General features: G+C 35.4%; 7 protein-coding genes, 2 long non-coding RNA genes and 1 other non-coding gene across 10 annotated transcripts in view; 3 read left to right on the plus strand and 7 right to left on the minus strand.

Annotated features, from left to right (window-relative positions):
• LOC136814937 (coiled-coil domain-containing protein 138-like) overlaps positions 1 to 1,303 on the minus strand; it is a 7,922-nt gene extending 6,619 nt beyond the window's left edge. Inside the window, exons 1-2 of the mRNA XM_067071363.1 lie at positions 1,121 to 1,303; positions 41 to 84 (exon numbers count right to left, since the gene is read on the minus strand). Coding sequence (XP_066927464.1) covers positions 41 to 84; positions 1,121 to 1,253 — 177 coding nt within the window. The 5' untranslated portion in view covers positions 1,254 to 1,303. The remainder of the gene's footprint in view (positions 1 to 40; positions 85 to 1,120) is intronic.
• A 755-nt stretch (positions 1,304 to 2,058) lies between these two features.
• Positions 2,059 to 2,382, minus strand: LOC136814923 (transcription initiation factor IIA subunit 2-like). The gene has a single exon (XM_067071346.1). The coding sequence runs from the start codon at positions 2,380 to 2,382 to the stop codon at positions 2,059 to 2,061; it is 324 nt and encodes a 107-aa protein (XP_066927447.1).
• Positions 2,383 to 13,367: 10,985 nt separating this feature from the next.
• On the minus strand, positions 13,368 to 16,425 carry LOC136814938 (transcription factor SOX-4-like). Its single transcript, XM_067071364.1, has 2 exons — positions 16,065 to 16,425; positions 13,368 to 14,325 (listed from the first exon to the last, which is right to left on the minus strand). The coding sequence occupies exons 1-2, from the start codon at positions 16,342 to 16,344 to the stop codon at positions 13,454 to 13,456; spliced, it is 1,152 nt and encodes a 383-aa protein (XP_066927465.1). The 5' UTR covers positions 16,345 to 16,425; the 3' UTR covers positions 13,368 to 13,453.
• Positions 16,426 to 22,732: 6,307 nt separating this feature from the next.
• Positions 22,733 to 23,786, plus strand: LOC136814940 (uncharacterized). Its single transcript, XR_010847660.1, has 3 exons — positions 22,733 to 22,976; positions 23,253 to 23,380; positions 23,543 to 23,786. It is a non-coding gene; the product is annotated as an uncharacterized lncRNA (long non-coding RNA).
• A 10,229-nt stretch (positions 23,787 to 34,015) lies between these two features.
• LOC136814941 (ubiquitin carboxyl-terminal hydrolase 14-like) lies at positions 34,016 to 50,925 on the minus strand. The gene is made up of 19 exons (XM_067071365.1): positions 50,724 to 50,925; positions 40,416 to 40,561; positions 40,170 to 40,202; positions 39,920 to 40,024; positions 39,443 to 39,546; positions 39,167 to 39,228; positions 38,919 to 38,989; positions 38,561 to 38,623; positions 38,046 to 38,157; positions 37,670 to 37,688; positions 37,209 to 37,291; positions 36,993 to 37,024; positions 36,796 to 36,861; positions 36,345 to 36,437; positions 36,096 to 36,212; positions 35,623 to 35,704; positions 35,126 to 35,233; positions 34,847 to 34,921; positions 34,016 to 34,215 (listed from the first exon to the last, which is right to left on the minus strand). Exons 1-19 carry the CDS (start codon positions 50,737 to 50,739, stop codon positions 34,151 to 34,153), a joined length of 1,452 nt encoding a protein of 483 aa, XP_066927466.1. The 5' UTR covers positions 50,740 to 50,925; the 3' UTR covers positions 34,016 to 34,150.
• Positions 50,926 to 55,854: 4,929 nt separating this feature from the next.
• LOC136814942 (deoxyribonuclease-1-like) lies at positions 55,855 to 59,774 on the plus strand. The gene is made up of 8 exons (XM_067071366.1): positions 55,855 to 56,098; positions 56,365 to 56,473; positions 56,966 to 57,066; positions 57,252 to 57,320; positions 57,658 to 57,758; positions 57,971 to 58,329; positions 58,792 to 58,834; positions 59,117 to 59,774. The coding sequence occupies exons 1-8, from the start codon at positions 56,052 to 56,054 to the stop codon at positions 59,566 to 59,568; spliced, it is 1,281 nt and encodes a 426-aa protein (XP_066927467.1). The 5' UTR covers positions 55,855 to 56,051; the 3' UTR covers positions 59,569 to 59,774.
• A 530-nt stretch (positions 59,775 to 60,304) lies between these two features.
• On the minus strand, positions 60,305 to 60,443 carry LOC136814955 (U4 spliceosomal RNA). Its single transcript, XR_010847662.1, has one exon. It is a non-coding gene; the product is annotated as a U4 spliceosomal RNA (small nuclear RNA).
• Positions 60,444 to 64,977: 4,534 nt separating this feature from the next.
• On the minus strand, positions 64,978 to 81,741 carry LOC136814946 (protein dachsous-like). Its single transcript, XM_067071373.1, has 8 exons — positions 79,817 to 81,741; positions 77,023 to 79,450; positions 76,258 to 76,769; positions 74,163 to 74,852; positions 71,348 to 73,960; positions 70,827 to 71,008; positions 69,948 to 70,226; positions 64,978 to 67,039 (listed from the first exon to the last, which is right to left on the minus strand). The coding sequence occupies exons 1-8, from the start codon at positions 81,567 to 81,569 to the stop codon at positions 65,180 to 65,182; spliced, it is 10,317 nt and encodes a 3,438-aa protein (XP_066927474.1). The 5' UTR covers positions 81,570 to 81,741; the 3' UTR covers positions 64,978 to 65,179.
• LOC136814952 (uncharacterized) lies at positions 68,535 to 105,306 on the plus strand. Its single transcript, XR_010847661.1, has 3 exons — positions 68,535 to 68,693; positions 85,223 to 85,293; positions 104,293 to 105,306. It is a non-coding gene; the product is annotated as an uncharacterized lncRNA (long non-coding RNA).
• Positions 105,307 to 106,905: 1,599 nt separating this feature from the next.
• On the minus strand, positions 106,906 to 108,627 carry LOC136814951 (uncharacterized). The gene is made up of 2 exons (XM_067071377.1): positions 108,330 to 108,627; positions 106,906 to 107,447 (listed from the first exon to the last, which is right to left on the minus strand). The coding sequence occupies exons 1-2, from the start codon at positions 108,576 to 108,578 to the stop codon at positions 107,283 to 107,285; spliced, it is 414 nt and encodes a 137-aa protein (XP_066927478.1). The 5' UTR covers positions 108,579 to 108,627; the 3' UTR covers positions 106,906 to 107,282.
• Positions 108,628 to 125,988: the final 17,361 nt, after the last annotated feature.

The following is a 125,988-nucleotide window of genomic DNA, read 5'->3' on the forward strand; positions in this document are numbered from 1 at the left end:
GATATCAAATTTGTGAAGGTGTTGACCGAGTATAACCTACCTCTCTATAATCTTCACTCCCTTCGTCTGTTTCAACATAATCATCTGTGAAAAGAATATTTTAACATTTGTGTCAGTCATTAATTTAAGCAATTAACTGTGTCACTATGATGTTATGGGATATATTTTACGTAAATTAGCCACAATAAAATAAAATGACACTATAAAAGAAGAAATTATGTGAAAATAACATCTGGATAGTGCGAGTGGAATGGAGTTTTGATCCCTCTTCTTTAGCCTGTCCCCAACCTTGAAAATGCAGGTTTCTGTGCTTCTTAACAACAATGGAAAATAAGGAGTTCATTAGCTTTAAGTGTGCACTATTATTTTTTCCTACGGGAGAAATCACCTCTAATACAATAATGACCAGTTAGTGAGGGCTATACTGAGTATTGTTAACCGGTTATTTTTTCGAAGCGGGCTACACAACTTTTTGTGCTAAATGCAATTGGTTCTTTTCGCATGACAACGGGCCTAAATTGTCCAGAGTTGCCCGTTGTTAGGAAAATTCAATGTGACCTCACTTTTTCAAAGGAAAATGAACAATGCCTTGACATCATTTCTCTCATTTTTTATTTCTGACGTCAGAAATTATAACAATTTTTTATCTCTTTTCGCTTGTTTTTTTTCGCTTTATTTCGCTATTTTTCCTGATTGTATTAATATTGCCCGAGGTCAAGTAACGACTGAGCTTGCGAGGTTTTTGCGTTGAACGAGGGCAATATTTCTCGCTACAGCCCAAAAAAAACCGGTCATTATTGTATTTGTTAACCGTTTCCTTCAGCTTCAGTTGATTTTTAGCGCTTTATCCAGGAAAAATAGCGAAATAAAGTAAAAAATACAAGCGAAAAGAGTTCAAAAATTGTTATAATTTCTGACGTCAGAAATAAAAAATGAGAGAAATGATGTCAACGCATTGTTCATTTTTCTTTGAAAAAGTGACGTCACAATGAATTTTCCTAACGACGGGCAACTCTGCGCAGTGTAGGCCCGTCGTCATGCAAAAAGAACCAATTGCATTAACAAAGTAGAATAATAATATTTATTTCCTGGGAGAATTAGTCAAACCGTGATCTATCACCTGAAGGTTGCCTTGCTTTTCTTCGTTGTTTTGCTTTCTTCAGTAAGGACATGAGATTTTGAAGAAGATACAAATTTTCTCCATCTTCATCTTCAGTTGTTTCTTCACTGTACAACGTTCCTCTATGTGACATTTTCTTTTTTTATTTGATTATTTTTCTATGAATGGACAGACATAACAGACTAAGACATCTAACAGATGAAGAACCAACAGCAAAAGGGTGACATTGGCTGTTAGCCTAAAAGATTAAGGAAGAACCTCTCTACATCCACACAACGATAAAAGATTCGTTTTGATTTGCTCTTAAATCTCCATATCTAATTCAGAGATCATTTTTTCCCATGTTCAGTTCACAATTCAAATTTTAACACTTTAATTAAAAAAAGATTAAAAGCTTCTCAGAAAAAGGAGAAATCACAGAATGTGTAGTTAAATATCAACAGTATTTTCATTTGATAAAACTTTTTATCATTCAAAACAAAACTATTTCTACCAGCCCTAAATAAACATAAAACCATAAAGGTATAGAAATATAAAAAGCTTTATTAGTGACAAAACTGACAAAAAGTCATTCACCCCTCTCCACCCATAACGATATAAATTCAAAATATTTTTTTAAATAAATACCAGCTATAATCAAATCAAAAAGGTTACACAAGGACATTTGTTATGGGTTCTATTATCAAATTAGATGTGGTGAAAAATCACAAAATCATTATATTTCAAAACCGCACTGATGAGTCCTGGGAGGGACGAAACACGTGTCTGCGGATAGATGTTTCAAAAATTAAAAGCAAGGTTTTAATGTAAAATACAAAATCACTTCCTCTATATTATAATCTAAAACACAAAATATTCAAAATAAATAATTAGTGTAAGTAAAAATTAAAACTATTGACACTCAATCCAACACCCAAAAAAAGAACAAAACCATTATTTCAATCATCATTTTTGGACTCCTTTCCATCACAAGCCACAATTTTGACTTTATCAACTTTAACACTATCACCAACTTCACGGAAGGTTACATTGTTCAAAACAAAGGTCCATACATTGTCACAAAATCTATAAGTGTTCAATTTCCCTTTGAAGTTGATTCTATTTTTGACTTTATTGGATAATGCATTGTTGATAGCCTTGTCAAATTGCAAAAGAACTTGAAGGGCAAGTTGAGGTGTGATTTGTTGGGATTGAATCAACTCATCCAAACTCTCTTGTAAACTATTCCCCAGTGTAGTATTTCTATACAACTGATAACTCATTATTATTATATAATAATTATAGCTCTGAAACAAAAACATATTATCAATAGTTACCTAAATTCAAAAAGAAATTTTAGAGCAGAAACACAACCTCAAAGCATCCATTCTAGACTGTAAGTAAAAGTGAAGTGAAAGTGAAAGAAAAGGCTGCAATGGTTTTTTCCTTTTTACAATTTGCATAATATTAGAACTGGAAAGAAATGCCAGTTGATCCAAGATTTTCTTAAAACCACCACATCAAGTGTTTACTATCCTAAAGAAGATAGATCCTTCTTATCAAAGAAATCTCAAAGTGGAAGAAAAATAAGGAAGCGAAATGAAAACATTTTAAGATTTTTAAGTTCTTCTTTTATTCAATGATTTTTTAGGGCACTTTGTTGACAATCTAACTCTCGCATTGAATTTCTGCTTTCTTCAGTGAATTGAAGATGAGAAAAAGTCTACATCTTAGGATTACCGATTGAAACAAATAAAAAAGGTGAAGATTTTACAGCCGCCTGTCGTGCAAGGCACTGAGAGGCACATGTGCCAAGAAGAAGGGCCGTGTGAAATACGACCATCTCATTGGTGGAAATTTAATAAACAGTCTGCAAAGGAGCGCTGTGTAGCAATCAGTAAAAGAGACCACTTTTGTTTTTGTTGCATATTTCGATATACAGTGTAGGTGGAACTTCCATATTCCTTGGTTAAAAAAAGCTATATGTTTTTTTTATAAGCATTGCACTTGTAACACTTGTAAGCATATCTAGGCTCAGATATGGGGAAAAATTAAGCATATGGCAAGCATTACTTGAGCCTACGAAAAATGTTTTTTTCCTGGTTTTGGCTTTTTTTGGCTGGAATTTTACGGATTTTCAGTATTTCCCTAAATTTTTGCTTTGGATATAAGCATCTCTCAAGCATTTTATCAGCCTTACTAAGCTTTCGACCTAAGCAACTCTGAGCCTGTTTTCGGATTTTTGTATGCTTATAAAACATATACCGGGTGACCCACGAAAAAGTATAAGAGTTAGGAGGGTAACTGTGTCCGAAAAAAATTGAATTTTAACAAAATGGGGGGGTACTTAGGCAAAATGGGTGCCGGGTATGTGCGAGCTATAAGGGTACCTTTTCTAATTCCTCAAAAGTCTCTCAAAGGGGTACAAATTCAAAAGTTAGTCTCTGAAAGGGTCCTAAAATCACAAAAATAAAAAATTTCTCTCTCAAAGGGTCACGATTTCCAAAAATTTTGACCAAAATTTGGTGAAAATCATCCCAAAATTTGGAAAAAATGGACCAAAATTTAGGAAAAAGTCCAAAATCACCAAAATTTTGTCTCTCAAAGGAACGGTTTTCGATTTTCGGCTCGGACATACCCGTCACCTCGCATACCTAGTACCCCCCGGCTTTCAACTGATCGATGGTTAGGCATTTTGAAAATTCTTTATGCTACTTTTGGTACTTTTCATTTATCAATTTGGGAATTGTCTAAAATTCGATATTACTTATTTTTTTCTTAACGAAACTTTTAAGACAAAGAAATAGCAAAATGATCAAAGGAAAGTTGTTTGTTCTGATACAAATTTGATACTGTCTTTTTTGACGTTTTTTGACTGTTTTTAATAATGACTTTTGACTTTATACCTCCATATCTCGATAACTACTTTTCCAAAATTAAAAAATGATACTTTACATCAAAATTTAAGTTTGCCTTTCCTCTTTTACATGAAAAAAGAATTTAGTTAAAATTCAATTTTTTTCGGACACAGTTACCCCCCAAACTCTTATACTTTTCCGTGGGTCACCCGGTACCTGTTTTCTTTCCCTTAACAAAATCAACAAACCATCAACATTTCCAACTGCTCTTTAACTTGGAACGAAATTGGGCGAAACATGGGACTGGTTGTTGATCTCTTGCCTGTATTTTCACGTACTGTTAAATCTCTTTGACAAGAAATTTGTTTTGATAGCACCACCAAGTTTATCAATCATACTTTCTGTCATAACACGATAACTTTCACTGATAGCGCGCCCTTTTAAACTGTTTTGTTTTCATTCAAAATGACCGGACGCCAATTGGAGAATTAGAGAACGCCCGCCGCCTAACCACCTATTGGCCGATGGGATTAACAAATAACGAGTGAACAACTTGCCACGTGAGTGACATCAAACAGTCCATTGTTTTGCCAGTAATTTGACATATGTATCAAATGTTAGGATGATTTTCCCAAAAAAGTTAAGAATATCCATGATGAAATGGATTTACACCTGTTTACACCATTCTTATAAAAAAAAAGCGTGTACGGATTTTTTTCATATTGCGATTTAAAACGTAAAAGCCTACTCAGTGCGAAAGGGCAAATCGTGTATTTTTTAATTAGAGCTAAACTTTAGCTAATGTTAATTCCGCAATCAGCAAATCAAACGCCCGACATCATATGACAGGTTAAAACTGCACGCCTGCTTTTACTAGTCCCAGTCCCACGGACTCCGACTGGCAGCGTTTGAGTTTGGTCAATCAGTTGATCTCATCCTCTCATACAGTCAACACAAATATTTTTTTTCCTCCCATCCTCTCTGACACCCTCAATTTATTATTGTGCGCCTTTAGCCTGTACTTGTTGTTTCCTCTCACTTAATTTTCTCTTCTATTTTTAGGTCAACCATCATCGACGACGGCAAACAGACGCGCGCCAAGTCATTTCGATCAATCCTAGTCCCAGTGGTTTTTCCAGGATTTTCACGCACTACAGGTTTTTTAGCCCAGGGATTAGGCTGTTTGGGATGCATCTTCAGCCGTAGTAACTAAAAGGTGAAATTCCGACACGGAAACGGTTCGAAACGACTTGGAAATTTCAAAACAAATGAACTACGCAACTCCGCTCGCAGCTCTACTCTACCATTTTTGTGTTGATTCAACCTTTAATTTAATGAACAGCCAGGTCATTCATTTGAAGGCTATATCTACCGTAACTTGGTCTAATGTTGACATCCCTCCTCTAATTCCGACACCCTTTTTATCAGCTGAAATTGATAGAAAGGTTGAGACTGTTTCTCTTGGCTTAGTGGTCACAGAGGAATAATCTTTTTTCAATCAGTGATTCAAGCTTTCATATTATTCCTGTCTCTAAAGAAGGGTGTCGGAATTAGACGAGGGATGTCGATATTAGACCAAATTACGGTACATGTTAGCAGCCTCAACTGATGCAAGTTACCCAATCCACAGCACAGTACTAGCTATGGGTAATTCCTTTGTTATTTTGCTATTTGGTCAGCCTAAGCTGAGCATTCAAATAGGTAAAATTTTCTTCCATCATCATAAGACGGCAAAAAAAAATCCGATTTCCCGATCTCACTTTGATTTCTAAACTTACTTCCGATCGGGTTAACTTTTTGGGTACTGTTAGCGTGTGTTGTTTTTACAGATCATAATGTGGTGTTTCAAGATGGCGGCTCAAGCGATAAGTCGATAAAGTGTTGTTCCAAAGTATTTCCACTGTGAATCTGTTGCAAGCTTCAATTTCTGTCATTTATTTTTTTAACTTGGCAAATCAAACACATGATTTTCATCAAGGGGATTCTTTTTCTACATTTTGCTGCATTTTGAAGGTTTAAATCCGTTTGCTCAAGTTTTTGTTTATGTTGAATTTTCTGATACTTTTTATTGTTGCTTTACTTTTTATTACAGTAGATTTTGCAATAAAAACATATTTTTCTTGTTTGCCTCTAGAGGGGGGATTGATGGTTTTATAATGTTATTGGAATTTGATAAAGTATACAAAAGTACATTACAGCTACTGTCTAAATTTGATAAAGACTGGATGCAATCATGTTTTTTTGGCTTCAGACGACCCTGCCGATACACTGGACGTTATTTTTTGTCTGGTGTTTTCTTCATTAAATTTTCAAAAGTGCACACTGGACTACAATGGACTGTCTAGTACCGTCAACTGCTCCAACTTGGGACGAGTGTACGCAACATGGGACTTGTTGATATCTGGCCTGTATTTTCACAAATCAAATTTGTTTTGATAATTCCACCAAGTTTATCAATCATACTTTCTGTCAAAACATGTCAGGATAACTTTCACTGATAGCGCGCCCTTTTTAACTTTTTTTTTCATTTAAAATGACCAGACGCCGAATGGAGAATTAGAGAATGCCCGCCGCCCAACCGCCCGATGAGATAATAAGTATTCCTGTTGATGGTTTCTAGATATTTAGGTTGTATATTTTCAATTAAAAGTGGTTTGGGATTGTTCGCACCCGTCCAATTTTTTTGTGACCTCAGCTGCCTGTCTATAACAAATAGATCACATTCGCGCGTGTTCCACTACGGATTTTTTTCATATTTCTATTTAAAAGCCTATTTGGTGCGAAAGAAAAATTGTGTATTTTTTAATATGACTTTGGAGGTTTAAATGACTTTGGAGGTTCGGTGAAATTGTGGTGGAATGGCCGTCCCATGTTGCGTAAGATAGTCCCAAAGTGGAGCAGTTGACGGTACATTTTTCTCTCGGAAACAAAGTACACCAGACACTACCCCGGACTTTTGTCCAGTGATTTATCCATATATTTGTGCACCTGACAAACTGCACCGGAATGTCCTGTGTATTGGCAAGGTTGTGGCTTCAGTCATATTATATAATTGTTTGGTTCCCATCATTTCTACTTTAAAAAGGTGGGTCGTTCGGTCGGTTGGTCGAAAATATTTTTCTGTTAAAGAAGCAGCTACATCTTGTTGAAAGGGAATCCGCGTGGACTGGTCCGAATTAACTGATCTTTAGCGCACGTTTTTGGCTTTAACTAAATGGTTGATATGGAATGAATGGCGACAAAATTATCCCTTTCACCCCTTTGAACCTCTAACCCTCTTAGCTCTTTTGGCTGACCTTCCAGCCTCGGCTGTTTTATTTCTTTTGTTCTGTGTGACGTAAAGATGCTTCGCAAATCGAAGTATTTCCACTAACTGAACCAGACCCGATCAATTGAACTTGTCGAACCAGTCGAACCTATCGAACAATCGAACTCCATCGAACGATTAAAGTGTGATTAAAAAAATTAATCGAACTTTAAGATTTTTTTAAAGATTGTGAGTGTTCGATTAAGTTTGATCAATGGGTTTCGGTTCGATCAGTTCAATAAACCAATTTAGTTCGACAAGTTTGTGCTGCTCCGCCCAATGAAGTATAAGGCTGAAGGGCTAGAATCGAATCTCCTTGGTAGGATTTGAAGCCAACAAATCCTACCAAAGTTGCGCGGCCTTGAGCGGCTCGCCTGGTTTTTACACAAATGACAGATTGAAACTAAAATTTACCGCTAAAATTTGAAAAAAATATCAATCGTAAACAAAGGAATCGTTAGATTCAATCTGTCGTCAAAAATATGGCGCATTTTTTAAGGCTTCACTTTTTCTTGCCTGAGAAAGGTTAGATATTCTTCTCTAGCCCTTCAGGCTTTAAACTCAATGGCTCCGCCACTGTATATTTAGCTTCTTTTTAAAGCCAAATTTGGAATGTAAATCGGGAAATTACTTCTGATAACGGATTATACACACATTTCTTGTATCCTTATAGCGGCAGAGGCGGTTTGTTGGGGCGTAGAATTCTGCCACTCGTCCGCGCGCGAAATCGCAACAGAGGGGCTACCGACTTTATTCCGGATAGACAAATATCCCGGTACAATTAGGGGAGTCAGCCAAATTTTAAAACTTAGTCAGAAGAAACAAAAGTAGGCTCATCTGATAGCCCTAAACATAAGAAGAAGAAAAAGGGGTCACCTTTGAGAAATGATAAAGTACTTCAAAAGATATAAGAAAAATGGATTGTGAAGAACTCACTTTTTTGGTCAAAACACGTCCAACCTCGTCCAAGCCAAATCGAAAGTGCCGCACGCACCAAAATATTCCAAAATGGGGCGCAGAAGCAGACTACAAAGATGACGTCACACACACACGGTCTGCTGGCGCGAGGTTAAAAACTTCTCAACCATCATGTTTTGAATAGCAATCGCTATTGAAGCAATTCATTTGAAGAAAAACAAATGCTACCAACACAGAAAGCCCAAGCTTTAAGGATTCTTTTGTTGCCTGCTGATAATGTGAAAAGTTAAAGAAAAGTATAAAAAATCTTAAAAATCTTCTTTACTTTGATTTTTCGCTGTCACCTTCCGACTAAACCGTGCATCCAGCAGACTTCAAAAGAAACCTTGAAACTTTCCGCGTTCAGTAAAAAAAAAATGGGAACCAACGGACCATCACTTCAATAGCGACGACCGTTTGTTTACATCTCAATCAAAAATTTTTTTGGTGCCGTGACATTTTCTTTCTCAAATGGCGACACCTGATGGGGAAATGAATGTAACTTTCGATAGAAAAAAGATATCGAAGTGATTTTTTTTATTCTCTCATCTCTGATAAATTCTCTACTATTTGGAAAAAAGTTTGGATGCAAAACTCAAAGTATTGGGTAAGTTGTGGGTCAATAGACCTTTTTTTTAAAGAGGCAGCCATGTTGAATAATTATGTACTCCAGCATAAAAACAATGATACAGCCATGCATAATTACTGTATCATGCATATTTTCAAAATTTTGCATGGCTGTATCATTGTTTTTATGCTGGAGTACATAATTATTCAACATGGCTGCCTCTTTAAAAAAAGGTCTATAAAGTCACTCGAAGACTCTTTTTCCTTTTTTTCTTTTTTTCGCGCGGAAAATATGCGCGAATTCGACCTCCCTAGTACAAAACGTCAAGCTGTTAAGTCCGGGAACTGTCGAAATGGCAATCGCGTGCCAGGACAAAGTTTTTGAAAGCGAGGGCAGATATCAGGATTTAATATCATCGAACTGATCAAACTTTTTACTGATCGAACTAATCGAACTTTTTACTGACCAAACTAATCGAACTGCTAATTGCTTAAAAAATTGTGAGTGTTCGATTAGGTTCGACTAATTTTTTTAATCAAACTTTAATCGTTCGATGGAGTTCGATTAGTTCGATTGGTTCGACAAGTTTGATTGATCGGGTCTGGACCGAAGAGGAAAACAAACGAATATGAAGGAAGGAAGATAAAGAACGTCAGAAAAAAAGCCTTGACCAAAAAATCTAACTGTCATTATTGACAGTTGAATTGAAACTCAATCTCTTAAAAAGCAAACCAAAAGACAAAACACCAAAAACAAGAAAGAGAATACAAACCAAAAAAAGTTGCTAAACAAAAAAGGACACGTTCTTGTCTTCTTTTTCTTCGCTGTTCATTCGTTCATTCTTCCCAATGCGTCGGACTTAGCCTGAATGAATACTTTGCGATTCGTACTACATTACGATTACTGTTTATATAGTTTTTAGTCATAAAAGTCCCGAGGATTACTGTTTATAATCAAAGTTGGAATATATGAAAAAGTTGAACCCGACTCCGTTTATTTAGTTCAGCGCTACTTTGTATGCCATGATGTCTGTGCAGCACTAAGAATGATTTACTCCGAACTCCGAACCCCGATCGATCGTCTCGATACAAAGAGCTAAGTATTTAAGTATGGTATATAGTAACTATACTCGAACGACTCGGGAGGACACAGTGCATCCTCACCATAGAACCATGCATTTCTCCCAACACTCTCGTCCGGGGGGGGGGGCACTCGATTTCTAAACGACAGCATGTTGCCGCCGAAAAATTGTATTTCATAAAATAGGACCCTTAGGCCTTACAGTGTGCAGCTCTTGAGCAGGAAAAGGTACCCTTACAGTGCATTTTACCTAACACGTTAAGCACGTTTCTCACCATTACAGTGTAAGTTTGATTGCATATCTTGTTTTTCTAAAGTCATCCAATAATTAGCCTGACATGTCGATCCAATGTACAAAACAAATCGAAATTGGATGCGAGTCAAAAGTCAAAACTATAAAGATTGACTTGCGATTTAGTCCCCAAACACATCCTTACAGCGTATCCGGCTAAAAGAAGACCCTTGTCTTGCTTGTAGTGCATTCTATCAAAAAATTGGGTCTAAAGAAACCTATCCTTAACCCTCTTAAGGACGGCACATGCCGTGAATCGGACCATGTGAGTGCCCCCATTCCGGGCTCTGAGTATGTTACCCTATATTCCCCTTACTTGATGGTCGACCCCCCGGGGGGGGGGTACTAGGGCAAGATGGGTTACGGGGATGCTCCGCTGGTCAGGGTACCTTTTTTAACCTCCGCGAGTCCCAGGTAGGGTCGCAAAAACACCAAAATAGAAAAATCAGTCCCATTCAGGGTCACTTTTTTCGCAAATTTCGAGTCCTACGTAGGGTCCATTTTTCGAACCTCAGCCGAGTATCCCCGTCGGTCGACAAGGGTAGTACCCCCCCATTCGAGATGGCTGAAAACGACTACCTTATCGGGGAAAAAAATGTCGGAGTTTAATTTAGTCGGGTTTTTTTTCGTATCGGGGAAAAATTTCGTCACCTAGAGGCATTTTCGTCACCTCCCCCCGATCAAAATTTCGAATTCGTCACTTTCCCCCGACATTGTAATGTATTTTACGCGATGAAGTGATTTTATGAAAGATGCCACTCTTTTGGGAGAGGAGATGGGCGGTGTCATTAATGGAGCTGGCATTACCCAACAGCTTTAACTACCGTGAATATCACAGCGTATGAAAATTACATATCATACCGTGAAGACAAATCTCGATTTCATTCAACGCGCAATCGACAAGAACAAAAGTAACCATGGTAAAGCACCTAGGATTATGGATGAAAACCGTACCAATCAAATCGAATAAAGCCGCCGGAACAAAAAAAGTTCGTTATAACAGAAAGAACACCGAAAATGCCAAGGAAATCAGACCCACTGGGAAAATTGGTCAAAATATCGTCTCCAGTGGCAAATTATCTTCCAATTTTTGTATCCACTGAAATAATCAAACAAACCAATCCTCACTGCAAAATGTTTACTATGTTTCTCATCTCTACTGAATTTTCTGACTTAAAATCAAAAGAATTGAAATCTGCAGCCATAAAAAAATATAGGAATATCAATTCCCATCAAGTTTCAGTCCGTTATTTTTAGCCTAATTTAAAGTCATCGTGCTAGAAAATGCAAAGTCGGTCGGTTTCACCAATTAAGAGTTGATCTTACCACCAGGCGCCATCCCCGTCTTCCTAAATTGACCTCAACTACATAAATAATGTCTAATTGAATTCAAAAGAATTTACAAATTCGGATTACTGTAACTTTCTTTCCTTCCAGCTCATTCACGTCACTCAATAAAACCTGATAACTGCTCGTCGAACCTGGAAAAAAGTATCAAAGGTTAGATATTGGTACTTCTTCTGTTTTCTTTTGTAGGGGGTCACTTTGCAATCTTTCGGAGAAAAAATCACCCCAATAGCATTTTATAATGACGCCTCCCCCCCCCCCCGTTTTATGAAATTTTCCTGAAAAAGTGTCAAAACTTTCTTTTCCTATAGGTTTTTGGGGAAAATCTCCCCAAAACACTTAATATTGACCCCCTTTTTATATATTTCCGGTACCAACCCCCCTGCTTACCCCCCCTACAATTAAGCACAGAAGAGTATACCCCTGTCTCATTCTAGCCTCGATACAATCAGGGATTCCGGAAATCGGCTAAGAATTCCAAGATTTATTTTTTATAGGTCGCTGGATTAAAAAAAAGCTCAAGTTTACTTATGGATTTGGTGTGGCAGGGGATAATTTTCAAAGAAAAAGAATTTTACTTGAATATGTAATATTTTTGGATTTAACAGATTTTGACAAGTGGTCGGACGTGAGTATTTATTGCTTTAACTTTTGGGGGAAATGCGATTAAATAAAATCTTTCGTGCAGTATACCCGAGAGCAACGTGATTGTGCAAAAATGAGTTCGCTCTGAAAAAAACAATTCGTTTTCTTGTTTGTAATTGAATTTTAAGGTCAAAAGAAAAAATAATATTTTAATGAGGTTTTGAAGGCTTAAATTTACGGGATTTTATAGTTCTAAACCACGGACTTCCTGAACAAAAAACGAAATATATGTTCATTTTTCTGGGTACTTATTCAAATCATTCGAATTAATACAAATGTACAAATTTTTTCGGACAGTACAAAGGTTGTCCAAAAATAAAAAGACTAGCATATAATATAAAAAAACAAGGACGAAAAAAGACTTTATAGAAAAAATATTAGAAATTAATAATATAAGAATTTTTGACGGTTAGATAAAAACTCCTATGAAACGGGCGCAGTGCCTTGTGAAATTTCATATCCACACTCATTCAAAGTCACCTAAAGGGGGCTTCCTTTGTGACGTTAAAAAACCCTGCAGATGCAATCTTAAAACTTTGAAAAAATTTTTTTAATAAAAACTATAGATTTCATCAGCATAAAAGACCCCTGGAGACTTCAAGCAAAAAATGATGGCAGTAGTTTTCATAAGATTTAATGTTTTCAAAATATAAAATATTATATAGAAAACTCTTATAAGCTTTGAGCACGTGTTTGAGTTGATAAGAGAAACTAAGAGAAAGCGACGAAAAAGAAAATAAAGAAGTAAAAAAGAAAATATAGAAGAAAACCAACCGCAAAGACGAAATCAAAAATGAATGAAAGAACGTGGAAAAGCTTTTTCAATTCTTCAGCTTTTTTCCCAAAATGTTAAAAAACTTTCAAATAAATTATTTTTTTTAGTAAACATAAAATCTATAGACAAAAAATATGAATGAACATTATTTTATTGCGAAGCAAGTAAGGTTCCCATGAAATGAGCTCAGTGTAGGTCAAACTGGAGTAAGAACGACCTTCATCGAGCACTTCCACGAAAACCTTGATTGATCCAGAGATTAAGGCGTATTTCTTTTTTAAAAAATAATCCATCTAACTAATTATACCATCTGATCATCCACCTTAATGATAATATTCGTAACATTCCAATAAATAAAAACAAACAAAAAATGAAAAAAAAGTTTAAAAATCCTACTTAAAACCCTCTATGAAGTTAAAAAGCAGCCAATCAGAAGAAAGCTTTAAATACCATTATAATAGTCACTATCTACAAAAAATGAAGGAATATACCTTCTGAATAAGAAGAATAGACCACGATTCCCCTCTAAACACCCAATCCAAAACTACTATCTAACCATTGTCCAGATAACATTTCGGACACTTCGGGAGTCGTATAAATGTCCGGAAAATCAACCATCGTGCTAATGTCCGATAAAGGAGATATAGGAAGGTCACCAACGGAGTCACAACTTTCTGTTTTGATCCACGTGGGTGCTGTTTGGAATTCGCCGCTCGAAGAGCTATTTGATCGGCCCTTTTTGGCATCAAAAAGTTCACTGAAATCGTCGTAAAATGATAGATTAGGTTCCAAGTCGACAGGCGACGCTAAGGATCCTGGGACGTTGGGCGGGGGCGTTAGTGGAGTACGAAACATCTTCTGACCGGATGCAACTGATGTTGTTTTAAGTAAAGAGTTCTTTTGTGGTGAGATTGAGAAATTACCTTCTGAAGATGACAAACTACCGATTTTACCAACTTGCCTTGACAGTGTTAAAAATGGCTTCCCAGTCGTCATTACACAATGTCCGTTTTTGATATTAACCAGTTTAGCACTTTCGATTCTTTGTAATGGTACATTTGCTGCATTCGTAGTATTAGCCTGTTTGATGGGTTTCAATAAATGCTTACTATTTAAAGCGTTATAAGCGAGCGTGGTGGATGGTCCTAGTTTTATCATAGTGCTGTCGTAACTATTACCTTCAATCGCTAGTAAGGTATTCGTATTATTTTTGGTGTTATTGGCGCGTTGTTGATTCGTTTGTGCTGCTGCGCCTTGTTTCCCTTCCATCTCTTTAGCTTTTTTCTTAGGCCTGTATTTATAATCAGGATGGCGCCTCATATGTTCTTCACGTAGTTTTTCTGATCGAATGACGTATGGCCGTCGGTCATCATCTGTCAACATTTTCCACTGTTTGCCTGAAGAAATAAGAGTTTGATTTTAATTAGTTTAATACTAATCTAGAAAAGCAAACGCTTTCATGAACTTTGTAAGGAATAGACTGAATGATATTGCTAATATGCTTATATCCAAATATCATAGTGATCTACTTGCGGGGAGAGATACTATTATATTAGTTTACCCAATAGACAGCTCCAGGCTTTTAGGCCTTACTTTTGGTCTATAAGCACTGCTATGGTTTCATCAAAGCCTCATAATGTGGTCGTGTTACAAAAATACAGGCTGTTTGTAGGAAAAAATAAGATCTAACTGAAACTTTCTCCAGACCTTCTCTATAGAATGCTTATACCTCAGGAAAAATTCCCCTAAAATCCCACTGGTGGAACATCCCTTTTTTGGGACATTTCTATTTTCCCCAGGCAAAATCCTAAGGGCGAAATTTTTTGAAAATTTCAAACTTATTTCCAGAAAATATCATGTATACCATTCGAAAGCTCTCGAAAAACTATTGGAAGACTTTTAAACGGTTATAGCTGATTTCCTTACCTAACTCGATATATTTCATGCGCAAGTTCCACTTTTCGCCACACTTTGGTCAAAATTGACGATAAATAGCATCTTCTGCGTGAATTATCTTGAGTTAGGTAATGAAATCGGCTATACCCGTTTAAAAGTCTTCTATATAGTTTTTCGAGAGCTTTCGAATGGTATACTTGATAATGTCTGAAAATGAGTTTGAAATTTTCAAAAAATTTCACCCTTAGGGTTTTGCCTGGGGAAAATAGAAATGTCCCAAAAAAGGGATGTTCCACCAGTGGGATTTTAGGGGAATTTTTCCTGAGGCATAACCATCCTATAGAGAAGGTCTGGAGAAAGTTTCAGCTAGATCCTATTCTTTTCCCGTAAATTATGCTAAACGACCCCACTATCAGTGCGCATGCGATGTATCCGGAGAAATTCAATATTCAAAACAAGAGCAGTGCGCATATTCCAAAGAGTAGGAGTTTTAAGCTCGAAACGAAGGAAGATATGACGTAGCCTACTATTAGATGTTTTTTTCACATTGAAATTTGATTATACTTTAATTCAGTGACATTACACTGTAAACAAGTATCATATTTCAGAAATCGAGAGTTGGGCACTAGTTCAATTTTCAATACTTCTACTTTAAACAAATTAGCAAAAGGAAGCAATCCTCTTGAGCTATAATAAACAAGAATTTCAACAAACATGACATTTTTCATGATTCGCATGATCCTTTTAGTAATGAACTTCTTACCGCTATTTTATTTTGTACGGATTTCGTGCCGGAAAGCCGGTCATAGCGAATTAGATTATTGACATTTCATGACAAATTATTCTTTAAACCTCAGGACAATTAAAGTATTTTCCTCTTAAGCTTTCATTATCTCAGCATTCTAGCAAAAACATGTGTATATTATTGCTACCAGAGTTTTGTTTTATAAAACTTCAAAATTTGGAAAAATGTTTACTATGATCTCGTGTTTTGAAAAGAATGTGTTACACGTTTTCTTTATATGAACTTCCAAAATTTTGAAGCCTTGGAATTTTTCGTAACTTTTTTGAATTTTAAGCCTTAAAATGTTCTTAACTTGTTCTTTATATTTTGGTCATCAATGCCTTATGTTCTTATATAGTTTGTTCTTATAAAAAAAAACGTGTAGCTCAAAGAATCTATATTTAACGTCAAATGAAAATGTCCACAAAGAATTTTTCCAAAAGCAAAACAAATTACCTAATCTTCGACTGATTTCAGCATTGTGCATGTCCGGGTACGATTCAGCCATCTTTTTACGTTCTATTTGTGACCATACCATAAAAGCATTCATGGGTCGTTTCACATGGTCAGCCACGTTACCTGATTTCTTGCGTTTGACTGGTCGTTGAGAATTGCTATCACCGACACTTAATTCCAATGGATTTAAATGTTGCATCATGTTAAGGTCACCATCCTGAGGCTCAGGTGTTGGTAACGTTTCACAAAGAAAGAAATCCATCCCAACATCCACTTCCATGTTGTGTACCCCAAGTCAAATTTCTTGGATGAATTTTTTAGTATCTATTTTTCTACTGATATGAATTTTAGATTAGATTTAAAATATAAACATGCACAAATACAATAACGATTACAAAAATATGCATTCCTCTAATAAAATATTCACAAATCTTTTCTCACGATCAAGACTCCACTCACTTGTCAAAATATCTCTCACGCCAAACCTCAAATCTCTTTTTCACCTCTAGTGAGTTTAAAAAAAACCCACATGGGTATTTCAGAGAGAAAAAGCAACTACGCATGACTAGTTTACTTTTTCACATTATGCAGAGTATCAGTTTAAAAAAAAACTACTCTTTGCCTGCCTAGAAATTTTAAATTTCGCGGCAGGTGTAAGTCAAAAGTTATGCTGCTGAGAAAGTTTACGAGCAGAAAAATTTCGTTCAACAGTTTTTGCTGATAAACATTAAAATACTGAATGGCAAATATTAAAAAAATTCAATTTCATCATTTTCAAACAATTTTTTACCAATACTCAAACAGTCAGTTCCATGAAATCACCAACAAAAAGCAAATATGAACGAAAGGTCAAAACATAAGAAGGTCAAAACCAAGAAATCAAAGAAATGTGTAACGAGAGAGAATCATAAGGAATTTAATTAAAGAAATTCGAGTCAAGAATGTCGCATAGTGTCTCCTGTTAAGTCCAACATCACTCTAATATAAAAAACTAATTAATAAACTGGGGTTACACGAAAAAAGGTTATAATGCAATAGATAAAGGTGATTGCTTTGCAAACCTCACCTGCCTTCCGTTGATATAAGCCAATGGAATCAGAAAAGATTCCCGCTTCTATATTTCTCAAAGGCTTTTGATTGGCTCAAAAAAACACTCGTGTGTCTATTTAACTATTAAATACAATTATAAAGAAAATCATAAGAATGAAAGAATATGAAACAAAAAGAGATATAATATATACATGAAAATGGTAGGGTTGGTTTCCACTCGTTAGATGTTGTCATAGAATGGTTTCTACAAGATTCAGACAGGCAAGTGATTTCTAGGTGTAGAACAACCAACCATTGGCAAATTCAAAAATCAGCTGACCGAAAAAGTAAACAAAGCTTCCAGAAAACAAACAAATTCCAACAAATATCAAAAATGAAACTAAGAATTTCAAAATATTCCTAGTTTCGAAAAAAAGTGAATAAATCACAAATGTAAAGTACAGTAAAATATATCAAGACAGAGTGACAAGAAATAAATGCACTTTCACATCAGCTAACGTTCATCCTACATCTCTATACCGAGTACCCATCACCTGAAATGAAGCATGGTCAAGAAATTAAGAGCATCTTGTTATCATGCTATTTAATAAAAAAAGAATGTTTTCTTTCAAGTTCTCTATTATCTCTATTTCCGGTCCATCAAAATACTAAAAAAGATCAAAGGTGGAAAACCGCTAACTCAACAAGCATTTTAAAACCAACGTCATTCTCAGTAATAGCGTATATACCAACCACACATTTGACTCCGTTGACATACTGTTGATTTGATAAAGATCTAATGATATTTGTGATGTGAAAAAGGAAAGGAATAAACAAATCCTTTTTTTCCACTTTCACAAGTGAACCTCTTCAAATAATAATTGGTTTGACTAAAAGAATCATAAAATGATCTCCTCTCATTTCTTATAAAACTTGTAGAACGACGAACTTCACTAGCGATACACCTTTACATCCCTGTGTCACAAACTCACTAGGACCCCAGCACCACTGAAAATTCGGCAAAAATTTCGTCCCCGGTGGAAAAACACCCTTGAATTTCAGCCCCACTAGGAAATTGACTTTGATTTCATCCACATTCGAAATTCAACGTTTGAAGAAATGCACTTCCATCTCCAGTGGATTTCTAACTTTTGAACAATAGAATTTCTCTCCCCGTTGGGATTTCAATAGGTATTTTTATCCCCACTAAGGAAAAAAGTCCCACAGGGGCTGTGAGACCAAAGGTGAGACGGGAGTCGTTGTTGACGAGGCATCTCCGAATCATCTCAAGCACGGTTACGATTCGTACACGTTTTTTTATAAGAACAAACTATATAAGAACATAAGATTTCGACGGCCAAAATGTTAAGAACAAGTTAAGAACATTTAAAGGCTTTATGGATTCAAAACACTCGATTTCTTAGGAAAATGGGTAAAAATGGTCAAAATTGCTTAAAATAAGAACACGTTAAGAACATTTTTAGGCTCAAAACCCAAAAAGTTAAGAACATCCGAAGGCTTCAAAAAATTTGGATGTTCTTATAAAAAAACGTGTACACTCTTTTGGACAAGAATAATTTTATAAGAACAATGAAGCCTGAAGCAAAGATTGACTGGTTCTTATAAAATAGAGTGTAATACATGTTTTTTGGATAATAAGGAGCCTGGAAATCTCTCAGCTCTTGAGATAATTTCCTTTTCATTCTCAAGAATAGCTTAACTATAATTACTTAAAATTTTAAGCTGGAAGTAAGCATTGATAATTTCATTTTGAATGAAGTTATTTTCTTCATTGAGCTATTTAATTCCCTATTAGAGCAGCGATTACAAGAGATAAGATAAGGAGGATTTAACAACTCGATGAAAAGTTGGCAAACTCTTCGGAGAAAGGCAACACCTTATGACACTTGAAAAAACAAAAAAGAACACAGGTAGATGAGCATTCTTAATTTATAGAAAAAATTTCTCGAAAATCGGGCTCCGTCACATTTTGGGTATCAACATTACGCACCATCGTGCAAAAAAATTAGAAAAAACTAATGAGCCGATCTCAAGGAAGGCTAGTAAGTAACATATATATATATACAAAAGTTTTAGGGAAAAACTTTTGGCTGGCTTGCATGAAAAGACACAAAAAATTTCCTGTTCAGAATTTCTTGTTCAGTCGAATTTTCTTATAAGTAACATGTTTTGAATACACGTTTGAAATTAGGAGCAATGAAACGAAGTGACATCATCAAAGAGGTCGCAAAGGACTAAGGCGTGTCATTTTAATCTTACTCAAACAAAGATTTGATTTCCATACCAAAGACCTAAAAAATGAATGAAGATTTAGTCCTAAAGATGTTTGGTACACAAGCTCAAAATGTCTATAGGCCTTGGGCTTTAAAGCAGTGGAAGATTTCACAAACAGGAAATCCTTTAAGCCTCCATAAACAAAACAACGCATATGAGCTCTGTTGAGATGTCAAAAATAGGATCGCATTTCAATCACCTCATAATTAACTGTTGAATTGTTACATCAGAGTACATGTATATGGTACTTAGCACAGCTCCTTTCTAGGTGAGAGCAATGTCATGGACCATAAGGCAGGGCACTAAGGCAGGTGTCAGAGTAGAATGGAGGTGTATTGAAAATAAACTTTTGGTCCAATTTGACCAAATATTTTGAGAGTGAAAATACATATGACACTTTTCTCCCCCTAAAAAACCAGCTGAACTTGGCAAAACATACTGTAAAGAGAGAACACTGTCTCACTTGTCAACCACCTCAACATCCGACGTTTGCCAAAGAAAACACGCCACCCTTAAACGCACACCACAGCAGGGTGGTATGGTCGATTATGATTCAACTAAGAACAAGAAAGAAGAAATTAGTAAAGAATTGACAAGAGATTTCACTATATACCATTAAGCAAATGAAATGAAAACACCTCCGACAATTTACTCATTAATAGAGCATCAATGAAGATTAATTGGTCGGTAATTACATAGGAAATTACTTTAATCTTATAAACTTATTTCATATTCAACACCCGTTTGGTGTAGAATTGTGCGTGCGCTGATTACGCGAACTTTAAATGACCGCTAAATTACACACGTGTGAACGATAATTGAAAACATCTTTAGAGAATTGTTACAACTTTTCACAAAATAACCGGACACAATGTGTTAACATACAATGTACATGTACATATTATTCAAGACATTTAAAGCACCCCTACATCAATTGTTCATGAACTCCCATTACATAATGTCTCTATAAGGCTAAAGAACGCCAAAACAATCTAAGAACAGTCGTTCTAAATTTTAATAAGCAAATCAAATAATAAAATTTTCCCCTGAAATTAAAAGCAACTTTAAGAATATCTATGGCTCAGAATGTTACACTATTCTCTTTCAACGCTAGGTCATACAATCAACTTGGTATGATACAACACCCAAGGTGAGACAAACAAAACCTCTCACACCTCGATATGATATCAAAATCAACCCCATGCTTTGCACCCATTCACTTCAACTAGGAAATGAGATTTTGAAACACATATATTCCAAATGAGAGATGAATATCTAAGTCAAGCACCATACGAAAAAAAAACTGTTTCACAAAAAGTACCCTCTATGAGCACAGTTAGACGTTTTCAAATGAAGGTAAAACTCTCAAAAACGGAACGGTATAAGAGAAAAAAAACATCTTGATTAAAAACCCATAACGTCATTCCATTGACTTGATTTATAATGGAAAAGCTTTTACAGCCGAACAGTCGGCTGGCGACTTTTAAACATATCAAATCAAAATATGAAGTCATCATTACTTGTCAAAAAAACAGATCACAAAATTAGTCTATCAGATGGCGAGTAATAGAACCTTCTAAAGGCACGATTTAAAACCTCTACACGTTTTCTTTAATAAGAACAAACTATATAAGAACATAAGACTTCGCTGGCCAAAATGTTAAGAACAAGTTAAGAACATTTTAAGGCTTTGTGGACTCAAAAACACCCATTTCTTAGGAAAATGGTCAAAATAAGAACATCTTAAGAACCTTTCTAAAGTCTGTCCAGATATAATTGGCAGTGGAAACAAGAATGCCTGTAACTTTTGATAGTCAAATATAATTATGAATTTTTTTTTTTTGCTTGTTTTAGAGAATCAAAAGCGCTATATTTAAATGTATTTTTGTTTGAAAAATTCGCGATTTTTAGCGGTTTAATTTGCGATTGTAAAAATTGAGCTTTTTTTCTACTTATGCTATAACGTTCATTTTTACACCAGTGGTAGTTCAACCTTAGGTTAAGAAGTTTTTTAAATTTCAAGGCAAACAAAAGAGTCCTTCGGAAGATATAGGACCCGAAATACCCCTTGGTAGCACTTTTCTGTGAAATATCAAATCTCCAACTTATTACTAAAAACGGGGGTAGTGATATGATTGATGAAACAGTTTTTCGATCATAACACATTTTACAATCTCTTTAATGACCTCATAGCCAAACTGTGTTTATTGTTTTGGAAATTAGCAAAGTTCTTTAATGACTTAAAAATAAAAAGGCAATATAAGTTCATGCTTATCCTTTCAATAAAAACAATTATATTGCATATGATTTCACTTCGTTTCGAAATAATCAATGATACCCATAATACCAATGCACCAACACTTAACATTTTCCAACTTTTAATTGCACTGTTCAAAAAAGAAAACATAACCCCCGTTTTTAGTAATAAGTTGGAGATTTGATATTTCACAGAAAAGTGCTATCAAGGGGTATTTTAGACTGGAGTCGTTTATAATGCGTGTAATACTAGTAATACCAATACTAATAATAATAATAATAATAATACGGGATTTAGTTTGTATAAACGACTGGAAGAATCCGGTGTTTCAGCCTTATAGATACAGGGGCTAGCTACGGAGAAACTTGCGTAGCGAGAAAACAATTTATCAAGCAACAACAAACTCTCAAAACGAAATCAACTCAAATGAAAAACTTTCAATACACAAATCCACACATATTTTTTTTCTCAAGAATTATTTTGAGCAGGAAAAAATTATAATTGCAATATTGACACTTTTCTTTTGTTTGGAGTTAGTGCACAAAGGTTTCTAGACGACTAAAATTGTTCAATTCATTACTTTTTGCTTTATTTCTACTATGTATAAATTAGTCGTCTAGCTTGCTAGACTAGGGGTATTTCGGGTCCCATATCTTCCGAAGGACTCTTTTGTTTGCCTTGAAATTTAACAAACTTCTTAACCTAAGGTTGAACTACCACTGGTGTAAAAATGAACGTTATACACTCTCAGTTTTTAGGGTTTTATATGAGACCTTTTAGATGCTAATTTGAAGAAAGACCTTATCAGTCTGAATTCAAACCTTTTAGGTTTAGTTTTGAGACCTTAGCCGGTCTAATTTTTACTTAGATGTCAGTATATCATGAAAGGTCTGAATTGAAACTCTTGTGTGGCCGATTGAGACCTTGCAAGGTTTCCATTCAAGCAAGGTCTTGTTCTATACACCAAAAAGGTCTCCTTTGTATTTTCGAAATAAGACCTTCATGGTCTGTTCTTTGAAACGGTCTTATTCAACACTTCTAAAGGTCTCAATCACGCGTTTGAAACAAGACCTTTTCAGGTCTGTCTGATACAAGCCTTTTCAATAGACACGATAGTGAACATCCAATAGACACGATAAAAAGGGCTTTTATGAAGACCTCTAAAGGTCTCGATTTCGCGCGCTTTAAAAAATCTAGAGCAGTGTAACGACTTCTTTCGAATTTTCGAATGTTTCGAACGTCGTTCGAAATTCGAAAAGTTCAAAAATAAAATCAAAACAATTTTGGAGCCAAAAGGGTGAAGACGGTCTGAAGAGCAAAAAGAAAAAAAGGTAAGTAACACAATCTTCACGTAATAAAATTTCTTAAAATCCTTTTTTTGTCAACTGGAGCTATATATCTTTTGATCGGATGAATCCTTTTTTCTTCCACAAACATGGAGCTATATTGTTGCAAATACACCCATGGAAAGTTTTGGCGAGGCTCGATCGAATTTTGTGCTTGTATTTATTGATCCTACTAGCTAGGCTTTTACGAAATTTTATTTTATTTTTTGTGCAATATTTGGAATATTCGTTTTAAATCTTTTATTATATTATTTTTTTCAGCTTCGACATTAACGAGAATCTAACCCAACATCATGTGAGCCCATGTCACTGTCGCTGTAAATCCCACCATCACATTTTCTAAACGTTTGTTTAAAGTATGGCCAGAACAAAATCGACTCTCTGCTGAGGTAAGAATTGAATACATCTTTGCCCAATTTGTTTTGTTTTTTTTCTTGAAAACTTTGAAGAGCTGGATCAAAAGTAAAGAATTTTTCAATGACATTTCGATGAAGTAATAGGCCTAAAAACCAGTTTTGTGATCTTTATCTCACTTCTCTTGAATTTCTTAGCACGCAACTATCCAGCTTTCATGTTAGCACGCAACTATCCAGTTCATTAAAGTTTTGTGTCACCGTCACCAACAAACGTCTATTCAATTTTCAACTCTTGGACACAGACGTCTGTTTGACAATCTGGTTTACAGTCGTACTTACATAAACAGCTAGACTTTGTCGTGAATCATCATCATTGTCATGAACAAACTGGACACGTACAATACATCTCTTGTACGTTTCGATATCAAAGAACTATTATATACATAACATAATGGATATTTGTTAGAAAAATATCTAGAAATCCTATTGGGTATAATATATCTTTTAGATTGAAATTCTTGAGTATTTTTATTCTCTTCTTCTTTTAATTATTGTTAGGTTTTTTTTCGGCAATTTAGGCCTTTTGAAAATTACAGACCTTCAAAAACGAGTACTAAACATAGTTTCTTTTAGGCACTAATATGGTCTAATTTTGAACAAGAACCCAAACGTTCTGCGATAACGGACTTTTTTCAAAAGGTCTCGTTTAAAATAAGACCTTTTAGGTATGATAGAATCAGAACCCTTGAAGTCTCTTTCGGGATCTAGAATAGTCTCTATTGGGCGCGCTAAAGGTCTGATTTAGAACAAGACCCTAAACGTTCTGCGATAACGGACTTTTTTCGAAAGGTCTCGTTTAAAATAAGACCTTTTAGGTATGATAGAATCAGAACCCTTGAAGTCTCTTTCGGGATCTAGAATAGTCTCTATTGGGCGCGATAAAGGTCTTATTAAAATCAAGACCTTAAGGTCTGATTTAGAACAAGACCCAAAACGTTCTGCGATAACGGATCGTCACCTGATACACCCAAAAGGTCTTAATAAAGACCTTTAAAACTGAGAGTGTAGCATAAGTAGAAAAAAAGCTCAATTTTTACAATCGCAAATTAAACCGCTAAAAATCGCGAATTTTTCAACCAAAAATAAATTCAAATATAGCGCTTTTGATTCTCTAAAACAAGCAAAAAAAAATTTCATAATTATATTTGACTATCAAAAGTTACAGGCATTCTTGTTTCCACTGCCAATTATATCTGGACAGACTTTAGGTATAAATTTCAAAAAGTTATTAACATCCGAAGGCTTCAAAAAATTTGGATGTTCTTATAAAAATAAAGCGTGTACCACTCAAACAGTCATCAATTCGTCAAATGAAGCAACAACTACAACAGAAGTTTTTTTCATTTTTGCACTTCCTGCAGTCACTACACATCATGCCACGAAGGGCAAACTAGAATAACCTAAAGTTCATATCCTGCTGCTTTAAGCCATATCCTTCTTACTAATCTAGTATGAACAGATTGTTTCAATACTCACACTCACGTATCATTAAAATCTGTGACCTGTAACAGTCAAATTAAACAAATATTGTGGCTCTACTATATAAAAAAAGAATCTAATAATTGCACGAAAACAGCAAGGGTCTTGAGTTACCCTCTGTTCGTCTCTCCACAAATGGCCCTATTTGTAAAGAAGAAAAGAGCTTGTGATGTTAAAAATGAACTTGATTTGAAGTGTAAGCAAAAATCCTTTATTTCCCAACCCTTCAAATGAAGAAATCTTAATAATAATATAGGTAAATACTTCAAACACGAGTTCGGTGTCTCTCTTTTCAAAGGTATTACGTAAACTATCTATTGATGATCTTAATTTTGATAGTTGACTGTTAGCCTCCTGTATAAGTCAGATTTGATGTCTCTCCTCAAAAGCTTATGTTAAATTCACATCTGTTATCGACCCAGTGTGAATCACAGAGTGAAAAAATAACGCACATGAAATTTTGATTACATTTTTTTTTCGAAGCAAAACCCATTTCAACATCTAATCAAAAAAATGTTCGTGACCTTCTTTGAAGCTCGCCACAAAAGAAATTTTGAGATTTCATTCTAGGAAAATATCAAAAAGTTTCCCAATTATGAGAGCCTTATTTCGAAGAACGATACATATATCATAACAACCTTGAAAAAAAAGGTTTTTGGTCAATAAATCTTTCCCTAAAAAGTTTGTATGAATTTCTGGATGTCAAATTCGAAACAGGTGGTCTTCCTTGATTTAAAATAAGATTTTCTTCTTGTAACTCGCGAGTAACTTTGATACGACCTCGCATTTATAGGAGCAATTTCATTAGGAATTGATGCTTAGAAAAAGGAAAACCGATTATGCTCCATTTCTTTAATATAGTAAAAGTGACACAGTGAAACTCAGTAAGGAAAAGACATTAGAAATTCTTCCAAAAATATATGGCTAGTTTAAAACCAATCAGGGAATCGAGACAAAGATCGAAACTAAAAGTTGGATCAATGAGGCCAAACATTACATAGGCGACTTATAATATAAATGTTTCTGTAATGTTTTTTAACATATGTTTTGAAAGATTTGAGAAACCAGAGAAAACAATTTTATTCATTGGGAAACACGTGGACCATAGAAGAACGCATGTGGATAAAGAGGGGAGGAATAGATGTGAAAAATAGATGTGAAGAACATTTCAAAAATGATAAGATTGAAAAAAAAAGAAATATTGTTCTTCCATTTAGAGGAGTAGTTTGTTTCTCTTTTATCTTTACCGCTCTACAGGAGAAGATTAAAAGTTGAAATGCATTATGGGGGATGGAAAAAAGTGCCCATACCTAATACTTTGCAAGTAAAAAAGGAGAAACAAGTCAAGGTGGAGGGTTTATTCAAGAATATTCTTGGTTTATTACACAATCAAGAATAAGCTAGTGGCACAAAAAGATACAGAAAATTCAAAATTGAAATAACAGATTGGTACATCTGGCTTTCCACTCTTTATGAAAAAGAGGTGGGGTTTTGTAAAATATAAGAGGAATGAGAATCCCGTTAAAGTGTGAGGCTTTTCGAAAGGTTTACAGAAGACAGGAAAAAATACTTTTATGGATACGGATTATTTTACTTCCTAGAAAATCAGAATACCAAAGAACTCATTCGATATACCTCTTAAGACATTTGTGTACATTTGCACTCCTACACGTTTTTTATAAGAACAAACTATATAAGAGCATAAGGCTTCGATGGCCAAAATGCTAAGAACAAGTTAAGAATATTTTAAGGCTTTGGGAACTCTAAATTGACAAAAATACCCACAGAATGGGGGAGGTTAAAACTTAAAATGTTAAGAACAACCGAAGGCTTCAAAAATTTATAAATAAAAAAACGTGTATGTACATTTGCAGTCATAACCCAGGGGTTATTTATTTGTTTGTTATTTCATGTTTACATGTTAAAAGATTGTGTTATTTGCCTTACAGAAAAGGTAGCATAACGTCATGTGATTACTTTTCCTTCATTCACAAAAATATCGTTTCATACACGTTTTTTTTATAAGAGCATCCAAAAATTTTGAAGCCTTCGGATGTTCTAAACTTTTTGCGTTTCCAGCCTAAAAATGCTCTTAACATGTTCTTATTTTGACCATTTTGTGAATATTTTTGACCATTTTCCTAAGAAATAGAGTGTTTTTGAGTCCATAAAGCCTTAAAATGTTCCTAACTTGTTTTTAACATTTTGGCCTCGATTTTGGCCATTGAAGCCTTTTGTTTTTAAATAGTTTGCTCTTATAAAAATGTGTACTTTCCTTTCATTCGTAAAAATATCATTTCATAGTTGTGTTAAAAGTGAGGAAAAAAGGGATTTGGGTTGGCATTTGTTCATGGCACATTATATACTAATATACTAATGAAATAAACACACTTACACTGGGGCTTCATATGATAGCAACTACTTTGAATTCTCTATAATTAGCAATATGTCGCCAAACTTAAAATTCTCATCTCATCTCAGTTACTTCTCATTTAGATACGACTTTAAAGATGAATACAGAATAGATTCAAATGACGAAAAAGGTAATTGCACTTTTGTAAGCAAGCAACAAATAAACAACAACAAAACAGCAGGTCTAAAAAGCCCATGAGTGTGTCGCCCTTTGATAGCCTAAATAAATAATAAAACAAACCCTGTTTAAGCGTGTAACCTTTTTCACACTCCAGGGACCCCATTTTCCCTTTAAAACAATAGAATGAAAAGACAGCAATGAAAAATAATGAAAAAAATGAAAAAATAAAACAATGAATATACACAATAGGTGAATGATTAATGAGGGATTAACAATACATAAACAGAACGAATGAAAACGATATTTGTTTTGTTTCAATCGTTTAATCTAGTAAAAGGAAAATGAAGAAAAACGTAATGAAGTTTTTTACACCGTTTTGCAAAGGGAGCACGTGTGAACAGAACAAAACAATATTACTCATCCCTCCGCTCACATAGGTCTTTTATTTCGCACTTTATAATCAAGGGTTCGTTTGTCAAAGGAAATAGAAGCAAATGAGGTTTTCTTCCCTTTCCAGCCCCTCGTTTTCATCAAACTTATACCTCTAGAAGCTTCAAACAATATCCAAATTGAAGCGAAGTGAAATACATATATTTCAAAATCAGGGAACATCACCCTTGCCTTGTTTGACAGCAAAGACTGAAATGACGTCAATTTTGACAAATGAAGACACTAAACTGTATAATTGAAGATTGACATTGCGAATGTCGTTTTTGTAATTTTTTAAAATCTGACTGAAGACCCGGGGGGGGTACTAGGGCAAAATGGGTTACGGGGATGCTCCGCTGGTTAGGGTACCTTTTTAAACCTCCACGAGTCCCAGGTAGGGTCGCAAAAACACCAAAATAGAAAAATCAGTCCCTCGTAGGGTGCCTATTTTTGGAAAATTTGGGGAAAAAGTAGAAAATTTGAGAAAATTTTGGAATTTCAGTCCCATTCAGGGTCACTTTTTTCGCAAATTTCGAGTCCCACGTAGGGTCCATTTTTCGAACCTCAGCGGAGCACCCCCGTCGGTCCACAAGGGTAGTACCCCCCCCGGGACTGAAGACTGCCTGAAACGGCACGAAACTCCGAGTATCGGAAAATAAACTAGTCTCTATTATTGACTGATATATCGCTCTACCGATGGTATAGAGCACTATCTTGAATCGCAAGTCAGATTTGCAAATAATTCGCTCCTCATTGTTGAGCACTCTTCACTTGAAATTCAAATTACAATGGAGAAGATACAATTCGACTATTCTTACAAAAACATACCGATTCCATCCGAACGCAACTTCAAACTTCAATTGATCGAGAAAGTAGAGTTGGTGATCAAACGAATGCGATGGAAGGCGTTCTTTTTCGAGAAAACTGAAGAAGAATCCGACACCGAAGACGAAACCGAACACGAAACGTACGGTATGAGAACTTTAAAATGTCCACCCCAAGTAAAAGACATGATAGACTTTGAAAATGACATGTTCGATCTGATCAACTCAATAAAGTTTCGTAGACACATCGATCACTTCCAGCAAAGGTTGAGAAACGACATCAAAACGATTAACAACACCACAACAACGCTCACCTTCGCCGACAAAACGTCGAACATGTACAAGCTGTCGAAAGAACGTCAAGAGACTTTACTGACCAACGCGATCACATCGACGTACAAAAAAGCCAACAAAAAGATCGAAACGAACGTCATATCCAAAGGCAAACAAATCATGAAAAACAAACACTGTTTTGACCGCATGCTGACAAACGCTCAAAGTGAAGCATTCATAAGTTTGAAAGACCACAAACCAAACTTCCAAAACAACCCCAAAACGAGACTTCTGAACCCAGCGAAGAACGAACTGGGACGTATCAGTAAAGTCATCCTCGATAAGGTCAATAAACAACTAAAAGCAGCATTAAACGTGAATCAATGGCAGAGCACAAACGAAGTAATCAAATGGTTTACCGACATACCAAACAAAGGTCAGCATAGATTTATTGTTTTCGATATCAAGGACTTCTATCCATCCATAAGAGAGTCGCTAATGAAAAAAGCAATAGACTTCGCAAAAACGTTAGTTGACATCCCAAACGCTGATATCAAAATCATAAATCATGCTCGTAAATCGCTCCTATTTGACGGTGACCAAGCATGGATCAAGAAGAAAGGGGGCTTATTTGACGTAACAATGGGTGCATACGACGGCGCAGAACTATGTGAGTTAGTTGGTATATACATGCAACAATTGATTAGTCAACGATATGACAAGAACAAATACGGACTTTACCGTGACGATGGTTTGGCTGTGTTCGAAACTAATGAAAACGGCTCAGAATCTGAAACGATCAAAAAAGACCTCCAAAGAACATTCAAAGAGGAGGAACTTGACATTGTTATCGAATGCAACAAACGTATCGTTGATTATCTGGATATCACATTGAACTTAATCGACGGCAGCTATAAACCTTACCACAAGCCAGACAACGTCATCCAATACATCCACGCCAAATCAAATCATCCTCCAAACATCATTCGACAATTACCAAAAACCATTGAAAACCGACTTTCTGAACATTCTTCGTCAGAAGACATATTCAACAACGCAAAACCGGTATACGAGAGAGCTCTCAGAGACTCGGGTTATGAAGTAAATTTGACATACAATCCCCCAGTCGAACAAACGCAGAACCGTAACCGTAACCGTAAGCGCAAAATAATCTGGTTCAATCCACCATACAGCAAATCAGTATCCACCAAAATCGGACATCGTTTCCTGACACTCCTCGGCAAACATTTTCCCAAACGACATAAGTTCCACAAGATATTCAATCGCAACACAGTAAAAGTGAGCTATAGTTGTACGAAAAATATAAAATCGCTTATCGATAGCCACAACAAACGTATCCTCAAGCCGACCAACAACCAAGATGTTCCTACCTGCAACTGTATCGTGAAAAACCAATGCCCGCTGAATGGAGAATGTCTCGCCGAAAACACAATTTATGAAGCCACAATATCGGTCTCGCTGAAACTACATTCAAAAAACGGTTCAGCAACCACAAGAAGTCGTTTAATCACGAGCGGTATGAAAACGAAACAGAACTTTCCAAACAATATTGGAAATTCAAACGCCAAAACAAGAACCCAACCGTATCGTGGAAAATCGTTAGACGAACTGGCGGATTCCAACGAGCCTCGATGAAATGCAATCTTTGTTTAAATGAGAAGCTTGAAATCGCCACAAAATTCGGTGACATCATGAACTCAAAATCTGAACTGATATCAAAATGTAGACATGTCAACAAGCACACCCTTGCCTTGTTTGACAGCAAAGACTGAAATGACGTCAATTTTGACAAATGAAGACACTAAACTGTATAATTGAAGATTGACATTGCGAATGTCGTTTTTGTAATTTTTTAAAATCTGACTGAAGACTGCCTGAAACGGCACGAAACTCCGAGTATCGGAAAATAAACTAGTCTCTATTATTGACTGATATATCGCTCTACCGATGGTATAGAGCACTATCTTGAATCGCAAGTCAGATTTGCAAATATTTCAAAATCATATATAGCACAACATTCGAGGCAACTTTATGAGAAAAGAAAAGAATGAAGAAGTAAATTATGTAAAGGCTTTTTTGCTCAGTTTTCCTCGAAAAGGTCTATTCCCTCAGCTTTCCAACATTGAAATTCTTATTCAATTTTTCTTCAAATTAGTTACGAAAAGCTAAAAGAACAGTACAACCTACCAACACAATTCATTTCAATCAAACACATATTGTTCGTGATATGCATGGCGAAAGGTTTTCTCTCAGTAATGGAGCAAAGAGTGTGAAGTTGTTTGTGACAGATGAATTGTAGAAAAAACTGGTTTGAAGTTTGCAGATTGTTTAGTTAACAATTCAGTGGTCGCTATCAAACACTTTGACATTATTTATTTATAAGAATCTTAATAATCACTTTAACTAAAGCACGCATTTTTGATCGGCAATGCAATATAAGATGGAGATGCTATATCAAATGCTAATTATACTTATAGTAGTAAAAAAAGGGACCAAGGAATTATCTATAATCATTTACACCTTAATCCCTCCAGTTGATTATACTTGATTATACTTGTCTGAATGTTGCACGAATGCTTAAAGAGACTGCTTAGATCTTGTTCCAATAAAAAAAACTGTTAAGAAAGTCATATCGAGTACTATGTAGAAAGTGATGGGTGCGAGAGAAACAACCAATGCATTTTTCAAACCCTTTCAACCATTTTCGTAAGCATTTCGCTCACGCACAAATATATTCAACAATCAAGTAATTTTCCCACAGCTACGTGACGTCATCAAGATATCAAACGAAGCCGGCTTTAAAAAGACTTTAAAGAGAACAGATATTTACATGTTCAATTTTTTTCAAAATATGCGGTCCAGCGGCAAGCATAAAAAAAAAATAAAGTAAACGAAAACGTATCTTGTACATTAGTTTGTATAATAACAAGCAAATAGCTTCCGATGCTCCCTAGGTCATTTTAAAAATTTACCCATAGGAATACACGTTTTTTTATAAGAGCATCCAAAATTTTTGAAGCCTCCGGATGTTCTTAACTTCATTTTAAGCCTAAAAATGTTCTTAACATGTTCTTATTTTAATCTTTTTTTGAGCATTTTTGTCCATTTTCCTAAGAAATCAGGTGTTTTAGAGTCTGAAAAGCCTTAAAATGTTCTTAACTTGTTCTAAACATTTTGGCCATGGAATATGGAAGCCTTGTGTTCTTATATAGTTTGTTCTTATAAAAACGTGTAATAACAAGCAAATAGCTTCCGTTGCCCCCTAGGTCATTTTAAGAATTTCCCCATAAGAATAATGTAAAGTAAAAATAGTAAAAACACGAAACATTTCGCAGCATAAAGGAGTAAAGCAAAACATCTTTAAAAAGGAAATTAACACAAAACACAAAATGAAGAACTACAGTAGGGAAAAAAACCTGCTACTATTAGAAAATAAAACACAAACTTCACGCATGGAATGATAGACGCCAGTAAGTTAAAACAACACTGTGATTGATATGGCTCGTAAGAAAAGCAACAACGTATTTCTAAAGTGAAATCTCTGTTGATACTTACTAAGATTTGAGGTCATGGTACGAAAAGAAAACAAAGCGAAAGTTTCTAATAAGATAACTTCTGAAACGAAAAACCGCAAATTCGAAGATTCACTATCCTCAGTTCCTCAGCACTGCACGAACAAAATTTCATATTTTTGAGTTCTTTATAAGAAAATAAAAAACTCCTTCTCCTAATGTTAAAACAAGAATCTAAGAATAATCAGATACTTACAGCCTGAGTATGAAAGAATTCAAAACACGCGAAACGAATGAGGCTTAACACATTATTACTGTATCGTCTATGTGTTCAGATTTAAAAGCATTCGTGCACATCTCACCTTAGACGAAAATCCGATTTGTCAAAAAAACAAAAAAGTCAGTTCTGTGTCATTACAGAGAGTCATGACAATTGTCGACAAATTTCAAATTCTATTTTAAGAATAAAATCAAATAGCTTTCAACAAATATTTCTAAACACAAATTATGATTTTTACAGTGGAAAAGAAACCTGAAAAGATTCTTTCTGGTACTAACAATGATTAAGATTGCATGCAACCACTGAGCTTAATCATTTAAAAATAAGTTTATCGAGAGCGCTAAATTTACTTTTCCTCGAATACTTTTGACGATGTAGCACCGTTGGCGACGTTAATTTTTAATACTGCAATGGCTTCTTTGCAGGTACCACTAAAAAAAACCGATTAGAAATGGCGGATGCAACTTTGTGCAGGGTTTATTATGGTACGCAACTGATAGATTATCGTTTTACCTCTAATGAACGCCCCATTGTTTAACACCCTTGAATAAACTAGTAAATGCCTCTCTTGTAGGAGGGGCGTTTATTTGAAACAAGTAGCTAGTATTCACACTGATTTTTCAAGACCTGTATTTATACATCTCTAAAGTGAACAGTGATGAAAGAGCAAAACAACTCAAAAATTGGTCATTAAACTGACCCTCAATCTAGACCCCATCAAATAAACGCCCCCACCCTGGGTGTTTATTCGAGGTACACGTTTATGACATGTTGGGGAAAATTACAAGAAAGAATATATCCCTCAATATCAAAAAAAGTTAACATATTGCACTAAGAGGTCCGCTCTCTTCCGAATGTAAACAAGCTGTGAAATTCAAAGAAGGAAATATTAAAGTAGTTTGCCTGATGTGAAAATAACGATGAACTGAAGAGTGTTTTCTTTTCTGTTTACAAAACTAAAGTATGCTTTTCTTCGATAAACAAAAATGAAGAATAATTTAGAACAACCCTTCCAGTAATCAATTTCTGTTCAGCATGATATGGAAGAGCTAATTATTTAACGGTAACAAATTTGAAAGTTTTTCAAAATTAAATCAGGAAATATAATTACTCAGAACCAAGGAAATAATATACCTTATCGGAGTAGAAAAATCAAAAAACTCCGATAAGATGCAGTAAGATGATCTATTAGGAAAATGACCACTTCTTCTAAATTTTGTCACTCCCACCCAGGAAAAAAAAACTTGAATCAGGTAATTGAACTATCGTAAAGTGAAATTTCATATTTAGCAAATTCATACACAAAACAAACAAAAAACTAAAAAAAACATCAAAAAAAATTCTAACTTCCCTTTGCGTGTTGGGTTCTTGAGAATCATCCTCAAATCCAATTTATTCTTCGTCAACTTTCAACACCTTTGGTCCGTAAAGCAGAACATAAGCACAATGCCAATCACCTTAAAAGGAAATAATTTGTTGCAAAATATATTCTGCTACTTAAAATCAAGCCTGCGAGATATCAAAAGTAGGAAAAAGTAAGAGAAAGCAAGGATTAAAGAAACGAAACCAGAAAGTAAGTGCAAAAAATTAGGACTTTTGCAGCTTTTTTTCCCAGAATTTCAGCAGAATGGTAAGTTTTTTAATCCTTAGGTACTCTACTTCTACAATAGATATATTTTGATATTTAGATTCACAATGCTGAAAGTATTAGATCATCTCTAGGAACTTGATTATCTTCTAAAGCATTTTTGTACTAAATTCTGATTTGAAACGAGGTCATAGCGTCAAAATGAAGTGGGATAAGCGATCAACAAAAAAAAGAAATTTAACACTAGATCACATATCATATCGTATCGTATCGTAAATTCGACACTGAGTAGCTTACTAATTTGAAATATGAAAGATGTTTATGCCAGGCCGTTTTGACTGTGCTATCAAAATCCGACTTGAAACGAATGAAAACCAATTCGAAATAAAAGCAATGGAATACCCTACAAACAACGTGTACATAAGTATGAAATGAAAAAGTAATAAAATTTCACTGCGTGTTAATTAAGAAAAAAGAAAAATAAAAGAAAATGGCATTACCTCCACCAGAAAGTTTGAGGACGTCAGCCTCAAGTATTGGTGATACTGTGTCATCGTCGCACTTCACCCATTTATCTATGACGAAAGTTTTTTCAAAGAGTTTAGAAGACGCCCTTATTTTAGTTTTCTACTTAATTTGTAATTGGTGCAAAGTCACATGAAACCATAGTTATATAAGGGCTCTTACGAAATTTTTAACAACTTTTTAATTTAAAAAACTTAGATAGGGTATAGCAAAAGCCTTTTACGAATGATAAGGTCATTAAAGGAAACCCTCACCTCCACCGATGCGGACCCATCCGACGTAATGACCAGATGTGGATGAACGACCTTTGTGTGTGAGTACTGCTTTTAATTCGTAATATCCACTGTTGTTGCTACCAACGTCTGATAATTGAAAAAAAAAACAATAAGATTCACCCTCGAAATGCACAAAAGAAAGAAATTTATAAAGTTATATACTGTAAAATGAAAAAGGTAGAATTAACATTGTTAACTTCAGCTACTTGCTGAATTTACCTACCTGAAGATTGATGTAAAAAGAAAATAGGAAAGAATGGCGACAATAGTAAGAAACGAGACTAAAACAGTGTAACAAGTTCATAGCTCTTTCCAATCATGATATAAATATAATATCGGACTCTTGGGTACTGTCATTTTGCGTCACTAAAAACTAATGGACCAATCCTGAGAAAAGCTGATAAAAGACGAACAAAGAACAAAGGTTAATTTAAAGGACCTCCGAGGTTTGTCCGAAAAGGAAGATCCGAACAAACCTTCAGTGAAGGAATAAGGGATTTCTTTTTTCTTCTCGTCCACCTCCATTGGCTTGCCTCCTGCTTTCGCTGCTTCCACTTTCTGAGAGAAGAAAAACAATAAATAGCATTCGAATCAAAATGATGAAAAGAGTTAACAATAATTTACTCTATTATTTACATGGCGATACTAAGTAAGACAAGTAAGATAATATACAAGTAAGAAATTTTTGACAAAAAATTATTTTCAAATGCCCTACTTGGCCAAAGCAAGGTATGGTATTGTTGTGAGCACACAAAAAACTTATACAAAAATTTATGGAGAGGAAATCGCATATTTCTAATGGAAGATGATTTGAATGCTATTGTTTGCAGCTAAAATATAGTGACTTTCTAAGTCCGGATTAGAATGAAGCATATTTTTCCACCGGGTCTGTGACACAATGATGTAATAGAGCTAGTCCTTAAAAAGAATGCTTTTCAGTCTCGCATACTTTGAGGACGTTCTTTTCGTCTTCTGCCTTGAAACGATCTCGCATGGGTTGAAGTTTATTTTGCAGATCTGATGAACATAGATCGAACACATCCAAAGTCATTGGGAATTTGACATCCTGAAAGATTATACAAATGTTTAGATAATAAGCTTTCCATAACAGTAACATTTTTGTGAAACATTATTCTATCAAATTCAACTTGAATTACATGGAAAAATTTTTTTTCAAAAATATAGCTTCGGTACATACCTTCAATACTTTGGCATTGACGTTTTCTTTTTCTTTATAATAAAATCGGACGAATTGAACAGTCAAGTAAGCTGGTAGCCGATCTATTAAAGACTGAACAAGAACTCATACTGTATTGAGCGGTCTAGATATTGTTTATCTCATCATTATGCAAAAGTTTTATGGCATCTGGGTAGGGCACGTCCCCGAACAGTGTACAGTTACAGACAGGTTTCTTGAGGTTCCACACCCCTTATCACACATGACATGGGTTCGCCCAGTATAAGGCATTGTAGTTTACAAAAGAATTAATTTCAGAGAGTATCGAGTTGACATGTTGACATGTTCTATAACAACAGCACTACTACAATTATAGCAAAATCATATCATAATTAAAGCTTAGACGACTTAAAAATCTAGAGGTGAGTCCTTGGGCTGGTGGCAAAGAAAAGAAAAATATTTAAAGACTTACAGATTTTGTATAAGATGCATCACGTCCGAGTGAAGGTGAAGCTTTTGTGATATTCTCTTTTAATCGCTGGAATAATAATAGAGAAAACATTATTTTGCAATTTGCAGCCTTTTGGTCATCAAGGCAAATATCTTGAAAACAATAAAAAAACTTCGTTAATCTAGGCGGGTAACATTTAACATAATAACTTTACTTACATTTCGAAGTCCCGTGTGCAAATATTTTACGTCTAAAAGGAACAAAAAGAAGATTTCAATAAATCGTATTTAAGGTATATTGCAAAATATGCTGTGTTTAAAAATAATACTTAGAGAAATCAATACATGTAGGACTGGATTATCACGCGTTAACTTGACAGCCAACCGTTTTGCATACTTTGGAATTTCTACCACGCAATGGAAGATCTAACTGACCTTGGTTGATGAAACAACTTAATTGGTAAAGACGTTCAGTTGAAGTAGTCTCTGGTTCATCTTCCGATTCGTCACATTTCATACTGAAAACGATGTGAGAGGGTTTAGAGTTACAAAATGTATTATACATTCCTTCCAAATAATCTGGACAAATTGTGTTTGTACAGAAATTCGGAACAGTAGAACTAGGGTGAAAATAGATCTTCGGAACAGCTTAAGTACCACGAAGCCAAGCCTTTAGGTTACTGATCGGGCAGTTTTGAAGGTTTATGATCGATTATCAATTATCATAATCAACATTATGTAGAATGGTCACGTAATTTGAGATTTAAAAAAACTTCAGCTTATTCCACTGTAATAGGACACGCATGTGGGAATACAGAAGAGAATAAATACACCACACCCTACTGACTAATGTCCCTATTCTGATCATTAGCTTTAAGGAGAATTCGTTAACAAACCTTGTTTTGTATTCAACGCCTACAAAATCAAAATAAAAGAAGATTAATATGTATTCAAATTACTAAAAAAATTATCATATCATTATCATGTTTAGGTTGCTGCATTCATTGTTAAAAAAAGCGTAGATAAATAGAACCTGATGAACTTGATGAATTTAAGCTAGTTGACCAACAGGTGCGGAACTTGTCTGTATTATTAATGAGGATCTATATCATTATTTGTTTGGTGGACAAATCAACACAAAGAGTGCTCGGTAACAAAGATAGAACTTCCATTTTCATGTTTTCATAGAAATAGATGATTTCAATGAGGATCTATAAATTTTTGGGATCTATAAATTTCATCTGAATTTATGAAAATGAAAAGTGAGCAAACCAAAGTATTGATCGATGAGTGATCCAGAAGAAGATGCTGTGTCGTTATTTGATTTTCCAGGTAACTTTTGTTGAAGCATTCGAACCATTTGTGTCCAACACTCATTTGCATCCTTGATTTCACAGAAAAAGTAAAACATAAAAATTGTTAACTTATTAATTCTTATTTATCCAAATTTATGTTAACAATAATATGGAACTTGTTAGAGGTCATTACTTAAGAATTTCAAGCTCCAAAAAAAAAAAAAACTACTTTAATCGAATTAACTTTCGTGAGATTAAATTTCGTGATTTCGCGAGTTTTTGCCATTTTCACGAAATTAAAACTCGCGAAAACACATGAGATTCCCAACTCACACAATTAATCCACTACAAAATTTTTCAAATTGCATTTTCGACAGAGAAACCAGTCCAAAGTTTCCATTTGTGGCAAAAAATGGCTATTTTTTCAGCTGTTTTCAGGCTTATTCACGAAATTTAATATTGCGAAACTTAATCTGATTAAAGTATACTTACCTGCTGTTGATATACACCTTGCTCCGTCTTTTCTGCAAAATGAGGGAAAGCAGTGTGCAAGACCTGAAAAAGACAACAATGAAAGCTATCATTCCAGTAAAAACAAATTAGATGCTTAAAAAAAGAGTCTCACTCGGTGCTATGATTCACTTGGCAATTGAATGTGGTGGCACTACTCATAGGTTCAACACCTGCGAAGATGTATGTCCTCCCGTGTAGTTCGAGTATCGTCATCTAGCAGTGTCTGGTAAGCGTGGTAATTTCCCTATCCTAGGGTAGGTAGCTATCCGGGGATGGGGCCCATTCCAAATAATTCGGAGTGTTCAATTCGCTTCTCTCTTTTCAAACTCATAAATACCTGTAAGAACATAATAGGTGGGAGGGAATCCGTGTTCGATCTGTCCAAAGAGCTGTATAAATCTCTGAGTGCTAAAATTAATGAAAGATGAGAAATTATATCAACTTTTTTGTTATTAAAAAGCAACATTGGAATAGGTGAGACTGAATCTGTCTACTACTACTACTACTACTACAATTTTGATAACTCTTTTCCTGTTGAAGAAGTACAATCTATTGGGAACTCTTTCTTTCCCTTATCTTACGTACATGTTGTGATAGCTGAGGCTGTATCCGACAAGACACCTCCAATGCTTATTTGACCAGAATAACTACAAGAAAAAAACAGACGCCCATTAGTCATGTACAGAGTCAACATTAATTTGGACGCCAGGGTTGTTCTAGCAAATGGATGATATGATATGCAATTAGGAGTCAAAAATCTTACACGCAGTAGAATCAGATGAAAAAAGGCGCAAAATAATATCACATGTGTATCAAAAAAGTCAATCACAGGATGAAAATAATCAATCTAAGGGAAAATACCTTTTGAGTCCGTCAACAAGTTCAGGAACTGTCTTCAGACATTGAATGGTAGCGTTCATATAGCAGGTATTTCCAAGGTTATTCAATCCCGTGGGAAGGTTGGTCTAGAAAAGACATTAGTAGTTAATTTTGATTGGGTAAAGTTAAATTGTTCTCTAGGCTGTAAAAAGATTTCTACCTAAATTTGCACATATGTCCTCTTTGCAGCGTAGCAACAAAATGCATAAATTTCAAAATGGTTTTTATATCATTTTTTTTGTTTTGTTAGTTACAGTGTTATTCTACAAGAAGTTGAAGTCTGCCCTGAAAAAGAATTGATTAGTGCTGGAAATCATTTTTTTTTTGCGAAAGATTACCACAAAACAAAGACCGATTTATTTAAAAATATACTTGATTAGATGTTAAGGGAGATGGCACTGAAACTCATCAATATAATATATAGCAAAGTTAAAGTTATGTATTTTTAATGAAACATACTGCTTTTGCTACTTGGGCATCAGACATATCTTCTATAAACTGTGTTTTTGTTTTTGGAGCTTCTGGTAAAGCATCAGCACTCCCCATCATCAATAGCATCATACCCTGTAGTCAAACAAAAAATTATTCATAAGGTTGCAGCATGATCTTTTGTTAGGTTTTTACAGATTCAGCTGCCAGGTTCATGAGACAAGAGACATCAAATGCATAAAATGTGACAATCATTTACAAGTGACAAAATAACACTTACATTCTTTAAAGCAAATCCATCCCAAGTGTTTGGCTAAAAAGATTGTAATAAATAAAAAATCTAAAATTACAGATAAGTTTACCTGCCTTTAGATCCTATTTATGGACAGATGCTTATATCTATTTAGAGAAATTATGGCAAAGTCAATCTTTTTCATGAAAATTGTAAATGTTTAGAGATTAGCTTCAAAAGTTATTTTAGAAAATTTTACACAAACAGCAGGACATCATAGCATTTCTGACTAACTTTTAAGGCTTTTCCTTTAGCCATAATTTTTTGTCTTTCAGGTGGAACTCCTGAGAGTGCAAACATTTGTGCATGAAAGACTTCTGGTGCTTCATCTGTATTCAGTTCAACGCTTTCAAACTTTTGCTTTCCCCATTTGACATTCACTAAAATGAAGAAAAAAAGCATACAGTTATAAAAGGTCACATAACTTTTAAGGTGTTCTACTTAGGTAAAGTTCACTATTTGATTTTTAAACATTTCTTTTCCTTTTTTAGTCTGGGAAGGAACCTTACCCAAAACAATTGTAGTCAATCATGTTTGATTGGTTCTCTGTTGATTGATAACTAAAACTGCAAAGTATTCTTAAAAGGGTCGAAAAAGTGCATAATAGTAGTAATTGACTGAGAATATCAAACATAATTAAATACAATCGAATGTGATTGAACAGCAAATCATGTGTCATAAAGACAACTATAATTGGTTCTTGAATACCAAAAATAATTACATCCTCTCATCTCTTAGGTCAAGCCCTGTCAAGAAATCATAACATTAAACATAAAGTCATGCTAAGAGATCACCAGTAAAGATATAAGTATAACCCTTGTTCCAGCTGACAGCAAATTATTGTCCTGGGAATTGCATGAGAAAATGGCGCCATTATTTCAAATTAAAAAAATCGAAACCCTCTAATTCACAACGGCAAAACACGACTTTAAACAGCTTTAAATAGTGATGTGTTGTGCTTGACCTTGAAGATCAAAACAGGGTTTAAATAGTTTTTGGTGTGTGTACTCCATCTTCATGGAACTGTTCAATGGCATCAAGGATATCCTTGCCAATTTCATGGGGTTTTATTTGTGACTGAATAAAACCCCATGAAATTGGCAAGGATATCCCTGACTGCCATTGAATAAAAAATTACTCTACACATGTGGCACATACATTACTTTCCCTCAGCCAATACAAACAAGATAATTCAGTTAGTCAAACTAGGGCTCAAGCTTTCAGAAAACAACATCAGTCATCTACAGGATGTATTTGCAACAACAAGGATGAGAGTTACCTGAATCAAGTTCAAGATCCCAACTAAATAATTAAAACTTGAAATGAAACAAAATGACTGATTGCTAAAACATATTTTGTCATTAAATTCCCAAGACAGCGCTTTGATTTGTTAGGTCTTGACTACGTGCCAAAGAAAAAATAGTTCCGTACATGTAAATGGGGAAATAGTCTATCCGGCGGTGAGCGGATCTAGGTGGGTTCCGTCTCCCCTGTAGATCTTTTTCTTGGGAAGTTTTTTTCGAATTAGTTTTCAAGGTTGGCTCACAAATGTTTTCATCTATGGCTCAAATTTAGGTAATTTTTCATAGTTTTGTTAATTTCTTTAAAAAAAAAAGCGCTGGATTATTTTTTCATGAATCACTTTAGAAGTCTTGCGGCACATTTTTTTGCTTGCAAGTCAAGCAAACAATATAGCGCTTTTGCAGCGTTTGCAGCATGAATCTTTGATACGCATTTTGGCGGGATGCTAGTGTGACTAACTGTAATTTATCTTGTTCCTAGGTAACTGCTGTGATGAGAAAACCATGGTTTCAGCCCACTTTTAAGGTGCCCCCCATTGAAGCATGGTGCCCCCAACGAGTTAGGTCCTCTTGAGAAATTGCTTTGAGTTAGGTACCCCTATTCAGCCAATAATTTTTTTGAATTGACACTTTTTGTTCTTTTGTCATTCCTAAAATCTTAATGATCTTTGTTGCTATGCTAAAAAGATGGCGGCTGTAAATCAACACAATCACATTAGAAAAATATAGCAAAAGATGGCGTGATGGGAAACGAAAGAAAAATTGGATGGGAAACTAGGTGCTGGGGTAAAAAAAATCAATAATTTGAAATATTTTGAAATATTCGATTTGGAAAATATAACCAGCCCCCAGAGCCTCCATCAAGACAGGTAACCCCAAAGAATTGCAAAACATTAGCCCCCTTTTACTAACCTGGCCAAGGTGTCCTTCAGATTTCTGGGTGGGGGCTGAAACCATGAAAACAATATGATGTTGCCACGGGTGGCAAAAAGAAGGGCCGTGTGAAATACGGCAATCTCATTGGTGGAAATTTGATAAACAGCTGCAAAGGAGCGCTGGGAAGCAATCAGTAGAAGAGACCACTTGTTTTTGTTGCAGATTTTGATATAAACTTCTCTCACAGGGATTACTTGTCAATGTGTTGTGTCAACTTGTCAGCATTGCATTGTTGTAGTAAGGGGAAAGATAAAAGAGGTACCGTGAAGTTGGGTAACTTGCATCAGTGGAGGGAAACTTGCATAGCCAGAAGATGCTTCACTTGATATGAGGATTCCCATTTCCGTAAAATCACAATTCCCCATGGTTGCGAAATGGTGGCTATGGGTAATTCCTTTGTTCTTTTGCTATTTTCTTTTGTTCTGTGTGATGTAAAAACACTTCACAAATTGAAGTACTTCCACTAACTGCACGGTAAGACTAGCCTAGTTTCTAATCCTGATATAGGAATTAAAGCTTAAAACTGTTAGTTCTTATTCGATAAACCCGGGGGGCACAAACTTTGTAGTTAATGGAAGTACTTCGATTTTTGAAGCGTTTTTTTACACCACATAGAACAAAAGAAAATAGCAAAATAACAGAGGAATTACCCATAGCTACGTTTCCCCACATAGTTTGCAGAGGGGTATGAACCCCCCTAGGTTTATTTCATCCCCCCCTATATACCCATCCCCCCCTTTTGTAATGAAATCTTACCCCCCCTTTTTTTTTACAGAAAATCCGTTTCAAAGGAAACTCGCTTTCCCACCTACCAGCAAAATTATCAACAAGAAAGAGTATGAAGTATTATAGTCACGAGCCAACAATGACAGAATATAACTAGCGTTTTTCATTAATCTTGATCATTTTAAAATCTAATCTAAAATGTGTGTGTTCTGTTGAAAGTTCTTCAGGTCCCCCCTTTTTTATTCGATCCCCCCCCCTACATTCCCATCCCCCCTAGTTTTTTCGGCAATCTCGGTACCCCCCCTACAAAGGCCCTCCAGAAAGTTGGCATCCCCCCCTATTAAAAAGGGGGGTGCAAACTATGTCCCCACCGAGGGGAATCGCGATTTTAAGGAAATGGAAATCCTCATATCGAATAAAGCATCTTCTGAAAATTTTATTCTTCCCACTAAATGTGAAAATAAAAAACAAGAAGCTTTCGTTTTCTGATTGTTTTTCTTTTTAATCTGCTATGAAGTGTTATAAAATCCCTTATAGTAAGACACATTCTCCTACAAAGAGGCTTAAAAAAATGACGTAGAAAAAAGTTGTTAAAAAGTATGTCATTTTATCTTAACAACTTTGTAAACTACGTCACAACCACGGAGCGCTGACTTTTAGTTTTATGACTTGCTCTCACTTGTTTGGTTTCCGTAATAAAAAGAAATTCATTAATTGTGAACTTTGAACATGCTTAAAATTGAGGTACTTCCACTAACTGCTTTGGCAAAATTGGGTATGGGGGACATGTCGCTGGTCAGGGTTCTATTTTGTTGAATAGTTTTTCAATTTCTCGATCTGACAGGCAGGCTCGCTCTAAAGCTCTAAAACAGCATCTAATAACATGAAAACCAGAATATGATTCTTCAATAGGAATCAAAACTATAAAGTGTACTTAAAAATATCAATATGTCAGATCTAACAAAATTAATAACGGCACTGTCATCATTGACAATAAAACAAACGATTTTCTGTCAAGAGCCTTGTAAACATTCCAACAACTTCCATCGAAATGATTTATCATTAGCCACCTCTCTTGGAAATCCCTCAGACTTCCATATGTTGAACATTTGTTGCACAAGTTTTCTGGTCTTGGAGAGATCACTGTTCCACCATGTTCCATTCCATGTTTTAGGAGTTATTTTATGGTTTTTCTGCTCTAGTTCTATAAAACTTTCATAGGCAGAATATTTCAGAATATCATAGAAGTCCTTCATCTCAGTCTCAATTGTTGAGTTATAAGAGTTGGTAAGGTGTTCTTTGACTTTCTCTTTATACTTTTCGATGAACAAGCTGTTTTTCCACATGAATTTAGGTACCCTTGTGGGTGTATTTTGTGATGGTTGTGTTTTCGGGTTGGCTTGAAGACATGATGTTTTCAATGATATTGTTACCGGTAAGTGATTGCCTGTATTACATGGATGCAGAGATAATACTGATGAAGTTTCAACTATGTCTAAAGGATCGGTAGGTATAAGAACATGGTCGATATATGAGGAGTCCTCCATACTAAGGTGGTGGTAAGTGTAGCAGGGGCCTGAACCGATGGTCATATCAACGGGTATGAGTTCGTTACCTTGGATGAATTCTGTCAGAATAGGGGAGAGGGTGTTGGGCTGTGAGTGACGTCTTGTGTTGGGAATGGTAGGACAGCATTGAAAGTCTCCGATAATTATGGATTCGCATGTTGTGGAAAATTGACGATGAATACCCTGGATAGTAGCAAGTTGAATCTTATAGTTCTCAATATAATTGTCTGAGCCTGAGACAGGGTTCCCACAGCTTTCAAAATTTCAAATTTAAGGAGAATTGAGGAGAATTAAGGAGGATTTTTCACTTTTTTGAGGAGATTTCTGTAAAAATTTGAGGAGTTTTTCATATATTTTTAGAAAAATTGAGGAGATTTTCTTTTCAAGTTAAAAAATGATACTTTTTGTTGTTAAAAAAGCAACACTGCACTGTTCAATAAAAAATTGATAATGTTTTACATCGGCATGATCCACAAATGCCATAGGGGCGTGGCTCTTCCTGAAAATGACCTTTAAAGAAGCACAAAAATCTTTTGAGATTGTCTCCTTTATTGTAAAAATATGCTTTTTACGAATTAAACAAAGGAAGGTTTACCAAAGTCTCCTTTTTTTGGGGGGGGCTAGGTAATTGTCCTTAGAGGGGAGCAATGGCTCTAAGCAGGGCTCATGGTCGGACACATTGTCCGATCAAAAATTGATTTGGGTCGGACATGTCCTAAGGCTTTTAAAGTAAAATGGGTCGGACATGTCCGATTGATTTTTATGTGGGGTATACTTCAAGTCTAATACAAGCTTCTGATAGAATTTCACATTGATCACGAAGAAGCTAAACAAATGCCAATTAATGGTCGGAAGCCCATGATTTTTACTTGAAGCATGCTTTCATTTGTTGAGAAAAAGCATCACACAAAATGAATATCTAACACTAATGATCGAAAATTTGAGAGTTTTTGTGTGTAAATAAATAGTCCAGGGAAAGTGTGCATCAATTGTGCGTTTTTGACTAGAAAGCATGAAATTTGGTACAGTGGTACCTTAGGGGGTAAGAAACATTTTAAGCCTCTGACCCACTTCCGAAACACCTGTTTGTGTATTTTACAGACCAGAATGCCTCCCAGGCAAGAAAAAATTTTTTTATCTTCAAAGCATGTCATATGATATATCGTTGGAAAGGTTTTCTCACACTGATTCTAAAAAACATCACAACATATATCTGAATGAAAATGGACTGGGTCCGAGTTATGAGCTACGGAAGTAATTTACAGACCAGTCTGCATGCCAGAAAAATTTTTTAATTTTTGTTCCAAAACATGTCATATCATATACCGTTGGAAAGGCTTTTTCATACTGATTCTAAAAATCATCATGATATGTATCTCAAAATGGACTGGGTCCGTGAAATAAGCCATAGGAGTAATTTACAGACCAGAACGGCTCCCGGGCATACAAAAAATATTTTTATCTCCAAAACATGGCATATCATATACCGTTGGAAAGGTATTTTTACACTGATTCTAAAAAACATCACAACATTCATCTCAAAATGGACTGGGTCCGAGTTATAGGCCATGGGAGTATTTTACAGACCAGAATGGTTCCTGGCCCATAACTCGGACCTAGTCCATTTTCAGATACATATCATGATGATTTTTAGAATCAGTATGAAAAAACCTTTCCAACAGTATATGATATGACATGTTTTGGAACAAAAATAAAATTTTTTTTCCAGCATGCAGACTGGTCTGTAAATTACTTCCATAGCTCATAACTCGGACCCAGTCCATTTTCAGATATATGTTGTGATGTTTTTTAGAATCAGTGTGAGAAAAACTTTCCAACGATATATCATATGACATGCTTTGAAGATAAAATTTTTTTGTCTTTCCTGGGAGGCATTCTGGTCTGTAAAATACACAAACAGGTGTTCCGGAAGTGGGTCAGAGGCTTAAAATGTTTCTTACCCCCTAAGGTACCACTGTACCAAATTTCATGCTTTCTAGTCAAAAACGCACAATTGTTTTCATTTTTAGCACACTTTCCCTGGACTAAAAGAAGTTACTAATTCTATGTAAATTACAATTTCTTTTGGAAATATCACAACGCATCTGACAAATTTTTTGAAGGCACCGAAAGTAATTGGGTCGGACATGATGTCCGACTAGAATAGATTTGGGTCGGACATTTCAGCAATTGGGTCGGACAATGTCCGATGTCCGACCTTTATTTCGAGCCCTGCTAAGTGTAAAACTACAAAAACTTGAAAAATTTTTTAAATGTAGACATGTTATAACAGCATGAACCATTAGCGGCAATAGTCTATTTTTGAAATAACACCCTTAATTTTCTTAAGTGGCAACCCCACCCCACCCCCAGAGTTTCTAAACTTGTACTTTGTAATTGATTTCGCCCCCTTAAAAAATCTCTGTTGGGGGGTCATGGCCCCCTGTCCTTACCAGAACGCCACTGATTTCAAGTTATTGAAAAGCAATGAGGAAATGGAAACATGATATTAGAGTAAAGAAATGTGCAAGCGAAACAAGCAAAAAATTTTGCATTTTATTTTTGAAAATCAATTTTCGAAACATCTAGAGGGCCAGCGATACTACGTTGAATGTTTTTTATTTTTGGTCAAATTTAATTTGAGGAGATTTGAAGAAAATATTGGAGAAATTCTAGAAAAAGTAGGAGATTTGAGGAGAATTGAGGAGACATTTGAAATTTAAGGAGAATTAAGGAGATTTGAGGAGCTGTGGGAGCCCTGTGAGGAGTAGTAGGGGGAAATTTGTTCCTTTTTTTTTTTAGGTCGCTCGATTTTTTTAGTCAAAGCACTTGTTATACATTTTTGTAAAGCTAAGGGGTAGGGGAAACAAAATAACTTGGGTGCCAATTTTGTTTCGGACACTTTGGTGTGATTTTCGGACAAATACGACGGTCTCGGGCAAAAATCATAGGGTGAAAAAATAATGAAAATTTCAGCTTGAGAAGACGGAGACCTGTTATATATTTTTGGAAAGCTCTCAAAAAATTAAAATTAGTGATATATTGCGAGTATAGGTGATTTCAGTACCTAACTCGAGATATTGAGCTTCCGAAAGCGCTAAAACTGGACAAAACAGCTGTTTCTGGCTGAAAAACACTGAAAAACACTGTTTTTAAGGATTAATATCCGAAAATCACACCAAAGTGTCCGAAACAAAATTGGCACCCACGTTATTTTGATTCCCCTACCCCTTAGCTTTCCAAAAATGTATAACAAGTGCTTTGACTACAAAAATCGAGCGATTTTACAAATTTCCCCCTACTAGAGGGTAGGTAGACTCCAGTTAATATAAGCTTGGTGTTTTGTAAAGTTGTTTTAATAATAGTGATATGATCCACCTGTATAATGACATCAGACTGTGAAAATGAACTGCGTTTCAGTAGAAAAGCGGTGCCTCCAAACGGACGGCCTGAATGGCGCCTTTTTGCAAAATACTAGTACAATAAAAAATTCCTTTTCAAATTCTGAAAAAATATAACTTTCTGATTTTTGAATCCAAGTCTCTGTTAAATAAATACATTCATGGTTTTTAATCAGTTCCTTTACATAAACAAATTTGAGGCCATTACAGTTAAGTGTTACGATTACCTCCATTTTAAAAGTCTGAGTCATAGTGGTTGATGAGAGGTTGATAGTAGCCTGTGTCGATCGTGTTGCCTGAATTGTTCGAGTTGTTGCCGGGATGATTACGTGATCTTGTTCGGTGGTTTAAATACAAGTCCTGCACTCCAAGTGGAAGCATTGAAGGCTCTGATTTTGTCCTTTGAAGGGATAACCACCCTGATAGACTGATTGTAGTTGTTGATTTTGTTTGATTCTAATTCTAAGGACTTTGATCTGGATATCATTTTTAATGTATGATTTCATTTGATTAATGGAGAGGTTTGGGTGGAAGCCACCAATGAACAGTGATAATGGTTTGGTCTGACCGGTGATGCCATGTTGGGATGAACGGTTTCCATAGACTGGTTGTTTAGGGTGATGATAAGGGTGACCGGGGTTTTCATCATTCTCGCGTTGCGGTTTGAATTGAGGCTGTAGAGATGATATGGTGGGTCGTTGCTTTTTCGTTAGGCTTTGTGGTTGGAGGAGTGAGGGTATGAACTGGTGGGTATTGTTGTTGAGTGGTGCTGGGAAGCGAGGAGGTGGTAGGCTGTTGCTGGTAGCTACTTTGGAAGCAAAAGATTCACGGTGCAAAGCTGGTTAGTTTTCGATAACCCTTGGAATATCTCTGATTGCTAGTTCCATCTCCTTTAGCTGTTGAGTAAGTTTGTTATTGGTAGTAGCAGTAATTTCTAGCTTATTTTCTAGCCTTTGTACCGATTTCTTTAGTATCTTGTTCTCTTCTAAAACCTTGGAGTTTTGGGAAATGACAGTAGTGTGACCCCCCCTGTATTTTATTTAATTCCGCGCGGGTTTTTCAATAGAGATGTCACATGACTCAAATCCCGCAGTCTTATTGGACTAGAGAAAGCGAAAGTGAAATCGCGCAATCTGATTGGATGAAAAAAGACCGTGGGAACTGGAATCGATAATAATTCTCATTCTAAAACAAGATGGCGGTGAGAAAAGCACGTCTTTTACTTTGGATGAAATGTTGTAAATTCTGGTTGATTTTAAGGTTTTATCTTATCTTATTATCTCATTTACTTTAATTAGTAGAGGCTTCTTCAATGTTTGGGGAAGGTAAGTCTATAAAAGATATTTGTTTTTCTGTGGAAAAAAGTGTTTAAGAGCGCGTTTTTTGTGCTCGCTCAAGGTTTATTTTTCTTAGCAAATTTTTGTCTTCAATCTTTTTAAATAGATTAGTCGCGCGGCTGAGGTCGAAAAAAGTGGCTAGAAAATGATTTTCGTGATACACCTCTTAGATTCCACTTTTTTCGATGGAAACTCTCGAATTAGTTTATGTAGATTCCAAAATCAAAAAGTTTCCACGATATTATCGTGCAAGTAACGAGTAATTGGCGATTTTTTGCGTTTCCAGGCAAAATTGCAAGGCCTGGAAATTCATGATTTTTGGAGGGTCTTCAAATTAAAAAAAGACCTATATCACATGATAGAGCTCTTCAAACTGAGCAAAAAAGTGTATTACACCAAGGTCCCAACTTCTCTAGATCAAAGTTATGGGCCTATTTGTGGTAAAAAAGGTGTTTAATTTTGCATAGATTAATTCAGATTGTGGGGAAATTCCCTGTTTTCCATCAGTTTTTTACCACAAATAGGCCAATAAATTTTGATCTAGAGAAGTTGGGACTTTGGTGTAATAGACTTTTTTGCTCAGTTTGAAGAGCTCTATCATGTGATATAGGTCTTTTTTTAATTTGAAGACCCTCCAAAAATCATGAATTTCCAGGCCTTGCAATTTTGCCTGGAAACGCAAAAAATCGCCAATTACTCGTTACTTGCACGATAATATCGTGGAAACTTTTTGATTTTGTAATCTACACATACTAATTTGCGAGTTTCCGTTGTTTTTTTTGGAATCTAAAAGATGTATCACGAAATGAAACGTTTTTCGACCTCAGCCGCGCGACTTAGATGAATGAGTATTTGACGAATGGTTATGTTTTTTCACAGAACATAGTAAAACTATTCAGGAACTTGGACCTTTTTACAGAATTTCAAAAAATCTGTTATTTCTGGAGATATATTGAAAAGTTTAGACATGGATCGTGTTTCGCGTTCCCAAACCAAACACACACACGTGACGTGTAACCAGGACATTTTTCATGCCCTTTTTTTAGCATCCGATCATCGGATGCTGCCCCTCTTAAAATCACTAAAATTTTGGTAAAAACAGCCTTTCTATCTAAAAAAAAAACACAAGAAAAAGTGTTCTTTTTGGCCAGCAACACACAGACACATGGACGACGCTGCCCCCTCCCTGCTGCCCTTCTACTAAAATAAGGTCTGTATGAACCCAAGCCAAAGCAAATTTAAATGCATGTTAATTTGAAAATAGTTTTCATACCTGTAAAGGAAGGCATAATTTAGTCCTTGATGGTTCAAGTCTTCGTTTGTGGTGATCTTTTGATTCGTTGTAGACCTCAAAAAAGTAACGTCAGACTCAGAGAAAAAAAAGATTTTTAGAAAAATGCTGATCTTTTTCGCGGCAATCGAGTATTTCTAATAGTGACGCAAAGCGTGCATGGAGGCTTGTGAAAATATATTACAGAATTTTGGCCGCGCGCGCCCTGGAGAAAAAGATCTCTTCGAAACCTCTAAAGTCATTGCCTGAAACATCAAAACAAAAAAAATTTTGATCGAAATCGAAAGTGGACGAAGGTTGAGTTCTTCGAGGGCAAGTTCCCAAACTAGAGATTTTTAAGTATTTAATGTCTTTTATCATTTTCATAAGTGATTTTAACACTTTAAAAACTCTAGACACCAAAAATAAAATTTATTGTGTATATGTATAAGAGCTGCGACTTTTTTGTAAAAGTTTGACTTTGGAGTTTGGTAAGGCTGTTAGAAATCATCTTAAAAGTGACAAGGCAATAAAAATTACTTTGTCTGTGTCTTCATTCAGTCATTCTTCAAAAAAATAAAACGCAAAAAAAAACTCAACTTTCCCTCCAAGTAATATTAAAATTTGATAATAGTGTCTCTTTCTTTTAGTTTGAACAAGCTCTGATATCGTCGAGCACTCTCGGCAGAAGAAAATAGACTTGTTTAGTAATAGTATCCCTGTTTTGTCTCCAGTCAGTTGTCAGTTTCAACTCTTATTGCGTCGTGTTTTTTCCTCGCACTGCTGCTAACCAAATCATCCTGGTATCCTCGACATGAATAACTTTATATTTTTAACTGTCATATTATTTTGTATTTTGATATTGAAAATATTTATTTGATAGTACCCTCCATTTTCTCAGGCTTATTTTCTTTTTCATAGAGCCATGTCACCCGGGGGGGGGGGGGTTGGGTTATTAGGGCAAGATGGGTTACAGGGATGCTCCGCTGGTCAGGGTACCTTTTCTAACCTCCACGAGTCCCAATTAGGGTCGCAAAAACACCAAAATAGAAAAATCAGTCCCTCGTAGGGTGCCTTTTTTTGGAAAATTTGGGGAAAAAGTAGAAAGTTTGAGAAAATTTTGGAATTTCAGTCCCATTCAGGGTCACTTTTTTCGCAAATTTCGAGTCCCACGTAGGGTCCATTTTTCGAACATCAGTGGAGCACCCCCGTCGGTCGACAAGGGTAGTACTCCCCCGGGGGGGGGGCATGTCACCTATACTTAGAACTGTTTGCAGAAGTTCAGACCTTTAGGAGGCCCCTTAAGAAGCCTCTCCAAATTAGGTTTTAAGGAGAGACTGCGTTTATACATCCATCATTTAAACTTTATAGGCAAAATTTTCATCGCAAACTGATATATTTTTATACGTATTCGAGAAGTTTAATACTATGATTGGAATTTTCAGATGCAGCTAATTGAGAAATACTCGTTCCACTTATGCATATATTGCACACAGATATATAAGCTATTTAAAAAAAGCTTTAACAGAAGCTTAGTTTAAATTACGAAAATGGAACAATTCAACCTATTTGCTGGAAAGAGGATTAATTTGAAATTTGGGTCGGATAAATCCAAATGTATAAAACACTCATCTGTTTTTCTCATATTTGCTTTTATAACAATATCATTAAAAGAAATTGTAAATTACTGATGGGTCCCATCACTTATTATGAAATTAACTGTTTTCTATGCTATGTAAGAAACATATCGTTCAGTGGAAAACCGCGCCAGTCATTTGCTCCATTCTTTCCAATCACTAACGGTCACTGCGCTCCCTTTGCGAGAATGCTACTCATTACCTTTGCTGTTTTTTTTTTCACTTTAGAATAACCAATTTTATGAGGCAAAATCAGTTATTCATTAAGAACAATTCGGCTTCTTTCTAAATCATGGCTAACAGACAGTGGGTGATCCATATTGCGCATGCGTAATACACTCTTCTCGAGATGCATAAATTTATTGTTGTCCTCGTTTTCAAACAGATTTCATTGCTATAAAATTATATATTCACAATGATAATTGTGTTGTTTTACTTCATAAGACATTTTGAATTTCAAGTACCTTTGTTTTAGAGTTAATGTTTGCCTTTTGGGAATTTAAATTGGTTTAAATGTACCGGGTGCACCAAAAAAAGTATACAACTTTGTCGAGATATTGTGAGCTTCAGGATTTAAATTTTTTGTTCATTCTTTTTTTATTGTATAGAGGATGCTTTAACTTGAACTTTGAGCTATCATACATTAGGTTTGAAAAAGTAATTCGAAAATTATTTCAAAAAAACTGACTTTTTTTAATGTCGAAATTCCAAAAAAATCATCAAAAACAGCGAGCAAACTTTTCTCTTGGCACTTACCTTCTTTACACACATAAAAATACCAAAAAATGCAACTGTGTTCATCAAAACTCGTTACAGAATTTAAGAATATGGTAAAACAAACTATTCCCATGTGGAAAAATATTTTTGGTAAAGCTGAAATTTCTTTTGGAAATCTCCAAGAGAGGTGTGGTGTGCTACGTGAGAAAATTTTTGAAAAAATAAATCACCATCCCTCAACTAGTTGCTCAAAGAACTTGGGTCTGCATTGAGTTTGCTGGTGTTGGAAATATTCATGACGTGTAAATAAGATGGAAAAACCGTTGGCAAAATATAAGATAGGAGAAAAAAGAATCAAAAAGACAATAAAATTGTGTTTTTGTCATTTTGTCTTATTTATAGCGTGATTGCTGTTTTTAACGATTTTTTGAAATTTCGACATGGAAAAAAAGTTTGTTTTTTGGTAATAACTTTCGAACTACTTTTTCAAATTTAATGTATAATAGCTCAAAATTCAAGTTAGAGCTTCCTCTATACAATAAAAAAAGAATGAACAAAAAACATAAATCCTGAAGCTCACAATATTTCGACAAACCTGTATACTTTTTTTTGGTGCACCCGGTATAATTTCATAGCAATGAAATCTGTTTGAAAACGAGGGCAACAATAAATTTATGCATCTCGAGAACAGTGTATCTATTGTTCTTTTAAACCGTTAGTGGTTAATCAAGGATTTATTATACAGGGTGTCCCTAATAAAAGTATCGAGTTTGAACATGCGATTGAGTAAAAAAGTTTGTGTGTGTTATCGCTAAAATATAAGAACGTTCTCCACCACATAGGCTCATTACAAAAGGTAGTTACAACGTATAAATTAATCAATAGCCCTTTTACTATTCCCCTGTTGCATAAATGTACGTCTTTAAAAATCAAAATTAATAAAAATTCAAATTCCCTCATTTTACTTTTTTATTGTTCCATACATTCCATTTTTATTATTTTCATAGTTTTACATACGATTCTTTACAAGCATGTTTTAATTGTTGCGTTTTTCTCATGATCGTAATTTCGTTGCATTTGTAAACAGGCAGAGTATGTTTTTATTGTTACGTAATGACAAAGAAAAAAGAGGGAGAGCTTAAAATACAATTTTGTGAATACACACTTAAAACTTTCTACTCAATCGCATGTTCAAACTCGATACTTTTATTAGGGACTTTTATTATACTGGATATACAAGTAACAGATTTTTGCCGATTTCTCGTGTACTAGCTATGTTCGCAGTAATGATACTATTGTTCACTCTCCTTCCCTCATTAAATGATTTTTTGAAGCATTTTTATTGCATTTCTTATTGAAAATCACTCATCCAATTCCCAAAAGAGACTTAAAACTTTCCTGTGAGAGTCAGATTCTTCCACTTAATTGCTAATTATAAGTCGTTATGACATTTCAAGCTACGAGAACGATGCAGAAGACGTGTTGTGTATAAGAAATTGAATGTTGACATCGGAAATTTTCAAACTTCGACCTCAAAAAAAAACACCTTGCTGGCTACCACGTGCCTTCAAAAGATTTTCATACCACAGTGGAGCCAAGACACTCAAGTCTTATGTTTGTTAATTTCAGCTCTTCTGGGGACAGTCTTGGAAAGATATTTCCTATTGAAAATTTCGTGTCACTATAAGCATTTTGTCTGAATTTCTTGTCTAATGCTGATTTTCTCACGCCAGATTTCACGGAAAGATATTTCCAATTGAAAATTTCGTGTCACTATAAGCATTTTGTCTGAATTTCTTGTCTAATGCTGATTTTCTCACGCCAGATTTCACAAATGTATCCAGCTTGGTATGCTTTCCCAATGAAGTATAAATCCGAAGGGTTAGAATCGAATCTCCTTGCTAGGATTTGAAGCCTATTAAATCCTACCAAAGTTGCGTGGCCTAGCACGGTCCGCCTAGTTTTTACACAAACGACAGATTAAAACTAAAACTTAAACCTAAATTTCGAAAAAGATATCAATCGAAAACAAAGGAATCGCTAGATTTAATCCGTTGTCGCATATTTATAGGCTACTTCCCTTTTTCTTGCCTGAGAAAGGTTAAAGATTCGATTCTAGTCCTTCGGACTTATAATTCAATGTGCTAGCCTTACTTTCAAACTTTTTTTTCTCAAAATATACAAAAAGAAAGAGCTACATAGAGAACTTTTTTAAAGTAAGACTGATAAACATTTTTTTTAAATCAGACATCTTCGAGCCGCCATGACCGTTGTCCTTTGCGGACAAAGCTAGAACATCAATTGTTTTCTGAAACAATGTTTATTTTTATTATATCCAGTGTATAATAAATCTTTGGTTAAATAGCGTAAATTATAAAGAGGAATGAATAGGGATGGTACAGTCACTTTCGATCCGGGTTTTGGATAAGATAAACTTCTTACAAAAGTCACATAACTTTCTTCTAAGAATGAAAGTTTTTAAATTAGAGCCTTTCTTAAGAAAAATTTAAAAGTCTGGCTTTATAATTTGTCTACCCTTTACTCTAACATCATCAACTTAGATTTAGGGTGTGACAGTGTGCTTTTAATTTATTTCGTATTTTATCTTTTAACTTAACTTTAAGTTTTTTTCAGTTGATTTCCTATGCAACTGAGTAAGCTTACGTACGTTTGTTTTTAATCTTTTTAATAGATTAATAATATTTAATAGGATAAATTGTGGTTGTTAATGATCTCTTTGGAATGGGCGCTGACATACACCGCGAGGTCCTCTTTTAATTACATAGCATCTTTGTCTAAAAACAGGAATAAAGCTCATGTATATTGTCAATATTTTTCCAATTTTTTTTCAAAACACGCGATCAGCAAGGGAGCGCTTTGAATGGGTATCATATGTAAAAATTTGACACACGTTTAAGTTCAATCTGCTTTTTTGTTGTTGCACTGTAGATCAGTGTTTCACTGCTGATTAACCATCATGACTTTGTTTACAGTTTTTGGTTTGATTTGCATCCTATTCATAAGGTAATTTCATATTTTATTGAATTCTAGCTTACACAAGTAATGTCTATTTTTTTTCTCTGATTATTCGGATGTTTTGAGCTCAGAATCTTGGGCCAACTTGTCTAGCTTTTTCTCGCTTTTGAATTTGATTTTAAAATGTAATTCTTTAAAGTATCAATCAAATGAGGTGAAATCATATTCAAAGAGTGAAATTCTTTGGTTTTGAAATATATTTTTGATTAATTCTTTAAAGTATTTATTTATTTCAAACTGTCATATATCTTTAGTACCGTCGTTTCTAATTACGAAAATGTACTCGATGTTGCAGCTTTCAATGTTCAAGTTTTTGGAGTTCACAAAATGAACAAACCACTCATTCACAAGTATTTACCAAAGGTATTGATTTATTTGTAGCCGACAAGATTTCTAGATACAACCTCTACACTTTTTTATAAGAACATCCAACATTTTTGCAGCCTTCGGATGTTCTTAACATTTTAAGTTTTAAGCCTAAAAATGTTCTTAACATGTTCTTAACATTTTAAGTTTTAAGCCTAAAAATGTTCTTAACATGTTCTTAACATTTTAAGTTTTAAGCATAAAAATGTTACATGTTCTTAATTTCACCATTTTGAGCATTTTTATCCATTTTACTAAGAAAGAGTCTGCAAGCCTTAAAATTTTCCCAACTTGTTCTTGACATTTTGGCATTTCGAAGCCTTATGTTCTTATATAGTTTGTTCATACAAACACATGTTCACATGTCTTTATTTTATTTAAAGTTAAGGAATTGAGCAATAAATCAAAGATTTATTGGGTGAAACGCTAACTTTTCCCTCGTAATAATCGAAAAGAACCGTTTTATCGTCACTTTTCTAATTCATTTAGATTGTGGCACGATACGATTTGATTTTGATTCAAGAAATTCGTGATAGTTCTGGCGAAGCTATCCAGGAATTGATGAAACTTGTCCAACAGATTGATAGCAGGTTTGTTTCAAAGCTAAATCTTGAATTCATAATTTTCCAAACTTTTATTAACACAAGTTCATTAAGCAATCTTAACCTTGACTACATATTCCATGTCAAGCCACAGAGTTGATATCAAAAAATATACATTCTTGATTTTCATTTAGAGTTGATTATGTTCTTATTTCATATTTTATTTTCTACAGATACAAATTAGAGCTTAGCGGACGACTCGGACGCTCGACGAGCAAAGAACAATATGGATATATTTACAGGTAACTCTTCTAAAAGATCTGACAGAACTACAGAATGTACATCCTGGAGTAGTATTTAAAGCAATCAGATTGATTTTCTTAGGAAAAATAAATTCAAAATTAGTTTGCTAGTAATTAAAGTGGCATGTGGTCCTCTAGACTACAGTGCCTCCAACTCACGGGGGACGCAAATTTGTTTGAGTTATGGAAATTTCGAGATATAGCGAGTATATTGTTGATTGAAGGGACCAGAAAACGTATTCGAGTTAAGAAGACATTTGAGTTTTCTAGGTTCGAATTATGGAGACACACTGTTTATAGTGGTAAATAAAAAACAATATGATGCTTTTCTTTTCAGATCAGATTGGTTAAGTGTGGTGGATTCGTATGTTTACGCTGATTCTAATGATCATTTTGAACGTCCTCCTTTTGTTGTCCATTTCAAAAGCTCCAAAGCAGGTATTGAAACTAAAATGTAATTCGTTCACTTACCCTGATTGAACTTAAAACATCAAGTTCTGTATTATAACATCTCTACTGGTTCTATTTTAGTACTTTCATACAACATATCATATCAAATAAATCAGTTAAAGTCAAAGTGGTGATGAATCAGGGGAATCAAGTTTTAAATCAAACTTCATTTTTTACTTTTTTTGAATTCACTTTCACAGAGGTGAAGAATTTTGTGACGATCGGCATCCACACCAAACCTGACGATGCAGAGAACGAAATCAACCGTCTCGTTGATGTCTATGATGACGCCGTAAACAAATGGTCTGTCCAAAACGCTATCCTGATGGGAGATTTTAATGCTGGATGTAATTACGTTAAATCGTATGATAATATCGCCTTGGCAACTGATAAACGATTTTATTGGATGATTGGTAACCGAGCTGATTCAACTACGAAAGATACTGATTGCCCATATGATCGTATTGTTTTGGCTGGTTCGCAATTATTGAATGTCGTTGTGATGAATAGCCCACGTGTCTTTGATTTCGCCACTGCGTATGGCTTGACTGAAGATGAGGTAATCTAAAAAAAGATTCCTTTTGTTTTTCGTGAGGAAATTTTCATGAAGAAAATCTCTCTTAACACACCCCTGTCTCACAGCCCCGGTGGAACTTTTTTCCTTAGTGGGGATAAAACTCCTATTGAAATCCCAATTGGGATAGAAATTTTATTGTTCCAAGTTTAGAAAATCCATTGGGGATGGCTTTGGAGTGCAGTTTTTAAACATTGAATTTCGAATTGGGATAAAATCAAATTACAGGGTATTTTCTCACCGGGGACGAAATTTTTGCTAAAATTTCCAGTGGGGCTTGGGTCCCAGCGGGTCTGTGACATAGGGGTTTTCTTGCCTAAGTCCTCCTCTCCTCAAGAGAGTCAGTTTTTTTGAAAGGGTTCCGGTACAGGGATGCGTTTTTTATTTCATCATTTCAGCCACTGGATTTCTTTGAACTTTGATAATAAAGAAAATTATCTTTTTCAGGCAAAGATAATCAGTGATCACTTTCCTGTGCAGATCGAGTTTCGTAAGTAACTAAATTCATTGGATTCTTTTCAAATTTCGTGGCTCATTCCCTAAATTGAAATCTCTGTCTCAGTGCTTAAGATTTTAATTTCATGAGATTCAGAAAAGTTGACCAGTGCCTACTCTTGTGTACCTAATAGCCGTGAGGGCCGCTGATTTATTCCGACCCCCCCCCCCGCTTATTAAGTTTTGAAATTTTTCCAACCCCCCTGCTTATTCCAAACCCCCAGCTATTAGGTACCCGAGAGTAGCAAGTATAAATAGTCATTTTTCATGATTCTAGAATCTGAATATGGGCACGACTACATTGTTCAAAAGAAGGAACTGGAATTGACCGACAAATTACTGAATACTGGGTTGACCACAACAAAAGTCTACAATATGCGATCGAATGCTATTAAAATGGGATACAACGTAGTTTCAGAGTATACAAAGGGTGGTGCTTACTTAGAAATTCATGTCTCTGATGTCGCTTCAAGTCGTACAAAAGCTTTGGAGCTTTTAGCTAAGATGCATACCGACCTTACAGGATTCATAAGTCGTTATGAGTTCGATTCTGTGGCAAGCTGGTTGGTCGATCGTTATCAATATCTCCCACGTGGTAATGGGGATTTCCAAACGCTTTTTGATTGGTTGAAAAACAAAGAGCGATTGTACTCCATAAATCTGACATGCAGTTTGGCGGATCGATCAAACTTGAAGTGTTTTGTGAGGGTAGAAGAAATTGATAATTGAAACTATGATTGCTATAAAAGCTATAATGCAATGAGATTCTACCTATAGATATTAACATGTTTTTATACCATATTTATAGGGCTTATAGTCCTAGTCCATTTAACCAATACTTTATATAATATTCACAAACTAAACAAATGTTTTTCGCAGCACTGTAAAATGCACTTTAGACTTATAACCGAGAAAAAATCTCACAATAACCGCGACATTTGTGTTCTCTGTAAATTATGGACTTGTGACTTCATCTAAGACTAAGAGACACCTCTGCTCATCCTTATAGAAGAAAGAAGATGGAATTTTTATTGTTTGATCCTCGGTTTGATCAGGACAGGCTAAACAGAATTGTTGCTTCATTGCAAGAAGAGGATCAAAACTGAAAAATGAACTGCATACACGTATGGTGAGAAAACCATCCCTTTAGATTGAATCTAAAGTGTGTTTTTAAAAGACGAGGCGGTATGTGAATTTCATTTTCCTTCACAAAAATCGTTTTTTGTTATTTGTGTTCTTTGTAAATTATAAAAGACTTGTTACTTCATCTATTATAAGAGACACTTTCATTCTTAGATTTTGTTTATCCTAAACATGAAGCTTTTCGTAAGAAGCGTAGGTCCGCGAAATCTTAGAGTCCATAATAATTCTGCTTATCCTAAACATGAAGCTTTTCGTAAGAAGCGTAGGCCCGTTTCAGCCCGTTTAATCTTAGAGTCCATAATAATTCATTTCATTAATGTAGTCTCCGAAGAGACCTCCAAATATTGCATAGCCGTCAGTGTTTCATGACGTCTAGCGGGATATTGGGAAAAGTTTTCAATTAGCAATAATCACGACTCGGTTGAACCTCATTGTCAATGATAATGCCACTGCGCAAAGCTGAAAATTATAGAATTTATTTCAAACTAGAATGTTTGACGTGTATTATTTAGTTGTGGTTTCTGTTTTAATTTGTTTACGCATGCGTACAGCAAACAACTAAAGAAACTTTCTAATATTCAACTTTTTAATCTGTTTCTGAAAAGCGGTTAGACTAAACAAAAGACATATACTTAATATTCAGAAGCTAGTGAAAACGAGAGTTTTCGATGAAGGTTGAGGGTTTTCTAGTCTAGCAAGCTAGACGACTAATTCAGATATAGTAGAAATAAAACAAAAAGTAATGGAGGGAACAAATTTTAGTCAATTTTAGTTTAGTTTATACAAACTAATATTATCCCGTAACAATTATCGTATTATTATTGCCCCCGCAGGAGCGCAGCGACGAGGAGGCACTCATAGCTTCACGCATAGATATTGGACTTGAATCTCGATTTTTTGCGAATTGTTTGTGCGTCGTAATCGGCTTTCCGGCCAATTAAGTGTTCCGCAAAAATATGGCGGTAAATTATACAGCGGTAAATGTTATACATATTTTCATATTACGTTATATGCTATTACCATTATTGCGTATTACATTTTATTAGTTTTGATTTAGCATTGAAAAGCTGAAGCGAGTGTTATAAATGCAAATTATAGAAAAAGTATAGTGATTACACCATAACACGAATTACAATATTACTTGTGCAAATCAAAACAAACAAAATGGCAGACTGGTTATGATGATGAGCTGATTCATTGACTGGAAAAAGTGTTTTGTATGTCAAATTTTGTTTCTTGTCTTTGAAACTGAATGAAATACTGTAATTTAGTCAAAAGTTCATTAGTTTGCTCAAGTTTTCAAATGTACATTTGATATTTTTGTTCAAACTGTAATTTATCTTTGTCTGTTATTATATTTAATAAATAGCTTTATTTTTTATAGAGCTTCTTGAGCTTTAAAGACCATCATATGGTCGTAACTCGAGAAAGTCCTTCTTAACTTGGTAAAACAAGATACCGGCAAAGTGCAAAAAAGTTGAATGTACACATAAAAGTAAAGTTGAATCCAAAAGTGGTTGAATGTGTTGAATGTGTTGTCAATCATATGTTTTTTTTTTGGTCTTCAAAATAGATTTACCTCACTTAGAGTGTTTTCACTGTTTGTTCAGTGTGGTAAATCTATTTTAAAAACCTGAAAAAAGTTTGTTTACATTCGTTTAACTTTGTATGCGCACGTTCAACTTTTTCCTGCAGTTGTGATAGCCTAAATAACTTACGCTCCAGGGGTTTGGTGAAATAGCTCCAATTCTAGCTTTCCAAGTTAAGGCATTTAACGGTGGTTAGACTAGGCACACAGACAGTCATACAGGAACACCATAAAGTGAGAGTATATAGCTAAAAACTCAAAAAGTCTGGTTTCCTGAAGGCCCGTCTCTTCATTGTCTGCGCTGCAATCATATCTTAATGCCTTCAATCCTTTCAGCTTGGAGAAAAGATTGCATCATGAAAAAGTACTATGCACTTGAAAAAAAATTAGGCACATTTCAACTTTTTGACTGTACGTCTGAATGGACCACAATGACATTCCTTTATTTTTCTTTTGACTGCAATCACAGCGTACGCAAGTGGAGCCCGGGCCTCGCCGGGCCTTAACTAGGATTAGTCTATTTCAGTTGGCGCAGAACTTTTTGATGAATTTTATACGCAGTATCATCTTATCATCTTACTATTGTTTATTAGGCAAAGTAGCAATAGAGAATTGTTGAAATATATAGCAGCCAATGAAAAATAAACAAGCTATTTCTGATTGGTTACCTTGCTGATTTATTCACCGCTATATATTTTGCCTACAATCTAAGATTGTCTGCAGCATTATCGGAAAAGGTCTATTTAATGAATGATCATGACATATATTGTTAGAAAAAATTAGAAAAAAACAAACAAACAAGGAGATGTGAAAGTCAGTAAGCTAATGATACCATGATTTTCGAAATATGTTTTTGAGAAGCTTTTCCTTGAATTTTATTAAATTGTCAAGCTGCATGAATTCTTCAAGTATTTTGTTAATGGAATATCATTTTTTTTTTCAATCAATCAATAAATAATTAAATCAATCAATTATTCCTGATTATTTTTTATGCTTTAATTTTTAAAGCATTAAAAGCTTTATAAGTGCATGACATGACCTTTCTGTGGGGGCATTTAGTGAAAGCTATGACTAGTATAACGCCTATACTACTGTATTACACGCATTATAAACGACTCCAGTCTAAGGGTTTTCAAGAAAGCTTGTAATATGAAGCGTTTGGTGCTTGGTGTTTTCTTACTTTGGTACAACGTGACGTACCACCATCTTTTTATCTGATATTCTGATGGCGGATTGGCGGCCGCCCACTAAAGTTCTTAAAGTGAGCGAGTCGATTTCCCATAGGAGAGGAATGATAGTCTGGATAGTATCGAGTATCCCCAGTCGGTTCGGTGGTTCAACTACCATTGCCTAGGATTCTGAAAATATTCCGTTTTGTGGATCCGCCAATCTCCAAAAATGATGGCTCGGGTCCAGGCTAGGCTTCTGCTCATCCTCTAGCTAAAAAGTCTCTTATTTATAGAAAGTATATCTATAGAGGTCCCAGAGGTCTATGTATGCGATTCAGACTAGGCCCAGGCCGGGCCACAGCCAGACAGAATGTATAACGCTGAGATTATGGTATGGACTCGGTATGGACAAAAGATACTCCATTCATTCAACTTGACATTGCTGAGACCTCGAATGACCCTTCTTCAAAACTCGCTTCGAAATATATCAATACATATGTGATGCGGTACAGAATTACATCATACACCATGTCTCACTGAACCGGTGAGGTTTTGAAATCCACCGGGGTGGCTATGGAAAAAATTCGCCGGGTTTAAATTCGAGATCTCAAAAACCGATGGTTGTAGATATGACAATGAATGTCCAATATGAAATTCCACCGGGTCAGTTTTTTCGAGTTCTGAAAAGACACCCTTCTCACAGACCCAGTAGGATTTTTTCAGCCAGTGGAGGTAAAAATAACGGACCATAACTCGATGGGGATTGATATTCATATGTTTTTTTATGGCTGGGGATTTGAGTTCCATTGCTTTCGAGCCGGAAAATTCATCGGGGATTGAAAAAATAGCATAAGATTTTGCAGTGGGGATCGGCTTATTTGATTATTTTCAGCGGAGACAAAAATCAGAATATGATTTTCCACTGGGGGACGATATTTTGGCCAATTTTTCCAGTGGGAAGGGCTCCCAGTGGATCCGTGAGAAGGGGGTGTGAAAAGGGCACGACAGTTCACTGTTGAAAAATCCATTTTGATTTGCTATGTAAATAGGCATCCACAATTTTACGTTTAGATTTCGGTTCGGTACAACTATTTTGTTAACTCGCTATTCTCGGTATGGGATCTGTTATACTGTGCGTCCCAAAAAAGCAACATCCCGTTTTGGGACAAAACACTGAATATCTTGAGATCTCAAACATCAAGAGGCTTGAAATTCTATCAAGAAATTTGATCCTTCTGGCGCTATCGCACTAGTATCAAATAATTCCACTCGAACCACATTTGTGTAAAGGAACAGTTCCAAATTCATAACAGATATCATCTAAATTTCAATTTTAGTTCAACGTTCTTTGCTATATATAATAATAACCTTATGTATAATATTTATAAAAACTTATTTTATTCAAATAAAAAATTATTACAACACGCATCGTGAAAAATCAATGACATAAAAAAAGGTCTAAAGGACATTGTCAAGGTAGTGTTCGAAAAAAATAAAAGTTCATATGAAAGTCTAAAATCACATAAGTAAAGACGTGGATATCGATGTTAGTCCAGGTTCTCATTTTCAGTTTGTGAATTTCTACTACCATGGTCCGTATAAAAACCCCAGCCTGGAAGCCTATTGTTTACTTCTATTGTTTCTAACTTGAACTTGCGCTGTGAAATTAGTTTGTATACCCACTTTTTGATCATGTGATTAAATTTCGTACCAATTAAAGACGAGTGGTAACTGAGCAAATTGATTTTTATCCTTGTTTGATATGAACAAATGAAAAAGCTAACAAAAAGCTACAACAATGGGCTTTTTCAGAAAAAATTGAATATGGGGGTGGAGGATATACATTTTTTTGAAATTTACCTCCCGGACATTGTGATTTTTGACTCCCCGGACAGCAGGTATAACCCCCCGGACAAGCATCAGCTGACCCCCTGGAATATAAAATAACCCTCAAACAGAGCAAAATTACCCCCAAACAGAGCAAGTTTACTTCCCGGACACTATATCCTTCAGTCCCCCCCCTATGTACGAACATTTTCTGGAAGAGCCCAATAGGGCTCCAGACCAGAGTTGTTTTATACAGACTATGCTACTACACATCTACTGATGATGAATTTATGATGAAAAAAATGGTCACACCAAGATTTCATATTTCATTTTTTCACATTTACATCTCTTTAAAGAAATCATTGAACATCTTATTCAGAAGCGAACACATATTCTGAGTGGGAAAGGCTTTGGAAAATGGATTACTAGTACCTTGTACCAAAAACAATCTGAAACAAGCAAATACAAAATTTTTAATAAAAACGAAAAAATAAAATATAAAAGCGTGTACGTGAAACAAAAAATGCATATAAATATAAAATTAAAAGGGTTAAAAATTCTAAGCATTGTCAAAAACACACCAACACCGAGACATTTCTAAAAGACATGTTTTTTACACACCGATCTCAGCATCTGAAATTTCTAAATCGGACAAAGTTATTCTCGACAGTTGACTAACACGACTGTCCGACCGATGTAAATTTGAATTAAATCCTGGATTAAAATTATTTGTCATTTGTTTATTATTATTTTGAGTGTTAAATTCTTCTTGAGTTCCAATCGATGAAACAGAGGGCGATCGGAAAACGAGCGGAGTTAAAGCGGGCGTAAAATTGGGCGAAAGTATACCCGAAGTATAGGTAGATTGTAATTCCTGCGGTAAGCGAGGAAGTGAAGTTACTGAAGATAACATACTTGTCCGTCCTGAATTCAACACTTGTAACGGAATATCAATGGGTGGAGCGGTCGCTTGATGTGGCGGAACTTTACCTACGCTCCCAGGTATAGTGTGTTTCGCAGGATAATGTATACGATTGTTCATAGGAGTAATATCATGTAATAACGGCTGTTTAGCAGCCGCGTTGTTCGCGATAACGTCTTTTTGTGAATATGAATAATTTGAAGGGCGGTTCATCGATGGCCTGCCGCCTATTTTTCGCCCAATTTCTGAGAAAACGGAATTAGTTCCTGAGTTTTGGTAAGGTGGTTTCCAGTTGTATTTATTATAAGGGTTATTGTACGCTCGACGTAAATCTTCATCGCTTCCGATGATCGTGCTGAAACTGCCACCGTATGATAGTGGTCCTTCTTCTCGAAAAGGGCGTACACTTTCCATAATGGCGTCTCTCTCATCCTCGTTAACCTCCGCTAGTTTGGCGTACAGTAAATTACTAACATCGAGTCCGCCCGCCGCCTCTCCGCCACCCTCTTCCATGAAATCTTTTAAACTTTCATGACTGTCTGAACGATTGGTTGATATCATCTTATTACTTTGACGTGGTACGAAATTAAATCCATTCCTATGTACGTTAGAGTTCAAACTATACAAGCTACTCTCTTGAGTAGATCGTGAAATAAGACTTTTCGTAGGCTCGCTTTTCATTTTACCGGACGAGTATCCGAAAACGGAGTCGTCCTCTAATTCTTTAATCATTGTAATTTCCGATAAGGTATCTGGTAAACGGTGCATTTCCGAATCGGTTTTCCCCTGCTCGTGATAAACACCGAACGAATACGTACTCGCTTTGTCCGCTGCTGAGACCGACCGTCCGGTACCACTTCCGTCCGGTAACAACCCTGTCTCTGAAGAAACTTGTGATTTCTCAGCAGGGTGCTCCCCATTATAAAAATGTTGTAATCGATCGAAAGATGATGCACCACTATTGAGTAGTTCTCGTTCAACGGAATTCGATAATCCCGTTTCTTTTTTGGTGTTACAAAAACCTCCAGCCGCGTGGTTTTCTCTATTGAAGCATCCTTTTTTTCGTAGGAAGTACGCCATACAAGTGATGAAAATGATCATGAGAAAGACGGCGATGGACGCCACTACTACCACGGTAGTCGTCGTCCCTTTCATGTCTGCAGTATCCGGCTCCAGCGTGTATATAACACAACCGGGACACGTATAATTGACTCGGACAACGATATCAGTAGTGACAGCTGTCGTATTCGGTCCGTTGTCGGCTCGCACTTGAAACCGAATATCTTGAAGATCGTCACCACTCGTTTCAGTTTCGTCCACCGAATTTAAACTTCGCCGACGTCGTCGTTTTTTATTATCGTCGATTTCTTTATCGTCGTTGGTTTTACCTTCGACTTCTAAAGAGTTGGTAATTTTTTGACGTCTTCGCAAATCTTTGTTTACAACAATTATACCAGTGTTAATATGTATTCGAAACTTATCTATACTTGGTGGATGAATGGAATAATAGATTTGCCCCGCTGAACCACCATCTTTATCTGTTGCCGAAACCTGTAAAAAAAATAAGATGAACGTAAGTAATAAAATATGAAGACGAAGTAAACAAGTCTTGAAATTTCTCAATGTTGCTTCCTTACTCATCTCTTTCAAATAGGTATTTGCTCGACTGTAGCTAATTTCTGTTGAGAGGAATATTTTAAGGCTACTTATTTTGTTGAAGAAAAAAAATACGCTGCAGGGATAAGCTGCAAGGGGGTGGAGTAAGACGGAAAGAAATAACAAAAGAATTGAAAAGAAAGAAGAAAAAACCAAGAACCACCTTTTCCTTCCTTCCAAGATCTTAATATTTTCATAATAAACGTCTAAAGAATTTAATTAAAATATTTGATGAAAGATTTTTCAAAAGAAAGAGGGGTAGTGATATCAAGCTATACATACAACAATAAAATACATGCATTAGATAAAACTTCCCTCTTCAAAAGAGATCGAGTACAAAAATTGTGAAATGTCAAAATAACCTAACACAGCTTTGAAAAGTGATCCACTATAGTTTCTATAATACAGAGCCAACCCACTCCACCTTGCTCTATCTAACTACTGTAAAAAAAATTTTATTTTAAATGATCTATAAAAAGTAGAAAAACACTTTAAAAACGTTAGACAGATAGGACATATCATAACACTCAAAGACTGTCTGATATTTCATGTTTATATTTCTAAGAGCAACCACTTCATTTGCGAAAAAAGATCCATCAAGAATACAAAAATCTGAATTTTATTTCGCTAGCATTGGAAAAACTTTATACTTATACAGCCCTCTGTAAACATTATTTGATAACGATATTTATTCTGAAAATGATTTTACCAAAGACATATCTTTAAAATAAATCAAGAAGTAATCGGTACAAGAGGCGGACAGAAGGAGGAGTCAACAATAAGTGACGAGATTGAAAGAGATCTCTTTTTGTATATATCAAGAGCTTCGCAAAAATGTTTTTACTACCTCTTGAAAAGTCCTGCCTCTACTCTAAGAAAGAATGTTGTGTGAAGCTCCAGTTAGTTGACATTTAGCTACAGACAGTAATACCAATTACACATATTATAACTTGACATGTCAAAAGAAAGGGGTGCTTCCCACTCAAGATACGAAACAAATTTGATACAAAGACGTTGGAGAATGCATGAAAAAGATAGCTGCTCAGTGCAACCTAGATCCAGTTGGAGCACGACCACAAAAGCAAGAAGACTTTTTTGCAGAAGAAAACAGAAGAAAAAATTCCACAACTAATATTTATAAATTCCACTGAATTATATTCAGATGAAAACTGATGAATATTATGAAAAAATCTATAATCAAGCACGCTGCGATGCACAGTGAAACTCCAAACAAACATTGAAATAAAATTTATTGAGAAATATTTCAAGATGGATAGTAGGGTTGAAGATTTCAAACCCGTTTGTGATGGCATAAATGAAATGCTTTAAAAAGAACTCAGTTCATTCGCCAAACAAAAGCCAATTTACTTTGTAGAAAATCAACGAGAGATGGCTGAAGTTTTTATTTTCAAAAATTTTTTTCTTTCAAAAGCATCCCACTGGTCAAGACTGTTTTTATTTTGTATATATGGATTGAAAAGGTGCGTGGAAAGCAAATAAAGTGAAAGTTCGTGGAATGGAATCGAGCAAGGGGGAAGAAACTAAAAAGGTAACATTTCTTCATATATTATCGTAAATCTCTATACGCTTGCCTAAAACAAAATAGGTCAATCTCTTGCAATGATTGAAAATTATCGCAGAGATATGTTGTTCTCAAAGTGACCCAGAAATCGACCATAGCTCACTGTTAGTAAAGATTGTTTCGCAACTATTAGCGAGGTTAAGCAAGTGATTATTTAGACCGTTCAGTGCGATATCGTAGGCCTGTACATAAGATTTGCATGGTTTGCTTTGGCAAGTTATGTACAGGTCTACGGTATCGCACTTTACGGTCAAAATAAACCCGTCCTTAACCTCGCTATTTCCTCATCCACTATTACGTTGGAAATACTGATATGACAGTATGATTTCATACACAGCAAAGTATATCTGAGATTGCCAGACCATCCAACAAGCAATTCTTACAGAAGCCAGTAAAAAGTAAGAAATTAAATGAAAAATTATGAGAAATCTAAATACATGTATCGAATTTTAATAATTGTGATAGAGAGGAGACAGTGATAGATTGAGAAGCCTGAGAATTGAAAGCTATTAAAGGATTAATCACGAAATAAAAGTAAAAAGATCTTATCCCACCAACTTATACGCGACAAGAGAATAGTTTAGTTTCAATAGCTCATGATGTATGAGAGAGAGAGATTTAAGTGATATCATCACTGTCCCCTAAGGAGATCATTGAAATCAGCAGAAGGAAGGTTCAAAAGCTTATTGGTTCTAAATACCCGGGGGGGGGGTACTCGATTCAGAAATCGACCCTTACGGTGCACTTTATTGAAGATTTTTGACCATTTTGAGGCAAACTATGGTCAGATTTTCCAAATTTTACACCCTTACTTAAAGTGCACTTTTTCTCATCTTTGCTCATTTCGACTCTTACAGTGCATTTTCGGGAAGTTTGAAAAAGGGACCCTTAAGGGCTGCACGTAGAGGTAGTTTGTTTACCTTGAGTGCCACTCCCCCTGGGTCTAAATCGAAACAAAATTTATGAACAAAAAAATGCTTGAGTGAAAGAGAGAGAGAATTGAAGAAAAGTCGTAAAATGACTAAGTAACTTTTCGGAGCTGCAAGACCAATTGACTTTGTTAACAATGATTAAGTAAAAATCGAGAAGTAAAGATATAAAGATGCTAATAAGATTCTAAAGCTAACTTTGAGCTCTGTGATTGCTAGTACACTCTACCAGACATCGGCTAACTGACATAAAACCATCATTGTAAACATGGATTGATCAAGATTTACTCACATTGCCAATGACACTTCCAATCTCCATATCTCCATACATCTCAAAGGAGTATCTCTTCTCGTTGAACAATGGTTTAAATTCATTCACGTCTTCAACAGCGATCTCAAAATCCACACTAGCCTGTTGCGATGGTTTTCCGTGATCATAGGCTAACACTCTTAACGTGTAACTAGAGTTTTTCTCGTAATCCAGACTTCTTTTGGTGTAAACCCAGCCGGGAATGGATTCATTCATGTAAAAATAATCTCGACCACCGCTTTCCAAAATTCTGTAAGAGACCTATGAGAAAAGAATTGGAGAGGGAGAGTGAAGAATGTAACAATGTTCAGCTATTTCCAACATCAAAATTTAGTTCATGAAATCGAAAGTGAAAGCTATTGTAAATGCTTTTGTAAAAGAATTTGTGAATACTATATGTTATATGATAGATGTTATGATAGATCTGAAGATGCTCTACCATAGAGTAGAGAGAAAATTTATCAATAAATAAATTTTTGTTGTTCTTGCCTGTGACCCATCAAACATTTAAGTTTTAATAATGGAAAGGCAATCACTGAAGAGTTTTATGAAAACTTTTCCATTTCTCCAGTAGAAACGAGAAAGACCATTTCCCCAGTAGAAATGAGAAAGACGAGAGAAATTGTCTATGATTCAAACACTTGGGAGACTTTCATTAGGTTTCCAGAGGAGTCAGTAAAACTCGGTAAGAAATCCAGAGGGACGTCTTATAAATGAACAAAAAATCTAGGGAAGGTCTCTATAAATGTAGGTGAAAATCAAAGTGAATAGCAAAAAAATTATATTGAGAATCCAGAGAGATTGCGGGTAGTTATTCTTCTTCTTTTACAAAAAATTGCCAGGAGATGAAACACGCCTTACCCTGCCATTTTCACCGATGTCTTTATCCGTAGCACCAGCTCTGAATACCACTGAATGCGGTGGCATATTCTCTTTGATTTTGATGACGTTGAAGCGTATGAGATCGTAATTGAAACTAGGCTCGTTGTCATTGACGTCAAGGACTGTCACATTTAAGCTGGTAAACGCTTCCATCCCAGCGCCTGGTGTAAAGAATGAATTTTAAAGAATATAGACCAGTGAAACAACTGTAGCTTGTAGCAAACTCTACCTTAAGGGAACTTGTTTTGGTAAGAATTAATTTTGGCGAATTTGGCGAATTGCGTCCAAATTCACTAAAATTAATTCTCGCAAAAATTAAAAAAATTGCTACCTTGCAAAAATTATTTCTTCGCCAAAATTCATTTTTTCCATGATTTTCTAAAAGAACCCCTAAAATTGGTCTAAGACACTCGTTTTTTAGGCAAAAAGAGCCAAAGTTTGGAATTTTATTTCTACTTTAGGATATGAGAAAAGTACGGAGAGTCATGACATCAAAATACCTTCAATATCAGCCACTCGAATGGTCAGTTGAATAGTATCCGTGGTCTCACGATCTAACTCTTCTCTGGTCTCAATCCATCCATCCGTCTCGTTTATCCGAAGCCATTCCGTTGCTTCTTGACCAGAATGTATGGAGTAAACGAGTTTACCATTGGCTTGTCTTGGATCATCGGCATCCGTAGCTTTAACTTGAAGAAGTTTCGTACCCACTGTGACATCTTCCTTTTGGGTCACGTGGTAAGCTTGCTTTTCAAACACTGGTTGGTTGTCGTTAATATCCTTGATCTCAATATGGACGGTACAGCTTGCTGTTAGAGGGCTCTTATCACGGGATATGGAAATGACTTCGGCTACTATGGTCAAAGTGTAATGTGCCTTTGTTTCTCGATCGAGATTCTTGTATGTTGTAATCTGGCCTTTTTCCATTGTGAAGACACCACCAAAGTTTCCTTCTGCGATGCGATAATTGAATTCTTTGTAGCCGTTTTGTACTGTAGCCTCTACATGGCCTATCGGCACACCATCAGGAGTGTGTTCTTCGATACTGAAACGGTAAGTGGATTGTTTGAAATATGGATTCGGTTGATGTAGCTGGCTGACGTGAATTTCAACCAAAGCTGTCGATGAACGGCTGCCTTGACCATTCTTAGAATCATAAGCAATAACTGTCAATTTTGCAATTCCAGGTGTGAGTTGGAAGGGTTTGTTTGCGTAGATTTTCCCAGTATCTTGTTCGATGGTGAAAGGGTCGAGCGCCGTTCCCAGTTTGTATTGGACAAAGCCAAACTCTCCTTGATCAGGATCGGTAGCGTCAACTTTGATGATGAATTGATTCTTCCTTAAAGGTGTGTAAACATTTTTGACGGTGTAGATAGATTTGGAGAATCTCGGTGAGTGATCATTGACGTCTTCTACGTTGATTTGTAGATCACGATACGTGCGATGGACGCCGTCAAAAGCGCAAATACGTAGCTTGAAGGAATGGTTTGTTTCGTAATCTAGTGTGTGCTGGAGAAAAATTTTACCACTATATTCGTCTATGGAGAACATTGAAGTATTTGGTGACGAGCCTTTGGTTTCAATACTGTATTTGATGTCGGTCTTGGTTTTATCATTGTCAACTGCATGAACTTGAGTCACCAAGGTGTCCACTTTGGCTGCTTCGCTGATGAAAACGGGTTGCATTTTGTCAAGTATTGGCTTATTATCGTTTAGATCTTCCACATTGAAGTTGATATATGAGTCGGCGTATCTGTAAGGATTTCCACCGTCCGTGACGCGAACAACCAAATTGTGTTTTGACTTTTTCTCATAATCCATTTCCTTGACCAGATACATTTGATATCGAGGACCGATGTAAAATAAACCGTCTTCGTTACCAGAGATGATTTGAAGTTTGATGCGATTCTGATCGATCTTGTCATCATCACGAACGTGAAAGGTATATATGAGTTTGGGATGAACGAAAGGATGGAAATCTGTCTCAGGAATGTTGAACGTTTTATTTTTCTCTAGTATCTGTGGATCGTTATCATTAACATCTGTCAGATTGACCAACACGTGCAAGAATCGTTCAACGTTTGAATCTTCAATCGTTGCCAATACGGCTAGGAAGAAATTAGCTCGTTTCTCGTAATCAACTGCAGCACTATTGTTAACGTAAATATCACCTTTTTCTTCGTCTATTCGGAAAGCAGAATCAGGATTACTCCGTGGCTTGATCTTGTATCGGATGACGTTTTCCGTGTTTTCGGATACAGCTACGACTTTACCAAGACGTATTCCGTTTTGGGGGTTTTCATCAAGCGGGAAAACAACTGAGGAGCTTAAAAACTTTAATACTTTGTCATCTGAAGGGCCGACAGTGACAAGAATTTCAGCCCAGTTGGATAACTTAAACCAGAGTCCGACATCCATTGCTACAACGTGTAACCGATACTGTCCACGGGTAATCTCTCCATCCATCAAATGAACCTCTCCCGTTTCCGGGTTAATCTGGAAATTCCAATCAGGTGGATCAAACCGATACCGGACTTGCTGTTGGCCGTCTTGATCGCGATCGGTGGCTCTAACAGTACCGATAACTGCACCGACTTTAATTTCGGGCAAGGAGAAATTGTATACGGATTGCGTGAATACCGGTTTGTTGTCGTTTTCGTCTTGAACTTGTATTTGTACAGTGGTTTGATCGAACGAATCCACTTTCTTTCCTTCCGCCTTTACTTTGAACGTATAAGATCTTTGTTGTTCGTAATCCAACGATTTGATCAGATAGATGGCTCCCTTCTCAACATCAACTTCAAAATGGTCAGCCACGTCTCGACTTGGATTGACTAGTGCGTATTTCACAAAGGCATTCTTCGGTGTATCTTTATCAACTGCTTTGACATTGAGCACAGGTGATGCACTTGCATCCACTTTCTGTGTTTCGCTGACTGTCTTCAAGTAGATTTTCTTCTCGAAGATCGGGTCCTCATCATCCACATCATCAACTATAACGGAGATGTTTTGTTGTGCTTTGTGGTATGGTGATTCGATGTTCTTCGCTTCTACTGTTAAAACGTATTCGCTTCGTTCTTCACGATCCAATTTCTCGTTCAACCACAATTCACCTACGTTCAAACGGAGAAGAAAAATTAAAATCTCATTAAAATTGCAAGTGAAAAAATAATTTTTTAAATCCTTTGCTAAAGTTAATTGAGAAATCAAAGTAAGAAAGAAGAATCAGGCTACGTTAATGTGGCAAATACGGTTTCGGGGGTCCAGGGATTCATTACAATATTGATATTATTTCGTTCATCAAAACTTACTGACCTGTTTTTGAATCCAGACGAATCACTTTAGATGGCTTAACGAAATTCACTATTTGAAATGTGACACGTGAATTCTTGACGTCATCAGCATCAGTATGACGTAATCGATGTATGGATCGGGGGACTGGTAACGAATTTTCTAAGATATGAATTTCTTGGTGAGCGCCGCCAGTGAAAATGGGCGGAGAATCGTTGACGTCATCAATGGTGATGATGACTTTGCAGGTATCTTCACCGTGAGGCGGAGCAACATTTCTGACCAGCACATCCAGTGTATATTTATCCCAATTTTCCCGATCTAGTGGTATACTTGTCCGAATCATACCGGATTTGGAATCAATATAAAACCCGGAATTCTTTTCTAGGATTTTATAAGTGACTTCTTTATATTCGGGTAGCAGATCGTCATCTATGGATTGCAATTGAACAACCTCTGTACCAATCGGTTGATTCTCTCGAACCTTGGCTTGAAATTCAGTTTTGACGAATCTCGGTTTTTGGTCGTTGACATCTAACAGACGGACCTTCAAATCAAACGTTGAGTTGAGTGATTTTATGTTTGATGAAGAGTCTCTCTTTTCCATTGCCATAATCATCAAGTTGTAAGTTTGTCGTTTGTTGATGGAAAGCGTTTTTGAGGTTTTTAATTCCCCTGTTTTCCGATTCAACTGGAAAGTGTTTTCGATGTTGCCTAGTAAAACGAAAAGAGCAAATGAAATGAGATTTCAAAGCGTATTCTGAACATAAGTTTAAATTCAAGCTTAAAAAAAAACAAAAATATCTTCGAGCGAATCAAATTTTTTTGTTTTTTCCCGCAGCTAATGGTACCATTTTTAAGTGAGGCGTAAAATATGAGTGCTTTCACTCAACTTCTTACTGTTCTGGAAAAGGAAAAGTCATTTCATCCGTTTTTTTGAGACGGTTAATAAGTGGTGACCAGTATAAATTTCATGCTTTGTTTTCTGTTTCAATTTGTTAACATGTTTTACACAGTTTCCAGAGGAAAGATCCCTTAAAGAAGGATGCCGCTATGCCTTGTTTTGAAGAAAAAAACGAAACTAAAGTCTGTCCAGATATAATTGGCAGTGGAAACAAGAATGCCTGTAACTTTTGATAGTCAAATATAATTATGGAAATCTTTTTTGCTTATTTTAGAGAATCAAAAGTGCTATATTTGAATGTATTTTTGGTTGAAAAATTCGCAATTATTAGCGGTTAAATTTGCGATTGCAAAAATTGAGCTTTTCTTCTACTTATGCTATAACGTCCATTTTTACACCAGTGGTATTTCGACCTTAGGTTAAGAAGTTTATTAAATTTCAAGGCAAACAGAAAAGTCCTTCGGAAGATATGGGACCCGAAATACCCCTTGGTAGCACTTTTCTGTGAAATATCAAATCTCCAACTTATTACTAAAAACGGGGGTTATGTTATCTTTTTTGAACAGTGCAATTAAAAGTTGGAAAATGTTAAGTGTTGGTGCATTGGTATTATTGGTATCATTGATTATTTCGAAACGAAGTGAAATCACAGTATAATTGTTTTTACTGAAAAGATAACCATGAACTTATATTGCCTTTGTTATTTTTAAATCATTAAAAAACTTTGCTAATTCCCAAAACACTAAACACAGTTTGGCTATGAGTTCATTAAAGAGATCGTAAAATGTGTTATGATCGAAAAACTGTTTTATCATATCACTACCCCCGTTTTTAGTAATAAGTTGGAGATTTGATATTTCACAGAAAAGTGCTACCAAGGGGTATTTCGGGTCACATATCTTCCGAAGGAGTTTTCTGTTCGCCTTGAAATTTAACAAACTTCTTAACCTAAGGTTGAACTACCACTGGTGTAAAAATGAACGTTATAGCATAAGTAAAAAAAAAGATCAATTTTTACAATCACAAATTTAACCGCTAAAAATCGCGAATTTTTCAACCAAAAATACATTCAAATATAGCGCTTTTGATTCTCTAAAACAAGCAAAAAAAAATTCCATAATTATATTTGACTATCAAAAGTTACAGGCATTCTTGTTTCCACTGCCAATTATATCTGGACAGACTTTAAGTTCCAATACTAAATTAACATGTTACCTGAAACGATAGCGTATTCGATATTTGTTTTGGTGTCTCCTGCGTCCGGATCGACCGCGTGGACATGACTGACTATCACTCCAACGCGCTCGTCCTCTCGAACCTTGACTTCTGCTTTGGAATCGAACTTCGGTGGACAATCATTAACATCAATGATATGAATGGCAGCGGTCAGCGTGTTAGATAACCGGTATGGCAACTCTTCCGCTAAATCACTGACCCGTATTTTGACCACAATTTTATCGTGTTTTTCTCGATCGATAGGTTCGGTAAAAACGATCTCTCCTGTCAAAGGAGATACTTTGACTGGCGCGTTAACTGAATCTTCAATAGAGAAAATACATTTTCCTTCCATGCCTCGATCACGATCTTGTGGTGTTTTAAGCACACTGATTGGTTTGTTAACCGGGTAATTCTCTTCTACCCGGTATGTTTCCGGATTCTTTGGATATGATGGTGGATACATGTTCTTGGGCACAATGTAAACGTTCAATATGATCCATTCGGTAAACCTGAAATCGAGAATTGATCATTGTGTCAAAATAACATGAGATACCAATAAACCATTTCTATGTCAATAAATTATCAATATACCTAAAATGAATAACAAGCCTGTTGAAAAAGGGTTCATTTACAAAGAAAATTCAAGCGCCAAAATGCTACTTTCCTAAATTCCTTTAATCTTTAGCTGCAGACGAGCAATCGAGCAATCAATATATTGACTTATAGAAAGCCTCACAAAATCAAAAACAATAGAAGAAATACCTGATAGCGGTGGCTTGATCAGTGGCAGATACGGTAACGTTGAGTTGGTAGAAAGACACTTTGTGATGATTCGAAGTCACTTTGATGATACCAGTGGTGGTCAAAATCTGAAATGGGATATCTCTGTTAGGTTGAGTTGTGGTCAGCTGGTACTGCAAATCATCGAAGGAAAGTAAATTCAACTTCCACTGCTCCTTGACAATGTGTTCCTTACGACTTGATGACTTGATCGTAATATGAGGGCACAGTTCTTTGAAAAGTTGACCTTCTGGTTTTGGCGAAACAAAAATGACCACTTTCTGGTAGTTTGTGTATAGCCTTGAATGTTCGTCTTCTTGAACGCGCACTACCATTTCGTACACTGGAATCCTAGCTATGGCACCACTGATCTCAACACTTGTGGATATGACTCCCGTAGATTGATCGATAGTGAAGATATGCAATGCGGCATTGTGTGACTCGAACATTGCAATCAAACTATAGATTAGTGGAACCTTCTCTTTATCTTTATCAGTAGCAGTCACTTGCAGGACTTTTTCATTGCTTTTAGTACCGATATTGATGCAAGCAACGTAGGGTGAGTTACGCATAAATTCTGGAGGGTGGTCGTTAATGTTTCGAATGACAATAGTCACATCGACTTCATTACTATTACCGTTCATTCCGTGGTCTGACGCACCAATAGTAATGTTGTACGATCCTTTATCTTCCTCACTGTCAAACTTCTTCTTCGTTTTGATAACACATACGTGGCGATTGTTACCGTAAGATTGCCGCGTCTCAATCTCAAATTTGTCTTTGTCTTTATGTTGGTTGAGTAAGTAGTACGTGAATTTGCCATTTTCTCCCGTATCCGCATCAACGGCAATTATTTCCCCAACAACTGTTCCTGGCTGGAGTTCTTCCGAAACTTCGAAATTATAATGTAGTTTTTCGAACTTTGGCGATTCGTCATTTAAATCATCGACGTTAATGGTTATGGCAGCTTCACTGTGTTGCGGCGGGATTCCCAGATCTTGTACTCTGGCTTTTAAACTGTATGTACTTTTCGTCTCACGGTCTAATGATTTGGTGACGTAGAGATTACCGTTACGTGACATACGGAATGACTTTGAGTCTTCATTTGGAAGGAGTCTGAAGAAGAACTGTCCGTTATTTCCGACATCCGCATCCGATGCGTTTAGCGTCAAAATTAATTGATTTGGGGGATTATTTTCACGAACACTAACGATCTGTGAACTATTGAAGAATAGAGGTTGGTTATCGTTCATATCACGTACTTTAACTTCGATTTTGAATTGCGCTGAACGTGAAGGCGTTCCTCTGTCTGTAGCCTCCACGTAGATAACATGCCCTTCCGACGTTTCGAAATCTAATGAGCCGTTCGTCCGCACTTCACCGCGTGTTGGATGGATTTGAAAATGACCTGTTGTGTGTTTGATCCGGTAAGTCACCTCTCCGTTGATACCACTATCCAGATCTTCAGTGACGCAAGTGTAAAGTAAATGACCGACACCGACGCCTTCGTTTGCTGCAACTACATTGTTTTGATTGATGAATCTCGGTGTATTATCGTTTAAATCACGAATGTTGATCACAACTCTGGTGATGTTTGAAACACGTGTTGGATGCAGAGAATCGACAGCTTCTATAATGAGGTCGAAACGAGAATATTCTTCATAATCAATAAGTCTGTTAGCTTTTAACACGCCAAAATCACCAATACTGAAAGTATCTTTAATGTTTCCTGATTTGATGTTGTACTCTATGAATAGTTCACTGTATGAGATGGGTCGCATAGCTTTAACTTTTCCAACGTCCGCGCCATTTTCGTTGTTTTCGTCCAATTGGAATTCATATCTAGCTTTTTCAAAGATTGGCGGTTGCGTGGATGGTGGTAGAACGTTTAACTGAACGCGCGCACTGTCCGCAGTTTCCGGTTGTGGATTTTTACGGTCTGTGACGTAAGCCGTAAATAAGAATTTAGTCTTTCTAGTTTTGGTTAAATTGTTCAAAAGTTTGATACCGCCAGTGTAGATTTCAATATCGAAGAAGAAGTCGTCCTTGGCATCGATAGTGGCGCTGAATTGTGAACTGTCTGTCGCATCAGGGTCGTGTGCTTTCAAGAAGGCAGCATTCTTGTTTGTCGGAAAGTTCGTATGAACCGAAATGTTGAAGAACTTTGAATCGAATTTCGGCATATTGTCATTCTGGTCAAGGATTTGAATTAGGACTCGACCAGTAGAAGATCTTCCTAAACCATCTTTGACAATGGCGGAGAGTGCGTAGTGACTTTTTCTTTCACGGTCAAACTTCTTGTTGGCGTAAATCTCGCACGTTGATGGTTGGACACGGAAATCAGGATGGTCTATGTAACACGTCAGAGCATTTGAACCAATGATATCAGGATCTGAAACTTCCATTTTACCTATAGTTTTTTATACAAAGAAAGAGAGATGTTTATAACTCATACGTAAGCATAGAAAAACAACGAGTAAAATCAGAATCATAAACTAAGTAGAAACAATGAGTTCAGTTTCAGTGATCAAGGGAGCCACGAAGGAGCATGAAAGTCTCCAAAACCCTCGTGTCTCTGGGTACTTGAGTTTACAAGTACAATTTTCTGGGAGGGTTCTAGGACTGCTGTGAGTCCCTGATGAGTTAAGAAGAAATCTCTGATGGGGGAGGGGGGTTCAGGAGGCCCGAAATAAAAATCAAAAGTTTTTTAATTTAGTATTTTGGCCTGTATAAGGAAATTTAAAAAGAGAAAATTTCGAGTTCAAAAGGGACTTACCAATGAATTTGTTGACTTTGTTATTCTCTTCCAAGGTGAAATTCATATTAGAGACCACAAAGTAAGGGTCGTTGTCGTTCGCGTCTAAAATCTTCACTTTTACGATTGCTTTATTGGTAAGTGGGCTTATACCATGGTCTCTAGCTGAAACCTGGATTTCTACAGAGTCTGTTTTTTCACGATCAACGTAGTCATTAAGCATAATGCGACCGGTACTTTCTTCAATATAAAACCATCTATGGTCATGTTTAGAGGTGATCGAGTAAGAAATACGACTATTAATGCCTGCATCTAGATCACTAGCTTTTACTTGGAGCACAAAGGATCCGAGTTTTGCAGTTTCGTTTAATTCAGTCTCGTAAATTTGTTTTTCGAAGATTGGATTGTTATCGTTTTTATCGATGACGTTGACTGTGTAATCCACCGTACTGGTAAGAGGAGGTGACCCAGAGTCAGTTGCTGAAATTGAGATGTTGATACTGGGTGTAACTTCTCTATCAATCTCTTTCATGGTTTTTATAAAGTATTTTTTGGTTGCAACTCCATTCAAAACTTCATCTTTCGTTTGTTCTAGTTTGAAGAAATCTTCACCTTTTGCCAGTCCAATGCTTACAATCTCATTATTAGCCTGTGTTAAGTCTTTATCGACGGCTGTGAGGCTACCAATGGTGGTCCCTATCGGCATGCCTTCTATCAGATTGTCCGACCCAACACTTCGTGGATGGAATTCAAGAGTCGGAGCCTCGTCATTACAATCTAGCACCTTAGCGACCAGATAATAAGTACTTTTACGCGGCTTTGCTCCTCTATCGTTAACAATGATTAAAAATGAAATAACATCTTTCGTTTCCGCATCTAATTTGTTCGTCGCTACGAAAATCTCACCCGACGTTTTGTCAATACGAAAATCATTTTGATTAAACATTTCGAACTCTACCTCACCATTTTTGCCGCTATCAGCATCGCTTACTTTGACTTGGAATATAGGTACACTTAGTGAAACGTTTTCATAAATTTCAAAACTCGTCGGCAAACTTTTGTCAAAGATTGGTGAGTTATCATTAACGTCTGTCACAGTAATATCAACTTTGAGATACGAACATAACTTGGAGATTTTTTCACATGCTGAAATAGTGAGGTTGAAACTATCTTTACGAAAATCTACGTCTAGTTCATGTCCTTCAGTTAAGGCTAAACCGTAGTTTGGTTTATTATCAATTTTCCGGACCTCAAATGCATTGTCCGTATTCCCACTTTCCACACGATAAATAACTTGCTGTTTCGTGTCCGGATCGTGAGCGTTTGGGAACGTTATGTCATCGGAATGATTCGCGTCTTCAGGCACGAAAACGTGCCAAGACTTAACGGGGAATCGGGGTCGGTTATCGTTAACATCCTCAATATAAACAGTGACGGTGATGAAATCAAAAGTTCCGATCCGACTCAAGAACAATTTATAACCTTCTCTTTTCTGAGTTTGCGTCAACTTCTCATGATCAAAAGTTCGTCTTGTAGTTATGACACCAGAGGATGTCAAAGCGAAGTTGGATTGGGAGACTGGATTTACGAATTGATATTTAGGTTTAGTATATTTCTTAGGATGTCTGACTTGTCCCACGACAGTGTTTTTCGGTAGCCCTTCATCGACATGAAAAGTATACTGTTCAACTTTAGGGATTGCTAGTGAGGTGCTAACTTGAAGTAGAATCACCAAGCAGGCTAACAAAACCCTGTACGGTGATGTATAGTTCATCTTTCTTTGTTCTTCTTCTGATGAATACAGTGCTAGTTGATTTGGTTATCCGTTCATCTATTTTCATCATTGTTTAAAATTCTTCTTTTGGTCATTCAATTTTACATCGTTTTCACTTATTATACTAGTTTAAGGGTATTCTTTCCTCTGTTTTTTTCTCTTTTATTCTTCTGAAAAAAAAGAAAAGAAGATAAATTTTGATGCAAAGGAGCCAGATATATCATAAGTATTCGTCTTTTATGGACGACCAATTTTGGTATGGATATCGCTTTTAAACACCATTACCCTTCAGATAACAATGAAAAGAAAGATGTTATAAAACATGAAGAATTGACAGGAATAAGGAATAGGTTTGTTGTCAATAAAAAATAGCATAATGAAAAAGATTATTGGAGGGTATAAAATTCTTTATAAAACCTAGAATAGCCAATCCAATCAAATTTAATTTAATTTGCAAAAAAAGGGCAAAAGCTTGGTAAAACAGAGATACAAGGGCATAAATAAATCAATCTGCTTTAAATGTTCAACTTAGCGTCTCTCTGAAAAATGTACACTGCCTGTTCTTCCAAACCAACCTCAAACTATCACAATAAAAGAGATTATTTGATGTCAAGATTGTTCGTGCAGTCAGAGTAGCGAAAAAAAAAACACAGCAAAACGACAAAATGATAATGTCACATCAAAAGAGGGTCATCATTAAATCATTTAATGAGAATTTTTTACCAAATGGCGGCTGGCAGCAAACATCTTATCATATCAAAAAGGAACGGTAATTAATCTTGCAACTATTTCTATTTTGGAAAGATAAAAGCGAAGTCAATGAAGAGAGGGAGACGTAGTAAAGACAATCGTTCTCAATCTAATGTCATCATAAATCATTCATCCGCTTTCGGAGAGCCGCCATAAACCACAACAAAAACAAAAACAAAAGAGCGTAAAATAAACATAACGACGAGAACCAAAAAATGATGACTTTGAGTACGTTGTATATGTAGTAATGAAATTTTCGAGAGAAAGAAAAAGTAAAGAGAGTAGAAAGAAATGAGACCTTAGCTTCGATATAGGGGGACAGTTAAGCTACCTTAATCGTCTCATATGTCCTTTAAATGAATCAATGTAATGATTAAATATGTAAATCAGAAAAATAAAAAGGAAAATAAAATCCCTCTTTACGAATCATTTGACTTTAGTTACCGACACACGGCTAGTGATATCTTATTAAAGCAAGCTCCTTTCCTTTCTTTATACACGTACATACCATTACAAGTGAAAATACCTCTGTTAAAAAGTCCGGTATTCTATTCATGAAATACAAGAAAATTTTCTACTTCACAGTTTCTCTATTCAATACCTTTCATTTGGACTGACAACAGGCAAGAATGTTTTTCCAAAGATTTTTTAATGATTAAAAAATTTCGTGTAAGAACTTCATTTAAATGATACCGATCGAAGGTACTAATTATTTCAAAGGTTGACCGAACGTAATCAGAGCTAAAACGTCACTGTGACGTCACTGTAAAAAATTACAAAAATTGATCACCCTCCTTAACCCTTCTCCTTCAACGTGAAAGTCAAGGTTAAACGTGGAAATGTTTAATCGAAGTTCAAATATATCCAAACAGTCAAGAACTGTCTTTAAAAAACTTTCATCAAACTGACGTTAGTCGCAAAGGTCAGTTTATCCAGGGTGCTCTTAAGCAAGCTTTGAACAGAGTCCATACAATTTTTTTATAAGAACAAACTATATAAGAACATAATGCTTCGATGACCAAAATATTAAGAACACATTAGAACACTTTAAGTATGCGCAACTATTCGACTCTTCTTAGGAAAGCGCAAAAAATAAATACTCACGTCACGAAATGGTGATAAGAAGATAAGAATATTTTGAGAACATTTTTAAGGCTTAAAACACAAAAAGTTAAGGAACATCCGAAGGCATGCTTGTGTTCTAATAAAAAAAGCTAACAGAAAACGGGAAGAGAAGCTGTGTTGTTGTGATCGACTTCACGGCTAGATCGAGTCCTTGATTATCTAAAGATTGGCCTGTTAGATTCAAAAAGTAAATACATCAAATCTTAAATCGATCTAGACTGTAAACTACACGACAGTGACAGATTAACTTGGCAGGCCATTAAAGTAGTAGACCTCATCATTAAGAATGAGAACGATATTTAAAAGCTATCAGAAATGATTGTATTTACACAGCACTTAATCTTCTCTCGTTCTGTGTCTACATAAAAATGTACCTCTACGCATGACTTATTGCTACCCAGAACAGAGGGTTCAGTGCTGGATTTCCCACACAACATTCCCAGAAGCAGAAGAGGTTAGATCGAGAATAGTCGAACGTGCACAACGCACTGGGCTCAACTTCAGATGCTCCAAATTATTCATTGGCCCGATTGTAGCAAAAAACACACAAGGGATTAGTGCTCAGGCCCATAAAATGAAAATTTTTGATGAAAAATAAAAAAACACCCCCAGAAATTCACCCAAAGAACGAAAGAACAAGTGTATCAATTTAAGTCAAATCCGAACATTTTTTAAGTATCCAGGTTGCCCTAAAGTTTTTGTGACACAGATTGTCAGATTCTAGCTCAACTGAAGTTGAGAACACGCTCAAGTGTTGTAGATACGAAACGTAGTTAGAATACAGTTATTTTATCAGCTTATTAAAGCTAACAACGTTTCTAGCCTATTACAGTTTTTTGTTCCAGAACAATTCGCATCATTTTCGAACGTACACAAACACGTGACAGAATGATGTAGATCTCTCAAAACTTCAGGTTAAAGTCTACTGCTGGCTAAACTTTGCTTTCTGATAGTTTTTGATAACACTGAGTCTGGTTAAGAAAACTTAGACTTATTGACGACGAGGCAGTCATTTCGAAAGATTTTTACCAAAATTTCCATAAAAAAGCAATGGAATATAATTCAAAATTTGAACTGAACACTAAGAAACGACAATAAAAATACTTTTCCCCCATTTTACTACAACTTGAAAGTTTTTAAAATAAAAACTTGAAGCTTCTGGTTTTTCTTTCACCATTATATTATTGGCCCGACTTAATTATTACCTCGACTGTTTATTTTCAAGACTCTTGTTGTACATTATTTGCTACAATATCGGACAAAGCAAAAATTAAATCATTGCCTTTAACTATCCAGCAACTTTGTTGCGCCATCTTAAGTTATTTACATTCTATACCGAAATGAAATAAAGCCCATGGAAGCAAAAATAGAGCAGAAAGGCTCGATTTAAAAGCCTACAAAGTAAAATTTTGAAACAGATCCTTTGCAGATATGTCAGAATGTTTGAAATCAAAACGTTTGAGGTATTAGAGAAATAATAGAGATTCGCTAGATTAAAGAGTCGCATTCACTTTGATGCAGCACCAAGAAAAACGAGCTATAATTTAGTATCAAAACACAGGGGTCATCATACAAACGAGTGTATGAAAAGCCGCAGTCCAATATATAAGATTGACTGCTTAAAACTGTTAAAACTACAAATCAAGGCTTTATTAAAATGCAATCTAATTAGCACCTGAAAGACTTAGAATTTTAATAACTTTTAACACCTCTATTTGTCGAAACGAAATAATTGAAAAAAATCATGAATTTGACTGAATTCCTGTTTTCATTTCCAGGCTTCAAGAAAAAGATGTCAGAATCAACCAGAGACGAGCAATGGTTTAGACTTATGTCCTGCAAATTTTAAGTAAGAACCTCTCTTTAACCCTTTTCCGTGCCGCTGTCGGCAATACCGATGAAACATTTTCGATTTCTTTGCCGGTGTCGTCATTTGCCGACAAGAGAGATCTCGACATATTTTTTTTAGAAAATAAAGCTAAATGTGATGGTAAACTCTGTGGTCGCTCATGTCGGCATATGTCGACATCTGGCAAATAGATCGAACCTTCATTTTTTTCCGTGGCAAATAGGTCGAACCCTTAAAAAATACGAACGGCAGTTAAAGGGTTAATTTCCTTTCGAAAAGTAAAAAAAAAGGTTTTCCCTGTAGAAATATTCAACTTCTATTTCATTTCAAACAAATAAATCATAAGAAAATCCAATTATTAAGTTTTCTGATTATCCTATAAACACCTTAAAAAATTTTAAAAAGGTCCATAATTTTGTTTACTGACAAGAACAGCTTAAAGTTAGCTTTATGAGATTGTCAGCATACAAGTTCCCGAAACCCGTCTTCAAACAATAGTAAATGAAACAAAATAGAAAATTTTACAGTTTGATTAAGGAAATCTCTTAAAAAATATACCGTAAAAAAAGACGAGAAAACTTTGGATAATTTAAGCTCTTGGAAAACTCTGAACTTATTGATGATTTCCTCAAAGGCTTATCGTTGACGCTGAAGAACAAATAAGTCTACAGTAATTTGAGAAAAATTTAAAATCAAAAATCAAACAGAACTCTGAGAGATTCAAAGACAAAGTTTTTTCAAAGTTTTTGGTAGTAGTTCAATTATTATCATATCTCAAAACCCAAAGCTTGCCAACCATTTCAAAAATTATCAAGTCCATCAAGGATGACCAAATCATCAAAAAAGCATGAAAAAACTCAGAAAACAAGATTTTCCAGAGGTACAAGAGAAATATTTTTTGAACTTTCTTGCGATATAATGCACCTGCCAATACATAGTACTACAAAAAGCGCGTGTAAGAGAAAAAGGAAAGTAAAATATACATGAAAAGGAGAGAGAGGTAGTAAGGGAGCAGAAGTGTAATAAAATATAAGGCTGTGGTTTGGGGTATCAAGGAGGATAAACTGCTGCGTTTCACTATAAACTAATACCACGATTTAAAACTCAAAAAACATACCGTCGACACCATCAAAATAAATCAAGTATAATGGTTTAATAGTTTGATATCTATTACGTTGAGCAATTTTAAGCCGACTATACTGCAGTGCTATTGATATCCCGCTCACTTCAAAGAAAGCGCTAATTACTCTGTCAGGAAGTGCGAGCATTATTATGAAAATAGAGATGTGCATCTCAGCAATTAGGTGAAAAGAAAATCACTACTCTTTTTTTTGATTTCTATTTTAGCTTAATGATTAATATAGTACTGAAGCTATCAAACGTCGTTTGGTTAGATATTCCCGCTTGTAAATCAAGTTTTGTTCGTTAGCAGTTGATACATTAGTATTCAGGGCTTACTTCCTACTGTTTGTACTTAAAAGTTATCTTTAAAGTTCTTTTTCAATGATCAAAAGTTATCAAAAATAGCAAAAAATTATTTTTTCCGGGCCGACCGCATGAGAGCGTTTTTCCCTCACCCGCATTCCGGAAACACTACATTTTTTTATTTTCGCCCAACGATAAATTTTTCATACCTTAAAAAAGTAAACCAATGTAGAGCGATTTCCAACGACCAACACAAAAATACATTTCTGCGGTATACATATCTTTGAAGTCGAATTTGCATATATAGTTTTGTGTTTGTCACTCTAATAAAATTAAAGAATCAAAAACTTGAGAAGTTAGAAATAGTAGAAAGAAAATCAAACGAATAAAAGATACGCGTTGGTTTTTTACTTTATTTTTTGAATCCTTTTTTCCTTTTTTGGGTTTTTATGGTCGTTTGCAAATAAAGCCATGTAATACATGTGCGAGAAATGAAAAAGCATATAGAAACGAAGAAAGAGGACCCCTTTCGGCTTAAAAAAAAAAGAAAATGGCTTAATATCTAAATTGAATCTTGAAGTCTTATAGAGGACACCATATAGCGACTAATCGGAGTTCTAAGAAAAGCCGAATGAAATTGTCCGCTCAAAAAACAACTAAAGACTAAACTTCCTTTTATCATTGCGTTCAAAATCCGAATCCAAGAAAAAATAAAAAAGATTCACCCAATAAAATATTTAGGGTAGAAAACCTCTTGATTAAGTCCGAGTTTCCGACAGAAAAGAAATCTTTTGAGAAATGGAATTCTTCATGAAAACTCAAAGTTTGAACTGTTCGATCAACGCATCCCTCTTGCTACTTAGCATACAAAGTGACGTAATGACTCGCAAAATGATCGACAAATTATAGTGTTAGTAAAAGCAATATACAATAAAGCAAATAACTCTTTTTAAGAGGAAATCGCAGAGAGAATAAGACAACTACAAATTTAAATTACTTAACATCAACACGATAACAAATTGTTCTTGAATGATTCAAAATTATTAAACAAAAAGTACAAAAAAAAATAACATTAGACAGACTAAAAGAAATAGCATGTGTGTAAAATGAATGGATTCTTTGAGGAAAAAAAAACAAAATAACGCTCCAATGTGAAACGGCATGAGCGCATGAGCATACAAGTTTTTTCTTATAAGAATATCCAAAATTTTTGAAACCTTAACTTTTTGAGTTTTAAGCCTAAAAATGTTCTTAACATGTTCTTATTTTGACCATTTTGTGAATATTTTTGAACATGTTCCTAAGTAATAAAATGTTTTTGAGTCCGCAAAGCCTTAAAATTTTCTTCACTTGTTCTTGAGATTTTGGCCATCGAAGCTGATCGAAGCCTTGTTCTTATATAGTTTAGCCTTTTTGTCATTGTCTGTATCAACATTTTCTAAAAATAGTATCTGGTTTGGTTGGATGAAAATTTGTCTATATTAACCACCGGTTCTCTTTGTTATTTCTTTAAATTATTACCAGAAAATACAGAAACTCTGCTGGAAAACAAGAAAAGGAAAAATATCAAGCTATGTTTCTGCTTTAACAAATAGAAAACCACAAATCTTCCCTATTTTTCCAGGTTAAAAGGGACATCTAACATACACTAAAAAGCACTTTTAACTAAGAAAGTTCCCTGCCTAAAAGCAACAAAAAAGAAATATGAAAATAGAAAAACCAAAAATTGTTTCAAAATTTTAACACATGACCGGAGAAAAATATGTGAGAGTGATCCGATGCTTTTTCAACTCACGAAAATGAGGTATTTTCACGAAGCCTCATTGGCACAAAGTATGTATTTCAGAAGCGTAACAGCTTAAAAGAAAAGAAAACAGGCTGTTTGCTAATGAAAAATATCTCATTATGTTCATTAAAGGTTTTATTTTTACATAAGTGTTCCCGTTTCATATCAGACATATATTTCATATCAAGACAGTGTCTGCCTATTGTTATATTATGCTGATATAAGCAAAAAAATGTTTTTCTTTTCCTCTTTCTGACAAATCTTGCTCCACATCCGTGTCAATCCAATATGAAATTAAAATTAAAATTGATGAGTAAGCAAACGATATCACTCTTATTTAAAAACAAAACCTTTAAAAAGTGTATATTTCAAACCCAACAAGACGACTTAAAGTCGAAAATTTCGCATAATATTAGAACATCAACGACGAAAACGTGAAACGTGACTCCGGCAGCATTATGGATTTTGAATGAAGCGTTACACAAAATATACACATTGTATTGTACACACAGGTCGTACCCTGTTTTCTTATGAAAAATCTCAATCCATTAAAAACAAAAAGATTCTTTAAAAAATGCGACTAAAAAATTCCTTTTTATAAGCGTAAGATCTTTATATTCAGAATAAATCAGAGAACTGCAATATACAATTTTATAAATTTTAAAGTTTTTTGAAAATGAAGAAAAAAAATGACACTTGTGATTTCACTTGCGCAAAGTTTATATCAACTTCTTTCTATAAACAGTAGGATTTTTCTAAAATTGAGAAAACGGCTACATTAGTCAGAAAAATCTGTTGTATCTTTCTGATATGAATGATGGTGCACCACCATCAAAATCATTGGGCTTTTCCAGAACAAATTTGAATATTGCAGAATATTGTGGAGGGGGAGGGGGTTTGAGGTTATAAAATTTTTTGGAAATTTACCCTGTGACTTTTGACCCACAAACAGCAGGTCTAACCTTCAGACAAGCATCAGTTGACCCCATGGACAATCAAGAGACCATTAAATAAAGGCAAAAATCAGTTTAGTAGTTGAGCTCCAGCTTCTGAACTAGAAAATGGCAGGGTGAAAACTAGCCAACTTTAAAGAAATAATACTCTTTGAGATTTTCCAAAATCTCAACGCAATACCTTAAGTGTATTAATTTTGGCGGGGATTAAATTTGGCGGATTTGGCGGTTTTAGGCGAAATCCGCCAAATTAAATACCCGCCAAAATTTTCAAAATCCGTCAACCGCCAAATTAAATACCCGCCAAAATTAACAAAAATAGAATTATGTGAAGAAACTTTTTAGTATATTTTTGAGTAATTTTCACCCATTTCAGTGTGACAAAATTTCCAATTCGGCAAATTAAATCCTCGCCAAAATTTCCAAAATTGATCAACCGCCAAATTAAATACCCGCCAAAATTAGCCTGTCGCTCAACCGCCAAATTAAGTACACGCCAAAATTAATACACTTAAGGTAATCCATATTGGGGGGTTTACGATTTATTGCCTCCTTTGAAAATTCTTTTATTGTTTTTATCGTTTTAATAGACCCTTTTATTCTAGAATCAACTTTTTGTATGATACATTTTTCAACCTAGAAATTTCATTTTCAACCTGATGATGAGCAGTTAAGACTCGAAAAGCTTTGTTTGAATAAAATCAAATTTTTGTATTGTTTATTTATTTTGAATCTTGGAGAAAGTGAAAATAATCCATATAAAAATATATTAAGAAAAGCTTAAGGATACAGACTTCAGTCAAGATAGAATATGGGGATTTATTTACCACCACCTGTCACTCAATTCCCACCAGATACAAATTGACAAATTGAGTTAAGGAATGGCGTATTTAAAAATACACGATTTCTCTTTCGATTTTACAGTAAGTGAAAATACAGACCAGATATGCAGCAGTCCCATGCTTCGACCAATCGTCCCAGGACATAACAAACAGTATGCAGCGGATACAAAATCAAAACAAATGTGACATGTCAAAATAAAAAATATAACCATGTCTAATTTTGATTGTTCAATTGTTTTACAAGTTTGTTTTGGACACGTGATTTTAATTGTTCTCTTTAATGACACGTGGTTCGCGCAATGTTTACATTTTACTACTTTAATGTCCCTTTAAAGAGCAGGCCAATATCTATCATCCCATCGGCCAGGCGATGTCAATCAAACTGTTCGATTACCGAACCATGTTTTTGATTGAGCTGACTGATTGAACTTAAAATCAAACTGCGATAGCTATAATCAAACATCAAACTGAAGATTTTCCGGTAAAGTTCAATTACTGTTCGATCAGGTTCGATAATCGAACACCTATTGTTCGATTTCGTTTGATGAAATTTGATGGTTCGATTACCAAAATTGGTTTGATAGGGTTCGGTTGACATCATCGCCTGGCATCGGGGAGGAAAAGCTGAAACTTTTTCTTAATCCAAACTCATCGAACAACAATCAAACTTCATCAGATAAAAAACTGTCATCAAACTTACATAATCAAACGAAAAAAGGAAACAAGTATCATACCTGTGCTGTTTGTAGTTTTTTGAAGAAGAGGGTTATGTGTTGTTATGTAAAATTGACTCTTTTTGTACTTACTGAGCATTATCAACTATTGGTGCATTCACTAACTACACAAACATAAAATACTTAGTAGTAAACGAATAATAAACCTCTTTAAATACTCTACAAAAGACCAGAAAACATGATAAAAATTTATACAGCAGCAGCAAGTTTCAAAAGCATGTGCAATCAAGCAGCCATTAAAAAGTTCTCATGATGAAGATGAATGTTTATAAAGGGTTGGTTACACGTATTTGCACTAGAGTATTTTAATTATCAAGAAAAGCGCTGTTTTTTATCTTTGTGAGTGAGTCCAACTTTAAAATATTGGCCGTAGTACGCCCGCAGCCAAACGCCCACGCCATAATTTGCGCCCAAAAATTTTTCTCGCCACACACACACACACACACACAGAAAGACTATCGTAATACTTTCGCTATGCGAAATTAATAAATCTCCATATTTTAACCATGAAGGTCCCTGTAAACTAAAAACCTACATCCGATATTACTCTTTGTCTGAAATGATCTAATAAAATAGTACCAAAAAATCTCCATTTGGAAATAGAAGAATGAACCAAATTTCAGTCTGATCAGGCCAAGTGATTACCCAGAAATGGGAAATTTCATATAAAATTCAACTATTCTGTAAGAACACAAACAAAATTCAAGTTTTTCCCAAGGAAAATACCAAGAAAACTTAGTCCTCAAGGTTGGAGGGTTTATTTTAAAAACTAAATTTGCAAAGTCCCATAAACCTCCCTGTCATTTGGTCTTAAAAATGTTAAAAATTTCAACAAGAAACATGTGGAGCATTTTTATGGTACAATGTCTATCTTGATATTTTGAAAAATCTTAGTTTATGCGAAATCAGGCAAAATCATAATGATGAAACGGTTCAAAAGAGTAAAAAAAAATATTTTGACATCAATAACCCGCTATTCCAGCTATTCCCAAGATGTTACCTTTTTTCAAAAATTAAACCATGCCGAATCTTGGACATTACCACTGTATGGCGGATTAGATGTTTTTAAAATTAAAAATTTAGGCAAGAGGAAAACCCTACAAAAAAAGAGATTCAAGGATTATCAGCCAGAAAAATCCCTGGTTTTCCAGACAAATCAGGGCACATTTCCAAATATTTTATCGAAAATCTAGCTCTGTCTGGCTTTGCCAGGTTCTGTCACATTTTGGGTATTGCCATTTTTGTGCACAAAATCAGGAAAAAATTTAATAAACCTTTGCCTTTTTCATGAAAAAGCAACAAAAATGTGCTCTATTCTGCCTCTAGTAGACAATGCCCTGCGTTTTTAGAATTCGGCCTGTAGATCCAAAAATTTTGGCATTTTGTCCAAAAAATCTAAAAAAATTTAAATAAACTGTTTTTCTTTTTATAATTTGGGCACTCAAATCAACAGAATAATATAGTGTACAATCACATGCATTCCAGAATGAAAATCATTACAAAAAAGAGTTTTAAAGGGTCAGTTCATTCTATTCCAGAGATATAGAAAAGAAAAGTTCTAAAAATTGAAAATTACCTCTGCCTTCAATGTGGTGCATTTCAAATCAATGGTCTGAAAATGTTAAAGTGCAGTGTAGTTTTACTGAGTGAAGAGAGGCGACAAATGTTTTCAAGCTCAAAATTTTAGAGCAGCCAAACTCCATTAGCTTCAAATCATTCAAAGTCCTGTAAATGTATAAAGTAGTATGATAACTTAAAAAAGTTAGTACCTCAACCCTATTTATACCAAGCGTTTTTGAGTTATGTATTACCAGGGAAGGGGGGGAGTTACACCATCCCCCCCTCCATATTCATAACTTTTATCTAGATCTAGATCTACAGGAGCTTTTTTTGCCAAAATTGATAATGAAATTTGAAATTATTTCACAAAGGAGTTCCCACTATGTTCAGACCGGCGACGATGACTAGATTTGCTAAAACAGGAATAAAAACTTGAAGTGATTGTGATTTTCACAATCACGCTGGACTGTAAAATTCACACAATTACGCCTTGAAAGTCTCTATTTCACGATCACGCCAGCATTTAATTTTTACAGTGTGCCAAGATTCACAAACTGAACAAAAAAGAAAACTAAATTAGAATATATGGATTAAGCTCTGTCTTCCCATTGTCTTCCAAATTCCTTTGCATTACTCCTCGTTTAGTTTTCCATTGTTTTCTTTACAAGAACTTTTTTAAAGTTTTGAATTAAAAATGCCACATATATATCTATTTTTTTTAATATATTTTTTTCATTTCAAAAATATTTTCATTGCTGCACTCAACTCAAGTGGTATATCCCTTTTGTCATGCGACGTCATTTTGAATATAATTAAAAATTCACTGACGCCAGCATCGAAACAATGAATACATTCACTAATTATCCTTTTGTGTTATTTTTGTGATCCTGGAGCTTTTAATTATTCAACATGATATAACCTCCTACTAAAAATCTAGCCTAATTTCTAATCCTGATAATGGAGTGTTAGTTTTGATAAGTGTGGTATATCTAGCCTCAAGAACACAAAAATTATATTTATAAAACCACTCTGCCAATGCACCTGACAGTTTAGGCAGAATTGTGTGTTGTTGTTTTAATATATATGCTCTCATGTTCTTCTAACGCCCCTTACGCCCCGACAATTAAGCTAGCTATCTCTTATCTCTTTTTAGATTAGATTACCATATTTCGCTAGACCGTGACAGCAAAGATTTTACAGTGGGAGGCCTGAACCTTAGCCCTCATTGTAGGGAATTGTCAGGTCCACATAAAAATATTTTCAATATTAAGCGAAAAAAAGCAATTGAGCCAACCTGGGGAAACGGCACATCAAAGGTCACAAATCTTGATATTTGAACCACTATTCTGTTAATGAAACTTTATTTAACTGAAAGCTGTATATTATCAAACTGTTTTATCGAACAAACTGAAGATTTTCCAGTTAAGTTTGATAGGTGTTCGATTTGGTTTGGTAATCAAATACAGTCCCCTTTAATAATTGTAGCTTACTAAGACCTTGCTTATAAAGTATTTAGTATAGTAAGTCATTACATTATCATGATATTTTTTTAACATTCAATTCAAGTACATAACCTTTAAGGTGTATCTCAACAATGAAAAAAACCTCTAAACAAATTTTTGTTCTTTTAAATAAAGGGAAAAGCGTTCCTAAATCTACAAATTCACTGCATTCTGAGAAGATTTTGTAATTTTCTTGTTTTTAAATATCCGATTAATTAGATGCTTCTCATTAGAGTTTGGAAAAATAGGAAGGTTGGGATTGCTGATGAAACTATACAACTTTTGCTTAGCAGCCAGAGAGCAAAAGAATTTTCTCAATCAGTCATTCCTTCCTGTTATTCCTATCTCTAAAGAAGGGTGTTGAAATCGAAAGAAGGAATGTCAATATTAGACCAACTTACAGTATTAGAGATTGCAGCGTAAAGATAAGGTCTACCAGAACAAAGTACTCTTTGCTCTTGGTTTACCTGTTGATTGAATGATTTCTATCTCAAATATCTTAAAGGGCAAAATTTAGCCTGGGAATCCAAGCATTAAAGTTTGTACACAGCCTAGTTTTTTTATGTTTTTGTTGTTTGTTTAACGCTTGGTAGAGGTAACTTGCTTGCAGGGAGATTTTTACTGGCAATGCAGGTTCAGCCTGATTGGCCAGATTCTGCTGTATCCCTAACATGAAGTTTCGCGCTTTTTGATAAATTTTGATGTGTGCACATAATTTCTGTAATTCTAATTTATGGAAAGAGCTGACTCAGCAAAAAATTGTAAACAAATGAAAATGAAAACATAGATTCATTTATAAAACAAGATGGCTGTTGGCTGAATGTTTAAATACATATGTGGCTCGGTGTTTTGATGTGGCTTTTACAGTAGTTTTGAAAGTTTTTAGAGCTTGTTATTACAGAGTTTTTATAAGTTGATTATGTGTGTCTACTTGGTTTTTCAAAGCTCAGAGTTTCTATCAACTCTGCATAGGGATCTTAAGTTGAATAATGTTTTTAAAGCATTATTCTGTTTCATTTCACTCGTGGGTATCACATTTAAGGAAAATTCAAAAAATCTCCTTGATTTTCTAATACTTTTATCATTAATTTGGCTAAAAACCATGACTTTGATAGAATAATCATAAGTAGTGTTAAGTTATTTTTAAACACTTTAAAAATGTTACAAATTTCAAAGCGGCACCTTGTTTTAATACAAAAGTTGGCAGTCTTTGATATTTTCGAAATGCTGTAACTTTTGTTTAGCTAGAGCAACAGACTTGTATGAGCTCTCATTTATCAGCATCTTTTATTGTGCATTCCTTGACATTATAAATCCATTTTAATTCATTTAGTTCATTTTAATTTCCATTTTAAGCATGATATCTCTTTGAAGTCAAAGTGTTCTTTGTATCTTTAAAATAATTTTGCCCTAAACTAAGTAAAATTATTTGCAAAAGGATCTACATGATTGATTAAAGGTGATTCTAAACAAAAAAGACACCAAATGAACTCTTAAAAAGTCTTTGTCACTAAGAAAATCTCATCAAAAATCACTTAGCATTCCTCTTACTATGATGTAATACAAGTCATCTTGAGGTCGTACTATGTACCCTATGCTACCATAAGTTGGTCTAATGTCGACACCCCTCTTCTAATTACGACATCCTTCATTAGAGATAGGAATAAAAGGAAGGTCGGAACCACTGATGATGGACTCCTCAACTGACGCTCTGCAAAAAAAAAGTTTCAATCATCGATTCCAACCTTCCTATTATTCCCATCCCTAAAAAAGGGTGACAAAATTAGAAGAGGGATGTCGACATTAGTCCAACTTACGGTTCAGTTAAACCTGAATATGCATCTATTGCTTAAGAAAGTTTGATGATTCCATTACAAAAATTGATTTCATAAGGCAACCTCTACTAAAAAGATCTATGGGGAGAAGACACCCACCTAGATCCACGCACTATCGAATAGGCTACTTCCCAAAAATTTTGCCAGACCTCAAATACTGATTCCATTTACATGTGCAGAATAGATGTTTTGGTGAATGTGACAGTCTTTTGAATAACTGATTACTCCACATACATTACTTTCCCTCAGCCAATAAAAACATGATGAATTATCTTGTCTCTAGGTAACTGCTGTGGAGTAATTAGTTAATCAAAAGACCGTCGCGTTCACCAAAACAACTATTATTTTTACTTTAGCGTGTAATCAAGAAAATCGAAGCGCTATATTAAAAGTGAACTAAAATAAAATGACAAATTTTGGTAGGTTGATTAGCTGGCTGATGCACGTTTTATTTTGTTTCCAGCTTTCAATGTTAATTTTAATCATCTTATAGGAACTAGACTTAGGTAACTCTCATATCCTTGTTATTACAAATACATCCTGTAGACGACTGGTGTTGTTTTTCCTGAAAGCTTGATTTTCTAGTGTAAATTACTGATAACACTGGGCGATATTGTCAGGTGCATTATTTTGAGAGTAATGGGCTCTTCCAAAAAAATTTGATATAGGCAGTGGACGACAGGAATTTTCAGATAAAAAAAATCACTCGAAAATCCAGTCATTCTTTCCCCGATTGCTTTGAAAACCTCATGTAGGTTATATCACCAGGTGTGATGTAAATAGTTTCTAGATTATGTGATAAGTTTGAAAAAAGACAAAATAAATTCAAGAAATTCTGCTCAATTTTTTATTTGAGCCCTTGCAAATTCCACATAATTTGTCAAAATTTTGAAAAAGGTATCAGAAATTCCAGATTTTTCCCCCCAAAAATTTATTTTGTTTTGGAAATCCAGGAGTTTCAATTGCTTTTGTATAGAAATCCAGGAATTTCAAAAAAACATTTGGCCTCGGAATTCCGTCGTCATCCATCCCCTATTGGCGTGGTTACATTACATTAACTTATTTCTAAATTTCTGAAATTTTTTAATCAAGTCTTAAAAAATTTACAAGTGTAACAGCCCTCTTTTAAAGAAAATAAAGACGTATAAATTCTTGAAAAATAAATTATTAGCGATTCTTTACCATTTTTTTGGTAAAGAGTTAAAAGTTTTTTTCTTCACTTCATTCGAGATCAAAGGCACCGACATGAAAGTTTTGTACATTTTTTTCAATGAATGGATTTCTAGCGTTTGGAATTTAAAAAACGTAATATGAGATAGGGGTGAAAGATAGAATAAGTTCTAAATAAGATCTGAATTCTTCTTGGTCACGTAGACAAAGTTCAGCAAATATATGTTGTAGGCACTTTTTTTGTTCCTCAACTTTAACCACTCGCGTACCCAGCAAGACCTTTAAGCTCGACTTTTCTTTTTCAAATATTTCCTCTCAAATTTCTGTTTCAAATGAATTAGCATAATACATGCTGCAGCCTTCCTCCTTCCACTCATGTCGTTAGTTGAGTGAGAAAATGAGTTAAGAAAATGAGTTGAGAAAATGAGTTAAGAAAATGGGTTGAGAAAAAACGATTGAAGATTTGATACAACATACAAAAATTTCAAAAAGACTTACACGGCTTATAACGGACTGGCAGAATTTTGAGGCAAAATGTTTTTCTAAATTCCTGGAAGAGCCCAATTTCGTCCACCTCCCACCCCCTCTATAACGAAAGAGCCCAATTTTTGATAATAGCCCATTGATGAAAAAATTGATACTCAAGATTTTAGAATAGGCTTGATTACATATCGATTATTGGAATCAGTGTTGATATACCGTGAGATTGGGTAACTTGCATCAGTGGAGGCAAACATGCATAGCCCTCAAATGAATGACCTGGTCTGGTCATTAAAATATAAAGTTAAATCAAAACAAAAATGGTAGAGTAGAGCTGCGAGCGTAGCTGCGTAGTTCATTTGTTTTGAAATTTTGCTGCTTTGATTGGTCAGTCATTTGAGGGCTATGCATGTTAGCCTCCACTGATGCAAGTTACCCGACTTCACGGTATCCAATCAATCAATTGGTTAGGCCAGTCAGGGAAATCCCTCAATTGCAATAGTTTTCATTTGTGGTTAGCCTACAAAGGCTTATAACGGCTACATATAGTGCTGGTCGACAAAGATAAACAAACATCGACAGTAAAAAATCGTACGAGAAGAAAGCTTTTCTTTATTAAAATAAAAGAATCTGATCTACGGAAAAAATATTTTGTCTGTGCGTCAATAAAGATATGATCAATTATGAACAAAAATTGCCTGTTTTCTCTTTGAATCTTGAATTCTGTTTCTTGAATATATCATGTAAAAGTGACGTTTATACCGCAATTGCAATAAAAAATTACTACCGCAACTGAGGGATTTCCCTGACTGTAGGAGGACCCTGCCGACGCACCGGACTGTCCGGTGTATTTGTCTGGTGGCAAAAAGTATCCTTTCGCTACACCGGACGCAATAAGTCTGGTGTCAGTCCGGTGTTGAATACAGGGAATTTTGGACGCCAGACATTTATGAAACAAAAAATTAAGAAACACCGGACGCACCGGACTGGTCATGTCCGTTGTTTTGATTGTCCGGTGGGAAAAAATATCCTTCTCCAACACCGGACATCCGACTTCTTAATTCCGGTGTAGAAATTGTCCGGTGGTAAAAAATTCTCATTTTACACCGGACTTTCGCGTGTCAGGTGTTCGTTAAATCTGGCGTCGGCAGGGTCCTACTGTAGGCCGCAATCAGAAATAACTTAAGTGTACGCATCATTTTTACTGTAGGTTAAAAATAATGAATCGGTCGGTGATGTGCAATATATCAAGCTAATTGAAGTAAAAGTGGTGGGTGTGTGTGAAGCGAAGGATGGAATTGGATAAAAATCTGACAATTTTGTGACTTTCTGCTGACGAAAAAGAATTGGATAATCAATAAAAATCATCACTTGGTCAGATGACGGGAACACAAGTTATTTTTGTGATTTTGTCCTTTATTATTCCAGGTGTACCCAATCGATGAAATTGATACGGGAAATCAATCGATATTAATCGATTTTAATCGATAATAATAAACAATCGATAGCCAATCGATACTAAGACTTTACGTTCTTATCGATTGGATTCGATTGCTATCTATTAATCGCTAATTGCTTTCGATTGTTGGCCCAGCGCTAGCGATAGGGCCTTTCATTTGCAACTTTCCGTCCTTCCGCTGTCTGTCCGTCCGTTTTGGTAGAAACGGCGCTTAAAACCAGTAACACACTTTTTAATTTTTCCGTTTGGAGGGAAAAGGTTGCTAAAGTCGGATACTAGCTATAAAAGATATATTTTCTGATTTCGCGCTCCTTCAAAAACAAATTTCAAAACAAAACAAGATGGCGGTCGAAGCGAGGAGGTTGATTCATACTTTCTTGAACATTTTCTTTGCTTTAGTGCTTGTAATGATTTTCTTTTATAAACCTTTTTCAACATTCTGCCATATCTTATAGTCTTTGCTCAAGTTTTCATAAAGTTTTATGAGTGAAATTCTACCTTAAATCACTTTTATTTTTAGTTTATTGCTTTCGAAAAGACTTTATTTTTAGGTAATAATGGCTTCTGATATAGAAATAAATAAACTGAAATGCAGCTCATGTGTAAATTTGAATAAGATTGGAACTTTTTCCTTGATGCTACACAAGAAAACAGTCACTTCTGGATCTGTCGCTAACAACGGTCAGTGGCTGGTGGGACGTGGTATGATTTTCAAACTCAACACAATATGATTATTAAAAGTAAACTGGTTCTGGAATTTGATAATGGACACTAAAATGGAGCTCATGTGTAAATTGTAACAAGATTGGTACTTTTTCCATGAGGCTACGCGTGGAAACAGGTGGAAATGGTTATTTCTGGATCTGTCTCGTTTGACGATTGGTGCGGTGGCTTGATTTTTCAAACTCGACACAGAATTATTTCAAATCTGATTATTGGAATATGTTAGCGGAGACTAAAATGCAGCTCATGTGTAAACTTTAACAAGATTGGGACTTTTGATTCTACACATTAAATAAAATGGTCAATTCTGGATCTGTCGCATTAAACAGTAGTCGGTGGCTTGATTTTTCAAACTCGACTCACATACCGTCAACCATCTCTAACTTGGGACGATTGGTCGAAACATGGGACTGTTGCATATCTGGTCTGTATTTTCACTTACTGTAAAATCGAAAGAGAAATCGTGTATTTTTAAATACGCCTTTCCTTAACTCAAATCAAATGACTTTGGAAGTTCGGTGAAATGGTGGCCGAATTGCCGCCCCATGTTTTTTCAGATAGTCCCAAGTTGGAGCAGTTGATGGTAATTATTCAAAGTATATATAAACTGATTCGGGAATCTGTTAATGGCACTAAAATGCAGCTCATGGGTAAATTCAAACTAGATTGAACATTTCTCATGGTTGCAAGGCATGAACAGTGAAAATGGTCATTTCTGGATCTTCGCATTAACTGTTAACTCACATTAACCACATGAATTTTATTAGCTTGGATATGCAGACCGTAAAAACTATTTTACCGTCTAGTTCTTTAAAGATCATTTTTCCAACTAACATGCCTGCAGGGATATTTCTCCCTGCATATGTGAGTGCACCTAATTCGTTAAAAAGCGCCCACTCACTAAGCAGAATATTCGGTGGATTTTTTTATATTTTTTTTTCTATGGGCGCGCATAATTTATGGAAAAAGCTGACCTTGTGAAAAAAGATGAACAAATGAAAATGAAAACACAGGTTCATTTCTAAACAAAATGGAAAGGAGCCTTTTTAAAATGTGGCCTGATGTGGCTGATGTTTTGATGTAGTTTAAGGTAGTTTGAAAGTTTTTTGAGTTTGTAAAAGAGGTTAGGTTATATGGTGTCTGCCTGGGTTTTGATAGTCTGTCAACAAGAGTTCACTCACAGGCAGTATCAAACAAACTGTACCCGATATTTTTAGTTACACCAGATAAGATTTTTTTTCTGAAATTTTGAGTCTGGATACACAGGCTAGAATTTTATTGGAAAGTTGAACCTGCGCCTGTGTAGGCCCAGTTGGTAGGAGACCATTCAATAAAATTTCAAGCGTCTAACCAATGAGAAGTACCGCGGTGATTTTGAAATTTTTTTTCCTGTCTTCACTTTGATCCATGTCAACGGGGTCATGCATTTGCTGTTTTGCACGCTCGTTTTCAACACGTTACTTTTCGCTGGGCCTTCACGCCCAACGGGCTTCTTGTTATTGATTAATATCGATTTCTTTATATTCCCTAAAAATGCAGCCCTACTGTGGTTTTTCTAATTTAACGCGTGGCAATAAATAATTATTTTTGACGCTACGCGTGAAAAACTAGAGAACAATTAATTACGATATTCAAGTGTTTTAAGTACGCGTTAAAGGCTTGTGTAATATATATTACATATAGATCGTATAATGTATTAACAAGCATTAGCTGATTTGGAGGAGCCAGAGGAGGATGACGAAGATCCCTTTAATTTGTGTTTTTGAAAGAAAGAAGTTTATCAAAAATAAAACTTTCCTGTCTAATTTTTCTTGTCCAAGGCTTGATCACGCGTAATAATTAGAGTGAAATTAATTATGCAGAATTTTGGCTACGCATTAATAATTAGAGTAAGATTAATTACGATTTTTCGCCAAAAACAGGGTACGCGTTAAATTAGACTACGCGCTAAATTAGAAAAACCACGGTACATGGTATTTGGCCATTCCTATTCCCCTGTGCATTAATCTGATTAATACAGTGATTTGTTTGTGTGATTCTACCCAAGCCCTGGTCGCCTTACTCTAGCCTTTATTTTAGCCTTACTCTAGCCTTTATTTTAGCCTTAATTCACATTATCAGGGGCTTTCATCGAGTTTCAAGCCCGAAGGGCTAGAGTAAAGGCGAATCTTTAACCCATCTCAGGCAACATAAATTGAACCACTTATTATTTCCCATCCAAAACTCATCATTAAGATGGATTATATCTAGTGGTTCCTTTGTTTTAGAGGACTACGCTTGTTGAAATCTAGCGATAGATTTTAGTTTTAATCTGGCGTTTGTATGAAAACCACGCGCGGGCGTTTTGGAAGGGAAATAAGTGGTTTCATTTCCCATCCAAGATTCTTGACTCTCCCTTTGGGCTAGAACTCAATGAATACCCAGCCTTCTAATTTCTAAAAAAAATTGGTACCCCTTTTATACATTTGTATACCTCTTCGGGTAGCTTATTCTCACATTCTGATATTCACTGAGGAAACAAGACGCTAATTATAACCTCGAATAAGTACAAAACGATGATTTTTGGCACTATAAGAGATCATATATAGCCTGTACACAAACCCGATTTCTATGGATAATTTCAAAATTCATTGTCGTACTATATACTTATATATCTACTAAGGGAAGAAATTTTAAAAAATCACCCGAAAATTGGTATTTTTAGGGCAAAATAGGCCATATTATGAACAGAAAATTCTCTCAACCGCGAAATTAAATTCCCGCGAAACTTCAGAATTTTAAATTCTGCGAAAATTTCTTCCCGCAAAAATTTCTTCCCTTAATAAAGTAAGGTATTACGATATTATCGTGAGATACACTCTGGTACACAGAGTAGCGATCATACATACAGAAAATTAGCACAATCGATCGCAATCGATCTTAATCGATAACACAATCGAATAGACCTTTTTTCAAAGAGGCCACCCTGTTGAATAATTATGTAGTCCAGCAGAAAAACAATGATAAAACCATGCATAATTATTACAATATTCATGATACAGTAATTATGCATGGCTCTATCATTGTTTTTATGGCTGGACTACATAATTATTCAACAGGACGTCCTCTTTGAAAAAAGGTCTATTCAATCGATGGCTAATCGATAATAATCAAATTTTTAATTGATGAAATTTTACGTTCCTATCGATTGGCCATCGATTAGTAATCGATCGATCATCGATTACGAACGACTTTTATCGATTGACATTATAATTAAATCGACAATCGATGTTATCGATTGGGTACGCCTGGATTATTCTAATAAACATTGATCGATATATCGATATATCGAGTGGGAGAACCTGGTTTTAAGAAGGGCAGTACCCGGTTTGTCTGATAACCAGGTGCTTAAAAGGCACAACAAATGGTCTGCAATTGCTGTTTCATGATTAATATCTAAAAGTCAGAAATTGCAGCATATCTTTGTTTGCATTCTTTTCTAGCCAGCAATACACTGATACACAGCAAAACGTTTAGTTTGATTATATTGGTCATCTGGTTGATGGCATAGTTTGTTCAATAGCTTCAAAAAGGGAAACAGAGTTGATTATAAACATATCATAAAATCAAAACAAACACAAAAAGCAATCATTTTGGCGTGCTACAAAAATGTTTAAAAATATGTATGCTTACACACAGGATAAGATGTAATGGCCATTTGCGATTTGGAACCCAAGTGGATGGCTCTTTCATTATTTAAAATGTATACTCCATGACGAATGAAACATTTTGTTTTGAATAAATTCCTAATCAATTGGCAGTTCTCCTCCATTTCCACTGAGTTCATAATAGATCAAATCAAATATCCCTGCAATTGGCTCGGTTTCTCTTTGTATTCTTAAAATTTTTCATATCTACGGCGGCCCGGAATCGGCTCTCGGCTCCAAAACAAAACTCTAACCAGTTGTGATACAGTAGCAAAGCCGTGTATTTCTGTTGTTTTTTTTTAATCGAGAACTTTGTTTATTTGTCCTGGTATTACTCTACTTCAGACTACAATTTGAAAAAAAAAGATTAAACTCTTATAAACATTATTCATCAGTAATGATATTTATAAAGGTCTCCAAGGAGTACTAAGATTGGACAAAGATTCCAAAGACCGACCCTCCTTGGCTTGGCGCGCAAGACTAAATTTTTGCGAAAAAGTGACTATCGTGACCACCATCAGAGAGAGATCACTTCCGAAATATTTTTTTAACCTTAGAGATTTTCTTTGGCTTTTCATTATTTTCACACCCTTAAAAGTATATAAATAAGGGAAAACCTTGACTTACACGTCCCCGTAAAGGTTCTAGCACGAATTAAGTCCTTTTGTTCGCTTTTTTATGATTTTGATAGTTAGTACACACGAAAGGGATTGTATCACGTCCGTCAGTAAAATAAAAATTGATGCAAGTAGCTCTGGCTACGAGATTGTGGCATGCAGTGAACTTATGTATCAATAATCATTTAAATAGCATTATAAACAACAGTATTATTCTTTTGCTTTAGATACGCATGGATCAAATATATTGGTTCGATTCAATTAATGGTGTATAGACGTCAACCAAAACGCCACTATGATTTCATGGAACACCAGTACATTCAAGAACAATATTAGTGCATTTGTGGAGTAACATCGCATTGTAATCGCTTTCATAGCCCATTAAATTGATTGGCATTAGAAAATAGATAGATAGAATGATATGAGTCCTCCGAATGCATTCGAGATGGGTCCTTCCCCCACGAAGGAGTAGGAATCACAGCGCTGGCAAACACTGCGACTTGACAGACGTGAGCTTCCAAGCCATGGCGTATACCATAGCATGCACTCGAACGACACTGGGAGAGCGATGCTCACGTGAGGCCGAATCTTATTAGTGCCACGGCACGTCACAATGTCTGTCTCATGGGCCCCGTCAACTGGCCATGCTCCCCCCCCCCACTTTTTTAAAAGTTCCTATTTTAAGCCATAAAAACTATTATTCTCCCCAATTAGACAACGTTTTAAGGTGTTTTTAGGGTGTTAAAAGTGAAAAATTTTCTTCGTCGCCCAACCATGGCGGGCGACATTTTTTTCAAAAATATCTGCTCCCCTCCCACACTCAAAATGGCTCGCCGGGGCCCATGTGTATAATTTACCCACACTCTTGTATCAGAGTAATGGTACCCAATTCCCCTCACATGGCATGGGTTGACCCGGGTGAAGGTATATTCACTTGCCAATTGAATCGTAAAAAGATGGATACGGTAGATACGGTTGTGCTGAGAACTGGAGTGAGATATTGCAAAAGATGCTTTAGATAATATCCAAGTTCATTTCTAAAGAAGAGATGAAAATTAATCGATTTGTATTTTCGAATTTACATATAAAGATATTCAAAAGTTTATATTTCGACTAAGAGCAAAACAAATTTTGATAGAATATAATATAAACGAACAGATGGATTTATGTACATAATGTAATAGTATATATGTTTATTGCCTCATTATCATTTGACCCCGAATATATCAAATTAGGGTCGACAGCTCGGGGGGGGGGACTGACCTTGACGACCGACAGGGACGTGCCACTGGAGTTTGAAAAGTTGACCCTGTCAGATATGAATGTTTGGTAAATTTGGGATCCTTTCAGAACGAAGAATCGAAAAGTTTTCCCATTTTAACCCTAAAAAGAGGCAAAAATGACTTAACGTAAAATTTAAAAATTTTCTAATTTCCACCTTGAAAATTGTCCAAAACGACCAAAAATTAACCCTGTCAGGTCGACCACAACTTGAAAATTAGCAAAACTTTATTGGGACCTTGTCAGATATCTCTAGAGTCTGAAAAAGAGACCCTAATCAGCGGCACGTTCCCGTACCTAATTTTGCCTAAGTACCCCCCTCCGGGTGACAGCTCTATATCTCCATAGTGTACGCAACTATACTCCCTTTTTATACTTTTTTGGATGATAAAGTTAAACTTGAAGGATCAATGTCTTGGTAACTTCAAAGGATTTATATCAAAATTTAAGTCTGGCAAGTTTCTTTCTAATCAAAGAGCTCCCCATTGGTTTGTGTTAAGACGGACTAATTAATTGTGGGACTTTTTTCCTGCGTTATGATATGTGTTCATTATTTTTTCGCGTAATGGCGTGTTGCATGAAAGGGCAAAAATTTGAGGAATAGGGAGTGATTTGGGTTATTTTGAGTATAGTTTGAATAAATGAACCAGTTTGAAAATTTTTGTCATCAGGATGAGAGAAAGAATTTCGCAGGATAGCATGATGAGGGAGGCTGCTCGGTGATTTGGACTCGATAAAAGTAAATTTGAGCTCAACCAAAACTTACTTTGGTCTCAGGAGCTCGTCAATCCTTAAACACAGTAGATTTATTCGAGAAGGGATAATGTTTAAGTTTTGAAAAGCTGACTGGAAGATCTTTAAATGGACAATCAAGGTTTTTTTAATTGTCATGTTTGTTCCTTTCTTTAATTTAGATTTTATTAATTCTTAATGTTCATATTCCTTGCCCAACTATTTTCCTAATTCACGTTTAAAAAAAGTAATTTCAATTGTCAAATATCTTGACTTTGTAAAAATAAGTTAGACAAAATATTTGGAGACTTTTAGTGGGGGGGGGGCGTACGGTTTTTCGGTATTACGGAAATCGACCCTTTTTTCTTCGGAAATTCGGAAATCAGGCAAAATTCCTTCGGTATTACGGAATTTTGAAATTGTTTCGATATCGGAAATCCATGAATTTTAGCTTCTAAATTTCGGTATTGTAAAGTTTTTACCCCATTTTTTCGGAATTTTGGGAAATTTGATGAAAAATTAGTCAAAAAGAGGAAAAAATACCCTTGGTATCGGAATTGCAAGTATTTTTTTACGGAATTTCGGAAATTTTGGCAAAATTATTCGGTATTTCGGAAATCGCGAACCCCGTACGCCCCCCCCCCCTTTTAGAAGCGTGAAAATCTTAATAAAATACTTGATTATCCTTAACAAGACATCAGTAAGCATCTCCCAGTGGTAATTTGATTTCTAAATTTCCCTCTTATTGTAAAAAAATCTTTGGCATAATACAGAAGATTATTTCAACCGCTGTGTTGTTAGAAATAAAATTCAAGTAAACGTAATCGTAAGCCAACCAATGTTATCTTTTACACCCCTGTGTGTCACAGACCCGCTGGAAATTTAGCAAAAATTTCGTCCCCGGTGGAAAAATACCCTTGAATTTCAGCCCATTCAAAATTCCATGTTTAAAAATTGCACTCCAAAACCATCCCACTGGATTTCTTATCCTTGAAACAATAGAATTTCTATCGCCATTTGGATTTCGATGGAAATTTTCATCCCCAATGAGGAAAAAAGTTCCACCGGGGCTGCGAGACAGGGGTGTTTTTTTGAAAAATCAGATTTCCATCATTGTTCACCATTGGCCATTCTACAGACCACTCAATGTCAGTTTCAGTCCGTATTGAACGAAAGCTCTTTGAATCACGCAAACAATATGTAATCAGGGCGACTGAGTTTGTTTATCATCGACACCCTCTCTTCGTTCTTTTTTGTATTTGATGATAGCCATGGCAAATCCACTGACAGCAATTACTGCCATACAGGTAAATGCACCAATGGTGATGGGCGAAATGAGATTATGTCGAACGTCACGTTTATGTTGATGCTGCAAAAGAAAAAGTAAGAGATTTTTATGTTTGAATCTGAATCACTGGCCTTTATCTGGGACAAAGCTATATCGACCATCTTTGATCGGAGTTACTTTGAAAGTGGTACCCGCAAAGAAGCTATTGCGATGTTAAAAATTAGTAGACGTTTAACGGCGCTACATCATCAAAAGCATTCAAGGAATAGTAGTAGATCTAGCGCTCTCGATGTATTACAACCGCTACTGAGCTACTACTCACTTTTACTTTCAAAAAAACTCCGATCATTGTATTGCTTTGCCGAGGTTGAAAAACTTTTACCAGGGTATAATATAAAGGTCAGTGGTCTGAATTCGTGTGATCAAGTTGTCAAAAGTAGTCTAACACACCGAACTTTCTTCCAAAAAAGGAGTCTTAATAACAGAACAGATCTACCATTCTAAAGCGCATTGCGTTCTGCCTTAAAGATGCAATGAATGATGGGATGAACTGGAGTTTTTTTCAGACAAGTATTCCGCTACCCGTCAGAGCATTTTTTATCGGTATTTGAGAAGTTTTTTGCCGGCGGTACGCCAGCATTTATGAAAAAATACCGGGATTCCGGTATTTTGTAACCTCAGAAGCCCCCTCCCACCTAAGAGAGGACTTTCCTGCACTTAAAGTCTAACCCCCTTCACCCTTTTTTAGACAAGTTTATAAAGCCCGGTTTCATCAGTGTGAGAGACAGTTTGCAACATATATGCTTTGATCTCAGTAGTGATATGCGATCTTTTAAAGCATTTGTTATGAATTCAGGCCAGCCTCTTCCCTTAAAAAAATCCCCCAGTTCAACCTAATACCTTATTTCTTAAAACTGTGGAAACCAAGATTGTTATGGAATAGAAGAAAGCAAGACTAGTTACCTTAGAGTGAGCTGTTGAAGTATCATTTTCTTGAAAAGATGTGATATCTTTGTCATCAGCTTTCAAATAATGTTGACCAGTAATAGAAGAAATTTCACTACCAAGTTTATCATCTTGTTCTTCAACAATGTTGTCTTTCTTAGAGTTGGTATTTACACTGGCTCCTTCTTTCTCCATTTTCTCTGCTTCTTCTAACTCTTTGGTAAGGGATTCTATTTTTGCAATTTGTTGGTCGTTGATAATATCCATGACGGATTTTTCTGGCTCTAAAATGAAAATAAAGTAAAATAAGCTTCCGTGAAATCTATAATTGTCAAATTAACTGAAACACTTGTGGGAAAAAATCCCTGTGTCACAGACCCGCCCACGGTGGTAAAAAGTATAACTGTATTTTGCCCACATAAGCTAAGTCTGTGACATCACACAGTGAATTATGTTTAGGTTTACAGAGCCTTGTAGAATCGTCAAAACGCCTTCAAACTTGGTAGGTAAGTTCAAAATAATAAAAGAAAATTTTCTGTCTTTAAAAATTTTGGATTTCCCGATTTCCCGATATTCAAAAACGGGAAAACCTCATTTTTACCCCCCGTCTTTGGTAAAAGAATTGAGTAAGTCTCAAGATGGAAAATTTTCTCTTAACCATAACTTCCTTCATGTCAATTTTCAGCTTTTAAGCATATCGGAAACATACAGTTTAAACTCTGCAATTCGTTATTTTACCATATTAGGTCATACCTTTAATTCTAAATTTCTTGAGTTTAACAAAAGCTGAAATTTAAAGTGACCCCATTTTTAAGCACTGCTCGTCAAAATCTAACGTTTGGAAATGTTGCTTTAAGCATGGTACCAGCTTGGAAAATATTATAGATAGATAGAGTCGATATTTTACGTAGATAGCCCAGTAATCTAGGACTTTTAGACAGTCTTTCGATTGTTTTCACGGGGTCCACGGCCAGCCGGCTCGGCTATCTATGAACTGAACGGAACATTAGAAGGAGTGGGGATTCGAGCTGCGAATCCCTGGTTTGAGACGCTGACGCCTTTGACCACTTTCGTTGGCCATCGCTCCATAAAGGGCTAAAAAAAATATTCTAAGGCTATAAGAATGATAAAGAACAGGATAATGGATTTATGTCATTAAGTAAGCGGTAATAAAAAAAAGCCTAATTTGACCACCGTGGCCTGGAAAATGTGACCGGAAAATGTTTCGTCCCCGGTGGGAAAAATGCTCCACAATTTCATTTCCACTGGGAAATTGACTTTCATTTCATTCTCACTTGAAATTCAATGTGAAAAATTGTACTCTCGGCTGGATTTTTTAAGCTTGGAACAATAGAATTTCTATCCCATTTGGAATTTCGATAGAAATTTTAATCTCCGATGTAGGATAGTTCTACCGGGGCGTGAGATAGGGGTGTGTTCAAATTCGAGACTTGATGGTTACCTCAGAGTAATGGTGCAGCTCAAACAAAAAAATAGTGTCGACCTTAGTGATTTCTAGGCCCGGCTTAATTTCCCTCCCTAATGGATGATTGGCCAGGGGGGGGTACTAGGTCTGCGAGATGACGGGTATGTCCAAGCCAAAGTTTGAAAATTGATCCTTTATGAGACTGAATTTCGAAAGTTTTGTCCGATTTTCGACGTTTTTGCAACCCTTAGAGAGACTATTTCCCTAAATTTCAGCCAAAACTTTTTAATTTTAGTCCAATTTTCAAGAATTTATGACCCTTTGAGGGAGTCGAGGAGATTTTTGAACCCTTACAGAGACTCAATCGCTTTTTAATAGTATTTGTACCCCTCTCAGAGAATTTTTGCTAAGTTGACCGGACATTTTTTTTTCGTTATAACATCCGGTCTGATGAATATCTCACCATCAAAGTTAGCTAATTTAACGCCTATGTAGCACACCACATTTAGGATAACCAGAATGTGAACACTTTTCGATCAATTATTGGAATAGCATTATATAAAGTGCAGAATAAAATTTTACCCTGTTATTTCTAGCTTTTTATAGAGGTGATCATGAATATTGACATCGAACCTGAATTCTCACAAGTTCGGGAGTCATGTGTATTTTTTCTCATGCAAAAGCCTCATCCATTAAAAGATTCTTTAAAATGGCTCGAAAATGAGCATCCTGATGACCATGTAAAAGATAGCAATTTTAACAAAAAAACGCCCAATTTTAGAAACACTTTTTCTAACATATTTTCACACCGATCTGCAAATTTATAACTTCAAATTTCCGTTGTGGGTGTAATAACTTGCATCTTCCTAATTTTCCTTTCAAATTACATAACATCACTTTCCTTCAAAACTGCAAGAAATACTTTCTTCTTATCTTAAAATATACAGTTTTTCCTTTAAAAGTAAACAGGGAGAATTTCCCCATTCTATGATTTACTTCAACATAAAACGATAACTGTGACTTTAATGCTACACAACAAAAAAATAATACAAAGTCTTATAAGATTTTTCCAAACCCCCGTTTATTATGCATCTGAGAGAATTAAGTTCATTTCGGTGAAATTTAATCGGCTCTCACATTCATCTAATTGATTGAAAACTCATTCATCTTGGAGTTGTGGCAACTGTTATTGACCTCCCCCCCCCCTCTGGGCAATGATCTAACTAAATGCCAAGAACTTTTTTGGTTATAGTGTAAAAACGTAAAAAAAATATCAATATTATTACCAACATTTTCATTTATTTTAATTTTTTTTTTAATATCAGAATTGACTTGCTAAGTTCTTTTTGAAGAGAATATTGGGGCCCAGAATTTGACAGTTTCGAAAGTGTGAATATCTTACGCGATCTAAATATCAAAATATATTTGAAAAAATCGACAGAAAAAATTAAGAAATTTATTCAAATATGACAGATATGTTGTCTCAAAGATATCAATTGCATAAGAATCAGCGGGGGAGGGTGCTTAGGCCAAATGGGTGGTAAAAACGTTCAAAAGCTCGGTTTTTGAGCTTTGGCTCGGAAATACCCGTCATCTCGCAAACCTAGTACCCCGACCCGAGATCATTGTAATAAAGGACTTGTGATATCTACTAGCCATAACTTTCATTAAGGTGCCACCGCAGCAAAAAGGAACACATAGAGTTGAATTTGCGTTCAAAAGGAATGATCTTAGCCCTACAGTAATTTTTGTTAATAGTGACCTCTCATCTGGGACAAAATTCTTTCAAATGCTAACAAATGTGTAAAGGGAGTGATTTACAGTGTACTTAGAGTGACATCCGTGCCTTGTCTTACACGTTTTTTATAAGAACAATTTCATAAGAATACGAGGCTGAAATTTGGCCAAAACCTAAGAACAAATTAAGAAGAATCTGAGCCTCAGATTTCAGAAATTACTGAGCAGTACAGGTTTCCATTTTCATTAATATTGAATGAATACCCAGCCTTCTAATTTCTAAAAAAAATTGGTACCCCTTTTATACATTTGTATACCTCTTCGGGTAGCTTATTCTCACATTCTGATATTCACTGAGGAAACAAGACGCTAATTATAACCTCGAATAAGTACAAAACGATGATTTTTGGCACTATAAGAGATCATATATAGCCTGTACACAAACCCGATTTCTATGGATAATTTCAAAATTCATTGTTGTACTATATACTTATATATCTACTAAGGGAAGAAATTTTCACGGAACAAATTTTCGCGGAATTTAATTTCGCGGTTTTTCGGCAAATCCGCGAAATTAAATTCCGCAAAACACGACTATTTTCAGGATTTTAAAAAATCACCCGAAAATTGGTATTTTTAGGGCAAAATAGGCCATATTATGAACAGAAAATTCTCTCAACCGCGAAATTAAATTCCCGCAAAACTTCAGAATTTTAAATTCTGCGAAAATTTCTTCCCGCAAAAATTTCTTCCCTTAATAAAGTAAGGTATTACGATATTATCGTGAGATACACTCTGGTACACAGAGTAGCGATCATACATACAGAAAATTAGCACAATCGATCGCAATCGATCTTAATCGATAACAATCGAATAGACCTTTTTTCAAAGAGGCCACCCTGTTGAATAATTATGTAGTCCAGCAGAAAAACAATGATAAAACCATGCATAATTATTACAATATTCATGATACAGTAATTATGCATGGCTCTATCATTGTTTTTATGGCTGGACTACATAATTATTCAACAGGACGTCCTCTTTGAAAAAAGGTCTATTCAATCGATGGCTAATCGATAATAATCAAATTTTTAATTGATGAAATTTTACGTTCCTATCGATTGGCCATCGATTAGTAATCGATCGATCATCGATTACGAACGACTTTTATCGATTGACATTATAATTAAATCGACAATCGATGTTATCGATTGGGTACGCCTGGATTATTCTAATAAACATTGATCGATATATCGATATATCGAGTGGGAGAACCTGGTTTTAAGAAGGGCAGTACCCGGTTTGTCTGATAACCAGGTGCTTAAAAGGCACAACAAATGGTCTGCAATTGCTGTTTCATGATTAATATCTAAAAGTCAGAAATTGCAGCATATCTTTGTTTGCATTCTTTTCTAGCCAGCAATACACTGACTTTAGTTTGATTATATTGGTCATCTGGTTGATGGCATAGTTTGTTCAATAGCTTCAAAAAGGGAAACAGAGTTGATTATAAACATATCATAAAATCAAAACAAACACAAAAAGCAATCATTTTGGCGTGCTACAAAAATGTTTAAAAATATGTATGCTTACACACAGGATAAGATGTAATGGCCATTTGCGATTTGGAACCCAAGTGGATGGCTCTTTCATTATTTAAAATGTATACTCCATGACGAATGAAACATTTTGTTTTGAATAAATTCCTAATCAATTGGCAGTTCTCCTCCATTTCCACTGAGTTCATAATAGATCAAATCAAATATCCCTGCAATTGGCTCGGTTTCTCTTTGTATTCTTAAAATTTTTCATATCTACGGCGGCCGGAATCGGCTCTCGGCTCCAAAACAAAACTCTAACCAGTTGTGATACAGTAGCAAAGCCGTGTATTTCTGTTGTTTTTTTTTAATCGAGAACTTTGTTTATTTGTCCTGGTATTACTCTACTTCAGACTACAATTTGAAAAAAAAAGATTAAACTCTTATAAACATTATTCATCAGTAATGATATTTATAAAGGTCTCCAAGGAGTACTAAGATTGGACAAAGATTCCAAAGACCGACCCTCCTTGGCTTGGCGCGCAAGACTAAATTTTTGCGAAAAAGTGACTATCGTGACCACCATCAGAGAGAGATCACTTCCGAAATATTTTTTTAACCTTAGAGATTTTCTTTGGCTTTTCATTATTTTCACACCCTTAAAAGTATATAAACAAGATTCGCAAATATGCGACAAAATATTTCCCAACAACAGCTTTTAAAATTGTAATTGAAATTATTTTCTAACGATGAAACAAAAATTCTTGTCCTTACTTCTTCTTATTCCTTAATAACTCTATCAATCACTGTAAATAAAGTTATCAATAATAAATATACTATAGAAAAGAGAGTATTTTACAAATACACCCTGATAAGAATTTGTTTTCTTCGCACACGCACGCGGTGATAGGCGCGAGCGTTGCACGTATAGAGGTTGTTTACATCAAATTTCTCGAGCGATACTTTGTTAAATTAGTTTCCTTGTGGTAACATACACGGAACCGTCCGCGATAGATGATCTAGACATGTTCACGGACTTATATCCGGATGACGGACTTTTGGCTATCATCCATGTTTCTTTTTATTTATTTATAGTAATATATTTCGCAGGTCTATCGACCTCTATGAAATAATCATATTTAACATTTTGTAGGCGCACAGTTGGCCTCTAATCAGTCGTCTTTACAATATTTCATTTTCAGTAACGCGTAAGTCACAGCAGATCTTCTTGAAATAGAGTCTAGTCCGAGGACTTCCTCTAACCTTTATTTGACTGCCATCCTTTTGTAACTTTGTCTTCTCTTTTGCGTTCCTATGCCATTCTTTGATGGTTTCGCGTTCTTTTTTAGAAAAATCATCGGTTACTCGTAAATCAGTTACAATTTTCTTTAGCTTGTGGACTGATGCTAGAATCTGACGTTTCTCTTCTTCATTCCTTAACACAACTTTTAAGGGTCGCCAACGTTTCGTCCTGAACATCTCGTCCTTTCGAGCTCCTATTCTTTCTGCGCTGACGATGTTTACCTTTAGTCCCATTTGGTTGCTCACAAATTCTTCGACGTAATATTTATCACTTGTTCGCTGTTCTTCAAGGGTTTCATGTTTGAGTTCATCAATGTTGTGAACAATGATATTGCACTTTGTCAGGTTCAGCCATCGTACTTCTTCTTTCTCTTCTTTGATGAAGTTCTTGATCGTTACCTCTTGTTTCTTTAACTCTGTAATGCTAGCATAGGTCTGTTGTTTCATAGTTACCTCTTGCTTCTTCAGTTCTTCTTTGGTAGTTTCTGCGTATGTCCTTTGTTTTTTATCTTTAGCGACATCTTCCTTATCTAAAAGTTTCTCGATTTTCTTCTCCAGCCTGTCCAATCGAGCGTTTGTAGATTTATCTCCTTGTTGCTCTCCATTATTAACCTTATCAGTATTTGTTGCCTTGTCCTTACGCACTCTTTCTGTACTTGTTTTGATCTTTTCCAGAAGAATTGGCGTGACTGTAACACATTTGGCACATTCGAAGCGCCGGCTTTTGTATTGGAGACACAGCTGTATCTGATAGGCAGGTAGCTCCGTGCATGCATAATGGACAAACCTTTCGCATCTTCTACATTGTAGCACATCATTGTCCTTCACAATCTCGTTCATGAAGCAGTTGTCAGGGGTGCAGAATCCATTATTTTGTTGAATTTCGATTTTTTTTGGTATTTCTTTAGTTTTCGCCATTTTGATGCATTTCGACGAGCACAACCAGCCAGAAAAAAATTTGACGTCAAATGATTTATTTTATTTATTTATTCTTGCCTTTATAAATATTGTGTATCATGATACTAGCTGGTCTCCCTGCCAGTTTTTTAGAGAAGTTCTAAGAAATTTTACTTCCCATCGACCGGGACGTAGGTAAACGTAAAAGTTCTTCGATGTCTTTATCCGATTTCAAGCTGATTTTACCCAAAAAAAACGGATATTAATTTGGCGGATGAACGAAAAATTTAATTTGGCGGTTGGATATTTAGAAGATAAAATCGAGGTCAAATCAGCAAAAACACCGATTTAGGTGAGGGGTAAATTACTCAAAAGAAGGTGTACGAGTTTTTTTGATTTTTTAATGATTTTTTCGGAAAGTGTACGTGATTTTTTTGAGTAATTTACCCCTCGGATTTAGGGTCTGAAAAGAGCAAAAATTGGGTCATACACTGGTGAAATTAAATTTGACAAGAATTCAATTTAGCAGATGGCGGAGAAAAAATCTAATGATTTGGCGGGAATTCAATTTGCCAGATTTTGGCCAAATCCGCCAAAATCTCTTCCTTTCAGGAATCATGGAACCGGGTGGTAAATACACAGCGGAATCTCTCTTACACACAAAATTAGGCTATAATAGGTAAAAATGTCATTTGGAGCGAAAAAAGGTATCTGTCTTATAAAGTGTTTATATTAAAACTGTCTGTCTTATAAGAGATTTTTTATGATAATGTGACCTGGTGTGACCCAAAATTGGTGCAGACCAAGAGATCTCGAGGGCTGAAATTAGTCATGGATTGAAGAACGGCAACAATTTCTTTCGAATTCTAGGAACTTTTCAGGATCAGAAAAACAACTATAAATTGATCTGAAAGAGTGTTAAATAGGTGGGAGATTATAATAATATAATTTGGAGATGACTTTAGCGATTTTTGCTAGAAAAATTAAGGTTTTTGGCACTTTATGGAAAGTAGAATAAAGTGAAATTGGAGGTAAAAAATCTGGAAAATGTAAAATGATTCCTAGAATTAGGGAAAGAGAATTTCATTTAATAAATTAGATAATCATTTTTTTCTGTAAAATACAAATAATAAATAATGGATTAGTTAATAATTTTATAATTTAGTAAAGTTATTTTCAAAGTTTTGTTTTTCTAGTACTACTGCTTTTTAGAAAAGTAAAATTTACAAATGGTAAAATTGAATGTCAAACGATTGTTTTAAAACCCAAAGATTCGAGACTTGAATTTTGAGGGAGATGAAATGCACGGTATTGAAGATGTGAGTGAGTATAGCATAATGTAACGTCGAGAACGATCAACTCCTTTCATTTCACTCGCGACACATGTAGATATTTTAACGAGATTTTTGACAGGCAAACCAAACGGTATAACGAAGTATTAGTCTACCTGCCGAATTTAAAGTATTTTCATTGCTTCATCATATTACACCAGCAGCAAGAGTGCAAAAGTATCAGGTATCAATGATAATTTCAGACAGACGAGTTTGTGCAACCTGAAAAATAAAGAGTAGGGAATTATTACCAATTTCAAAACTTGTCCATACCTTATTGGCGTAGCAAAAAAGGTCAAACAGCAAATATAAATTTTTATTGGGGACCACGAAAATTAGAACAATCCCAAAACCAGAACTGTCTGATATAATATAATCCCTTATAAAAATTGTAACAGTTGCTTCGAAAAATTACATCATTAATTTTTGTGATTCATAATATGGGAAATTATATTTTAAAAACATATCAGCATTTTATTCATATCCATTATGTCATTCTGTGAAATAAAAAAATTGAGAAAATCTCTGTCAACCATAAACTGTTAAGATCAACATAAGAAACATATTTTAAAATTTAATTTTACCTTTCTTATGGGTCGTATCCTGAATATACATTTAGGTGACAAGTAAATTCTGGTTAACACCATGATGATGATGTTTGGCGAAGACATTTGGTTGACGGTTTTGAAGATACGATTCAATCCGGTGCCAAATTAATTTGAATACTTAATCTACTTCCACTCCCACTTGTTATACTTCAGCCGAACAATTGAATTCATTCTGGTACCAATTATTTCAACAAGCAAATCCATCCAAATATAAATTTTCATTGTTAATGTCTTGCATATTAATTTGTTAGCTATAATTGAGATTGTTCATTGTTCATTTTCATATCAGAAAGAAATGCTATTGATAAAATCTAAAATTAAACTTTTGCATTCAAATAATTTTGCCATGGTGCATTGAAATCTATTGAACATTTACATAGTATCTGGATAAAAAGTATTCCTCTTAGGAGAAAGTATTAAGCTTCAGTAGAGCATTCCCTTTTTTAGCAGATACCATATAAATAATTCAATTTTACGATAACAAACAGTAGATATATTAAAAGTCACCCCAAAAAGGAAACACCCTTACCCCAAAAACAGCCATTCTCTGGTTGATAATAATAACCTCAGCCATTCGCTGGTTGATTATAATGCCAGTATACATTGGCAACGTCTCTTAAAATTCGGGACTGGAGGAGCATACCTAAGCTATGTTTTTAAATTTAGCTTATTGAGATAAAGTCTTCAATGCACCAGGCCTGGGTATGTGTAAAGATATCACTCTGACCTACAGTGTAGCTGGAACCTCGATATTCCAGGATTAGAAAAAGCTATACCTGTTATCTTTTTTCTTTAAAGAATCAACAAGCCATCAACATCGATAAATTACAAACATTTATTCCTCAGAAACTTTTAAAATTATCTGCCATTATGACTTTCTTGAAGCCGTTCCGAAATTAACCAATCGGGTTAGGTATCGGAATTCCTATGGGAGTTCTTTTCCGAGATTTGTAAAATAGCTAAGTCGGCAAAAAAACTTTTCCCAGGGGTTTGAGGAATAAACAGAACTGTTATCGTTTGTGTTTTATTTAACCATATATTTAAATTTGTGCTCAAAAATACTTAAATGAACAAGTTAATAACATATACTATTTGTATTTCTCAGGAAATAAACACTTACAGAACGACATAGTTGATCATTTGAAATACCCCCGTGTTTGGGCCATTCTATCGTGGGCGCCAAATAGGGCGGAAACTAAGTAGCACCCTCAGTGCAAGATTGCCGCCTCATCTTTATTCACCCGCGCGAAAACGCGAGCTAATCATTTTTTTCTCGCGCGCTCAAGCAGTTACATCAATATGCCTTCTTACCTGTCTTTAAAAATATAAATAAAAGTAATCACGAAAAAGGACGCGAAAAAAAAAGACATAAATGTGAGAACAGAGTAATCAAACTCGTTAGAAAAAGTACCATTAGAAGTCATAAAAAATCAACCTGAATAAATGCAATCGGAATTCCAGAGAACTTCATAATTCCCCAAACAACATTACCGTAGGTCGGGGAAACTTCGGACAGATTTTCAAGTTTTTTCTTTATTTCTCCTGGAATATGAAAAAAAGATCAACCAAACTTACTGTACATAACATTTGTGTTATTGTCTTTCAGAAAACAAACGTTGCAAGTAAATCAGCCAGGTCATTATGAAAGAAACACCATCTCAAGTTCAGAAAGGTCAACTTCGTAAAATGTTAAACTTCGGAATGATTTGCCGTCACTCCAACGATCTACCATCATGACTGGATGCTGCGCCATTTCAAAACAAAAACATTGAATTTGAAGTGCTATTTGTTAAAAAATACCAAGAGACAAATTTGTGTGAGCCGAGAAATTAACGACATAAAGATACGGATTGCGCTTAATTGGTTATTAATTTTCTGGGCGTGCGATGGAAGTGTGAATAATAAAACTCATCAACCAATCATTAGTTTTTCTTTTGCACGTAACTTTTTATGGACGCTAAACACATGATAAGAGGGTCTTCCTCAGAGTGAATTGGTGAAACAAACACGTTTTATAAGAACTTTTTCGATTAGAGTGTCTCGTTTCCTTATGGTTACTATCATATCGTTATATTTCATTAGATATTTTTCTTATTTTTTGCAGGACTTTCGGATGCTAAGTTCTAAGTATTATTTTTTTCGGAAGCCCATAAACTTTTCCGACTTTCAAATAAAGTAACAACGGTCTTTTTAAAACACCCCTGTGTCGACTCCCGCTCGACTTGAAAAATTGGGCCGAGACTTCGTATCCGGTGGGATATTTCAACCTCATTAGGAAATTGAAGCACTTCAAAACGACCCCAACAGATATTTTGATAAAAATTTCACCCCTATTTTTTATGGGTTGTTTTGAGTCGCAATATGAGAATTTAGTTTTGATTCCCGTATTACATTATACATTCCCGTATTACGTATACATGCACTTTAGTAGTTTCAATGAAATCGGGATATCAAATCAGCAAAAAGCCATCGGCTGTGGACAAATGGGTGTTTTATACAAGTCAAGTGAAATTTAATGTTTTCTAAAATAGCGCTTTAAATAACTTAAGTTACTGTTGACTTTCATATTCAACTTGACTATACTAGGAGGCCACAGCTTTTTTCTACACAGCCAGCGGAATAAATAAAACCCGGTCTTTGATGAGGTTTCCAATTTATCAAGAGATAGAAAATTGACTTTCTATTCAACAGTAGACTACAATTTTGATTTAGATAATTGTTCGACGATGGACCAGGTGGACGTGCGAGGAAGTTAGCGCGATCAAGATCGTGGTTAAAAGTAACCCAATATACACAAGGCTTGCCTATGTTTTAGTAGTGAAAGAAATCGGAACGAAACGCCGTACTGTAAATCACGAATTAAATACTAATTAAATGTTTTGTTACCAGTGGGGCTACGGGCGGTTCACAAGTTCGTCGATGCAGGTTTTATAGATTAGATTAAAAAGAGATGAGAAGAAATAAATACAAAATACCTACCGAGTAGGCAAGAACTTCAATGGTAGACTAGAAACATAATACTGTATCTAATTCCGCTGTATATGTCTTACCTTACTTTAAATAAGACACCCCTATCTCACAGTGGCCCCGGTGGAATTTTTTCCAACAGAGGGGATACAAATTCCCATTGATATTTTTGCCAAATTTTCCAGTGGGGCTGGATGATCTGTGACACAGGGGTGTAATAAGCACATACCATTTGACGGGTTTGAAATTTTTGAACTTATCGTCTTTTGATTTGAGTTAAAGGTTAAATGTTACGATAACGAAATTTAGTTTGTTAATACAGCCGAAAATGTATCGACTATATACACCCACATACGGATTTAAGACGATAGAGCAAGTATGTCGGAAGCATACGAAGGAGTGCAACGCTCGTTAAAAGGCAATGAATTTACAATTACAAATATCTTCCTCTGGTAAGTTCGACATGGTCTAAAACCGCATATAACCCTCCAGTAACATAGTGATACAGAGGTTTCTTGAGTCAAAATGATTTGTAAGCCAGCTGTAAGAACCATCGGCTGTCATATCACCAAAGCGGCCTTTTTGCTAATGATATTTCGATTGTCAATTTGCAGTATTTTTTTCACCGGGGACACATTCATTAACATTAGGCAAAAAAGGAACAGGTAAACAGGTTCTATCACAACCATTCAATACAAAATGTTTAAGTGGAAACACCCGTCTTGACTACCGAGATGATAAAAATGTTTAACCTATTTCTGCTATTGTTAATGGGCTGAATGATAATAACTTAGGGGTAGTTTTCACATCAAAGCCACAATAAATTGATTATATTTATTTTGGAGAAATTCGGCACCTGGATCTGGCGAAATCACTGATCACTTTAGGCGTACAAACGAGCACAAAGTTTCGCGAGGCCGAAATAGCGCAAAGTTAACGACAAATTTTCACGAATCGTTAATTTTAAACTTTCGCCAGCAGAATTTTTCGCGACTTTTGCAAATTTTGGCCTTTTTGGCGAAAGTAAATGTCTTTGAAAATTCTGAACAGGCCAGGCTCGTGAAAATTTCTCAAAAGAATTGGAAATCTATAGAACCTCAAAATCGTAATAAATATCAAATTTTCGACATCATTTTATAGTTTAATACCTGTTATAGTCGAAGAGCAACAGTCTTTATCGGATTTAAGGTATATTTTTCCATTTTAAGGCAATTTTCATTCAAAAGTTCTCATTTATATCCAACGATTCGCGAAAGTTTCTGCTCGCGAAAGTTTGTACGCCTAAAATACATACACTTCTGTCACACCAACATGGAAAGAGCATGACAAACGCGTCTTCAAGTGTACCGGAGGCTCTTTAATTAGTTACCATAATCTTAGATTTAAATCATTAGAATTTGCATCCAACATATTATGTGGATCAGATGGTGACCTACAAACAAGCATTTTCCAAGAATTGTTTGACATATTCTAATGTTCTAATGAAGAAAATCCACCATCATCGACTTCTATTAAAAAAGGGTTTTCCCTTTACCTTACTTTATACTAATAAAGCACCAATTTATCTGCACGTTTATCATCAATGTCTGGTGACGTCAGAGCAAAGTTCTTATAATTGCTTCGAAATCACATTATGTTTCTCTTGGGATTCGTTTAGAGAAGACCTTTCTCGGCTGACGGTAAAGCTATTCTCGCAGTGACTTTCTCGGCGAATTTATGGAGCAACTTTGAAGAGCTATTGAAGATTGAGGAATGCATATTTTTAGCCCAAATAACTTTTAACGTGACATTCAATGTCTCCTCTTTTCATCACGTAAATAAAATTATGAGGTCGCCGCTTTAGATATCCAACAAATCTCTTTACAATGGAAGATGGTAAAATATCGTGGTTTTCCTCAATTTCTTCTTTCTTTTTTCTTTCGGCGTTCCGTCGCTTGATATGTATCGTCGAGTGTACTTCATTTCTGAACTGTGAAAGAAAAAAGTACGATAAAATGTTAAATCCTCGCGAAGTAATCACTCGTTAAAGATTTTAGTCCGAAGTTTCCTTCATTCCGAAGTTTCCCCGACCTACGGTACATTACTATGTCAAATCCCATTACATTAATTTTACAATTACGTCAGAGTAGACTACGCTCGCCACCGAAGAGGTTTATTTGGAAAGGGTAATTACATTTTATTGTTCGCTTATTTTTTAAAGATTGGCCGGGTTGGAAAAGTATGAATTTCTTTGTACATATTTTACCTACCCCAAATATTTAGGAGGATGAGTTTTAAACGAATTGTCAAGTTGAAACGAACGATAAATGCATCAAGATCTGTTTTATTTACCCCCTGGTGACTTAACAAAAAAGACTTAACTCGATGTTACAATCCAATTATTGAAAGTTTGTCTCGGCCTTTTTATAATGAGCGAGACATACGTTCTCTGATTACGCAATTTTCATATTGACATTTTCGAGGCATTTTGATGTAACTGTCAAGGTGAAAAGGAAAGTGATCGATATTCTTCGAAGGAAAAACGTCAGAAACAAACCCAAAGACCAAAAGATGCATTTTGTTGTTGAGAATCGATCCTGTGAAGATGAAAAAATTTCTGCTCTGCATTTTTTTCGGAACGCTGAAAAACTCTAATTTCGATCTTCCTTAAGGTAAAGAGGTTGCGAGATTTGGGTTAGCGAGGCAATAATCGCTAAAAAGCTAGGAAAATCGTAATCCTCAAAAATCGAAGTTCCAGCCTCACTGACCTAAAAAAGAGAAACAGGATTCATAAAAAAAAGTTGAATAAAATCCTCATCATACTTTAATCTTTATTAAGATTAATAAGACAACATAATATTGCTATCAACTCGGAAAGCAATTCAGTTTCATTGATATACAATGGTCTATTTATGCCAGTATCTTTAAATACTTTGTCACCCTTGTGTAAGATATAGTCTAGATCATAATCTTTCCAGATATTAATTTTGCGAATATTTGTCCAGCATACCGAAAAAACTGTAATTGCAGCACACTGCTTACCGGCAGTATGTCAAAATATTTCATTGGCTTGATTGAAGTTACCTTGGATTGTTTTTTCAAACCTCATGTTGTCCGAATTATTCGTCTTAAATCTACGCTATTCCAATCATCACAAGCACAAGTCAATTGAAAAGTTGTTAAATCAAGGATGGAAAAAAAAAGTAATTAAATCCAAAAAAGCTAGGAATTATTGTTTTTAAACCTTGACTAAAATTGTACAAAGTATATATATAATATTTTTCAAAACAAAAATCTCTTTGACTTTGTCTCGAATAATAGTTTAAAAATCCAAATCCACAAGTGTAGAGGGTTTTCAATAAGTTCAAATTGACTTCTTTGTCAATCAAAAATATATTTCAATCCACACAAGTGGAAAATCTTTGTATCGACCTCTTTGTCGAGAATGTATTTCAATCCACTCAAGTGGATAAAGTATATTTTTGCACTGAACTTTTATATCGGTGATCAAGCAATTATTACTCACTCTTCTTGGAGTAAATGCTCTATTACACACCTGCTCAGTCTGGCACGTAGGCACGTAGAAAAGAAAAAAACAAAAAATATGATAAAATATTGCATACACAAACCTCAGATTCACTATAAAAGTTATCTGAAGGGGAAACTGGACTCTGGACGACACTTTCACCACTTTCAACCAACTCTTTCAATCTAGAGCAACACAGAGCATAAAAACCAAACGTGAACGCAAAGCTTACTGGGTAATTAGTTTGACAATTAAAATGTGTCTCTCACTTCAAGAATACTAGGGAGATAAACTTCCACAGTTTTCCATATCCTTAATATTGTTTTTATTTCAATAGTAATAAAATAGCATACGCCAAAGCTTTGGAAAGACTAGCTACTGACACTTATTCATTCTATTATCACACGCTTTCAGATCGCGCGACCGCTTTCAAAAGTTTACATCGAACCTCCCTAAAAAGCCGATTTTAAAAACATTTCCCTCATAAAGCGGGAAATATTAATAAGGGAAAACCTTGACTTACACGTCCCCGTAAAGGTTCTAGCACGAATTAAGTCCTTTTGTTCGCTTTTTTATGATTTTGATAGTTAGTACACACGAAAGGGATTGTATCACGTCCGTCAGTAAAATAAAAATTGATGCAAGTAGCTCTGGCTACGAGATTGTGGCATGCAGTGAACTTATGTATCAATAATCATTTAAATAGCATTATAAACAACAGTATTATTCTTTTGCTTTAGATACGCATGGATCAAATATATTGGTTCGATTCAATTAATGGTGTATAGACGTCAACCAAAACGCCACTATGATTTCATGGAACACCAGTACATTCAAGAACAATATTAGTGCATTTGTGGAGTAACATCGCATTGTAATCGCTTTCATAGCCCATTAAATTGATTGGCATTAGAAAATAGATAGATAGAATGATATGAGTCCTCCGAATGCATTCGAGATGGGTCCTTCCCCCACGAAGGAGTAGGAATCACAGCGCTGGCAAACACTGCGACTTGACAGACGTGAGCTTCCAAGCCATGGCGTATACCATAGCATGCACTCGAACGACACTGGGAGAGCGATGCTCACGTGAGGCCGAATCTTATTAGTGCCACGGCACGTCACAATGTCTGTCTCATGGGCCCCGTCAACTGGCCATGCTCCCCCCCCCCCACTTTTTAAAAGTTCCTATTTTAAGCCATAAAAACTATTATTCTCCCCAATTAGACAACGTTTTAAGGTGTTTTTAGGGTGTTAAAAGTGAAAAATTTTCTTCGTCGCCCAACCATGGCGGGCGACATTTTTTTCAAAAATATCTGCTCCCCTCCCACACTCAAAATGGCTCGCCGGGGCCCATGTGTATAATTTACCCACACTCTTGTATCAGAGTAATGGTACCCAATTCCCCTCACATGGCATGGGTTGACCCGGGTGAAGGTATATTCACTTGCCAATTGAATCGTAAAAAGATGGATACGGTAGATACGGTTGTGCTGAGAACTGGAGTGAGATATTGCAAAAGATGCTTTAGATAATATCCAAGTTCATTTCTAAAGAAGAGATGAAAATTAATCGATTTGTATTTTCGAATTTACATATAAAGATATTCAAAAGTTTATATTTCGACTAAGAGCAAAACAAATTTTGATAGAATATAATATAAACGAACAGATGGATTTATGTACATAATGTAATAGTATATATGTTTATTGCCTCATTATCATTTGACCCCGAATATATCAAATTAGGGTCGACAGCTCGGGGGGGGGACTGACCTTGACGACCGACAGGGACGTGCCACTGGAGTTTGAAAAGTTGACCCTGTCAGATATGAATGTTTGGTAAATTTGGGATCCTTTCAGAACGAAGAATCGAAAAGTTTTCCCATTTTAACCCTAAAAAGAGGCAAAAATGACTTAACGTAAAATTTAAAAATTTTCTAATTTCCACCTTGAAAATTGTCCAAAACGACCAAAAATTAACCCTGTCAGGTCGACCACAACTTGAAAATTAGCAAAACTTTATTGGGACCTTGTCAGATATCTCTAGAGTCTGAAAAAGAGACCCTAATCAGCGGCACGTTCCCGTACCTAATTTTGCCTAAGTACCCCCCTCCGGGTGACAGCTCTATATCTCCATAGTGTACGCAACTATACTCCCTTTTTATACTTTTTTGGATGATAAAGTTAAACTTGAAGGATCAATGTCTTGGTAACTTCAAAGGATTTATATCAAAATTTAAGTCTGGCAAGTTTCTTTCTAATCAAAGAGCTCCCCATTGGTTTGTGTTAAGACGGACTAATTAATTGTGGGACTTTTTTCCTGCGTTATGATATGTGTTCATTATTTTTTCGCGTAATGGCGTG

The sequence above is a fragment of the Clytia hemisphaerica genome, unplaced genomic scaffold (genome assembly GCF_902728285.1).
Source record: "Clytia hemisphaerica strain Z4C2 unplaced genomic scaffold, Clytia hemisphaerica genome assembly, whole genome shotgun sequence".
NCBI lineage: Eukaryota > Metazoa > Cnidaria > Hydrozoa > Leptothecata > Clytiidae > Clytia > Clytia hemisphaerica.

What these genes read in the sequence shown, in the direction of transcription:
- LOC136814938 (XM_067071364.1), bottom strand. Translation starts at nt 16,344, where the DNA reads ATGGAAGTGGATGTTGGGATGGATTTCTTTCTTTGTGAAACGTTACCA. An exon ending in TGAAATCAGTCGAAGATTAG is followed by an intron (nt 14,326 to 16,064) that starts GTAATTTGTTTT and finishes TTATTTCTTCAG; the next exon opens with GCAAACAGTGGAAAATGTTG.
- LOC136814946 (XM_067071373.1), bottom strand. Translation starts at nt 81,569, where the DNA reads ATGAACTATACATCACCGTACAGGGTTTTGTTAGCCTGCTTGGTGATT. An exon ending in TCGAGTGGCTGATATTGAAG is followed by an intron (nt 71,009 to 71,347) that starts GTATTTTGATGT and finishes TCTTTACACCAG; the next exon opens with GCGCTGGGATGGAAGCGTTT. An exon ending in ACATCGGTGAAAATGGCAGG is followed by an intron (nt 70,227 to 70,826) that starts GTAAGGCGTGTT and finishes CTTTTCTCATAG; the next exon opens with GTCTCTTACAGAATTTTGGA.
- LOC136814942 (XM_067071366.1), top strand. Translation starts at nt 56,052, where the DNA reads ATGACTTTGTTTACAGTTTTTGGTTTGATTTGCATCCTATTCATAAG. An exon ending in TTTCAAAAGCTCCAAAGCAG is followed by an intron (nt 57,759 to 57,970) that starts GTATTGAAACTA and finishes TCACTTTCACAG; the next exon opens with AGGTGAAGAATTTTGTGACG. An exon ending in ATGGCTTGACTGAAGATGAG is followed by an intron (nt 58,330 to 58,791) that starts GTAATCTAAAAA and finishes TATCTTTTTCAG; the next exon opens with GCAAAGATAATCAGTGATCA.
- LOC136814951 (XM_067071377.1), bottom strand. Translation starts at nt 108,578, where the DNA reads ATGGATATTATCAACGACCAACAAATTGCAAAAATAGAATCCCTTACC. An exon ending in CTTCAACAGCTCACTCTAAG is followed by an intron (nt 107,448 to 108,329) that starts GTAACTAGTCTT and finishes TTTCTTTTGCAG; the next exon opens with CATCAACATAAACGTGACGT.
- LOC136814923 (XM_067071346.1), bottom strand. Translation starts at nt 2,382, where the DNA reads ATGAGTTATCAGTTGTATAGAAATACTACACTGGGGAATAGTTTACAA.
- LOC136814941 (XM_067071365.1), bottom strand. An exon ending in CTAAAGGAAAAGCCTTAAAA is followed by an intron (nt 40,203 to 40,415) that starts GTTAGTCAGAAA and finishes CAATCTTTTTAG; the next exon opens with CCAAACACTTGGGATGGATT. An exon ending in CTTGTTGACGGACTCAAAAG is followed by an intron (nt 39,229 to 39,442) that starts GTATTTTCCCTT and finishes TTTTTCTTGTAG; the next exon opens with TTATTCTGGTCAAATAAGCA.